At 40.0% G+C, this 140,418-nt stretch overlaps 2 protein-coding genes across 3 annotated transcripts; both read right to left on the minus strand.

Moving 5' to 3' along the window:
* Positions 1-4,355: 4,355 nt before the first annotated feature.
* On the minus strand, positions 4,356-53,511 carry phf2 (PHD finger protein 2). 2 transcript variants are annotated; one of them, XM_030421016.1, is made up of 22 exons: positions 52,993-53,511; positions 42,219-42,304; positions 39,481-39,595; positions 38,433-38,593; positions 37,282-37,423; positions 36,988-37,174; positions 36,606-36,768; positions 30,356-30,443; positions 29,896-30,002; positions 27,043-27,134; positions 26,865-26,954; positions 25,446-25,790; positions 25,120-25,236; positions 23,979-24,094; positions 19,781-19,959; positions 18,495-18,562; positions 12,410-12,576; positions 10,457-10,752; positions 9,548-9,643; positions 9,343-9,452; positions 8,927-9,242; positions 4,356-6,914 (listed from the first exon to the last, which is right to left on the minus strand). In XM_030421016.1, the coding sequence occupies exons 1-22, from the start codon at positions 53,088-53,090 to the stop codon at positions 6,826-6,828; spliced, it is 3,228 nt and encodes a 1,075-aa protein (XP_030276876.1). In that variant the 5' UTR covers positions 53,091-53,511; the 3' UTR covers positions 4,356-6,825. The 2 variants fall into 2 exon arrangements, with proteins under 2 accessions (XP_030276876.1, XP_030276875.1); XM_030421015.1 differs by having other exon boundaries at positions 10,457-10,773; positions 52,993-53,509.
* A 6,874-nt stretch (positions 53,512-60,385) lies between these two features.
* On the minus strand, positions 60,386-111,032 carry LOC115582948 (constitutive coactivator of PPAR-gamma-like protein 1). Its single transcript, XM_030419205.1, is given in 18 exon segments — positions 60,386-60,936; positions 71,239-71,335; positions 73,723-73,861; positions 74,133-74,331; positions 79,486-79,696; positions 80,321-80,443; positions 80,631-80,880; positions 83,950-83,977; positions 86,940-87,158; positions 87,240-87,333; positions 87,516-87,745; positions 87,829-87,917; positions 89,365-89,455; positions 97,735-97,863; positions 108,439-108,521; positions 108,600-108,789; positions 109,146-109,155; positions 109,923-111,032. Coding segments are annotated over 18 exon segments (3,048 nt in total). The 5' UTR covers positions 110,477-111,032; the 3' UTR covers positions 60,386-60,624.
* Positions 111,033-140,418: the final 29,386 nt, after the last annotated feature.

The following is a 140,418-nucleotide window of genomic DNA, read 5'->3' on the forward strand; positions in this document are numbered from 1 at the left end:
ATAATTATTTTGAAATAAATGTGATTTATTAATCTTTAATTTAATACATTTAAACAGCAGCAACAACAGCCTTGAGAGGAGAAAGATGAAAAGTAGTCTTTTCCCGCTTCACCTCATGCTAGTTTTGTTTGTCTCGCAAGCTAGCTAGTCTACCTTCTTGACAGGTTATCTGTCTTTCTAGATTAGTTCATGCCATGTTCATGCCGCATCATTTAGACAGTTATTAGGCTACAAGCAGCCAACTAGAAGATACCTTACAGTTCATTACTGCCACCTAGTTGTAATTCCAAGTCAGAGAAATCAGGAATTGGACTGCTTACAAAGCTTTATTTCAGAATTGACCAAACTAGCGTACAGAAGTGTGATCAAACTGGCAGAAAATCGCTGGTTACTTTGAAATAAAATGCTAACATAAGTTTTAGCGGGCGTTCTTTTTAAAGTGGTGTGCACCACCCAGTGTACAGCTAATATGTTATTATGTTACTATTGTATCGTATGTTGTAAATAACGTGTCAACATCAGGTCAGTGCAGCATTACAAAGCCATACTGCATGCTTGATTTTTACTTCTGCTTTGTAGTTCATGGACATTTTACCTTTTTTATGGGAATAACACATTTCTATTGTTTGATATTTTTATGTGAAAACAAATGTCTGAAAGTGAGATTCTGGTGAAATTAGATAATGATCACATATTTTGAAATACAATATTTCTGACATATTAGAATATATAGGCACTTTTTCCCATGGTGTTCATCTACATTTTCAGTCAATACATAACAAAAGGTTGGTGTGCTTTTGATAATAGAAATGAAGCAAAAATCATGTCAGCTCTACTGTGACTGCTGTTGCTACCTCAGCTGTCCAGGAAATGAATGAAACTACCTTCCAAACGAGGCCTCGATCACGCTCACATCAGTAATATCCTCATTTGGGAAGGCTCTCGCTTTACTCATGACAGTCATTTCCTTGATGGGCATCAAAAATTAATGGTGAAGGGTTGTTTTCCAGTTCCAGAGCTCCAGGCCTGCCAAAGGTTAAGGAAACACACCACGATAAAACAGAGCCTCTGCGTTTGTCTTGAAATCAGGCAGCGTTTGCTTGCACTGCTCAAATAGTTGGATGTTAAGTTTCATGCAGAGGCATTATTGTGTTGTTGCTTTTTTGACAACACTTTTCAACTTTTAGCTTCATCCGTCTGCATTGTTATGGATGATTAATGCCTAAATTAGAAAACTCTCAAAATGTTAAGCCTTCATAGCAGGAGCATGTTTTTCTTTGGAGAAAAGAAAGTGTCGAGTGTGATCCCAGTAAGTCACCTGTCCACGTGATAGTGAAATCTTAACTGCTGACTCAAATGAAAAAAATTTCTGCTTAAAGTTCTTTGCATCATTGCGTGGCCACACAAAGGCAAAGCCTGACATTCCTTTGTAATTGAGACATCTATCATATGGCACGTTTCTCTTGACCACTTAGAAATCACATACAGGACCGGAGAGTTTTCAAAGCAGCCGAGGGGCAGCCCATTTTCATCTGTGATTACTAAGTGAGTGCAGTATGGCCATGAATGCAGTTAGACTGTAACACTCTGCAGGCATTGTTTTTAATACACTGACATTTAAATTGTGATCCCACTTGCCCTCTCCTGGGGACCAAATGCTCGGGTGGAGCTGACAAAGAACCAAGAAAACAGGGCAAAAAGTGTTCAGGGACTAGAATTTTGATAATTACATATGTAGTGCATTTTTTTTTTTTTTTTTACAATTTAAGTTATGTATTTTCTATATTTTTAGGCTTCAATATGGCACATTAATCTCCTTCATTTTTAAAAATTTTTTTTTACAATACACAATTAACACACAATTAATAAATGATATGTTTGTTGTTGATTTGTCTATAGTTGATAGTTATTTCACTGTTAACAAAACATGAATTGCTCTCTAAACCGTCTATTAAGCACCTGCTTCATTTTCATGTTCCAGCTGATGTTTAGAAAACCTTGTAAATGGTTAATAAAAACCATGTAGTTCATCTAAAAACAATTATTTGGATGCATAGGTGCTATTTTTTATAAATAACATCATGAAAATAGCTTGCACAAAGAAACGTTCACAAACAAGAAAAGAGCCTTTTGCACTTCATCAGCACCTGCAGCTAAACTTGCTGCTGCTGGTTCTGGCTTATGTACAGCACACATACTGAGGCTTAGCAACATTCTACAGCATGTGCAGGAAAATTTTTATCGTTCATTAGATAAAAGTTGTGTCAGCATTTACTGTAAAATCAGACAACAAGACAATTGCGTCTTATTTACCGTAATTAACGTGCTGAAGTAGTTTCTAATATCTCCTTTTTGCTCTCGGGCATCTTGCAGCTGAATTCCTGTAAATCCGACTGCTTCACTTGATATAAACATGTAGCCAAATACTGTCTTTTTCTTGGATTGGTAACCTTTGACATTATGCTTAGAATGACTTGTGGTTTTTAAACTTGACTCACGAATTCTTGTGAGCTCTTTGTTTCTCTAATGTTAAGTAAGTGTACATGATGAATGTTACTTTTACACTCAACATTGTTTTTCGTAAACTGGGCCCCTTGTTTATACCCCACTGATGCACCACTACGCAAGTTTTTTTTCCATTGTAATTATCTACTCTGACCTCATATTGGTTCCCTCACTACATTGCCTCAAATTGCAAGTGTTGAAAAACGTTGTGTTTTTTCATCCCAGCCCTTATGTTCCCACCACTTCTCAACGAAAAGTGACGCCCTTGTTTGGATGGCCATTATAAATGTGCAGCTGATGCTTACAAATGTTTTAAATTGCTCAATAAATGTTTTCTAAAGCATTTAATTATTTAATGTTGAAATAATTATTACCTGAAGATTTATTAACTACAATCAAACCATTTATTAATGATGGTTATTACAGAGTGTTACCGATCTTCTTAGTTCTCAAGTGAAGAAAACTGAATTTTGGAATATTCAGCCTAACTTTTTTTTTAATAAAATTCATTTGAAAAGAGATTAAATTTTTTTCAAGGCCATGTTGTTCACTCATTATGAATAAATACAGGTTTTCTTTAAGACCTCCAATATAAACAAAAAATAGAAGATTTTTTTATGGTGTCTGCACTAAACTGACTTACACTGACTCACTTTGTCCAAATAATCCTAGTCATTGCTTACATTAGGAAATTACATATACATAAAGTAATGGATGTTATTACTCATTTTGAACACAAAAGTTATTATTATTGTTATTGTTATTATTATTATTATTATATTTCATAGTTATTTTTGACCCATGCTTGGCTGTAGTTTACCTTCTTTTGAGTTCAAGATTTTGTATCTATAATTCTACTGAAAACGGTCTCACAGTAAATGACTGTAAGTCACTGTGCGCTGGTTTTGTCCCACTTTGTTTTATGTCAAGTGTGTGAAAATGATCCTAAGAGGAAAAACTATGTGATTGTTTCATTTGCTGATGTCAGAGCACTTTGCGTTCTTGTGTTAACAATTAGCTAACAATAACAACTCACTTTGATGCTAACCAGTGTGGACAACAACTTTCAACAGCTACGCGGCTTCACTGCACCCCCACAACTCACACACACACACATTAAAAGAGAGAGATCTGATTGAGAAATTAATTAAAACATCAATGTGAGGAGATGCAGATTCCCAGGAAGATCTGCACGCATTTTACTTTTGTGAAATCAATTGTGTCCAGATGTGTTATTAGGCCAGGATTAAAATAACAGGAAGCACGTGGCATAATGTATGAAGGCTTCACATAAATCCCTATTTATGTAATCAGTCTTTAGTTATACAAGTAAGGGTTAATTGACTTATTTATATTGGAAACACACATTTTGAAACTAATTCTTATATTAGAATTAAATTCTTATAATAAATAATGTAGAATATTATTAATATTAATATAATAATACATTCTTATAATCTCCACATTGATGTTCACATCCCCTCTTAAAAAACAAGTTTTAATTTTCTTTGTTGCAAGTATTCTGATCAAATCTGGATGTAATTGAGATTAACAAAGACACTAGAGACAGAATTATAATATGTATGAAAAGCATATTGACTTTTCAACCTTTAAAGGAAAATCATCTACATATGCAGATCATACAAAAACACAACAGCTATATCCTGCATTTGCAGTCGGCTTGAACATTATTGCATTCAGTTGACTTTTTGTTACATTTATATCTTTTTTGACTCCATCTAGTGGTATAGACTTGCCGTTGCTTAAGACTTTGTTAATAATACCGCCTGTGAAACAGATTTAAGAACAAAGTCACTGTGTGAGACAGGATGAGTCAACAGGAGGAATCATTTTGAGCCGATTCTGTATGAATTTATTTTGTATCTAAACTTTGCATCACCTGCTCAGGATGGTGAAAAGACATCCTTAAGTACTTATGCACTTTACATTAATACATTTTTAATGGTGTTGACTTTGGCTTGGTCTTAATTAATGACTTGGCTGAAGCAGTTGCTAAAGCTCTGTGAGACGAGACCCTAAAGAGAGCTCAGGCTGATTTGTTGTAAAAAAAAAAAAAAAAAAACTGAGCCAGATCAGTTTGTGATCAGTCTGAAACTGGACTTGATGCAACTACAAGGCATGACAATGTGAAGCATGAAAAACATGTTTAGTCGTCACCACAGAATCCGTCACATTGCAAAGTGGGAGAGGCACACATTACAAAGTAGGTTTTCCACAGTAACTGTATTGCAAAAGTAAACAAGGCTGACAATCATATCATTCAACAATAATATGTTTGTTCCTCGGGATTTGCCGTTGTCTTTAAAAAAGTGAGCCATGATCTCAAACAGAATTATCTAAATACAGAAAAATATAGATTCAGGTCAAAAAGGATTGTAAATACTTACTAGTACTGTAAATAACAGTAAGGGAAGACAGCTACAACAGGTATCATTCACTGTCCTGGCACAGTGGATGCATTTAATAGGTCGGACATACAAAAATAAACCACAACAAAGCAACACATATATTGTACAAATAAAAACCTGAAAATATGTCCCACTGACTTTGATCGGAGCGCATGTCATACTCTATCTGAGAAGTGGACAAATGGTGACTAAAACATGGTCGCTATGGAGTAAAGTACATTAAACGGTTTTCAAAACGTTCTGACCAAAGTATAACTATGTGATGGAGGCGTGAACGCCGCTGCGGACAGCTTTAATATTAACAATAATAATCATAATAATAAAATGTCACGCTGGAAATGTTGACCATGATGATACTGATATTGAGTGAAGACAGGATGGAGATAAAAAATGCTATTGAAAATTCTAATGTGTAAAATGTCCGTCATGCCCTCCAAACACACACACATCCAGAAAAAACAAAACAAGGTAGAAACAAATATTGTCTGCTTAGGGTAATTTCACAATTATTCAAAAACCAAAAAACTCTTTAAGAATTGTACAAGTATAAAAAAGCTACAAACATTAATAAATTACATCACTGACACATAAACACTTCACAAGGTGCTAGTAAAATAATTCTGAAACCCTTCAGGATACTAGAACTCGAACAAGAGGCTGGTCATAGAAACTTTAAGTCTTTTTTTTTTTTTTTGCTCTTTTTATAGAATTTTTTCCTCAAAGCTTCGTCTCTTGTTCAAACAGAATCACAATACAACTAGCTTTGTGTATGTAAGGCCATATGACAATAAAATGTTTTATTTCTTCAGTTGTTTTCCAGGCAACACCTTTAAATTGACCACAACAAATCAAGTTAAAAATGAATCTCTGCTATTAAAAACAAAACAAAATAAAGGTTCAAAAATTAGGACTATACTGTATATCCATATATATATTTGTATTCATTTATTCATAATTAGCAAAACCGGTAAAAATGTAGAATTAAGCCTTAAGGGGAAAGGATACAAAAAGTAGGAATTTAAAAGGCTATGTACAAGCTACATTCTATATACTGTGTGAAGCTGTAAAAATGCAGAGATGAGTTGTTGGTGCTGCCTGTGAAAGCAAGAGAAGAGAGAAAGTATCCCCATGTAACTGCAGACCTGACATGGATGAGGCTTATCATGGGCGACAGGTCCCACGTAGTGTCAGAAATCCTATGCACACCAAATCCTGTTCAGCAGGCCTCCGCTATTCCTATGTTAGCCTACAAACATCCTGACACTGCTGCTGTTTGATACACTTTGTGCTTTAAAATTGTTCCATGAAGTTTCCTATCTATGACTCCACACAAATAAATAAATATCATGGCTGATAGTGCTCTGCAAAAGTAAGTGTTAACAGAGAGAGATAAATGCTCGAGCTGACCTAAATCAAGACTAGCAGTATCTCCGCTGGGAAAGAAAAAAAAGGATTCCATTTCAACCCACCGATCATCAGTGTGGCAATGATAAGCTGCATCCATATAGTAGGAATTAATGAGTAAAATCCCCAAACCCTGACCCAAGCACACATGCAACTGAATACATGCAAGGGATACTTTCAAAAATCTTGGAATGACTGCAATGTACTTCCACTTTATGTTTTAGCAACCCCTGATAGACTGACAGCTGTAGTAAAATGAGACATGTTCTCTTAAAAAATATTTATAGTAGGTTCTGTACACTTTAATATCTGAAAGTTATAAAGTATGAGTAGAGGCAAAAACCTATTTGAGTGATGTTCTTCTTAGAAATTGAAAAATGCATGATTTTCTTTTTTTTCCATTGTTGGCTTTAATTAGTGAACAGGGGGTGAGGTTGGGATGGGACCCAGCTCAAGAATTCCCAGTCCGACAGCAGTCCGCTGCATGCTACAGGAGGAGCTTTCCATTTCGATGGATCTTTAAAATCTTTCCAAGTCTCTGTTTGGCTGTTGCCATGCCTTTCTTTAGCCGCTTTGCTGTGAAAAGAACAAGAAAAGACAGAACATAGAGAGTATTAGTATCCTACTGCAGTAAAAACTTTGAATAGTTTTCATATATAAACTCTGTACTCCCTTAAGAATTTTTTTTATACAAATACCTGCCTGCATGGAGTTTCATAAACATGGGTTTTTAAAGGGACTTATTTTTTTCAATAACCCAAAATCTAATTGAAAAATCCATCCACAAAGGGTGATGCTAACTTCCAGTTTAGCCAACAAAAAAAACACATCAGTGCATTCTATTTGCTAGCTAGAAGTCTTCTTCTTCCTGCCTTCACGCAGGAGCACTGGTCCATTATTGCCACCACCTGTTGATAAGTGGAATAATGTCAAACCATAGAACGCTTCAGGGATGTTTTTGTTGGCTGTTGCTCTGGTACCCTCGCATTAGTTTTTTTCTCAGAAAATAACTCTGTGGATAACACAAGTTTATGATATTTACATGTTTTGTTCAGTTAGATCATCTTCATGTTTATAATCTTTTGAAGCATAAATTGAAATTGCCAGAAGTAGAAAGCTAAAGTCAGGCTGTAAACAAACTGAGGTCACATGACTTCAATGTCACCAAAGCCTCCTATGACACTATTCTATACACACATAAGTATACATCGATTTATCTTCAAGTTGAGGTTGGAATTGTTTGAAATAAAGATGCATAGCGAGTAAATGAGCCTCTGTATTTTGTGTGATGACGTTTAACCTCTGTAGTCTCATTTAGCATCTTGTCAGCGACTGCCTATTTTAACACATATAAGTATTTTATAATTCAATCACGACACAAATAACTGATAATGTTAAAATCTCTTAAGCTTGTATTGACCACTGATCTTATTTCAGGCATTTTACCAGAAACCCATTGACTTCAAGACAAGGAAAGGTTTAGGACTCATTCCTGTAGCTCTATTGGCAGATACGTTTACCAACACACTAAAAACATTGCTCCATAGCACCACTAGTGGTCAAAACCTACCTTAAAGCAAAAAAAAATCTAATGGCAATTTGTATTGTAGTTCATCTCAAGTGCCAATCGAGGTCAATCATTCTCACAGATACGTTAATGTTCTTTTTAATAGAATTGTCAGTCATTTTAGGTCATGTCATTTATGATGAGAGAAACTGATCTTCACTGTCTTATGAAAGTGCATATATTAAACCAAAACAGTTGTTAACTACAGTAGACAGACAACCTGGTTGGCCCAGGCACACTTAGTTCAGTTCAAAAACCTTATCAGAGGCTTTCTCAGACTACGTTGAAAACAAGGTGAGGAAGTTCCACTGCATTTATCCGCGGCACCAGTCATTTACACATGCCACACAGATTTACAATTTACGAAACTGTCTGACAAGAATGATTCGCTTAGTCATCAGCTGCCACACCGAATCATGACATATTACAGGTGCAGTTTATGATCTATGCTTTGTAACTGGGATTCCTCTAGGTTTTCTAAATCATTTTGTATCGATTATAGGGAAATATGACTTTCCTTGAAAAAACTACTCCAATTAAACACAAATGAATATTAATTCAATATTTAACTGTGATCTGAAACATCATCCTCCATGTATATACACAGTATATATTTAATTGTATACTTGCCTGTACACACGTTTCAACTAAAATGTTCAATATAATTTAAAAGATGCTCCATCAGTTAACAAAACCAGCCATGCTATAGTCTGTGAGGGTGTACTTAGGCATAGTGGTGCTTTGAGCTAAAAGCCAATATCAGCATGCTAATATTTGCTAATTAGTTCTAAACACAAAGTGAAACTGGGGCTAATGGGGATGCCATTATTTTGCAGGTATTTGGTGGTAAACAAAGTTATACATTTCAACTAGATGACAATTCAGGGGCTCACCAACGTCATTACAATTCAGCAGCCTGGCGAGAACTTCTGTACTTCAGAATTTCATGCTGACATAGAGCTGACAGTTCTCCAGCTAACTGATGGCACTGATGCAGTCCAACCAGCCTAATATTGCTCACCTTTGGCATCTGCTGACCCCCCGCGATCCCCCTTCACCATGCTGCTGCTGTTGGTGCTCGTGGAGTTGGTGCTGTTATTGGGGGAGGACATGGATGGTCGCCTCTGGCTGAGAAAAACTCCTGGCGCCATGGGTTGAGGCCCTGCCGGTGACTTCACTGTCCCAGTGCTGAACTCGTGGTCTGTCAGGCTGCCATCTTGGGAATCCAGATTGTGTTCCGGTGAGCTGCTGTCCTGAGAGATTTTCAGGGGCTCCTCCATTACTATTGCCTTCTTTTTGGTGCTTTTCTTCTTCTTCTTGGTTTTCTGCTGCTCCTCCTATTGGTACATTATTTTTTGTTAAGCAATACTTACAGGAATAGCTACGTGTATTAGTTACAATTATTATATATAAATATGAATAAATTCAATGACACACCTGATGAGAAAGCTTAGCTGCAGCTGCTGCTAGCCCTGTTTCTATGGAGGCCACTCGAGCTCCGTCTCTCGCTGGCCGCTCCTGTCGAGGAACTGACGGTCCTACACGGGCTGTGATGACCAATGAATGTCATGATCAATATAACGTTTTACAAACAAACTAACTTCATAAAACTGTAAAGTGCTCTACTTCCATTAGCAATTACCTGTCGGGCTATAAGGAGTGTCGTCGCTGCTTTTCCGTTTTTTCGATCTGGATTTGAAAACAGGATTATCCTCTTCTGACTCCAACGAGGGGTAAACTAAAATCAAAAGATGTAACAGATTAAATTACTAACATGGCATGCATGTAGGAAAATTAAACCCTACCTGCCATTATTACCCATATTGAAGCTTACAATGTGACTTCAGTGCACTTTTTTTATACTTCCCGTGCATCTAAAATGGTCGAAGTTTCCAGTGACAGCATGCCAGACAGCTGTGAGACAGCTGTTTTGAGCCGCCTTCTCTCTGCCTGCTCACAGCAAAGCCATTTCAATCTAGACATTTTAATATCTGATAATTGGATGATCACAATCAAAAATGCCCTGTTTACAGAAGACTGTGCCAATGTGTGAGAAAAGCTTCAGGCTGAAGATTTCCGAATGAGAATGTTCGTGCTACGAACAACTAAGTAGACATTAATTAGAAGTTCAAAAAGCATGTCAAATAGCAATTCGGAACTAGCGTTAATGGCTTATTAACAAGCTGGGAGGGGGCAAACAGCTGTGTTTGGATGGAGGTCACAGGGAAAACATTTCAGCAGAAAAAAGATCACAAAATGGAGCAACACGAAAGGGCAGCTTCGGAGAGGAAGCATGAAAAATAAACATAAAGCCTATCATCTACTCCTAATGAAATGTCCCAGGCAACTTTAGAATTAGGGATCCACGTGTTGATCCATCAGGGGTCAATCTGTTTTTAACCACAACTGTTAGAATCAGGCATTGCAGATCATTATTCTCTCATTCGTCTGCTCAAAATTAACCCTGTTACATTAGGCTGTCCCCAGTGAGCTCCAGTCACCTTTTTTAAAATTAAAATAAAGCGGAAACAAGAAGAATGTGTAGGTTTACCATAATCTGAGTCCTTGAAACATGCGTCCATGTGATCCTGTTCGTCATCATAGTCCAGACTCTCAATACTGCTGCTTTTCCTGGGTTTCTTCGGGAGCCGCTTGGTGGGTCGCTTGCTGTTGTTGTTACCACTGCCACCGGCTCCTCCGCTGGCCTTCTTGCCTGTCTGCATACTGTGCGAGTTGGTCTTCGACTGGCTATTGTTTTTGGACTGGGTGTTGCTCCACGGCTGCTGCAAGCTGTCTGAAGACGACAGGTTGGCCATGGACAGCATGCCCTGAATGGCCTCCTGTGTGCTGGGAGATGCAGGTGGCTGACTGTAAGTACGTCAATAAAAAATACACAACAACACAGCCATTACACAGCAGTCGACATGCTGGCAGGAGTGATGAGAGACTGAGAGAAATAACTGAAAAAGACCTTAAAGTCTATGTAAAGTTCACGAGTTGTGCCTTTCATTATCATTTGACTAAAAAACATTAAATACCGAATCTGAAGGTAAAACTATCAAATCTAAATATCCTCCTAGGACCAGTGATCACCTAAGAAGCACGCAAGAAAATATATACACACCTATTAAGTTTTTAACTGCTCAGCAAAGTGACTATCAAACACTGCTACGAGCAAACGAACCATGTTCACTTCATTCCATCTTCAAAGCCCCAAAACAATTAGATGAATTAACATATTGCAGCATTTCTTTCTTTCTTTCTTTCTGCTTGTTTGTAGCTTTCAGTGAAAGTGGAAACAGACCATCAAGAGCTGAACTAAACAGCAAACAGCACAAGGCAAAAGGAAGACGCCTGGGGCCCCGCAGCATTTGATCAATTAAGGTGGAATGAAACAAACATTGACTTAACACAAACTGCTGACAGAATCTTTGTAAATTGTTGCTCCAGTCACTAGTTGATTTTTCAGCTTGAAACAAAGTTATAGAATTCAGCTTTTTCATCCAATTATTTCACATTGGGATAACGTTTCACGTTATTTACAGAAAGGACAAAAGGTTCCTTGGGAGCCATTAAGAGAGTAACGCTGATCATGTAGTCCAACCCAAGTGTGTTTAGATGTAAAGTTTCCACTGGTGTAGAAGATAATAGAGTGAAGAAACAGAACGTAATGACACCGGGGGGTCAGTAGGGGTGGTGAAAAAAATTGATTATTGATTAATCGCGATTATAATATTGACGATTATGAGTCGATTATTAAATTTCCAAAGATCGATTTTAAAAAAAAATAGATATAAATGTATTTATTTTTAATTGTAATACTAACCGGAGTCATCCTCTTACTGGCTTCTGCTACATGGTCCACAGTCTGGAGCCAAGATATGTTACTCCATCCCGGAGCTTTTTCACGCTTAAATTGATTCCAAATCTTTACAAGGAGACAAAGCTTTCCGTGCAAGAGTCCCTCAACTCTGCTCACAGGGTAGCAATAATGTGCGATGCCTGGACATCCAGAGCTACAGTCTCATCTGTGACCGTTACAGCTCAATATGTCAGCAGTTAATGGAAGCTAATGCCCTACGTACTTCAGACGAGAGCTAGGGATGATAGCCACACAGGCGCAAATATGTGTGAGTTTCTCAAAGCAATGGCAGACGAGTGGGGAATAGAGAAACACAACCTGGTTCTCGTCATGAACAATGCTTCTAACATGAGTCCGGCTGCTGCGCTTGGCAACTTTCATTTAACAGTGAAAGACTACATTTAAAACAACGTAAAATATAATAATTTTGATATTACAGTTACACTATACAATATTGAAGGTGCTGTGAGGTGTTACTCAAAAAAGAAGTAAAATAATTCAGCAGCTGACTGATGTTAAATGGAACATCAATAATCGTTAATAAGTCGAAAATCGCTTTGTAATCGAATCGAGACTTCAATAGTTGGAATCAAATCGAATCGGGAAATTGGGCTGATTAACCACCCCTAGGGGTCAGTCTACCTGTTGGCGCTGTAGTCGATCCCACCCACTTGCTTGCTGGCCTGCAGCAGGTCAAGAATCCCTGCAGCGGTGCTACTCTTCTTCTTCACCTTGGAGTTGCGGCTTTTGACCTCAGGCTTGGCCTCTGTGTCTATATGCAGAGTCTCATCATCTGATGAGTCAACACTCTGAAGTTGAGAAAGAGAAAGAGACATGAGACACACAGTGACAGAGGAATATGGTGCTGCAACAAAGTGAATGCAGTTTCTCTGGATTTGGTTCCTTTGTTTTCACTTTTAATTAACTCCAATCGAGGGGGTTATGTTTTTACCCATGTCTGTCTGTTTGTTGGTTGGTTCGTCAGCAGGATTACCCAATACACAAACTACAGAATGGATTTCCTCAAAACTTTTCTCAGGTAATGCATAGATGTTGATGAAAAGAATCAGGCATATTTAGGTGGCTGGTATCTATGATGCATATGCATACATACGGGTGGTTTAACATTTAGAGTGATACAGGACTATCAAGTTTGGTATTGGATTAGGCTTGATTCTATCAAAAGGGACTGTTGGGCCCCTTGAATACAATCAGGCGGTATACCCTCTACTGAGTGCCATTCTAATGTCTAACGACTCTTTTCCTGCAGGTTCATTGTCTATTATGTGCCTTTGGTCAGAATGACCCAATAGGAGCTATGTTTCCTGAAGTCAACAACTTGTACTCGTGCATCAGTACTAGGGGTGGGACGATACGGGTAACTCACGATTCGATACTGTGACGATATTTGGCCCACGATAATGATAATATCACGATACACGATATCTGCAATATTCGATATATTGCAAGAAATTTCATCAACAATATATCATGATACGTGTCTGAAAAAGAAAAACGTCTTATGCATCCATTGCATTTATTTTATTTTATTTTCTATACATTTAATATGCCTTGATATGTCCAGGTTGACCCAAAGCACTTTTATGTTCCCACTTCCCAGGCACTGGATGGGTGAACATAACTCTGCACATAATTGGTTGCATACTGAAATGTGCCCAATATTTCATTTAATTGTTATGTTATTCTTATCTTGTTTAGCTATTGTTAAACTAAAACGGGCCCAAGTTTACATAAAACAAGTTGCTACTGACTTTTCAGTATCAGAAAGCACTGTCCTGGTTTACATAAGACATGTTATTAATGTTCATGCACTTTAATGTGTCCAGGCAGCTCAGGGTTCTCTCCAGACGGTGGAAAAGCGGCGCTGCGCCGTTGTACTCATTTTCAATGTTAGCTGCTTTACAGCGGGTGTTGGTGGGCTGCCGCGGTCTTCTCGTTAAAAAAAAGCGCCCCCCCGCTGACGGTGACGAGCGTCCGTTCGTCCGTCGGTCCCCCGGCTGACGGCGAGGAGCCGGGGGACGGATGGACGAACGCTCCCCCCCGCTGACGGCGATAACGACCGCACCAGTGTTCTCCCGTCATCTGTCTCGTAAAAGCCAAAGTGGGTTCACACTTTAGAGTGGAAACTTGCGGGTGGGTCTTTGATTTGTTTTTCGTTTGTTCGTATTTTCCGCCATTCTTGCATCTGTTCTTCTTCTGTTGTTAACTCGTCTTCTTCACCGGCCGCTGCTTACGCCTACTTTACCCTCATTTACGGGATTAGCGCCCCCACAAACAGGACAGGAGAGATTAAATACTGACGGTGACGACGGGGTAAATCCATAATGTGTGTTGTAATAAACTATCGATATTTGCCGTAAGTGTATCGATTATTTATTGCGACAGAGAGCACAACAATATATTGCAAAATCGATTTTTTTTCCCCACCTCTAATCAGTACCATTAAACACTTTGTAGCCATTTTCCTGTTGCTATTTTTTATTATGTTTGGCTAGCAATGTACTGTAGTAAGATGATATCTCAGTTTTTAATCCAAATGTTTAATTGGTCACTTGGTATTCCAACCATGGAAATTGTTTGTCAGTGAGCACAACAGCAGACCAAATAAACCCCTGAATACATCAGAAATATGTTTCATGGGTCTGCAACAAGGCTAGTTTTAGAATTGCAGCCACCTCGATTTTCCCCTATCAACAAAAGGACTTTTGGCCACCAGCCAGGTTCCAAATCGATTCCCAGCCACAGATTCTTGGTGTATATCCGTTTTTAGCTGTGTCACGTTTAGACTGTTTGATCTGAGTGTGGGGAGACGCCCCTTGTGGGTCCCAAGAGCATGTGCAGAGGTTCTACCTCTGAGATATGTCTATGCTTTTTTGGTCTATACAGTAGGAATTGTGTGACAAAAATATCTGAAGTTGATACAAAGGGCTGCAGGGCTAGATAGATAAATGCCAATAAGAATTAAATCAAACATATTAAATATCATATAAAAATAAGAATTTTAGAGAAAATAAATCTCAAAGCAAAAAAAAAAGTCATCTCAAAATAAAAAATGTTGAACTTTGAAACCAATTATTTGCATAACTGTAAAACTATTGCTATTTTACTTTTTTGGTGGCATGTCCTTTTGCTGACTGTGAATCTTTCTCGATTATCAGACCCATGTTCTTATTTGCAGCTTTGTAGTTAAGCAGCTTTCTGCTTCGCTTGACATTCTGGCACAAACCGTTTATGTGGATGGGGTTTTTCAGGCATGTGTCCCCACTGGCTAATGGTTGTTTAAGTGACAGCTCAGTGCCCCAGAGCATAGATGAGATCAATCCATACGGGCACTTGCTTCACGTCCCCACCCCCTTTTGGGTGAAAACAATCCTTCATTCGGTGCAGGAATAATGTGCCAATTCTCTGCATCGCAATCTGTAGCCCTTTTCACACTAGGGCTGGGTATCACCAGGTACCTCGCGATACGATACTATCACGATATTTTGCTCACGATAACGATAATATCATGATACAGCGATTCTGTGATAATCGATATATTGCAAGAAATTTCATCCACGATACATCACGACATCTGTGTCACTGAAGAAATTCAGAATTTATTGACTGCACTGAATCCATTTCACAGGAATTACAAAACATTGTCAATCAATTTCACATGAATGACAGCCAAGTAAACAAAGAGTATATTGCACAGTGTCTCTTCTTAACACACACACTGACTACAGCTATCATTAAATATCTATATGTGTGGGTTTCAGAGCTACTTAAACCATTTTTTAAATTTGATTTGGTTGTATACCTATGTTTGAATAAAGATAAAGCTGTCCTCCGAAGAGGGGTGGTGGTGGTGGGCCAAAAAAAAAAAAAAAAAAATATATATATATATTTTTAAATATCGATATTTGGCACCAGTGTATCGATAACGTACCTCAAGACGAAATATCGCGATATATCGTAGTATCTATATTTTGGCACACCCCTATTTCACACAGAGACTTTGCATTATCTCCACATTCATTTGTTCACACAGAACCAAGCAGCTCCGGTGTAAAGCCCCACCGTGTGTCAATTCATACAGCAAGCCGGCACTACAGATCCAAAAAGAGGCGTGACGGGACACATCGTGACATTGACATCTGTGTGATTTTTTAAAACATTTTTATCCCGGTCTCCCTGTTAATCTAAGCTAAAAACTAAAATGTGCCCGTTGACTGTTTATAATTATATGAATGTAGTTACAATGAGTTGTGATCTAGATCCTGACCCAACATGCATCCTGGAAAGTGAAGTTACGTTCTTGGCTCTAAATTACAAAATTACATAATTGCCAGCAGTGGACACTGTCTGACTCTCTCACTCGCAGGGAGGGACGCTGTTTTTTGTGGGGGAAAGTTCATTGAAGTCTCGGACGGGAGGGCTGACCATTGCTGAGATTTCTTTTCAAGACAGTAACTACAGCAACACAATAGTTGCTGCAGTCAGACACTGTTTTTCGTTCACATGTAACATGTAACTCCTGTGTATAATACGGACCTGTTATACAGCCTTGTACGTTTAACTTTTTAATTTAAAACTCTCTTGCATTTAATAAAATGACCACCAAACTAGAGACACGCGATAAATCCCAGAGGATCAGAATCCACGGAGCAGTTGCCTGCCTGAAGTTAACTGCAATACTAAGTGATGAAATGGTTTCCAGTGACTTCTAATCAGTTAACACAACAGCATCTGGCATAAGTTTCCTTCATTGTCTGCCATTTTTCAGTAACAGAATTGTTTCTGTATCACTGTTTTAGTGTCAACTTTATTCACTGTATTGGTGTTGAGAGGATCGGTCTGATAGGAGGGGCAAGGAGAGTATGATTTGAATATCTGCATACTAAAGAGGAAATGTCACTCATGACCTATGCAACTCCCAACAGCAAGTATCTACTCTTGTTTTATCACTTAAAACAAATTTTAACTTGTTTTTCCTGTCTGCCAGAATGCTTCTGGAATAAATGGCTAATGTCAGCCATCTATGAGCTATTACAGCTAATGTTAGCTACAATAGATAATGTCAGCATCATTCTGGATCCCACTCATGTTCTCACAGCTTCTCCCAGTCTTCTGCTGCCCCTGTCAGGAACACTCATCCTCAAGATCTCCTTGTCAAAGTGTCTATGCACTCAGGCTGCCCTGCAGTTGCTCCACCATTCTGCCTGTTCACCCAACGTGCCCTGGAACAGTGTATGTATGTTTACCGGGGCAACTTCACAGTCCGCTACATCAGCTGGCTGCTTGTTTTAAACAACCACGAGAAAGCACAAGCACAGCCCACTAACACCAGAAAGCCACCGAACATAGAGTTAGGAAATAATAACAGGTCAGTTACGCTGAGAGATTTTTGTGGCCCTGGTAGTCCATTGGACAAGAGGGAAGGAGATCAGTGGGATGGAAATCCACATCTGAGTGCCTGTTCTTGGCTGTTCTCCTGTGTCCACACCCCCCTGGGCGACCTGGCAGTCTATTGTACAGTACAATCAGAGACAGTGGGCCACAATGAATTTACTCTTTAGGCAGACTACAAAAGAGACAAGAATTGGCTATCTACCATCCTAACTATGTTCAGAGGCGCACCAGGCAACTGGTGTAAATGAGTTGTGCTTGTGTTCTTCTTGCGGTTGTTCAGATGGTTGTTTAAAATCAACAACCAGCAGTGGAGCCGACGCAGCAGACTGTGAGCTGCGAACATGCCTCCAGGGTTGCTATCACAGCTGAAGTGTCTCTGGGCTCATTAGCTGTTCCACCATCCTAGCCTGTAGGCTCTCCTTAACAAGCCCAGAGACAATCATTGAAGAGTTATCAGTATGTATACATTGAGTCTGTTTCGCTCTGCCATTGTTGATCACATAGATCCTAAAGTTAGGTATGTTAGCAGTCATTAGCTAAAGTTAGCTGTGATAGCTGACACTTGAACAGAGCTTGAACCAGCAGGACTGCCTGACTAGAATAACCTCAATTAAAAATTAACTTGAAAAAACACCAGCGGTGAGAAATAGACTTAACATACCCGTGGTTTGGAAATTTAAGGTAAACTCGCCGAGGAGTTGGCCTTACTAGTATGCAGATATGCAAAGCACACTGTTCTTGCCCCTCACATCAGAAACTTCCTCTCTACACCAAAACAGTGACAGAAAGTTGACATTGAAAATCAGTGAAAAACATCTGACATAGTAAAAATCCTGTCACTGAAGAAAGACTGGAAGATTGTCATTGAAAAACACACCAATATCCAAATATCCAAATAAAAAAGAAGACATTTTAATATCTGGGTTTTACTTTTTACTGAAATCTATTTAAGTGCTAAAAATGTGCTTCACTGCATATTTAACTTTTTCAGATACAAATGTTTGAAATGCCAGTGTTTCCTTTGTTAGTTCAGGTTTTGTTTTCATTGACACACTGTATTTTCCATGCCAGAATTCACTGTCACTGTTCTGGTTTCATAGTCCCCAGCTTATTTTCCCAGAATAACAAAACAAAAAACAAACAAACAAGCAAACATTTGAGCTTTTAAGGATCATTGCAGTATATATGAAAAAAAAAAAAAAAGATTTGACGACATAGTTGTGATTGTCCAATATTAGCATTGACTTTTTATCATGACAACATTGATTATCTTCAAGTTGTTAACTCAAAGGTGATGTCATCTGATACATACCTTGGTCATCAAGGGTTGGAACTTTGTTTTCTTGGCTGGTTGAATGGGTTCTTTGATGTCTGACAAAACTGGGAAAGAAAGGGATTTCTTCATTGATCAGTTAAAACTCATGCATATGTTTTCATTACATAGCATATAGTTAATATGGGTGTTTATATTTTGTATCACTGCCAATACGATACGATACCTACTTATAACAACAACAAAAAAGCTAAAAAGAGAGATGTTTTATTTTGATAAATTCAAACATGTTCTAACCTAGCCTGAAAATTCCCATTATATTCTATCATTCCACAGGTTATTATGCTTAGTTTTTGATTGACCAAATCTATTCTGCCACTAGCAATTTTAAATGATACTGACACTGTGGCAGATAATGCTAGAAGCAGTTTTCCATGATTTATGTCAGTAGTCTTTACTTCTGCTAAGGCCCTTTTTGAGGCCATTTTCCTGTTTTCTATTTTTCACAAGCTATTTGATGTCTCAATTTTTAATCTGGCCTACAAAGATATGATTGGTCAATTGTTTTTCTAAAGAGGGAAAAGAGTTGTGAGTGAGCACAAGAGCAGACCTATTTAAACTCAAAACGTGTAATTTATCTTGTCTCTTTATCAGAACAGAACAAAAGACATAAGTAGCGTGGGATCATGATAGTTGCTGTCAACATTGTTAAACCACGGCTGATTATAATCAGACATGTAATTGTTTCAAATTGTTTTAAAATTCATGTCATGTTAAGTCTATTTGCTGACTTCCTTCTTTACTATCTGACTCTCTCCTAGAAGTTACAGTGACAGGCAACCAAATGAAATGCACTGTATCCTTTAGTAAACTTGTGAATTTCTCTGGGTTTGAACACTGTTAAAAACATTTGGGATAATGTAAGTACACCACTCAAAAAATGTGTATAACAAAAAAATATATAATAACAAAATATACAACAAAGATCTAGTTGTTTTGAGAAATCTCACATAATATATTTCTAAATGTCTAAACATCAGAGGTGTGATTCAGAGGATTCATGGCTCTGGAGCAAGACAAGTTTCACCCTTTTTGTATCCAAATATGCCAAACTGCCTTATGCATCGGTGTTACAAATTTTGAATGTTGGATCAAAAAACAAGTAAAAATAATAACCTGACCAAACATTTAATGCACTTTCTAATACTCAATGCTATAGACAGATTTAAATTGACACTTAAAAAGTTGCTAGGGTTTGATACCCAACTCTAGTTGATAGTCAAACTAAACTGAAACACTACACCAAAAAAATCCCAAATACTCACAAGAGTGATCTCTCTTCACAGTATTCTTTTTCCGCCTGATTGGGAATTCGTCAATCTTCAGCTCCCCCTCATCTGAGACATACTCATACTCATCTCTTACTGGCTTTGTTTTGTCCTCTTTTAGGTTTTGTAATGATCCAAATACGCTTGAGTTGGTCTGAGGTTTCAGCGCCTTGGAGCTGTAAAGGAAACAACAGGACAATAAAGGGGTCAATAATGCACTCATAGTGAGAAGTCTTTGAATTAGCTTTAATGGATATAGTGCTGATAGGCATATAGTTCTGTAATCATCATGAAACATTATGGAAGCAAATTTGTACCATAATCTAAATTAAAATGCATTTACAGAAATGCTTTTTCATTTTCAGAATGTAGCTGCATTTTTTGACTCATAAATAAAACTAGTAATAAATCATCCAAACTGCATTTTCATTTTCTTCTTAAAGACTGCTCATTTTGTAACTTAATTCAAATGATAAAGAAAAGGACATTTAAGATTTAATATTCAAAAGATGGCCCAGCAAATAGGTACCAAAATTCAATTTGAAATGTCAAATTTGAAAATTAAAATGCTTTAGCAGAAATGCTTTTTCATTTCAAAGTCAGAGCTGCATTTTTTGACTCATAAATAAAATTAGTAATAAATCATCCAAATTGCATTTTCATTTTCTTCTTCAAGACTGCTTATTATGTAACTTAATTCAAATGATAAGGAAAAGGACATTTAAGATTTAATTTTCAAAAGATGACCCAGCAAATAGGTACCAAAATTCAATTTGAAATGTCAAATTTGAAAATTAAAATGCATTAGACGAAATGCATTCTTGTTTCAAAGTCAGAGCTGCATTTTTGACTCATAAATAAAATTAGTAATAAATCATCCAGATTGCATTTTCATTTTCTTCTTCGAAACTGCTCATTTTGTTACACAAAGACAAAGAAAACTGCTTTTTCGTTTTGAAGCCCTCCCCCCGCAAAAAAAAATTTCAAATTCAATTTGAATTCGCAATCCCAAGCGGCGCAGGAGAGTGACGTCAGCGGCCTCTCTTCTTCTTCAGCCCCCAGTCTGACCGACCGTGCTACGCATCTACGATAGGGGGCGGCGGTGTGCTTATTCGACACTGGAGCAAGAGAAGGGACAAGAGGAGAGTGTGAAGGATGTGTAGGTAGCATAGACTGTGATACATGTTTTCAGAAACAGCGGGGAAATCACCACCATGTCCAGTTCTGTACTGCGGTCAAGCCAGCCATGGTTCGCGTTTGCTTGGTTAAATCAGCCGCACATTTTTTTTCCAGTGCGAAATTTTCTAACATTTACGGTGATATAATGAAGCCGCTCTGAAGAGCTGCTGGCAGTGACGGTGGGTCAGACTGCAGACTCACAGTCAGACCCATGAAACACACACGGTACTTTACAGTCAGTATTCCCGGTAATAAACTGAAGGTATCAGCGCTGGACCATACGTCGACGTCGCCCCCATATTGGATGTGGCAGCTCAGCCCCGTGAACGGAGTGAACTTTATAAAGCTTCTTCTACAAAGTGCTATAAGCTAATGTCTCTCTCTCTCCCACACCCACGCACCTGCAGCGGGTCACAAAATCACCGGCCGCTTTATAGCCTGGAGCCCCGCCTTTCCGAAACCCCGCTGTTCTGAACATAGACTTCAATTCATCGTAATGGCGGGGTTTCCCTTTTTTTTTTTCAAAGACCCCGCTATTCCGAAAAGTCTATTGGGGAAACCCCTCCATTCTGAAACCCCCCCACTCCGAACGGACACAATCAGAAAGGAAACGGAGGCTGCACATTTATCCTTTTTTATTTTGTGGGTTAAAACGGATCATGTAGCTGATTAACCGCAAAACAAGCCTACTTCATATTAATGACATAACGCTCATTATGCTTCAGCTGGACAAATGGCTATGTTGAATTAAAATTATTTTATCATGCTAAATATCTGAAATTGTATGAAAATTGCTCCAATGCGTTATACCGATCTTCGTGCATATTCAGACACAGCCTGATATGGGTTCTGAGCAAAGGAATGTCTGTTTTCTCCGCGACATTTGGTTAGAAACGTCATAAATAATAACATTGTTTCGAGTCGTAAACAGTTCTGTAAGTGGAAGAAATAAGAATCAATTGGGCTATTAGTGTTAGTCCTTTTTCATATAAAGTTGTGTTACAGTCGCACAGCTGGAGAACGCTAACAAAGTTAGAGACAAGAGAGACAATGAATGAAATCCTGCGAAATGATGTGCGGTCAATATGACCACTTATAGCTGAAATAGGTAAAACAAATCACATTTTCTTTTCCTTTTCTGTAATTTATATAAAAAACTATTCTCAATTAAAATACAGACACTTTTAGAAAAATGGTTAGAAGTCTGTAATGTTTGCATTTTGTTTACATCGCAGATTGATAACTTAATTGTGATAATGTTCAAAGTTATTATTATTATTATTATTATTATTATTATTATTATTTCACATAAACACACACACAGCAAGTATAATGGTACTGTGCTAGGTATTCTTTTCGTGGTTCTTGGTGCTTGGAGCAATATTGTTGTTGTGGCATTCATGCCAATAAAGCGAATTTGAAATGAATTGAATTAATAAACCTTTAGATTCTTGCCTATAGACTGATAAGTGTTGTGTTTACAAATAGCAATACATCCAGATTTCTTGATATTTGTATTGTCAATGGGAATTTAAATTTAAATGTCAGGCGATGTTTTCTTCATGGAAATTATTTTTCGGGCAAACAATTATAAGAGAGAGAGGGAGCGCAGACGGGGGATCCATTGTGTGAGAGCGGAGCGGACGGTCAGCAGCTGGATTTTGCACGCACGGTCAGTAGTATTAGTAGGTGTTTGAGGTTTATTACGTTTGCGGACATTATTACATTCAATGTAATAATGTAACAGCCTTTGCGTGCGCACAGTTTGCGTGTGTAGGCCCGTGGTCATGATAATCCGTCTATGGCTATAAGAGATGGATACACAATCAATTTCATGTAGTTTTTATGGAATCAAAAATACATAGGTAGCCTATTATCTTCTCCTCTGCTTTTTTTTTTTTTTTTTTCAAAGACAAACTGAGCAGCACTGCTCAATCCACTCAATCCGCTCCAGATCCACCCGCCCGGCGCTCCTCCAAGTGCCGACAGGACTGCCAGCTCTCCGGCGCCCCGGAGCGTGGCTTCCCCGTGCACACCCCCTCCTGATCTGACTTTGTCCGTGTTACAATAAACACTCCTTGCATCCAGCTAAAGCCTCCTGTCCGCTTCTGGGTCTCACCTTTGCTAAAGACACCTAACATTAACAGATCAAAACAGAGTAAACGGCAGCTATCCGATATCAGAGCCACGCTCCTGCCTGCTCCAGCCAGCCCCCACACACCGGCCTGTCGCCTGCGCAGCCGCGCGGAAGGGGACAGGAGAGACCTCGGCGCTGCTGCAGAGGAGCCGTGGACTGCGATAACTCTGAGCAGCATGTGAATTACAATATAATCTATTTCTCGCCTTTCCCCCGATGATCTGAATAAGTCGCTAAATTTGTCGCTAGTCGCTTTTTCGAAATAATGTCGCTTAGAGGGTCTGAAAAGTCGCTAAGTCCAGCGAGACAGTCGCCATGTTGGCAACACTGAAGAAGAGAGGCCGCTGACGTCACTCTCCTGCGCCGCTTGGTATTGCGAATTCAAATTGAATTTTGGACCTTTTTTTGCGGGTGGAGGGCTTCAAAACGAAAAAGCAGTTTTCCTTGTCTTTGTGTAACAAAATGAGCAGTTTTGAAGAAGAAAATGAAAATGCAATCTGGATGATTTATTACTAATTTTATTTATGAATCAAAAATGCAGCCCTGACTTTGAAATGAGAAAGCATTTCGGCTAATGCATTTTAATTTTCAAATTTGACATTTCAAATTTTGGTACCTATTTGCTGGGCCATCTTTTGAAAATTAAATCTCAAATGTCATTTTCTTTATCATTTGAATTAAGTTACAAAATGAGCAATCTTGAAGAAGAAAATGAAAATGCAATTTGGATGATTTATTACTAATTTTATTTATGAGTCAAAAAATGCAGCTACATTCTGAAAATGAAAAAGCATTTCTGTAAATGCATTTTAATTTGAATTATGGTACAATATTTGCTTCCATAGAAACATATGGTAATTGTTGCCATTCCATACATACCCCAGCATTTTCTTGTGAGACATAGTAAAGCTGAACTTGTCTTTATTGCCTGACAGCGGGGTCCTGTCAAATCTGCACTCTTCCTCCATTTTCAGCAGGGAGTCTGGTTTACTATTCTGTAAAAGTTAAAGAGGAAATAATGTCAAAGAAGCACATGAGCAAATCACAATAAACTCGAAGCTACACTTAACATCTTGCATATTAACTAGAATTACCACAATGCAGTAATTTTTGGCAGAATATTATGATGTCACAGTGCATTTAGCCTCGGACATTTAGATATCAGATGTCATAATTGTATTTTATTAGACATGTGTATGTCAAATGTTTTCTTCATTATTATATGATCTCTTGTATGTGTTCTTGAGATATCACATTCACAAGAATAGGGTGCCATGAGGTCACAATGACTTTGACCTTTGACCACCAAAATCTAATCATTTCATCCTCAAGTCATAGTGGGAATTTGAACCAAATTTAAAGAAATTCCCTCACGGTGTTTTTCAGATATCGCATTCAGAATAATGGGATGGATGGATGGATGGCCAGATGACTACACGAAAACATAATGCCTCCAGCCACGACTGTTTCCAGTGAAGAGGCATAAAAAATTACTTAAATGACAAACTGTAATGTGAAAGGGGATTAACCAACTTTAACTCTCATCCAACTCTGTGGTCCCCTCAGCTCTACAGAGGATTTTTGGCCTCTTTTAGCTCTTTGTTTTAGTTTTTCAGGCTTCAAACTCTGCTGTCATCATCTCTTTCCAGCAACAGAAAGAGAGAGTGGGTGTTTTAAGCCAGATTGTCACATAAATCCATTCTGATCAGTGCCAAACAGCAGGCAAAGTTCAAAATAAACTGATGAGCACAGTGACATATTTGACAAACAAGACTCAAGAGTTGGTGGAGATCAAACAGTGCTCCAAGGAAAATGAATAATGAACGTGTAGTCACCAAACATGACTGCAAATTTTTTAAGGTCATAATATGCGTTAATGTTCAGAAAACAGGCTTGCCTTCACTACACATTCATTCATTGTATGAATCTTTTTTAAAATGTTATTTTAAAAGGATTGTGATTTTATTTGTTTTGCCCTTTTAGTTTAAATGACAAAACTTGACAGCGTCAATATTCTTACCTTATACTTCCATTTTGCTTCAGTCTTGTTTTTGTTCTGCTCTCTGATTTCAAATTTGTCCATGTTGTTCTGCTTTGATATTTCTTTCTCTGTCATACTCAGGACATTCTTAGCAGCCTATAAAATAAGCGTATTTGAACAAGGATACAATCATTAACAGACAAATTCATCCAACAGTAACTATTGGTTGCTTTAGCCATCCTATGCAGGAGTAAACATTTAACTATATGCACAGTTCAATTTGACTAGGAAGAAAAAAGGACTAAGCCAATAATCAGTCATCAAAAAACAACATTTAATTTACAGTAACATAAAGACCTGCTCACCTTTGTCTTTTTTGGCTGGTCCATCTTACTCAGAATGTCTTTTGCATGGGACTCAAGAGCTGCAAAGCTGGAGGGTTTAGGAGGTGGCGACAAATCTTTCGCTTTCTTCGCTTTCTTCTTTCCACCCTCCTTGGCCTTCGGGACCTTCGGAGGTTTGGGGGCCTTGGGCATCTTTGGGGGTTTGGGAGGTTTAGGAGGTTTTGAGGCTTTCTTTCTGGCCTTTTCTCTGCTAGGCGAGGGGACATGGGCAGGAGAGATGGGCTCCTCAGGCTCGGAGTGGGTGGACGGTGGTTCCTCCACTGGTACCTTAATACTGGGTTCACTTTTGATGGCTTTTGTTGCATTCTGGAATAAAGGTGAGGAATTGTCAATTTAGCTATAACTTTCTAATCAGCATCAAAACCCCACCAAAACAAATAATTACTGAAATTATTAGTTTAATTCAGCATTCATCATCTAAAAAAAATCAAATATCCATTCACTAAGCGCTGTTTTTCATGATTTATGACATTTAGTATGTTCAATGCATTCAATGCACTGTAAAACAAACAAACTTACAAAAAAGTATAAAAGTATAGATAAATCAATCAACTAAGATTTTTATCTATATTGCAAAGTTTGACATTCACTATTTTAAGCTCTGGTGTTAAACTGGGAACCCTTTGTTCTTTCTTTATTCACCTGCTATTAACCCTTTGTTCTTTCTTTATTCACCTGCTATTGACAACCCTTTTTCTACACAGGACTTTAAGTTATGGTGGCCTAGAAGTGTCAAACCAAGTGCAAAATGCCCAAGACAATTGCAAAAGTCACAACACGAATGCTAGCCCACAGAGGGACCACAAATAAAAAGTTACCAAAAAAAAAGACTTTGGTCTTTGTCAGAGTTTACAGCAGTTTTTCTTTGTGTTTTCAGGAAGACGTGTGATCTAAGCATATTTTACAGTGCAGCAAAGTACAGTCTTACAACTAACGGTAGCATTTAAATGGCACGTTCAAGTTAGAGTTTAAGTGTAATTAACATCTTGGGTAACAATATATGTAAGAAGTGAAGACTAGGCTATTTGTCTACCTCAAATCTACCTCTGAGGTGGGATCCAAATGGTCCTAGATTTTGGCATCAAAATGATCCATTTGCTGCCTTAAAGTTTAAAATACCCAAAAGCAGCATTTTATCTGGATTGAAGGTAGGACTGGATTACCAAATCTGAATCTGAAAATTCAGGAACAGAAATCTTTGGATTTGGGATCCGTTCAGAATTGAATTCAATCCGACCAATATATTTCTGTGAGATCATTTTGTAGTACCCTAAACATCCCCACTGACATCATCTCCTACTGCAAAAGTGGAAGAACTACCTGGAACTTTAAGTGAAGGGTTGGTAAAATCGCATCAATCCAGATATAAAATCAAATTACCTCTGACAGTCTGATCTCTTTTGCCAGATCCTTAATGAGCTGCGATGGTTTCATATTCTCTGGAAGCTCATCTTCATGTTCCAAGAGGGCCTGTTGAGAAAAAAACAAACAGGCATTCTATTTCACAGCATCTTAGAAAGACAACTTAAAAAAATACTGTATAATCATGTGTCCATACCTGTTTTTTAGTCCAAGCTCTGAAGGCTCCATTGATGATTTTGGCACCATGTATCAGATATGGTGCTGGTTGCTTATTTGCTTTATGTAAACCTGCAGAATAAAAGGCGCACGTTATCACTGGAAGAATCATGACTTTAAACATGCATTAGTAGCAGAGATTTATAAGATGTATTAGGCCTCTCACACAGAAGAACTAATGAGCTGCAACTTCAGACAAATTACAAAGAGAAACCATGTGATGTTATTGCATCAGTGGTGACTGTGTGTTTGGACAACCTGTCCTGTTCACAAAATGAACCAGAGCTGAGCTCAACACCAGCCAAGGGACACATTAAAGTTCTCAAGGTACACAATCAAAATCTCCCTGCTCACTCACTGCATCAGCTGTATCACTAAAATGTCAGATGTAACTACCATGTGTACAGTATGTGGCTGAAGTCATGGTGATTCTTATGAAAAAGTTGAATTTCATGAAAGTAAAGTGGTGCAGACAGTTACACTACCTTACAAAACAATAAGAGACTGAAAAACTTTTAATATCATGATGACATGACATAACTATTTTGTTTATCATACTTTTATAAAAAAAAAAAAAGATTGCAGCTTCTGCAATTTGATTATTGCACTTGGCCATATTGCAAAAGCTTAGAAATTCCCTTTGGAAAAACTGTCCCTGAGCATTTATTAAAAAATCAGCAAAAAATGTATGGAAAATATTATTTGTAGTTTTAAAAAGTTACAACTAGCAAACTATAACATATAGTATGGCAGCAACATTATGAGAATTTCACAGTACGATAACCCTCTCACAAAACTGTGTACACAATTACACATTACCAACAGTTAAAGACCCCTAAAGGAATACAAATATACGTTTTTTTAATTATAATTTTACAAAATATTATCTCCTGACACTAGAGATGTAACAATGTGTCAGATTTTGTGATAAAAATGCCATGACACCATCACTTATCACGCAGTTATTTTGCTCGTAAAGTTCATGGCTCGAACAACGGAAATCAGTACAAATCCATTCTCCTGTGTCTCCTTGTCATTGTATTGTCCTGTTTGAACAGCAGAGGGCCTCAATCCCCCAGTACCCAGCCCAACTCCACCTCTGATTGGTTGGCTTCTTGTTGGTTTCCTTCTCAATGCTTGACTGTGTGACTGTGTACATGGACACTGTATGATGATAGCACCACAATATAGCTTGAAACCAGTATACTGCTGGAACCCTAATATAAACATACATAACAATATATTGGCCAAGACCTATTTTCTTTTCAAACGGAAGTATATAACATAAATAATATTTGATAAGGATCTTTAAAAAAAAAAACACATTTTAAGATTTGTGATTGAAATATCTACTGAGCAGGATATTATACAGTTGGAAAATAAACTGTCAATACTTTCTGTTGGATAAACTATATATTAGTGTTACTATATCATATCATATCATATTCGCAGACATGCTATATCTGCAATAATATCAGTCAGTCTCAATTCCTAACTCACTGATGTGCTCCCGTAAACAAACCAAAATAAAGGAAATTACAGACAAGATCACTTCTGCGTAGAAAACCCTTCCATCATGCATAAGCTCACATACTATTGAATTGTCTTTTTAATGCTATTTCAAAGTATGTACAACTAATTCATCCTAAATGTATGTTTGATGCTTTCATATCTCATTGATAACAGTATTTTCACTGACGCTGGAGACTGACGGGTTGTTACGGCAACTTCACGGTGATTCAGTCTATACTGCCAGTGACACCCCTGTAGATTGTAACTATTCAGTGTATGCCTATGGTTTATGGAAGACTTAGGCGCATGAATTTGACAGGTGGGTTTGGGGGTCCTCCCACACAAAAAATCTACTTTCTTTAATTAAAAAGATTTAAAAAAAGGAATTCCACATGTTTTTGGACAAGTGAACCAAATCTACTGGGGACCTAACTATGGTCTACAACCATTAGATCTGTGAAAAGTTATTTAGTTAGCTTTGATGCTTTCTACGTTGATTTTGCATTCATTCTGCTAAGGTGGTGCCAAAAATAACTTTGGTACCTTATAAAGCTTTAAAAGGTACAAAAAGCCCTGTTATTGATTAGATGATGCTTAACGTGGCGTGAGCTCTAACTTTTTGCAAAGACTCAGCAGTCTAGATTAAACTGTGACAACTACAGCCTTAACTCGTGAAATTATGCAAATTCCGCTTCACCCTTTGATTTCAGTTAAATGGCAGAAATGTGCCCACAGAATATCAAAGTAGTTCTATCAACTGAAGTGGATTTACAACCAAAACAGGAAATTATTAATAGCATCAAGGCTGAGTAGCAGCAGGAGTGAAGTGAGTCTTTCTCTTGTACTGAAAGAGCTGCCCTTGAAGTTAAAAAGAATAATGGTATATTAATGGCAAGGTCTTGTGGGTTTGAAGCAGTGTGCGCCACACACAATACACACATCCAAACAGAAAATGCTGAAACATAAACACTTGACCCAAGCCAGCAGAACAGAGTTTAAACACAGCCTTGTAATGGAGCAAGTGATTCTAGCTGGGCCAAACCTTTTGAAGCTAATCATCTGTAAACTCGACAATTCACCGATTTAATGACTGAAATAATATTAGAGCATCCAGCTTCTCATCTGTGCAGCAGACATGCAGCCACACGGTGAGTGTGCAGCTTGGAAAAAGACCTTTCTGACATTGTTTGCGTTTTCTCTGCTTTCATGCATTCTTCCGGAGAAATGGCTTGTTAATTGAAGATGTAAGTTTACATTGAAATACCACATATTAGAGCAAAAATTAAACCTCCAAATACATTAAAACGGATATAGGGTTTACCTTTGAATCGTTCGAGGAGATGTCGTCCCACATACCAGCACGCCGTCTCAAAGTTGGGGAAGGGGTTGAGAGTTTTGACCTTTAGTCGCTTCTCGATTTCATATGCTCTGAGGAGAGTAAACCAAGATGTTTCAGCTAAACATCATCATGAATCCCCAACAGGTTTATCTAAAAAAAGAAACCTACGCAATTCACACAGTATTTCCAAATGTGGAGAATTCAGAAAAAACATTTGGTGGAATTTGGAGCTAAAAGCAAGGATGGACCCACTAAAAACTCCAGTGTAAAATCAGCCAAGGTCAAGTATGCACTGTCACACTAAATCCCCCCAAATTTGGAAATGACAGTCTGACAGAGGCATGGTAGCTCACAAAAGTTAAGAAAAGGAAAATGGCAGTTATCAAAGACAACAACACAACACAAAGTCTGAATGTTTGTGTAATAAGACAGTTGTCCAAACCTCATCTGCATCTCCACACTCAGGTTGTGGACAAAGTGTCCAGAGAACGCCAGGCAGTCAACTGGAGTCAGTATTGCATTGATCCAACCTAAGCAAATAAACACATCCAGTTGTTGTTAATAATAAAACCATGTATTCATACATTCATTGTTTCTAATGAAATATTAAAAAATAAGTTATTATAACTTATTGTAATCCACCTTCCTTCAGCCACTACATCATTTTATACTATAATTTGACATTGGACTTTTTAAAAATGTACTTTTTTTTTACCTTTGCAGAAATGTCCTGCACCACGGCCGAGGCTTACAAAACACTTGACAGCAACAAAAATCTATATGATTGTGTGACTAATTCTGATGTATAGTAGGAGATATGAGATGATGTCATTCTGTCTATCCTCAGAGATTCCATTCCCCTGGATGTATGAGACCATTGTGAACAATGATGCAAATCAATGAACAGCATGTTGATGAAGGTTCTCAGCTATCCAGGTCATAGTAATTCTAAGTGCTGTATCTTAGGCAATTGAACTCTCATCCAAGAGGCTTCTTCAGTTCTAGCTAACTGGAGGGGAGTTTGCAGGCTTTTAAACTCTGTGTGGGATCGTCCTTACAGAGTCATTAAGGTCATGTGTGAGTTCTGAGTTTCAGAGAATCTATATGATTGTGTGACTAATCCTGATGTATAGTAGGAGAAGTGAGATGATGTCATTCTGTCTATCCTCAGAGATTCCATTCCCCTGAATGTATGGGACCATTGTGAACAATGGTGCAAATCAATGAACAGCATGTTGATGAAGATTCTCAGCCATCCAGGTCATAGTATATGCTATATACACAGGGCCTCCAGATGCAAGTTTATGACGGACAATGCTTTTTCCTGCAGCGCTGACAGCGGTGCTGCTATTCCCTCCATGCTGACTGACAGGCGCTCCATCGCACCGGCTCAATGTCATCTAAACAAACCACAGGTGCGCACACTGAGCTATCTGAGACCCTTGGCTTGTGTGAATGGTGCTGTTTCCTCCACATCCACTGCAACATCACTCAGCATGTTAAAGGTCCCACTCATGTCAAAGGCCACACACTGGATCTGGTGTGCTCCACTGGCACAGCTCCCTCCCATCTACAATGCCTGGACCTCGCCGTTTCCGACCACTATGCTGTCCTCTTCACTGTTCCTGTCCCTGTGCCCAAGCAGCGCATAAGTCAAAACATCACATACAGGAACATCAAGACAGTGAACACTCTGGCCCTGACCAACATCCTGGAAACCCACCTGGCCTCTGATCCCCTCGACTCCTCACTGGATGGACTGGCGGCCCACTATAATGCTTCTGTCTCCTGGGGTCTTGACTCCCTTGCCCCTCTTAAAACCCGGACTGTGTCTTTTACCCATTCTGCCCCCTGGTTCACCATTGAACTCCGCACCCTTAAGACTTCTGGTCGCCGCCTGGAGCGGCTCTATAAAAGATCTGGCCTCACCGTCCACCATGAAGCCTACAAAGACCACGTTAGGTCTTATAAAGAAAGCTCTCTCCAAGGCTAAAACAAACTACTACACCACTCTCAGTGGAGACCAGCAAAATAACCCCAGAATGTTATTCTCCACCATTAACCGGCTCCTTAGCCCTCTTGATGTCCCCAAGCTTTCTGGTGCCCCTGACCTCTGTTTCAAGTTCCTGGACTCCTTCCAGGAAAAGGCGGCTACCATTCACCAGCAACTCCCGGCATCTGCCACCACCCTACCACATACACCTCTGACACAGATAGCTGATCCTCCCACTGTTCACCTGCCCCAGTGCTCTCTCTCCTCCTTCTCTCCTGTGGACTCTATTTCTGTAGCTAAGTTGGTCTCCCAGGCAAAAACCTCCACCTGCTCTCTGGACCCCATGCCAACAACTCTGGTGAAGTCTTCACTGCCTGCCCTATGCCCCCTCATAATGGAAATTATCAACTCATCCCTAGAATCTGGCATTGTACCATCCACCTTCAAAACAGCTTCAGTTACCCCCATCCTCAAGAAGCCAGGTCTGGACCCAGATGACTTACATAACTACCGGCCAATCTCCAACCTTCCTTTCCTTAGCAAAATCCTGTAAAGAGCAGTTGCCGGCCAACTCCAGCAGCACATGTCCAACCATGAGCTCTATGAACCCCTTCAGTCTGGCTTCAGGGCACGCCATAGCACAGAAACTGCCCTCATCAAGATCACCAACTACCTCCTCATCGCTGCAGATTCTGGCCACATCAGTATTCTGATCCTCCTGGACCTCTCTGCAGCCTTCGACACAATCTCCCACACCATCCTCCTCACCCGCCTATCTGACTACCTTGGTCTCACTGGTACAGCACTCTCCTGGTTCCAGTCCTATTTAACAAACAGGAAACAGTTTGTCACAATTGGAGACTCCAGTTCCACCCCAGCTCCAGCCAACCAGAGCGTGCCTCAAGGCTCTGTGCTTGGACCCCTCCTCTTCACTATCTACATGCTTCCCCTTGGTCAGATAATTCGCAAACATGGTCTCAACTTCCATTCTTATGCTGATGATACTCAATTATATCTCTGCACCAAACCATCCACCCAGCTACCCCCACAGTCACTCGTCAACTGCCTACATGATTTAAAACTCTGGATGACATCAAATCTACTCAAATTTTTTACCATCTCTAAAACATCTCCAGACTCCGGCCCTCTCTCTCTAAACCTGTGGCTGAGACCCTCATCCCTGCCTTCATCACCTCCCGCCTGGACTACTGCAATGGAGTCCTGTCCGGGCTCCCTTCCAAAACCCTGGATAGGCTCCAGTATGTGCAGAACTCTGCTGCCAGGGTCCTCACCCGCACCAAGCCCTGGCAACACATCACCCCCACTCTCATCCGCCTTCACTGGCTCCCAGCTAAATCACGCATCACCTACAAAATTCTCCTACTGACCTATAAATCTCTCCATTCCCTCGCCCCCCAATATCTGTCTGACCTCCTCCACCCCTACACCCAGTCCCGGACGCTGCGCTCATCAGGCACACACCAGCTCTCCATCCCTCACACCAAACTACAAACCTTTGGTGACAGAGCCTTCTGTGTGACAGCCCTCACTCTCTGGAACACTCTCCCAGCTAAAATCCGCAAACAGACTTCTCTGGAGACTTTCAAAAGAGACTTAAAAACCCATCTTTTCAATAAGGCCTATCAGCTCTAGATCCAGCCAAATCAATCAACTTTTCTATTTTTATCTTTTATGTATTTTTTGTTTATCCATTTATTCTTTGTTTTGCTTGTTCCATTCTGTTAAGTGTCCTTGGGTACCCTGAAAGGCACTATAAAAATTAAATGTATTATTATTATTATTATTACTAGTGCAGTGCCCGTAAGAAAAATGTATTCCTATAAAAAAGTGGGAGGTTAATTCGCTTTTTCATGGACGGCCAAATGAGGCTGTGTTTGAAGGTGGGGCGTCAGGGATATTTAGGTTTGTTGTGAAATCCGATATTCCAGGGTATAATTGGCTGTTTTTGACTATTTTTGATTTTGCCATTATATTTCACCTTAAAAGCTATTTACTTGGTGTCATTATTTTCAGCACAACCTCACATGTGTGACTGTACAGTTATTTTTTTATTTCGACATACTGTATTAACACAATGGACCTAAAATCACAAAAAAACATAAATCCGAGTAGAAAAAGTTAGATTTTTTTTACTGTGAAAACCACAAATATGTTTAACAAACCATTTTTTTTTTTTTTTACTTATAATGCAAATATAAATTGTTGTTTGCTATATTTGTGCATACATTTAAAAAATTTACAAAGTTATATGTAACTATTTACATTTAAATGCAGGCAATGCTCAGGTCTGCCTGTGCTCCTTAAGAGCTGCACCCCCTGCTCCACATTCAGCTTCTCCTCATTGTTATGACTCATTAAACAAAAAACCGACTCCACTACACCAAACACTACATAACACACTAACTACACACTCCAAACAAGCTAAATGTCACAAATCTCTCAACTCTCAATATCGCTGTCTATAGAGCTCAACAGTGACCGCCCACTTTTTTAACGGCTCCGGATCTGGAAGTGAATTTGCCATTCATTTACTCCATTGACGTTTCATAAAATCCTTATATAAAGAGTTTTAGGCCTGGAACCAAGCCAATCAGCTAGCAGGTGAATCGTGACCATAAAACATTTAATTGGGCGCCCAAAAAATGTAGGAAAACAGAAAAAAAGCAAAGGTACAAGACTGTGTACATAATTATCTTAAGAGTAAAGCAACTACTCATCCCATAAACCATTGCGAATGTAACAGCGACGTCTCTGATTGGTGGAGCTCGCTGTTACCATGTAAATGTTTACCGAACCCGCAAATTTCATGTTCGGCTGAACCCTTAATAAACTCTTCTCCTCATCACTAAATGAACGCAGTAGGTCAGAAAGTGAAATCATGGTCGCTCTGTGGTAAACGATCGTAGAGTTCAGTGTTAGCAGTAACTAGCTAACATGAAATTCGCGGGTTTGATAAACATTTCCATGGTAACAGCGAGCTCCACCAATCAGAGACGTCGCTGTTGCACTATAGGATTGTGGGTAGTGTAGTACTTCTCCATGACATCGCAAATAAAACATGTTTTTCTCAAAACAAGATTGATATCATACGGACTTGTGGCTTCTACAGGATCATATATCATCGTTTGACAATCTGATAGCTCGTGGTAAGTTTACTTTGGATGGTTACGACATTATGGCCAATAATCAAAATCTATATGCAGAATATGAATGGCATTTTCACTTCCGGAACCTCACTGTTGAGCTCTATACACAGAACGTCGTTCGGCCTGTCAGTCATCCGCCTAGGTCCCTCCCACAACTTCCTGTTCCTCAACAACCAAACTTGCTGCTTGGACACTTTCGTGACAAAAGCCCGTTTTTACCGTTTCTTCCTGCACCAGACACAAAGCAAACGTGACGGCAATGTTCGCGAAAAAGCGTGGCGGACATTATTTACCCTAGGTCCGGTTTTGGACGTGCTGATGTGGGCACGTGACTGTGGTGGCTCCGGTGGACAATGCTCGGTGGAATTTGTAAAGCATTTATGAAATAATTTATTCACGGTATCATTGCAGTCCAAGCAAATGCTTAGATGCACACAACTGAACCACGCAGCAGCCGTGTTGAAAGTCTCGGGTCAGTGTGATCCTGATCCGCAGAGATATTTGACTAACAGAAACACACACACACACACACACACACACACACACAGACAGAGATTTCTCGCTTTTATAGAGAGATAGTAATTCTAAGTGCTGTATCTTAGGCAATTGAACTCTCATCCAAGAGGCTTCTTTAGTTCTAACTAACTGGAAGGGAGTTTGCAGGCTTTTAAACTCTGTGTGGGATCGTCCTTACAGAGTCGTTAAGGTCACGTGTGAGTCCTGAGTTTCAGAGTCCTTCATACAAAACACTTGACTTTAAGGAATAATTGTTCTCCATCAGATATAAGTGGAATGAACAGCAGTTATCTATATAGAAATACTGTTGTTTTTACATGATTTTTGCATCACCATAATGCAGTATTTAATTTGCTTGAATATTACTGTCTTGTTATTTTATCCATAAAAAATGTCTCAATTAATTTTCGGGACAAATACATAAACATAAAATATAACATCACATATACCGAAAAGAGGATTGTATCCATATCTCTAACATTAATAACAATGAAATATATTATACATCTAAAAAGAACATTTTAAATAAAGCATCTTTAAGTATTTGAGTTTCTTGATGACTCTTAACTGTGGCAGATTTAGGTTTTAAAAAAATAGGTATTTCTTATTCTTATTATTTATTCATATCTTTAATTAACTGATCACTATCTAAAAAGTCAGAATATATGAAAAGTTTGGATGGTTCAAAGTGGTATAAATTCATTCTCTTCCACAAAAAAAGAAGCTGAAACCAGAGTGTGTTTTTTCTTATAAAACTTACTTCAATGATTATTCCCTTATCAGAATTGATAATCATTTAACAATTGTATACAGATGTTATGCACATATGGTGTCTCTGATATTAATCCCCAATAGAATGTAAAATAAAGCAATGTTGCAGGCTTTCATACATTTTCCAAGAAAATGCTGTAATTTTTAAGGGTTTCCTTTACAAATTAAACCGTATCAGTTATCCGATTAAATGTTCTTCTATATCCTGTTCAGCTATATATTCATGACCCGAGTGCAGCTCTAACCTGATGGGATGAACAGAGTCTGTCCTTGCTTCAGAGTACATTTATAACACTTGTCCACCTGGTCAGCAAAGAACATTTCGCTGTGATTTGACGATGATCTCCACCGCTCGTACAGAGACAGGTTGGCGGAGGTGGGCTTGATGAGGAAGAAGATCTTCTCTCCCTGCAAACACAAACACCATCACTGTTTCTGGCCTCACTATCATATGAAAGATGGACAATGACATATTCCACATTTCCTTTTAAAAAATCACTTCAGAATAGAAGGTAATCAGTGCTGTACACTCCTCAGAGACCGATGACACCGACTGTCGCGCACCTTTTTTTTTTTCGAAGGCCAGTTCTGACTCAACACATTGGTCTAACCATGAAAATGACAGACCTTTAGGATGTGGTACCAGACGGAGGCACCACCGCACTCAATGTGGAAATCTGTGTAGCTGTCTTTGACGCAGATGAGACAGTATTTGGTGACTTTTGGTTTCCCAAGCAGAGCGTCATCAGGCCAGTAGTTTTCTACCCATGACAACCGCCGCACAATCTGTGGACTCTCCACTATACTGTTCATCCTGTCCCAGAAAAACACACACAGATTACAAACAGAAGATTTCCACAGGGGCCATCTTTATGAACCAAATCTCACTTTATTCAAACTTTACTATAAGTGAGAATGTACCTTGTGTCAGTGAACTCCAGGTTGATGACGTTTAACACTTTCTTTCTGTTTGTGCTGTAGTAATAATCTACAAACTCTTTGAGCTTCATCTTGCTGTCAGTCTGCTTGGTGACGTCAACCACGTCCACGCCAACATCAGGACCTGAGACAATAACAGAGGACACAGAAGACACGATAAAACAAGCTGAAGGAAAACTAACCGCCTACAAGCTAAACATTTTCTTTAAACAGGAAACTGGTTTACAAAATATGTCTGGAGCGGTGTACTGTTGAGATATATCAGGTGATCTCATCAACAAGCACCAGTGCACAGGAAAAAATGGAACAGATGCACCCCCTATTGACAAGCAAACAGTATAGTACATTTTTATCTTGTGTTTCTTTTAAAGGAGGAAATGAAATGCACTCCAGTTCCCCAACACAAATATTAGTCAATTAATCCCGTATTAATTAATGGGATAGCCATTACTTTTGATAAAGACAATCAGAATGTGCTTACAAACTGTATTGGTCTATAGTTGTAATTCCCTCTTCCTTTGCACTGCCCAAAATAGTTTTGATCTGCTTTGTAAACGAACATACTTGTCAGTTAGTTATAGTAATAGTAGAACAGTAGAATTACAAGTATTAATTGTATATTTATAGCAGGAGTCGCTGCACTGGAGTAACAGTAAAGAAATAAAAGTTATTGTAGGAACACATGTAACAGTAACATCATTAGCAGTCATCAGAGTAGTAGTAGAGGTACTGCTGATTGTAGATAATTCTGTCCAAGTAATTACATAAAATGTGAAATATTACTCAATAAAAGGAAAACCACCTGTACAAATTGTACTTCAGTAAAAATCTTAAAGTGTCTCAATAAATGTACTCAAGTATCAAAAAGCACAAGTAAACTTATCTTATACATATATTTACATATGTACATATGTAAATGTATGTATGTAAATATATATGTATGTACTGCATATACTATTTATATTTAAAGTTATCAAATGTAGTGGAAAGTGCAATATTTACCCCCATAAATAATGCAGAGGTAGTATAAAGAAACAGAAAATGGAAACACTCAAGTAAAGTAAAAGTACCAAAAGATTGTATTTAAGTACAGTAAAATCCATCACTGGTAGTAATAGACCTCGTTTCCTCACCAACATAGTTCTCCACATCACTGATGTAGAAAGTGGGGGCAGGCATGGACATGCCCAGGCCATCTTTCTTCTGAGCCAGGATTGGCTCGTTGAAGCCGTTCTCCTCCAGGTGCTCCATGGTCAACTGACTGCCACTCAGCTTCACCACTATGTCATCAGCACTGGAGAGCACAGGTCAAAGGTTTGTGTACATTGATAAATTTAAATAAGATCTGATAACTACTCAAGTATTTGAGCGATCTGACAGCATGTCTTGAAAAGTAATAAGACAGTGACCTCTAGTGGAATTATTAATAAAATGAGGAATAATACTGACAGGAGGTTAATATAAGGAGTCCCTACTAATATTTCAAGAGCTCTAATCAATATGAGGAATCATTTCATTATCATTGAATCTACTAAATGTGATCCCAATCAGAGTCCTGCACGGGTTCAGGTACCCGACGGGTGACCCGCACAATTTGGATGAAACGGGTGAAAAATAATGTCCTGTGTCGGACAAGGGTGCGGATGGGGTCGGACGCCTAGAGAGCGCGGGTCGGGTTTTGCGATTGTCATTTTCATGGCATCATGTGCAAAAAAAAAAAAAAAATCATTAGCGACACATCTACAAAAATATGCCTGCATTTCAAAATGATAAGCATGCACCGGTATATTTCATATGAGCTCATTCATGCGTGCTTGCGCCCTCCCAGAACTCCCATTCCCCACGCTGGCTTACTTTCATTTTTAAAATTGCGTCAGTCTAATTTTGCTTCGAGAGCGGGTCGGGTGTCGGTATCAATTTATAGCGGGTCGGCTCGGGTGCGGAATGTAATTTGTGCTATTGTCGGGAAACGGGTCGGATGCGGTTTTAAGTACAACGGGTACGGGCGGGTACGGGTTTGCAAAATAAGACCCGTGCAGGACTCTGATCCCAATTAGTGTGTTGCGTTTGACTATTTCAATCGTGTGGAATGTTAAAATCTGGCACCACTTTATCTCACATTATTGACCCATTCATGGTGTTGCCTGTTGTACAGTTTAGTAACAAGAATACATGATTTACCTGGGAAACGTCCTACTGCGAAGCTCCTTAATGAAAACCTGACTGCCATTCTGAACAGCTTTGATGTCTGTGCTTTGCCCAGTGTCATTTTTGCTCCAGTTCTTTTTCTTTTTCACTGAAGAGCAGAAAAAAAAACATGAAAACCATCAAGAATGAAGTAACACACACTGCAGCTAATGACTTGAACATATAATTGAATTCCAAATTCAGACATCCTTAAAAAACATTGTTTGTTTAAAATGTGAGACGAACTAGAAGGATCACTAAAGCAGTTTCACTTTTTCATTTTTAAAGGTGTAATCAAGAAATGTATTAAATGGCTGGATTTAAAAAACTTAGCTCCAAAACCATAGGGGGCAGCATTACTGCTAACGGCTGTTGTTCAGTGTACTCATTGCTGTAGCAATCTCTGTTTGTCAGGACTAGCTGCTATTGCTTGTGACTAGCTTCCTGCAAGTAGCTCAGTTGGCTGTGGAGTTCAGTGGCCCTATTAGCTGATGGGAGTCTGCTTGAGACAGTTCTCTGAGCACACCTCAGGTTGACTGGGCTCAGCAGCCACCCAATGATAAACAGCTGGATATCAGACTAGGACTGAACACAACCTCTGAGACTGAAAAATGGCGGTTTGAAGATAGGGGATACAGTACAGGGGTGATGTACAGAAGCTCTGACCAGGACTTTGTTTCAAGGGCCGAGAGGACATGGCAGGCAGGGACAGGGGAAGCATGGAGGGGTCGATGTTTGGGCATATATATTTTTTTAGTAAGGGAAATATCCATCCATCGTCTGTAACTTCTTTATTCCTTTTATGGGGTCACGGGGGTTTTTTGCTGGAGCCAATCCCAGCTGTCCCTGGGCGAGGGCAGGGTACTCCCTGGACAAGTCCCCAGTTCATCGCAGGGCCCTCACTGATGTCAGAGGCCGCCATGCAAGGTGTCAACTACACATCAGGAGCAATTTGGGGTTCAGTATCTTGCTCAAGGACACTTTGACAAGCAGCTCAGCTCAGCCTGGAGCTGGGATTTGAACCGGCGACCTTCAGATCACTAGCTGCACATCACCATCCCCTGCTCTACCCACTGAGCTGCAGCCTTCCCAGTAAGGGAAATACCTGTACAAATATTTTCTGGACAGGTATTTGGTCCTTGGTAACCCATTGCCCCACCGTTTCACAACTTTGTGTCACATTAAAAACTCTCTATCATTGCATATGAGAAAATACACTGACAATTAACCAAGTAGCAGGAGGGGCATTGCTGCATGTCCCTCTGTGTGTAATATATGATGCGCAGATCTCAGTCGGTGTATCAGACAGGAAGGGTCATAAAAATGATTATTCTGATTAGTATAAAGAGGGATTTAGATATTAGAAATACACCTGGAAATTATTAATTAGGGCTGGGACGACGCGTCGACGTAATCAACGACATAAATTCGTCGACATGAATAATATGCGTCGACGTGTCGTCCCAAACAGGAAGTGGTAGTACCTGCAGAGGCTGAGAATAGAGACGTGACGGTACCCGTCATGATGATGACGTCGGGGTGTTTCCCCCCAGTCAATCTAAACCCGCGGACCGTTAATAATGAATAGTGATTGAGAACCCGGCCCCCTAAACATCCTGGAAGGTGAAAGAGTTACGGTTTTCGCGCTAAATTACATTATTACATAATCGCCATCAGTAAACAGGTCGCTGTGTGACTCTGTCACTTGCGGGGACGGGAGGGAAAGTTCACTGAAGTCTCAGTCTGGAGGGCTGACAATCGCGGTGATTTCTATCAACACAACCACTTGAGTGAGTTAAAGGTTTTTGCCAGTGACAGATGCTGTCTTTCGGGCAGAAATGTGAAAAAGAGTTGGTAGGACAGGCGGGAGAACAGACGCTGCTCTGCCTTCAACTGCGGTATTTTTTTCCTCATATAAGCTACCAACAGTTACAGTTACTACTTTACTTTTGTTTGGTCATGTAACATTAAATTAATCGTTATATTAGTTGACAAATCGAAAAAATTATAAATTAATCGTTTGAAAAATAATCGTTTGGGACAGCTCTGTTAATGACATTACATCCAGCAATGCACGACAATAGTTTGTCGTCAAGCAGCTTTCCCCCTGATAAATCCTGAGATCCTGTCTAAAAATATTTTTTCAGAAGATAAAAGTTGGATTCTATTTCGAGTTTCTATCAACAGCTTTTAGTTTTGTTGCTTAAATTTTGCCTGTGTTACGTCTTACTACCTGAATAACAGCAGGAAAACAGCTGTCTGTACATTTTTTTTATTTACAGATGATGGGCACTGGGCGTGAAGATGACAACTACGTCTGTCTGAAACTAGCAATGACACTTGTGCTGCACTGTGCACTGCTTGGTGCCAGCTGCAAGATAGAGCCCTCTGAGTTTAGTTTGGGTATGTATTAAACAAAGTAGCTAAGTCGCTGCTTTTACACACACCCCTGTTGAAACTTGCCTCCTGAGGACAAAGTGATATTTCCCAATAGGACAGGTTGGGGATAGCTGTTTATGCTAACTTCTAACTGCTAACTGCATGCTTACTTCAGTAGACATCACTGCAAAGTAAACAGACACCTTTTACATAATGTCTTTACTGTTTTTTCACACTCTGTTGATAAAGTTAATTCATTTTTTTAATGTTTTAAACTAAAACGATAGTCATACCTAACAGATTTTATCTGACAGTGTCAGTCAACACAACTCTCCCTGAGAAGTGCTACTTACATGTGGATTTGCCGTGGGTCTTCTCGCAGTTTGGACAGTGATATATGTCAATATCTGGAGCATCATCTTCATCAACCCCAACACAGCTGAAACAACACAAGAAACACTTTTTAATGTTTCAGTATGTGACCTGTCTCCGATGCATGCAGTGGTTTGTTAGGGGTCTGAATGGCTTCTTTGATTGCTCTCTAATTCCCTGCAGTTTAACAATCGGCTTGTCTTGACAGACACTTGAAACTTGGTTTCATTATCAGTCAGTGACAAAATGTATACTTTGGAAAATGAAATGTCAGTAAATAGTGAAAAAAATACCATCAGGCTTTCCTAAAACCTAAGGTAACGTCTTCAAAATGCTTGTGTTGTCCGACCAGTTCAAAACTTGAAGTCTTTCAGTTTACACTGGTAGCAAACACAGAAGAACAGCAAATCTTCTCAATTGAGAAGCTGGATCCAGAGAATAACAGTTGTTTTTTGAAAAATAATAAAACAACTTAAGCAAGTGTTGGTTTAAGTGTTTGTCATTGGTAGTAAAATGAAACATGATCCATGAAAAAACGCTGGACCAGTCCTTTAAAATGATTCATAGTCCACAACAAAAGGAATATACAGTGGAGTGTAGAACAAAGGGACAGTGGAGGACAGCACAATATGTATAACAGACTATAAATTCCCTTCACACACTGTATATGCATAAGAGTTGCACATTTTAGCACTGTGGTTTACAGCGTGGCAGCTGTGAGAGGAAGTGTTGGTTGATTTAACACGCGACAGTTTGCCTCATTTGTCTTTCACGTAATAATACTGTCTACGTTTGGCACTTTTATAGTGATGTCAAAAAAAATTTCAAAAGTATTTTTATCATTAAACTTTTGTGACTCAAATCTTATCATCAGTGCACTATACTGTTATGTACAAAGGACAACTGCATGAGAGATATAAGTTAGAGTAAACACAGTATTCATTTATGACCACAATGTAACACAAATGTTGTGCATCAGGTGGTTAAGTTTTAAAACATGCAAAGACTTGATCAGTGATGCATAAAATGACAGCAGCATTGTAGCTCATCCCACTGTGTCAAACAGCAGCTGTCACACTCTTTTGCACAAGCTAATTCCTCCTATTTGGAGCCGCTGCTCCAAAACTCAAATGAACTGGGAGTTCCCCAGGATGTTTTCCTTTTTTTCCCCCCTGTGAACTCCACAGATTTACTACACCGCCTACTCGTTTTCACTGAATGCAAATACAAAAGTGGGTGAGTGTGTGGACGCAGTGGAAATGCCTGTTCATGGCATCCTTTACTTGGTGGCTTGGAGAAAAACTCAAACGGATGTTGGATGCTTTCACTGATGGCTTTTTGTGGTGGCAAATAATTTGTTAAGAGTTAAGAGTATGATGAAGTTTTAGTAGTAAAAACTTAAATAAAAACTTAAATATATGCTTATCCTGAATTGGATGGCATCAACATGTTTCAAACAACTTGGGACAAGAGCAACAATAGACTGGGAAAGTTGTCAAATGCTCCAAAATCAGCTGTTTGGTACATTCAGGTAAACAGGTTCATTGGTATTCTGATATCATGATTGGGAAATGAAATTTGCATCTTCAAAAGGCTAAGTCATTCACAAATCAAGGATGGGGCGAGGTTCACCACTATGTCCAACATATGATTGTATAAAGGAGATTACTACATGGGCTCAGAGACACTTTGTAAAACTGTAATCAGTAGTTTTTTCCATAGCGTCCCAACTTTTGGGGATTTGGTGTTAGGGGTGTGCCAAAATATCGATACTACGATACGTCTTGAGGTACGTTATCGATACACTGGTGCCAAATATCGATATTTAAAAATGAAAAAAAAAAATATATATATTTTTTTTTTTGGCCCACCACCACCACCCCTCTTTGGAGGACAGCTTTATCTTTATTCAAACATAGGTATACAACCAAATCAAATTTAAAAAAATGGTTTAAGTAGCTCTGAAACCCACACATATAGATATTTAATGATAGCTGTAGTCAGTGTGTGTGTTAAGAAGAGACACTGTGCAATATACTCTTTGTTTACTTGGCTGTCATTCATGTCAAATTGATTGACAATGTTTTGTAATTCCTGTGAAATGGATTCAGTGCAGTCAATAAATTCTGAATTTCTTCAGTGACACAGATATCGTGATGTATCGTGGATGAAATTTCTTGCAATATATCAATTATCGCAGAATCGCTGTATTGTGATATTATCGTTATCGTGAGCAAAATATCGTGATAGTATTGTATCGCGAGGTACCTGGTGATACCCAGCCCTATTTGGTGTTGTATATTTACTTGGCTAAGACATATTTTTACAAAACTTTAGAATACATTCAGGGCCAGAGAAATACACAAACATATGACATCTCTACATGGTTGCTGTGGTGGTTTCAGAATGGATTTTATGAGTACAGGATTTTTAGGATTTGTTTTTAAACCTAGACCGGGTCTAAAGCACATCCTTTATCGCTATATGAGCTGCAGTGCAGTGTTGTCCTTGAACACTTTGACTTTTCACCTTCCTGTGTGGGTGCAAGAGAGATGACGACTGCTCTACAGAGACTGACAGAATATTATACAATAGGTTTTCTGTGCGTTTCCACCTTATGTGATATTAACAATGTCATTTCTCAAAATGTTGGGATGCTGAGTAAAACATAAATAAAAAATGGCATCCTCGTAAGGCTCAGTTGTTCACAAGCAAGGATTGGGTGAGTTTCATCATTTTGTGAAAAACCGTGGAGGCTAATAGTGAGGAATTTAGGGATTTAACCATCGACAATCCATAATATCATCACAAGATTCAGAGAATGTGGAGGAATCTCTGCACTTACAGGACAAGGATGAAAACCAACACTGAATTCCTGTGACCTTCAGTCCCTCACCAAAACCCCCATTTGAAAATGTGTGACTTTAGATTAAAGCATTGATCAAATATTACTACATTTGATAAAGTCCGACTTTTGACTTTTGACTTGTCCATGTGATATCAACTATCGACAGGGAAACCACAGATTAAATTCAAGTGACCATCCAGCAAAACAGCAAAATAGATAATATCTTCAATGATATGTCAAACCATTACATTACGTGCACTATAAGAAACGATATAAGTGCGTCTCTCCGTTAACAGAACTGTGGACAGTTACACAAGTGGCACATCAGTTCAACTTAATAGATTATTTACATCTCTTGACAATTCTTAGTTCTGCATTATAGATAATGGCATTTTTGACAAGGGGCTGTGTGGAGACACAAATTCATTTGAAATCTCTACAGCTGTTAAAGCAGACTGACAGCTGATCCAGCTGTGATCAGCTGCAGCTGTCATCTGAAATGAACGTAGCTTCATGTGATGCTGCAGACGAAACGACGTCTCATTTCTCTTAAAACATATTTCCTCTGTCCTCTCTCCTCCCATGGTTGGAAAAGAAGCATGAAAGAGAAAAGTCAATGCAATTTATGTGAAATTGGACACCATCAGCCATATCCGACGGTTGTAGCTTATAGTCCAAAAGACTCTCACCGTGTCAGTTTGGAAGCTTACTCTCTGTGTCAGCTAAGTGGCCTATTACAGAACAGCTAATATTTTAAAAGACATGTTTCATGGGTGTGGATCCATAGAAATATGTTCTTTTTTTTTCTTCTTCAATTTCAAAGATAGTATTATAGCTGCTGCACAGCGATGGGTCGGGTCCGGGCTATTTTTGGCAAATTTAGGCAATTCTGAGCAACAAACAGGAGAATAGGAAGACAAGACAGTTGACAACAATGTTCATTTTGGACCACTTGAGGCTTGAACTTACAACTTCTGGAACCATCATTTATCGCTCTGAGCTAATTGGCAAATGGCAATACAACAGTGGCTTCACAAATTGAGTAAGCCATTCACTGTTGTGCAGGCAGATTTGAAACCACTGTAAAAAAATTCAGTTATCAAGACAAAAATCTGAAAATACACATATTGCAGCATGGAGATGTTGGTAATTTGTTTTTAAAAATGATTGATTTGCTCCATAAGTGAATAACTGATGTTTAAAAATGCTGCTTGAGCAGAATTCCAAATGTTCTCAAAAATTCAGTTTTTTAGGTAAAATTCTGATATTTGCCTAACATCATCTACCAGGACTCTAAAAAATGTTAAATTTTTTCATGAACATTGAAGATTTATTTATCAATTTGCAGGTATATGTTTACAGTAGTGTTCACAGTCAAACATTTTCATGCACTGTAGGCAAGAAATGTGGGAGGAGATTTAAAAAAAGTAAAAAAAAAACAGTGATGAACTTCATAATTTTTAATAGGTTTAAATGTACAAAAGTTTCTTTAGTATTGGGGCTACAGTTTGATGAAAGTGTGAAGTTCTAGCGGGCAGATTTGTTATGAATTTTCAATGTTTTGAACTTTAGATGCTTGCTGTAGCGCCACCATCAGGACTATTGGCTTGGGTTTACAGCTGAGGTAATCTGGCATGAGACTGGACCTTTATGCAAAATTTGGCTAGCTTTCACCCATGGTCCAGTCCAAGCTATTTGTTTTTATTTAATTTAGAGGCTTGCTGTGATGCCACCATCAGGACAATTGTCTTGTGTCTCATGTTGAGGACATCTGACATTTTGATCTGTCATCATCATCATCATCATCATCATCCTTGCTGGGTCTCGAACCCACAACCCCTGACACCAAGAACCAGCTCCTAACTCACTGAGCTAATTGGCTGGAAGTGAGACGTGCTGTGTAGCTTCATTTCATAAATGGTCAACATGTCAGAAATTCTGTTACCTGAACAAAAATCTGATAATACATAAATTGCATCTTGACAGCATGGAAATGTTGGTGATTTGTTTTCATAAGAGAAAATCTGATGTTTAAAAATGCCACTCTTACATTGACTCCAGTTGTTACCATGAGAGCAGAATTCAAAATGTTCTCAAAAATTCAGTTTTTCAGATAAAATTCTGATATTTGCCAAACTTCATCAACTATGACTTTCAGGAAGATTGAAAATGTATTTAGCAAGAATTTGATAGTATATGTTTACAGTACTGTTTACAGTCAAACATTTTGATGCACTGTAGGCTTAATTTTTGATCAATCAAAAATCTGAGAAAAAAGTTTTGTGGAGGACGGTCTGAAGATGCTTTCTAGCAAGTTTGGTGACAATTGAGCAAAAATTGTGGGAGGAGATTTTCCAGGTTTTGAAAAAAACTGAGTGATGGACTTCATAATTTGTAATGAGTTTAAGTGGACTAAAGTTTCAGCAGTATTGGGGCTACAGTTTGGTGAAAGTTTCAAAACTGTAGCATGTACTGTCGATTTTGTAGGTATTTTTAAAGTTTTTAAAATTTAAACGCTTATTGTGCCCCCCCCTAGGAGGAATATTGACATGTCCTTGGAATTAAGTCAATCTGGCATGGGGCCGGACATTTCTATAAAGTTTGGTGAGTTTTATCTTTATAAACATATATCCCAACGTATCCCAATTTAAATGGGATCAAAAATGTGTGCAAATCATTTCCAAAATAAGGTCCAATGGGGCGCACTGGAAGGGGCGGGACTTCACCTGTTTATAAGATGTCATTTTAGACAGATCTAGATAATTTCGACTATTGTGCATGCAAACACATGTACTATGGTTAACATAGATATATGAACATAAAATCTATCAGGAATGTCAGGTAACTATTTTCCATTAATCGAAACAACACATTAAACTGCTCAATACAAGGTCAGGATCAATAATAACAAAGAAAGCCAGTATTGTACGTATGGTATGTATTTAGCTGTTCCCACTTGTTGCCGCCACAACCTTTGATGTCCAGTATGGCTCACAGAGCATGTTACATTTCTACAAAGGTTGCTATTTGAAACTAAATTGTCAAAGAATAACTGTTTTAAGGGTGAGGAGAGCTAGTTGTGGTACATGTACATTACTTCCTATAAAAAATCTGTTTACCACTTTCCACTTTTTTTTGGGGCAGATATATTGCTTTTGAATTTTCAAATGTCCATTTTCAGTATCATCAGTACAACCAGTTAATTTCCTTTACATGTATTGGTGTGGCAATAGAAATCTCATGACAAATATCTCAAAACCGCAGTTAATAAAACTAATTCTACAAGGCTAGATGCTACTACACTTGGCTATGATCGTTAGGCTAACACTTTCTTAACAGTAGCCGAAAAACAGCCAGACCTAGAGCAGTAAAAGCTTGTAAGAGCTAATCTACTGACAGTAAGGCTTTGTAGAGTTCAAGTCAAGACAGATTCATAAGTGCTTTTGACAATCAGGAAGAGCACATATGAAAGGTACATTGAGTAGTAGCATGTCATTATGTGTAAATGTGAATCATTGTGTGTGTGTATATATATATATATATATATATATATATATATATATATATATATATTGGCAGTGTCAATGCCAAATATGTATGTATCTGCGTATCTCAAGTAAATATCTATCCAGAGGCAGTTGTGACATGACTCTGCTTCTATAGAGGGCAATTTGGTTTGTTTAAGACTGATGCTGAGTAATAATAAAACTGATGATGTAATTATCATTACATCATTACCTTAGCTTCAGTTGTGTTGTTTTCTTTTCAGTAAAGAACTTGGAATTAATTGGTGTTTTTTTTATATTGTTTATACTGGTGAAATGTATTTGCCTTTAATTTGTATCTTCTTAAAGCAAGAAAGCTTTGGAAGTGGGCTAATCAATTTAAACCAATCTACCAAAAATATTTGGTATTTTCTAGTGCAAATCAGTAAAGGCACTGTAACCAATGTTCCGCAAATTACAATGCAGTATGTCTTCAACACATTTCTTTAAAAAACATCTGTTGATTATTTTATTTATTTTGGCCTGTCACTGGCACCCAAAGTTTTCTTTTGAAAACAGATGGGGCTTTTTCACACACATTCTGGCTGGGCCTAAGGCAGTCTGACTTGGCACGTCACCCCAGTGTAGCAGGGATTTATATTTCTATTACAACCAAGCCCCCATAAGAAGAGCGCCAGGCAATTTTACAAAGTGGCCAAACTGTGTAATAACATTCTCAGGTGATGCACCGGTGTCCCAAAAAACTTCATGTGCTTGCAATGGGAAAGAAGCTGCTGCAAAACAGTAGATACATTTTATAAAAAGTTACAACCCACACAAACTGACTATTTTCACTAGTCGCTACGTGCTTTGACTTGTGTTGACAAGTGTTACCACATGGTCAGCGTTTCTTTCTTTTGTCACACAATCGACAATGTAAAAGTTTGTTGCAACACAAAGACTTGTGGTAAATGGTTTGTGAGGATTCGCTGTAGCCCCAACTGTATGAATATCTGACGGATAAACAATGTAAACTATTGTCTTGTATTTTCCTTTATGTTTGACTATGTATTCCATTTATTTATGTCGTTTACAAGGAAATGTCCGCTCGGATGATATATAAACAGCAGTAAGCTGATATGAAGCAGATTTACGTGAGTTTATGTGAAATGGAGGTTGATCCATGAGCAGAAATTACAGATCGCCTGTGTAGAGTTTTAATAGGCTGTGGTGTCATAATTAACAACAATTGACGACTGTGTACAAGCTGATAGATGTGTCTGATAACATTAAATCAATCGTAATCAGATCTAACAGGATGTGAGTGTTTCCGTGACTTCCTGTACAGACATACAGTTGCTGGAAAACTGTCCGTCTTGACGGCAGCTTTTTACTCTGTCCCCTGCTGCTGCCCGTCTGATCTTGTCTACTTTCCAGCCAAGGCGCAGTTCATCTCGAAAGCTCTGAAACGGTACTAAAGCACTCGTCTCGCAGGAGTTTTTATTTTGTCTAAAACCCTGTTTCCAAAAATGCCCATGTGCGAGTGGCAGATTGTATACACTATACAGTATAAGCAAGCCCAAATATTAGATTTGACAACTCCTGATACTGAATTAACATCACTAGAAGATGCTCACTACACTAGTTGTGCTGTTACTAGTGTTAAACATTTTAACAACTAGGCTGACAAAATATTACCTTCTCTTGCCACATGAATGTGCTACATCAGGCGATAAGGTGTACTTTCCCACCTCCAAGGCAAATACATTGTAGTGCCATCTCATTACAAAAGAGTAGTTATATATCTGTGGATAGCTATGCTGAGATGTGTCATACTGTATTCAGTTATTGATTCACTGCTCTTCAGTCTGTTTGTGTTGTTTATCATAGAGAGCTGAAGTCACTGCCCTTCCAGTGGACCTCATGGGATCTTATTTCACCTTATTTTATTTTTTTGGATCCCATTTGAATTGTGCCATGAACTACACATATGATGTTTGTCAATTAAAAAGTCAAGTCATAAGCGTTTAAAGTCCAAGTCAGAAAAGATGCAGTTTGTCGTAAATAAAGTCAAACACTATCTGTCTACATTGATGCACTCAACATACGTCACCATACCAACATGGCCACCAACTCAGCAGACAAAAGGTACGGAAAATATGAAAATCACAATAAATCTGGCCATACTGACAACTGCAGTTATGTCAAAGGAGAGTTTGCCAGTGTTGTGAGCAAGCTAACATACAGGACCAGCACTGCAATGCTTAAGTTATGGGTCTTGGTGACCGTTCAACAAGACAACGTAAATCATGTTACTATTGGCTGCGGAGTCTTTATAATTCCGCATTTTCACAGTCTTATATCTAATTTATTGACAAACTGTGACTTTTTTGACTTGGAAAATCATCATTTAATCATATGTGTAATTCATGGCATACCTCGAGCGTTTAGATAAATGTGTCTATCTCAATTCACTACCATACCAATCTCCTCTGACATAAGGCTTTGACTGTGGCACTCTTTACACTCATAATTATGCTGATGACACATTGGATCACATTGGATTTCGCAACTAAACAGATTAGGTTTTAAAAATAACATTAGCTAAAGAGTTGTCATTAATGAAAAATTCAACCTTCAAAACTTCTTAACTGTATGAAAACATGTGCACATTGCACTAGTGTTCAACTCAGAAGTTATTGTAGAGGTACACTTGCACTCATTTTACCGAAATGTACCTCTGTGGCAAGCACAAGTTAATGACACTTACAAGTTTTGTTCAGTGGCATAATCTTACAAAATAAACGCCGCTTTTATAATTATTGAGGCCTAAATGTAATTGCCAGAAGTAAAACATAAAGCTAACATTAATCTGTGAACAAACTACATTGCAGTCGCATAACTTCAACATCAACACTAAATTACTGCAGAGTGAGTGCCAAAAGAATAAGCCTGAAAACCCAGAAATATGTTAGCATGTATGCACTCTATACTTTAGCCTACACCTTTCATACTATGTCACGTTTACAATGCAGTCCTGTAATTTTGTTAATAATATGATTTTGTGATTTGTAATTTCATTTCAGTAACCTTACTCGTCCCCGACTAAAGGTCCAGCTCACTTCTGAAAGCCTGTATATTATTGTCAGCAGGGAGGTATTGCATAGAAACAGCTCACCCCTATTTAAATTGGGGCATCACCCTTTAAGGTTTGAACTCAGAATGCCCTACTGTATAGGCTATGACGAAATTATGTAAGCCATGTGAATATGGAACCACTTAGGGTATAAACACAATGCTTTTCTAGAGGGGGTCTTCATTATACTAGTTGTTTGACTTATGCTGATGCGCGACCGGAGGTCATGGCTCATCTCAGCGTTTAATTCACCACCATAATGTGATCAGGCAACACACAACGCTGGCAGCCAGTGGGAGCATTTAAGGGTTAACGTTCAGGCGCGTAAATTCTGTTCATCGCTTTCTGAAGGGCTTGTTCACCAAACCAAACACGATTAACAGGCTATGTGTCCCCTAAAAGACACCAAGAGTGCAACCGAATTGCATGAAATGTGCCAAACCAAGTAGACGGACACAATCGTGTAGCAACAACTACAACAACAGGAGAGAAATATAACATGATGATAATCGGGGTCTGGTCTAGATCATTACAGCTTATGTACGGCGGGGAAAGTGATGAGCGGCGGTAGACGATGCGTCTCCTCTTCATCGCAGTAAAACAAAACAGCAGTTAGCAGCAGCTAAAGATTTGGACAGAGCAGCTCAGTAAATGTTGAACATGTTATTCTATTACCCCGCTAAAGCTTGAGGAGTTCTAATACGGGCTATTGTCAGCCATAGCTGCCGCCTGGCAGGAAGGCTGCTCGGGGCTGAGCTCAAACTCGGGTCGTGATTTTCAACCGTGCTCTGGTAAAGCAGTCGGTGAAAACTGAAAGGATAGTTGTAATAAAACGACATTTACAGACAGTACGGGAGATAAAGCAGCCTATCATATCCACGGATATGTAGAGACGCAAAGGGAAAGAAATGAGCAGCGAGTCTGCCGAGACTTCCCCCGCCGCCCGCTCTTTACAACGGGAATGGTTCAGTTCGGGGCTATGCGGGGATGTTAAATGCCCACTCAGTGCAATTAATGGACGAAGCCCATACCGAAATGATTCTATTAACCACCGTAAGTTTTTAAAAGGGGAATATGTTTAGTGTTATTCGCGAAAAAATGTCACAACCCCGGTCGGCTATATTTAACTCCGCCTTCTTCTTCTTCTCCAAGCGGCCTCTCTTCAGATGTAGACGGGCGACCGAGAGCCACAAAGCTGTCAAACGCACCGAGACCTCGCCATTTTTGTTTGTTTTCCACAAATGCAAACCGCCACAAAAACACCACGGTGAACAATCTGGCCTTACCTGCCGTGGAACCAGTCCTTGCAAGCATCGCACTCGATCATAAACTGGGTCACGTCGTAAGGTAATCTGCAGATGCAATATACTGGTACAGTCGCCATGTTCAATTCACAACTACGTCGGGATAGACTGGGGGGGCTGCAGGAGGAACAACGTCCTGCAAACAATATGATCCAATATGATCTTCCCCAGAAAAAAAGCCAGGGGCAGACCCGCCGGACACATGAACCTAAGCGCACATCTCCATCACACCACGGCCGACGTGTGGTTGAAACGGTGGAGGCTCGTCGTAGCAGGCTTTGTTGAAATGCATTATTATTATTACTACTATGTGCATGCCCCCTGGTGACTGTATGGCACCGAGGCGGTCATATTAGGAGCCAGAAGAAAACGTAGCCTCGATGTCGCTGCGAAATAAATAAATAAATAAATACATGTGAAAGTTACGTCAAGGAGCTGGTTTAAATCAGCAGGGCTCAAATCAGATGAATGAATTTCCGGATCAATGCAGCTATCAGGATTTATTTTTATGCAGCAGCCGCCATGTAACGCGTTCAGGCAAAATAAAAGCATCTACTATCTGAATCAGGCTATTGTCAGTTGGTAGATACAAATGTAAAAAAAATAATAAAAAATACATAAAAATACATACATAAATGAGCGAATTGCAAACGTAATCTATAGCTATTACATAATTAATTAATAGACGTGGTATGTATAATTTCTAACCAAATTAAATAACAACGGTAATTACATTTAAAACGTCGAAATACTGAACGAAAGGGGGAGGATAATGTATATTATAGTAAATTACATCAGATTATAGGATAAATTAACATAATTTACCATTCATTTTCAATAACGCGTAATAAATGTAGAACCAAATTAAAGAACAACAATAATGAATTGAAAGAGTGCAAAATACTAAATAAAAAATATGTAATGTATATTCAGTTGTATTCTATCAAATTATAAATCATAATATATTTTTTTATTAGTAATTTTAGCCAAATTTAACATTTGACGAAACATGTTATTTGGTACACTGAAATATGATATAGTTCATTTAGTTTTTTTTATGTACATATACTTGGACATTGATGGGTTACACTACATTTACACCATGTATTATATATGCTGGGTTTTTCATGCTGATTTTGAGGCAGTATTTAGACTTCTCTTTTGAATGACTGTAGACAAAATAAATAAATAAATGAGATTAAAATTGTAGGGTAAAGCCTACAGAAACATGACCTTTTCATACAGTTAACTAACACACCTTTGTGTTTAACACTCATAACATTTTATAGGCAGTGGTTGGTGGCTTGTCCGTTGGGGAGCCAGGGCCAGAAATAATGAGACTGCTGACTTTTTTTTTTTTTATTATTTAATCTGGCCATGGCCCTGTATTAGTGATGTCAAATGACACATCTCCAGCTTCACAATAATAAATGTGTGATCACTGCTTAAAAAAACAGAAACAAATAGAACCTTTTGAATGAAAGCATTCATTTGCAGAGGTACAACAATTTTGCTTAAAAAAAGTGATTAATTGATAAGTTAAAAAAAAGTCCTTTGTCGCAAGAATTGTCTTGAAAGTTACATTTAGTATATGAAAAGATTGTTTTTAGAAAATACCCAATTTCCATGAAAATGTAATATGTGCGACAGCTCTGAAAAAACCTGTTGTCTACATTATAAAGAGCTCAATCCCCATGAGCAATCATTTTGCTGTATTGCACATTATCAAACACAGGTTTGATGCTGCTCTTCCTTACTTTATCTACAGTAATATAAAGTAAATGTACCATCATATGTGACAAAAACATAAAAATGGCATTACAAGTTCAGAAATGACTTTTGCCCGAATAAAAGTTCATTTAGTTTACTTTGGTTTAATATCACAGACTGCCAGTTGAATTAATAAAGCGTGATACAGATTTTCATTAAGCTTGAAATTTTACCTTTATTACACATGAAAGTTTGTTGACAGGTCTTGGAGAGTACTACTGTGTATGTGCCAATAGCAGTAAAAAGCCTTCTGTGGCTCCAGAGGAGGCTGCATGTGATGTGATAAATTGTCTCCAGTGATGTCACATAGTGGCTCAATTGTGGACACCAGGTTTTGAAAAGCAGTCCACTGGTCTAAATTTGCATTCTGTAACACTGTTTGACTCATTATGAACAGTTTGAAAACAAAAGATGAACATCCATACAGCATAAGCAGATATGACCTGTTTTATTCCATGCATTCCTCTTCCTTTTTATATTCTTTTTACATCTCTTCTGTCTTTACTGATCTTTAAGATCACTGGACCTTTTGCTTTCCATATCCAGAGGGCAAAACCTTATAAGCCATACCTTTGTTATTGTACCTGTCTACATGAAGAGCAGATTTGCTAATTCTATTGCTTTTAAAAATGAATACAAGTCAATAATTGAGCAGGAAACATGTGAAATATTAATGCCAGCATGCTGTTACAGTATGATAAGGGATAAATAACCAAACAATAACTTGTACTAAAAGAATAAAGTTTTATTAAGCATTATAGCCATGTTGCCTTCAGATGCACAATGCCACAATCCATCAACATTCAGTCAAACCCAACAGCAGTTCATTCTTTGTCAATCCATGAGTAGAACGAAACAACTTACATAGTAGAAAACTTATTTAGTTCTTGCAGGGGAGACATGGGGAATATACCATTTCTCTGATCACTAATGAAAGATCAGAGGGAGAATGAAAAACTACTGAAAAAACAACTCTGAAGTAAATCACGAAAAGCAGTAAAAGTTGATTACTGGCTGATGGCTAATGTCTTAACTAGAAGGTTGAGCATGTTGCTTTCAGCTACAAAAAGGGTGGTTTTGATCTCAGCTTTTTATGGGATATTTTCAGATATTTAAATAATGCAGAAAATAGCAACAGAGAACAACATACCATATTGTGGATACACTACTTCAGAGTGGCTAGATAACTTTGTGTTTCTTCTTCTTTAAATACATGCAACAGGGGTCAATATCACAGACAAATCAAGGTGAGAACAAATCTGTCATGAACAATTAACACCTTTTATGGGGTATTACAGATAGTAGCCATTTCTTTAATTGGAAAACAGTATTGGACACAGTATGTGTAAAGATGGAAAAATAAAGAACAACATGCATAATACCTACACACCTTTTAAACTGTGAACCATGCAGAAGGTTTTTCTTGAAGCTGTTCATACTAAAGCTCTACATTTGTTTGAAGAAACCACGTTGAGTATCAGAGTTTGACAAGATGTTTTGCGTCTGATTTTTAGAGCCATTTCTTGAAATGTTACTAACAGCTAAATGATTAAAATTATACGAAGCTCATCTGAACTAATGGACAGTTTCTTAAATATGAACCAACCCAAAGTGGTGACCAAGGAGGGTGTGTTGCATTTTGCTTTCAAAATATACTTTTGGTTTTAATTAAGCATTTACCGTGACAGATAAACGTACTATGGCAAACACATGGTAAAGAGTACTGGAAGAATATCAACCTATAAGAACTCAAATATTCCAGAATCAAAGCTCATTAAAGCTTTAATAACCGTAAATGTAAAAGGAAAAAGTCATTGTCAAACATATAGAAATCTTGGTGAGGAGTGAACAACTCCTTAACCTCTCCGCACCCACCCGCCCGCCGACGGGCGATTTCAGATAAATGACTGTATGTCTACACTGCGCAGTGACGTATCCCGCTTCAACTTTCATCAATATGGACATACTATACGTCGTTAGAAAGAGGAGAATCTCCGCAATTCATTCATCCAGTTGATTTTGCAGAAATCATGAGCACCAAACCATAAATCATTGATATTCACCAGCATGGTAAACGTGAGACACAAGAAACACACGGCGACTCCCTACCTTTGAAGCGGCCATAAAGCCGTAATATGTGTCCATTCCTCAATTATCTATATTCCAGTTGTCCGTAAGAATCCACTGATCAAAAGCATCAAAATGGTTTTTCATAAAATTATTCCAGCTTGTGAATATCGTCCTGTAAAGTCCATTTGTTTACCGTCTGCCAACTTTGTCCGGCATATAAAGTTCATACTTTACCGGCCGCACCGAAATGTTTTCTAGTTCCTGTATGGTGATGTTGGGTATGCTTGTTTTCATCACTTTGCTAGCTACAAAATAAAAGTGTCCCCATCTTCTTCTGTTCAGTTTTCACCCCAGCAGAGCCCCTGAAGTAGATCGAGCGCTGCCTGTTTGAAGGACCAATATACTTTGTTTACTGTTTTTCGCTGCCTTAGTATAGGAATAGCGTATTGGCTATCGACATGTCAATAACTCAGGCTTCTAGCCAATTATTTTACCTTTCTAATGAGGGCAGGCGTGCCCAGGTCAGGTATTTATGAGCCGAGGGGTTTCCGTGCGTCTGGCGACTCGTGGGCGGACTTTACGCAGCAGACGCACGGTGAAGAGACGCAGCAAACATTTACATTTATTCGTAGGCATTTTCAGAGTTTACAATGGCGAAAGCCAGGAAGAAATCCAAATATATCCGTGAAGATGACCAGGAATGGACTATAGCATCATCTGATGAGAGTCAAGACAGTGAGTATGACTCTGAGAGAGAGGAGATGTTCGCTCAGTGACTTGACGACATCTTAGATCGGTGAGTAACGTTATCTTTGATCATGTTTTATTTATTTATTTAGCCATGAGTGAAATTTGAATGAAAGTTAGTGGGTGGGGTTTTTTTTATGATTACAGTGAACAGTACAGTATACATTAGCATGTCATAAATGATGCTAAATGGTTAGCGCCCCATGGCCTAATTAGCCTTGCTAAGCCTAGCTAGCTAGCTAGCTACTCAACTACTCAACTAAAGTTATGTAATCCTTGTAATCCTATTCTATAATGTCAGGGTTTTCCCTGCCATTATACGGCTTAGGCGCGGCGCCCAAGCGTTTTTGCCTCCCGCCTAAGCAGGGTTCTCCCCAGACGGTGGAACAGCGGCGCTACACCGCTATACCGCTAGGTCAGCGGCGCTATACTCCGCGCGTGACGGTGACGAGCGTCCATCCGTCCCCCGGCTGACGGCGATGAGCGTCCGTCCGTCCGTGTCTCTCTCTTTCCCCACCCCCCGGGACAGACTATCCTCTAATTCCCTTTTATTTAGATTTTTTTTTTTCAAGCTTGTAAACAAATTGAACTAGATCTTTTTCACTGACCAGACACTGGGAATATTCCCCCAATTCAATTATTCTGTTTATGTACAGTTATTTCCCTGATGTTTTTGTGTAATATATAATATCATATCCGTGTTTATTTGTTTCCTATGTAAATAACACCCCATTGAAATGCATTTATATATTTTTTCATTATATTTGGTAACATTTGTGCATTGCATTGTGTTTTGTAGGTCACAGTCTGACAGTGACGTGGATTGGGAGCCTCAAAGTAGGACACTCAGACGCCAAACCCCATCTCCTGCTGAAGGTGGTCGGCAGATGCGGCAACGATCGTCTGCATCCACCAGTGCTACCTCCCCCGCTGCATCTTTCACTGCCCCCTCTGGCTCAGGGGAAGCTGCAGCTTCTACAGCAACTGCTGGACGTTCCCGTGCTGCCAGACGTGCCCGGGGGAGGGGCAGAAGAGGAGGATCCTCCAGAGCACATAGCTCCCACACGGAGGAACAACAGTGGCATGATGTGGGGGATGACGACGTTGAGCCTGCTCAAGTTGCCTTCATGCCGGTGAGACAGCCCGGACCACAGCAGGAGACCAGAGTGGCAACCAGTCCACTGCAGTTTTTCAGACTGTTTTTCACCGACGCAGTGCTTGGGACTTTGATGGCAAACACTAATATTTTGTTGATATTGGCACAGTTATACATACAGTAATAGTGTATTGATAGATAATACAATCCTTGTTTGAAATTCAGTTCAGTATAGTCTGTCATTTTTGTATAATGGTAACTATTCTGTAGTGTCTTGTCACATGACAATATCTCAATATGGCCACCTAGAAGCGTGTGGAAACCCCTCCAACCACCCATCAAATGAATGTGTGAATAAATTATGTTTTGAATCATGGAGAAAGGTTTTATAGTCACCAGAATGCTTCAGTAATGTTTCCAGTGTCACAGAAGTGAGTAAAAGCATTTGGCACAATTTGGCCATTTGGAGACGTTTTGGAGAGGTTCGTGGACGCCAGTGACACCACAAACTAAAACCTCCATAACTCCCATAAGGGTAGGCCTAGAAGTCTAAAATTTCACCCAGGTGTAGTTGACAAGATGAGGAAGGTATGTGCTATATTGCCATATGCCGTACATAAAGCACATCCTAGTTATTGTTATTCAAATATGACCTATTATTTTCGAAGACAAAAAAAATGTTTTAGAGCCATGTTTGAACTGATGTCATTTTGGTTGTGTGTATGGTACATGCTAAATAAACACATTCACAGAAACTAGAGGTTGTCAGCTTTCAAATGGCGTATCATACATCCATCTCGGACTTGTAGTTCTTGTGTTATCAGCTTTTCCATTTGGGTATGCTAAATAGGTGAAGTTACTGAAAATAGGTGGGTGCGAACAGGTTAAAGGAGAACTTCAGTCGATTTAAACATGCAGCTTCATTGATCAAGCTACCCTTGACTTGCCAGTACCGAAGACGCGAAAACATTTGGTCCAGCCATTATAGAGCTCCGTGAACGCAGATTTAGCATTGAACGCTAACAGCATGGGGTCAGAACTTTACACTGTGTTTTAAGCGTCTTAACATGCTCCACATCTCACACCAAAAGTTATGCAACATCAGCAGACACCTTAGCACACAGCACTGTAGCGTTTATGACTCACAATGAATAAAAAAGTAGTTAAAACAGTGTGTTTGTGCAAGGAGCTACTTACCTGTTTGTTGACATCCGTGTGTTTCGGTAGCTAGACCAAACTAGCATATCCATCGAGTGTGCACTTAACAGGCTTAACAGGCTATTGTAAGGCTCATGGCTCATGACAGGCTGTAACATGGACATGTACATTATGAACAGAAACACGAAAATGCTGGAATGCGTTTCCGTCTCCGCCAGTGAGGGAGTAAGCGCACGCTCGACGGATTGACTAGTTTGGTCTAGCTACCGGAAGACACGGATGTCAACAAACAGGTAAGTAGCTCCTTGCACAAACACACTGTTTTTACTACTTTTTTATTCATTTTGAGTCATACACGCTACAGTGCTGTGTGCTAAGGTGTCTGCTGATGTTGCATAACTTTTGGTGTGAGATGTGGAGCATGTTAAGACGCTTAAAACACAGTGTAAAGTTCTGACCCCATGCTGTTAGCGTTCAATGCTAAGTCTGCGTTCATGGAGCTCTGTAATGGTTTGACCAAATGTGTTTGCGTCTTCGGTACTGGCAAGTCAAGGGTAGCTTGAGCAATGAAGCTGCATGTTTAAATCGACCGAAGTTCTCCTTTAAATGTGCAGTGCGTCATATATCTCTTGTGTTTACTGAGACAGGTCTGAATTTTCTTCTCTGTTCTTTGTCTGACAGGAAAAATGGACACTGACTGAAGACTTTCCAAATGTTTAAATATCCAAATCATGTTCTATCTTTCATCCTTCACCCTCTCTAGAAAAATAGGCTTACTCTTCTTTTTGTACGACGGCGACCTCCAGACCTACACCTCTATGGCAGCTGCTGTCTATGTTTAAGTGAGGATTAGAATTACACGTCTTGGAGTCACAGCTAAAGGCACTTTCAAGTTGGAAGAGAGCCCTGCATTCCTCTTTATCTCTATTCAGCTGTTCTGAGTCTTTGTCCTCCACACCGTTCTCTGTGGTTGAGCCGTCACATGGTTGAGGGGAGGATATCCTTTCTTCTGGCTTGGGCTTCTTTCTCTCCTTCCCTGCATCATACCCACTTGTATGAACAGACTTATGAGCAGGCTTACTCTGCTACAAAGGATAAACGAAAAAAGATTTTAAAATGATGCCAAAGACGGGTCCATTGCCACACACTGATTGAGGCTTCAACATGGAGAAAATACAGATGTGGGCTGAATGTCCTGGTAACAAACATAAAGGCTGAGGAGCACTTTTAAAGCTAATTAGCAGTGACAGAATAGTTTTAAACAGCACAAAGACCTGCCGAGGGGCTGTTTAGTTACCACTCATCACGTGCTGAAATCTACAAAAAATGTGCATGTATTCTGTTGTTTTACTGCTTTCAAAAAGCGAAAACAGCAGCAGCTGTATTTTGACCATTGTCAAGTACGTGTAGTCTATGGTGAATCAAAACTACAACTGATATGATAATTCCCATTCTTAAAAAGGCGTACAAGAGGTTTTTCCAGTTTTTAGGTATTTACACTTCTCCCATAGTGGCCCGTTCCATATGTATTTTAGCTTGAACTCATTTAATTTTTAATGACATTTTGGGAAGTGTTCCAACAATGTAGGCTCAATGTAATTTGTCGTTGTCAGCACACTATGCACCCCTCAAGGTTCTAAACAGGCCATGAAATTTGTGTGTGTGTGAAAAAGTCCATGAATTTCAGAATCTTAGTATTTGGTATGAACCCCTTTTGCTTTAATGATAGCATGCACTGGAGCTGGCATGGACTCCACAAGTTTGTGTAGACCATGATGACTGATGTTATCCTGGCCAGATTTAACATCGTTTCACAAAGCTTATTGTGGTGTACCCAAACATGACTTTGCAACAACTACTTAAAGACCAAAACAACCAAGGAGACCTGACTGTCATGGATTTTCCTCCACAGTTATCTGACCCCAAACCCCTTTGAACAGCTATGGGGACTCTACAGAACAATTCTCTCTAATGTACACCGAGGAATCCTCCTTCACTCTGTTATCCTCCCCCTCCTTATCTTTAAGGCAGGAACACACCAGCCCAACCGTTGGACGTCTGAAGCATTTGGAGAGACTCGGACGAGGTCGGGAACAAATATGTTTGGTGTGTTCAGCTGCGTATGAAGCTTTCGGAGCCGCGCGGACGTTGTCGGATCCGACTGAGCATGCGAAGTCTGAGGAGGAGGGCCGTCGGACATCTGAGCCATTGGATCCCCTGATTGGTTGTGTTCCAGCTGAATGGCCGTTCTGATTGGCGGTGTGCTAGCGAATCAGCGCGGTGGGTGGGAGGGACGGAATACTGTGTGCGCTTTGTTTTTCTATGCACTCCGTTCCGTCATTCCCCGTTTTCATGTTTTGCAGTACTGGCACCAGACTAGTTGTTATGTCCGTTCAGGACGAATGAATTTGTGTTAGTTTGGTAATGCTTTGCTGCATGTTTAGTATGCAGCTGTTTTTTATCGGAAATAGTTAAGTTTCGTTTTGATCGAAAGTAAAGAGAGTTGCGTGCATAAGCTTCTCGTTTACAACTCACAACACAAGCGCCACCCGCTTATTGCATCTCGCGCAAGCGCAGAACGTACACGCTACTGTGGAGTAGGCAGCACGTTGAAGCGGTGTGTTCAATGCAACTTTTCTGCCGAACGGGTCAGACAAGAGGCAACGGAGTGGTCGGAGAGTGGTCAGATGAGGCAGTTGGACGTCTGGGCGGTGTGTGGGGGCCTTTAGACGCTCTCTGTCCCCTCACCTCCCGACCAGCACAATCAAATCCCTCTGCCTCCTCCTGCCTCCTTCACTGCTGATGACTTTGCAACTTACTTTACCAAGAAAGTAAAATACATCAGCTCCTCATTTACTCCTATGCCCATCCCGAAAGCACCTCCCCCAGCCCTCACCTCTGACGGCCTCACCTGCTTCAGCCCTCTCTCCTCTGAAGATGTTTTCACACTAGTGACATCTAACCATGCCACCACTTGTTCCCTTGACCCTATTCCCTCCTCTCATCTCCAAAACATCTCACACAACATCCCGCCATTCCTAACCCTGATCAACTCCTCCCTCAACTCCTCCCTCACTTCAGGCTGTATTCCAGCTCCTTTCAAGACAGCTACAGTAAAGCCAATCCTAAAGAAACCCACACTAGACTCAGCTAACATCCGCAACTACAGATATATTTCTCTTCTTTCATTCCTTGATAACACCCTGGAACACGACATCCACAACCAACTGTCCTATCTTTCACAAAACGACCTCCTTGACCCTAATCAGTCAGGCTTCAGGACTGCTCACTCCACTGAGACGGCACTCCTCACAGTGGCTGAGTTACTCTGTGCTGCCAAAGCCTTGTCCCACTCATCAGTCCTCATTCTCCTCGACTTATCCTCTGCGTTTGACAGAGTCACCCACCAGTTCCTCCTCGCCACTCTGACTGAACTCGGGATCCCTGGCTCTGCTTTTACCTGGTTCAAATCATACCTGACAAATTGCACCTTTCATGTCACACGGAATGGCTCATTGTCCAAACCCGGCTTTCTGGAAACTAGGGTCACTCAAGGCTCAGTACTAGGACCACTTCTGTTTTCACTATACACTGGATCCCTAGGCTCTGCTATCACATCACATTGATTCTCTTACTACTGTTATGCACTGTTCCTCTCTTTTCCTGCCATCCTCCCATACCCACGTTTCAACTTGCATCTCGGAATGTCTGGCAGACATCTCTGCTTAGACAACTGCGTATCACCACAAGCTCATCCTTAATAAAACTGAACTCCTGTTCATCCCGGGGAAAGTCTGTCCTCACATGGACCTGTCAGTCACTGTCAAGAACATCACAGTATCGCCTTCCTTGACGACAGACTGTCCTGCATCCTGAACATCACTACAGTGGCCCAATCCTGCAGATTTGCCCTGTAACATCACAGCAGGATCCTGTCTTTCTTTGCAAAGGACACAACACAACTCCTGGTCCAAGTGCTGGTCATCTCCTGCCTGGACTACTGCAACTCACTCTTGGCTGGACTCCCAACCTCCACAACTGAACTGTTGCAACGTATCCAGAATGCTGTAGTGTGCTTTGTTTTCAATCTACCCAAATTCTCCCATATGAGCCCTCCCCCTCCGTGACCTCAACTGGCTTCCTGTTATGGCCCACGTCCGATTCAAGATGATGGTGCTGGCCTTCAAGGCCGTCAATGGAACTGCACCCATCTATCCCCAAACACTGTTCAGACCACATGCCCCAGCGCGAGCCCTTAGCTCTACTACATCAGCTGGCTGGCTGGTACCGCCATCACTGAGAGCAAACAAAGATCGCTCAGCGAAGTGCGACTCTTCTCTGTTCTAGATCAATGGTGGAACAAACTTATGACCAGTGTCAGGACTGCAGGGTCACTCGCCATCTTCCGTAAAAGACTCAAAACTCATTTGTTAAGACTTCACCTCGACCCTGCATAGCATGACATGGCAAAGCCAAGCATTCTGTGACATCACCAAAAGCTTTGTGGAACACTGCCAAATTGTAACAAAAATAATTTCCCCTTGGCATTATTAAAGTATTTCTGATTCCGAAAAAAAAATCCTGCTGGGATAACATGAATCCTTAGGGACCGGTATTTCAAAAGTGGTAATGTAGGTCAGAATGATCCAGATAATGAAATCTCCCTTTTCACAATCAAGTACCAAAGTGATCTCAGTGACTTTGTCTGAGTATTTCAAAAACCTGCTCCCTTGTCTTCTGCGTTAAGCAGATACAGGGCTAGCGAGCAAGCTGACTTTATTGATGTATGTCAGAGTCCTGCACGGGACGGGTGACCCGCACAATTTGGATGAAACGGGTGAAAAATAATGTCCTGTGTCGGACACGGGTGTGGATCGGGTCGGACGCCTAGAGAGCGCGGGTCGGGTTTTGCGATTGTCATTTTCATGGCATCATGTGCAAAAAAAAAAAAATCATTAGCGACACATCTACAAAAATATGCCTGCATTTCAAAGTGATAAGCATGTACCCGTATATTTCATATGAGCTCATTCATGCGTGCTTGCGCCCTCCCAGAACTCCCATTTCCCACGCTGGCTTACTTTCATTTTTAAAAATTGCGTCAGTCTAATTTTGCTTCGGGTGCGGGTCGGGCGTAGGTATCAATTTATAGCGGGTCGGCTCGGGTGCGGAATGTAATTTGTGCTACTGTCGGGAAACGGGTCGGATGCGGTTTTAAGTACAACGGGTACGGGTTTGCAAAATAAGACCCGTGCAGGACTCTGATGTATGTGCTGGTCTACAGTTCATTTTTAAAAAGGGAATTCAATGAAAATACTCATACATTGACTTACCAACACATTGACAGCAGTTGAACCTTCTGATTGTGCTGAACCGAAGTTAATGTCAGCTAGATAGCTACCTGGTGCTATAATATGCCAGCCGACACAGTGAACTTTCTTTAAGAAGGCTACATGTGTGCAGACTGCAGGAAATATGACAATATAGCCTATGTTATTTATGCAATTCTTTCAGAACTGTTCTAGTTTGGGGGCTGCATTATAGTAGGCTACAGTGTTATGGTTATGTTGTAATCAAATTGATCAAGATCTCTACCGAAAAACAAAATGCCTGCATTGGCATGTCGGTATATTCGGTGTCATAGGCCTAACATCCACAAGGGACAGGGGGACATGTCCCCCCCCCCCACTTTCCGAAATCCCGTTTTTGTCCCCCCCACTTTTATTTAATCCAGCGGAGCAGTAGCTCTCAAGCATCTGATACTCAAACATTAGGTCCACTTGATTAATATACCCAGCTTTTGTGCTTATTTTACATTAATTTGATGGCAAACTCCGCCCGCTGATGCAACGCCAGCTATGCCAGGTTAGTAATCAAGTGAACCCGCTCTCGCTGTGAGACGCGGACAGTTTGTGTAATGATGCTGCGTTCAAAGGCTGCAACAGGCCACTGTCTTCGGCCGGCCGGTCCATTGCTCAAACATTTGTGTTTTGTTTTTTATTCACTCAAAATAATGACTGTATTTCCAGCTAGAAAACGCGCATCTCTCTCCTCCCTCCATTGTTGTTTGCATTTGTGTCTCTGCGTGGTCTGACACGTGAGTGTCTTCATGCTGGAAAACGTGACTTCTCGCGTACGTGACGTCACTCCCCGAGACGCAAGAAGAAAGCAAAATATATATTTTTTACTAAGGAAAATGACAAAACTAGTAACGCGTTACCGGCATCACTGATTGTGTAGCTTAAGTGCAACATGGAGCATGAAGATGTAAAGAAAAAAATTAAAACAGTAGAATTAACTTTGAGCAAGTTTGGAGGAAAGTCGGAGGTGTGGACCCATTTTAAACAAGTCATGGGCCGTGATAATAACATTTGTCGGCTTTGTCGAGTGCATTAAGTGCGGCACTTGTTGCATTAATTATTCTATGGAAGTTAAATCAAGTCATTAATCAAGAGCATAGATTTTCAGTTTGAGAGCATGATTTCATTCCTTTTCAGTGACACAGCTCCTTCGCGTGCTCAGATTTTTTCTCCTCATGCTCACATTTTGTGCTTGCATTTAAATTTCTTCTGCTTTCTTTCAAAATGTCTGCTTAAAGTAAAAAATCACATGCCTGTGTTCACATTTCTCCTTTTTGCAAACAAAAATGTCACTCGCATTCAAATGTGCCCTCTGCACGCTCAGATCTAAGTGCACGCGCTCAGAACACACACCTGCTCACAGGTCAAGTTCTGCTCTCGGATCTCTCCTCTGCTCACGGATTTTTCTTGTGTATCAACACTGTCAACCAATAGAAGGCCGGCTACTGTTGACCAATCAGATTATACCCGCTTCTTTGCGGATGCGTTCGCTGTACTTTAAGGAGCGTCGCATACGGACGGGCACTGTTTCTACCGGGTTTATCTACTTCCGTCCTCCAGGCTGTTAAATGTGGTGGTTCCCTTTATTTTATGACGACTTTTGGAATAAAATATCAGTTAATCAATACACGAGCGCCCGTGCTTTTCATTACAATAGCTACATACATCAACATAAAGTAGAACAATAGCGGCTCTACTTTCGCCATATTAGCCAATAGCCAGCTGCCCAGGCAGCGGAATATGTTATATAGCAGGGGTACTCAAATACAAATCTTAAAGGGCCACAAAGATTTTTTTGAATGACTCAGAGGTCCATGTATTGAGGTCGGTCAGGCCACATGCAATAATACTGTAATATTCAAAACAAAATGTCCTTTTCATTCTAAACAACAAAATCCGAACTAAAATAAAATGTAATTTCCATTTTAACATAAATTAAAATACGTAGTTGAATATTTCCTCTTTTGGTTTGCCTTCAAACATTGTGTCCATCACTTCAGTCATGCATTATTTTATTTCATTGTGACATAGATGTGACAAGCATCCTGCTTGCAGCTTGATATGACGATTTCAGTGCATTTATTTGTGTTTTGCTTATCTCTGAATTTTGAGGAAATGTCTCTTCAAAATTCCTATGCTTTGTCTCTTAATGCCGTTTCAAATTGGAAATCTTCATTACAGCTTCTCCTGGCATATTGTAACGCCACTTGTGGACTGTGGCGCAATGGATCTTGGGTATTCTGTTGTTGTTGGTGTAATTATGGTTCGTGAATGTGTTTGTGAATAAGATGATATGTAAGATGGTTGTGGGTTATTTCACGTCATTTGTTCTGTGATTAAATGGTGTTTTAACAAGGATGATACAAATGTTGGCACCGTGAGTGAAAGGGTGTTTGCCGGGAGAAACTCCCCGTCCGTTACACTCTTTGCAACATTGAATATACATGAGGTCGCTAACGTTAGCTAAAACTTGTCAAACTACGCAAGGTGGTAAAATAAATTGAAGTATTTTAAACCGCTGCACTGTCAGATACGTGGAGATTGTCACGGTTGGAGACAGAATAAATGCAACTTTGAAGATCCTATATCTGCGAATTGCTGATTATCACTGTCCACTTTGTCATAAGAGTTTACTTGGAAACACGCCATATTCAATCTCTTACCACTAGCAAAATGTGAATATGCGAAGTGCTCCGTAAACGAAAGTGAAAGTTAAAAGTTGCGCTCTGTCTGTGTATCGTTGGCATGGAGACAAGTCCCGGTATACACGTGCTGACCCAACCAAAACACATAGTGAAGGAATAATTGTTCGGGGGCCACAAACAGGAGGCCGGCGGGCCGGATGCGGCCCGGGGGCCGCCTATTGAGGACCGCTGTTATATAGTATAAATACTAAAGGGTTAGTATGTTTGAGACGATAGTACAGCGGTTAAGAACATCAATTTATGATGCTTTTTGCATCATGGGACGCTGGTTCGCATCCCGGCCCGGCGTACAGAGTTGGGTGTAAATGTACCGTATATTACCAAATAATAGCAGCGTGTCAATTAAACGCAGGGTCCCCTTTAAACGCCGATGCAGGTGTATATTTTGATAAATAACCGCTGGTTCCAAATAATTGCTGGGTCTAATTCATTTATTCTTTTTTAATCAAGGAAGAAGACGTGACCACTGACACTGCAAGGTTTTCTTCTTTGCCTTTTTCACGCGTTGCGCTGCTTTCTGTCAGTCAGTATCACACTGATGATCGACATTGGCTCCAGTGCAGCAACAAAATAAAAAGTATGACTTGAAATTCAAACTTTCTGTCGTAAAATATGCAGAGGAAAACTCGAGTGCTAGTTGGATGAATCGTTTACTCCGCTGCAACTTGCAGGAGGATGCCAGAGAATTCACAGAGAAGCTGGCGAAGTTTGTGACATTTTCATTCCGGATTTTGAGAGGAAGGAATTAAACGCCTGTCCCAAATAAACGCTTGGTCTGTTGAGTGATTGAAACAAATAAATGCCGCGGCTATTATTTGGTATTTTACGGTATGATAGCTCGCTCGGCCGGGGAGAGAAACATGGATCACAGTGCTCAGCTGCAGACACATCAGAGAGGTGACGAGACGCGACCCATCATGACTGACAGGCATCAAGGCCACTCAGCGTTACCTTACTGACCCGCCCCCAGATATTTCATTCACAAAAACAGGGCCTGTGGCAATTCTGGACAGCTGTTTTTTTTTTCTTCTTTTTTTCTTCTTCTTCCTTCATGGGCCCCCTGACAAACGCTTAACAAGAGATGGTGGGTAAACATACGTGTTTAAAAAGGTGTAATGAAAAATACGCTATGATGATAGAGTATTTTTCATTCATTACACGAGCGAGGGTGCCGGCCGGGCCGGGATGCGAACCAGCGTCCCATGATGCAAAAAGTAATATAAACAGGAGCTTTTAACCGCTGTACTATCATCACAATCATGCTCACTGCTCACTATTTATACTATATAACATATCCCGCTGCCTGGGCAGCTGGCTACTGGCTAATATGGCGAAAGTAAAGCCGCTATTGTTCTACTTTATGTTGATGTATGTAGCTATTGTAATGAAAAGCACGGGCGCTCGTGTATTGATTAACTGATATTTTATTCCAAAAGTCGTCATAAAATAAAGGGAACCACCACATTTAACAGCCTGGAGGACGGAAGTAGATAAACCCGGTAGAAACAGTGCCCGTCCGTATGCGACACTCCTTAAAGTACAGCGAACGCATCCGCAAAGAAGCGGGTATAATCTGATTGGTCAACAGTAGCCGGCCTTCTATTGGTTGACCGTGTTGATACACAAGAAAAATCCGTGAGCAGAGGAGAGATCCGAGAGCAGAACTTGACCTGTGAGCAGGTGTGTGTTCTGAGCGCGTGCACTTAGATCTGAGCGCGCAGAGGGCACATTTGAATGCGAGCGACATTTTTGTTTGCAAGAAGGAGAAATGTGAACACAGGCATGTGATTTTTTACTTTAAGCAGACATTTTGAAAGAAAGCAGAAGAAATTTAAATGCAAGCACAAAATGTGAGCATGAGGAGAAAAAATCTGAGCACGCGAAGGAGCTGTGTCACTGAAAAGGAATGAAATCATGCTCTCAACCTGAAAATCTATGCTCTTGATTAATGACTTGATTTAACTTCTATATTATTCATTAAGATTTCTGTAGTTCAAACAACTCGCAATTGTAGTCGAGAACGTCAGTTATAACAGCCCACGTATTAAACAGTTGGGCTCGGGCTCATAATTACATTCAATGTGTCGGGCCGGGCTCGGACACAACGTGCACGGGCTCGGGTCGGGCTTGATTAAGCTCCTGAACTACTAAGCTCTACTCGGGTCCAGCCGCGACTTTACTGAGGTTCACCCAGTATGAGCAGCAGGAGGACGGTTAGCTCACCTCCCAGAACATGGCACTGAATCGCTGGAAACTGATTTAGGGAACTTCATCAAATTACTTAGCATAAATATATTAATACAAAATAATTGCAGTTCTTTCAATATCTTCCATGTCATGGGGCCCAGTGACTCCAGCAGCAGATTGTATTAGTAAACTGGACGAATGAGACACAGCTATGTTTATTGTACTTTAGTGCTTCCTCTATTTTATATGAATATTAATATGCAGAAATCTAAAATAAAAAAATGTCAAATGTAAACTGTGCCAAAAGACTGTTGCGACAAGTCAAGGTAACACATCCAACCTCTTCCACCACCTGCAGTACAACCACGTGATTCAATTCGAAGAAAAAAAAAAAGCGAGAAGCGATCAGGACCAGCTAAAAGTGTTAGAATTTGTTTATAAGAGACTGTATTTTTAATACTTTGTGTTTGAAGGAAATTTAAGTTATTTTATACTTTTAAACTTGTTCAGTTGTCGTCATTTCAAGTAATCTGGGCTTTTCAGCTGTTCAATAGTGTGCTTATCAGTTGTTCTTAACTACTAAATAAATAATATAAATCTTAACTACAGTGTAGTTCTACAGTCCTTCAAAGTGGAGGGGGGGGGTTTACTTATTTATCGTTCATTTATCGTTATCGAGGTGAGTTGCTCAATATATCGTGATATTGATTTGAGGCCATATCGCCCAGCCCTACTATTTTGTATAGTCAGACTATCTGACCTTGATTTCACACTTTGAAATAGGTATTTCTAGTCTTGTGGCTTTGACATATACACTCACACACTGACAATGAAATTTACTCACATAGACATTAAAGGGGGGGGGGCTCACTGTCGAAGTACATTTGTAGGGGAAAGTGTTTAAAAGTAGATAGAGATCAACAAATGAGAGCTGTGGTGTGTGTGTGTGCGTGTGCGTGTGTGTATGTATGTATTTATTTTACATATGTGGAATACATGCATGAATATATATTAACATGAAAGTACAAGTTACATTTTCACTCCCAATCTGTGTGTTATGAACTATAACTGCATGTACTGAACACTATAAGTGCATTGTGAATACCATGTGGAGAGTGAATCCTCACTGACTCACCAGGTATGCTCCCTGACTCTTGAAGGCTTGAGCGTGGTACCTGCCTCCTCGACCAAATGACTGGATGACATGTGTGGAAATCACACCTCTGGGACGACTACAGGAAACAGAAACATTCATATGGTTGTGATTAGGGCTGCTCGATTATGACAAAATTCATAATCACGATTATTTTGATTGATTTTGTAATCACGATTATTAAAGACGATTATCCATTGATTTGATAACAAACACTTAATGAACTTTGAACTCTGGTATTTCTTCTAACATGATAAGTTTGACCTGAAAATCAAGAAAAAATGCAAATAAATAACAGAAAAATATATCAATAAAATGAATTAAATAATATGTAAAAATTAGGGCCGGGACTTTAACGCGTTAATTACGATTAATTAATTACACAAAAAATAACGCGTTAAAAAAATTAACGCATTTTAATCGCACTAATTTTTGCACCGCGGAACGTTTCTCACTGGATGAGTTTCAGGGGTACCGATTATATTGGAGCACCAACTAACGTTCATGCATAATCGTTCATCCAGTGTTGGGCAGTTTAACTACATTTCTCAGTAGCGTGGTGGGAGCGTCGCTACTTTCTGAATGAAATAGCTTTTCAGTAGCTTTGCTCTTTTATTGACCAATTAGCACGGTAGCGTCCACACAAGCTACATTTTTATGAACACCTCTGAAGTTCAGCGCAGCGGAGCTTTCTGTTGCGGTCTGAAATTAAAGGATAAGTCGGTGATGCCACTGCCACACATGGCCGTGTATGTGGAGCCGACAGAAGCACTTCCGTATGACGGTGACACCACGGACTGATCCTTGCCTACAACGTGTCTGCTGCAGGGGAATACAGACAGGTTAGCTTCAGTGAGTTACGTTACTTGATGGAAAGATGGCAGAGGATGAGGAGAACGGAGACGAGTTGATCCCGAGGGATGCAAAAGACAAACTTGAATAATAAACAAATACAGTAACAGAAAAACATTACTCTGAATTATTACTTTTGTAATTTTTAACCAGCACAGGGTACAGCAAAAATGCAATTTCTACAAAACCAAAGTATGGTGATTAGTCAAAATGATTAGCTTAAAATGTATGTAAATATAGCTACTACTACAGAGTGGGCTTAATAAAAATACCACTTTTGAAACTGCCAGTTATATGAGACACTGGTTGATGGATAGAGTACTTTATTAATCTCAAAGGGAAATTAAAGTGTTACAGCCACTTGACATAAATCAAAATCCAAAAACAATGAGGTAGGTAAAAGAAACAAATACAATTAAAGGCTGAATTATATACAATAACTAAATAGACTAACTCAAATATTAAATATAAATTATAAGGCTGAAACTAGAAGACTAGAGAACCTTAACGAAAACTACATCTATAAACTATGAAAAAAAACAACAACAATGTTTTGTTGCTTAAGCTTCTGTATTCAGTAATTATTCAATGGTATACTAAAATCCATGTGAAAAAAATTGCTTCTCACTGTTCTCAGGTCAAATATTTATATGCGATTAATTCCGATTAATTAATTACAAAGCCTCTGATTAATTCGATTAATTTTTTTAATCAAGTCCCGGCCCTAGTAAAAATAAAAAATAAACACTATCCCGGTGCAGCTCGACCATAGGGCCGTTGTGGTGACAAAATATAAATGCTGTTGACACTTCTCTTGCAACTTTTCCGCGACATTCGTCATAAAGGGCAGGCAGCGCAATTCTGCTGATATGGTGATGTGATGGTAACACATACCACTTGTCCAATGTATTAATCAGTTTATTGAACCCCGGGTCGCTAATGGTGTTGATAGGGCACAGGTCTTTGGCAATTGTGTATGTGACGGCATCCGTTATTTCTTTATGCCTGTGGGGGCTGGGTGGATATGCGGTGGCATTGTAAAGTGTGTACTTAATTGAGGACTGTGTGGCGGTGGCAGGAGCGAGGAGCTTTTCATTTTTGAGTTTTTTTGTTCCTTCACTACTTGGTCATGTATTACTCTGTGTGTGGACTTTAAATGGTGAACAAATTGGTCGTGTTCCCTTAAGGTGCAGACACGGTCGCGTGACATATCTTGCACAATATCTTTGTTTGTTCTGAGTCAGACTCCTCGAAACCGAAGTGTTTCAACACCACAGTATTCGCTTTACCTTTCTTCCCGAACAAAGGCTGCATTTCTGCCATCTTCTACCATCTTCTTCTACACGTTTTTTCCAAACACGCACTGGCAGTATGCACCGGCGTGGAAAGCGAAAACTTTAGGGAGTGCACAGGTGGAGATGGAAGGGTTCGCTGCATTTACCACACAAGACACAGCGTGCGGCAGAATGATCGTTTTATTATGATTATCTTGTTCTCATGATCGAGGGAAGCCAAAATTGAAATTGAAATTCAATTAATTGCCCAGCCCTAGTTGTGATTGAATAATAGTAGAAAATACTGATGTAAGACATTTTATCTTCTCTCTGTACATACCTTCTGACTGATCCACCAACAGACACCACCTGGACAGGGTAGCCTCCTCTTCCTTGGCTACGTCGAGCTCCAGCCCAGTGACCCACCACAGTGCCTGCTATCTCCAGCTTCCCACCCTGTGACGAGATACCTTGAAGTCCTCGTAGAGAGAGAAAAAAACAAAAGATTGTTGCTGTGTGTAAGTGCATCTATGGTGCTACATCATTCTGTTGTGAGTATTGAACTGATTTAGTTCACATCTTGGTATCTGGTCTTGGACACAGCACTGGAAACATAAATGAAAAATCTTTCAAAATGATTTAAGTAGAGTTTTGTTTAGGGAAGCTTAAAATTTAAAAAATAGTGTCATGTGAAAAAAAATATTTTATATTTTTATAAAAACTAAATGGCCTATTAGTGGCTCTACTCACCAGGCATCCATCTGCCCCTCCCCAGATGAGGCATAATCAGGGGTGGGGGGTAGAAGGAGCCAGTGGGGGGGTAGAAAGGCATCCGGTGAGGAGGTGGAATTGGTGGTGGGGGGAATGGAGGAGGATGAGGTGGCCGAGTTAAGTTGAGACCTTCAAGGATGCACTGACGCATCTTTTCCACCTTGGCAACTAGCTCCACCTGAAGAGAGACAAACCAATCAGAACAACTGTAACAGACTAATGACTCTGTTCATCAACACCTTTTACAATTGACATCAACCTATGAAATATACAAGATTACATGGCAGATTTATTGTCATTCTTTAAATCTCAGTGGTTAAAAAATTTAAAAAATGTTCGGGTTCTTTGAGACCTGCTACATCTATTTTGGAATGTTGGAGTGTTGATGATGAATAGTGGAGTCTCACGGCCTGGGGAGTAGTAGAAGTAGAGAAGTAGACCCTTTTCTGTGCTTCAGAAATCATTCCATTGTCGTTCCATCATCATTCCTGTACCTAAAAGGTCTGCCGTTTCTGGTCCTAATGACTACTGCCCTGTGACTACTTTACAAGCATATGGAGAGAGCGAGAGAGCAGAGAGAGAGAGAGAGCGAGCAGAGCAGCGAGAATAGCGAGCGATATCGAGCGAGAGAGACGAGCGAGGAGAGAGATAGAAGAGAGCAAGAAGCTAAAGCGAGCGAGAGAGCAGAGCGCGAAGCGGGATAGATTAGGAATAGAGAGGAGAGAGCGGAAAGCGAGAGAGCGAGATAGAGAGCTATATGCTAGAAGAAGCGAGAGAAGAGAGAAGAGATAGCGAGAGAACGAATGCGAAAGAGCAGAGGAGAGAGAGAGGAGAGAGAGAGAGAGAGAGATAGAGAGAAGAGAGAGAGAAGAGAGAGCGAGAGATACAGAGAGAGGAGAAGAGAAGAGAAGAGAGTAGAGCGAGCGAGAGAGAGCCGAGAGAGAGAGAGAGCGAGAGAGCAGATAGAGGAAGAGATAGAGAGGAGAGCGAGAGCGAGAGAGAGCTAGATAGATAGATATAGAGAGATATAGAGATGAAATATATATAATCTATATATCTATAGATATAATATATATATATATGACTAATTATATATATATATATATCTATATATCTATAATCTATATATATATCTATAATATTATATATATATATATATAATATTATTATATATATATATATATATATATAGATATAGATATAGATATAGATAGATAGATAGATATACACCCAACGACACTTCGACATGCAGACCAGGGGAATCGAACCAGCGACACATTATTGACAACAGAACAAGTGAGTTTCAATTTTACAAGTGCATATAATTCAAATATTAAGAAACCAGGTGATGATTACTCCTCTTTAAGTAGAGGTCAGTTCTCTTTCCATACAAAAGATTTGGTGATTAATTGGTAAAAGAGCTCCAAGGATCCTCTTTCTTCAAAAGCGCACCCCTAGACTATAAAACTTTATAACACAACAACGGCACACATGGGCAAAAATACAGCCCAGGGACCAATACCAGCACATGGACAATCCCAAACCAGCTGGCCAAGTTCTCCAAAAAATCAATTAGAAGCAGCATGTTAATGGACCTTGTGGCAAGCGACAACAGTAAGTCTTCATTGCTATTTTGCTTGATTCCAACAGAGGGCGCTGTCTACATTTTGATTGGCCAAAGACTGGGTAAGGGAGGACAGCCCTAATTCATATTTTGTATTCCTGCACTGCATAATTCACCAGGAATCCCTGTGTAAATCTTTGTTGCAACTTGATCATGGTGCCAAGACGGTGGTTGAACTCGAAGCTATATCCGGACCTCGCCTGTTCATCCAGTTACTGGTGGAAAGTGAGACAGAACACACTGACTTGCTATTCCACTCAAATGATTGCTGGCTGCTGGAATGGTGTTTCACCGGGTGTGGGAGGTTATGAGGGAGATGGGGACATTTCTGTTGACTGTCAGAAAAGCTGACGAGTTTGCGGAGATGCAGGACCCAGATTGGGTGTGTGACTTGGCTTTTGGGACACATAATGAGCCATCTGAACGACCTCAATCTGAAGTTGCAGGGGATGAATGTGTTCGTGCATGAGCTCACACGTGCAAGCATTGCAAGCCAAGCTGACTCTCTTTTCCTGAAAATTGGCCAAGAAGTACAATGGAGCATTTTCCAACGCGCTCCAACGAGTTCAGTCGGCATTTCTTTGATGTAAACTACAACTGATTAACATACAGTGCGACCCTGCTCTCAAAGAATCAATAACTTCATCCACATTGGACAACTACCTGTGCAGGCACACAAAGATGCTTGTTTCGATTGGTGCCACATACGGGTGCTAACAAACTTTTTCTGTGATTAGCTTCAACGTGTTACGTTATAGATAACAACTGACTGATAAACATCCGTACTCTGTGCTGTGCATTTCAACATCAGACATGATGCTTGACTTTGATGGTTTTTTAGGGTCTCGTCTCTTACTTTTACTCATTACCCTTTTAGTGCTCTACATGGTGAAGCCCCTTGTTAGGCCATGCAGCCAACAGGCCTGCAAGGGTATTCAGGCCTTTGTTTTCACATTTTAAAGAAGAGCTGAATAAAGTTCCAAAACGAACTCTCTCCTTAGAAAAAAAGACTACAAAGATTCTTAATTCTCAAATGTATAATCAACTTTTTTAATAAAGTTAACTTTTGATTTGAGCCTTCTTACAAGTTGTAAATTCTATTTTATTAATCAACTGATTAATTAATCAGACGATTATTAGATTATTAGAATCTCTCAGCAACGGCACCAATGGCAGCAGGACACCCTGACACATCACAAAAACTGCTCAGGAACGGCTTGAGGAACACAAAGAGCACATGGTGTTGAGTGGGCCTCCACATGCCCAGATCCCAATCTGATTGAGCATTTGTGGGACATCCTAGAACAAATCCGACCCACGAATGCCCCACCCACCAACATACTAGACCCCAAGGATCCACTACAAACTTCCTGGTGCCAGACACTAAAAAAATGGGGAAAAAATTTACATTTTTACATTCAATTTGCATACTTGTGCTCACAACTGTCACTAATGCTAATGTAGCTCCTTATAATTTTGACAATCGAACCCATGACAACACATTAGTTAAGGTGGTAAGGACTATGACTATGATTATTTTCAAATACGGCAAATTGTTATTTTATGGGTTATTGTTCTTCAGACGATGGGGCTAAACTAGCTTATGCGTGCTAACGGCAGTTGCCACTTCAGGCTACAATATAAATACAAATATGATCCCTTGTATTCATCACAGTATGCAAGGCTCTTGCTCTCATTGTGAGAATGCACCTTGTGGGGGCTGGAATACCTGTTGGACCACTGTAATGCTTAATAGGTATGAAGTCACAGTAGCCCTCCTGGCCTGGCCCTGCTAGTGCCGTTTTATCAGCTGGATAAAATAAAATTCCCCCCTCCTTTTCTGCCGTGTCGCAGCACCTCTAACGCTCTGGTAATGGGGTCATCTGAAAGGAGAGACATCTGGACCACAACTACAATGTCAGCACTTTGAAGGCCAGCCCTAAATTTCACTGCGCTTTCTGAATACATTTTCTGCCTTCATATTAGTTGGTTGATCATGATAGTCGTTTGTACTGTACACATTAGCTCATCAAACAGCCCACAGAAGCCTTTTCCTTCCACAAACCCTAACATGAATATCCCCAGTAACCCTTTTTGTGGTGAGCTAGCTGTTCTCTTCCATGATAGCATCAAAATGGCACATGCTAACACTGCTTCCAAAAAAGTGTTTGTCTATGATAGGCAAACTTAACATTTCATAGCTTTCACTTCATTTTGTTTATATTGTCAAAGAATTGTATCATCATTCATCACACACACACACACAACGTAACACCAACACTTGCCACTGCCTGTATCGTCAGAGAAATTGATGTCTGACTGTTGAACGTTGACCATTATCTAATCATATAATTCTTCCTATATGAATATGAGCTCTTTAGACTTTATCATTGTAGTGTTTATGACTGAGTCTAGTTGGTGTATTAAACAAGCCCTACTAATGTGGGCCCAGAAAAGTCACCAGCTGTTATCAACCAGAATCACTCAGAAGAAGGTAAGAGACCATGCTACAAAGAAAATTCTAATCACACAACTTTCTATAATCACCAAAATTGATGGAAGCAAACTTGAAACTTGAATGTATTTTGTGACAAAGTAGTATGTGTTCCTGTCATTCAATCACAGAATATTGGGAGCTGTAAAGCAGTAAAGTTTTGACCACAATTGTAAACTTAATATAGAATAGGGTTCTACAGTGTTCGAAACAATTAGGGGAACACTTAATCATCACAGCATAACACTGACTCAGTTAAACTTCGGGGATATTGTTACGGCCGCCGCTGGCTGCCGTTTAACTTGTATTCATTGTGTTGTGTTCCATGAGTGATTCTGCCAGTTATGCAAATCCGGTTGTGTGATTCCCTGTCGGGGATTGGTCCTTCTGGAGCTGAGGCCGTCTACTTCCTACGTCCTGTTTCCGGTTCACTGGCGTCTGTGATTGGTGTGGCTGTGATTTGACCGAACCTGCCAATCAAGAGTCTTCAATCAACCTCAGCTGCATTATAAATGGCTTGTGTGTCCTCAGTTTCGCGCGGCTGTGAACCTGTGATCAGTTTGCCTCTCTGTGCGTTGCATACCATTTTGTGTCTTAGAGTGTTCATAGGTATTGCCTGTCTGTTGCCTGTCTGAGTGGCTTCAGTCAGTGTGTTGGGAATCTTTGTCACATCTTTAGTTTAATACAGAGTACCAGAGTTGGTCACTTTTTTGGTTTGAGACTTTTGAGTTGCTGAATAACTGTTTGTTTGTTTTTTGTCCCTTGTATTCTGTAAGCTTATGGGTGCTGACCTCCTTTTGTTCTTTAGTGTTTTTTTTTTTTAGAAAGAGCTAAATAGCTGTCATTTATCCGACTTCATTTTGTGCATTAGTCATTTGTCAGCACCTGTACAGCCTCCTTTTGTTATATTTTCTTGTGCAAGTACACTCTCCTTAATTTATTAAACTCTGACTTTACCCTGAGCCGGTCCAGTTGTCGCATCCCACCTCATTTCTTGTCCCAATTACATGTTACTGCTCTCCAAAACGAGCCGGGTTGTAACAATATAAATCCGTCCATTCAGGAAGCACAAATTTGTGAGTCAATTTCACCTGCTTTGGTGCAAATTTACTTAGCAACAGGTGCATTGGCGAGGCAAAAGCAAGACAACTCCTAAAATGGGATGGTTTTGCATGTGGTGGCCACAGATTTTAGTGTGGTGTGAATGAAGCTACCTGACCATCACAGAGGTCAATGAGCTGTGCCTACTCCCTGTTGGCCCTCATGAGTTTACTCTGCAGCAGCTTGCCATCAAAGTACATCCAGGGACAGCAGTGCTCCCAGGGGATAGGCTGTCCGCACGCGTCGTTGGCAAACAGAGCCATGTCCACTCCACTCATGAACAGAGCAGCCAGTTGGACTCCTCGAGGGTCTAGGTTGTCGAATCTGTAGGAGAGAAAAATCCATGCTTATAACATACTCACACAAGAAAGCAAATAAAGATAGCATGATCCTCTAAAAGTACCCCTGTGCATTTGGATTAACGAAGTCCAAAGCACAGAGCAAGCATAAGGAGCCCATTCAACCCCAGCTGCTAAAATACAGCAGTACACATCCCAATCCAGCCAACACAAAAAGCCAATACATACAACCTAGATGTTCTGGCACAGCAGAGGCTGACAGAGCTACACAAAGACAAACGACCACGACCAAAGCGCACAGCTTGTGTGGATGTTTTACATTAACAAAAGCCCAATGAGAATAGAGCTGCAGCGTTTTTACATCTCGGTCAGAGACATGGGAATGATGAACCATCCACACATGACAAGAGAACCCCTCCACATCACTCAGAGCTCTACAAAAATAAATATTTTAGTGCAAAGCTAAGGCTTCAAGAACAACATGTTTTTACAAAGCAGTGCTTTGTCGAGCAGGTTGCTTTGGTCTGCAGAATATGAGGAGTGTCCAGAGAAACAACATGAAATCTAACGGGATTCAGCCATAAACCATTGTTCAGACATTCATGACTTGTGTGCATTTCTCTAACACTCCTCATACCATGAACACTACAAAATCACCTTCAGTTCCTGCAGCTGGTCAGGCTCATAAAGTTTAGGAGAAAGTGCTTGGGCTAGGAAAGCATCAAGTTCGTTACGATGCAAAATTCTTAATCCTTGCCAATGTAACATAAACCTGAAGCAAAACACAGAAGGTTAACAGTGTTACAAATCAGAAACTGATCAACTCTTCGTCTTAACAAATGCTCACTCCCTCACTCTCACTGTACTTCACACTGGATTCACTTCTCACCTACACAGTGACATCTACATAATCTATGTGAAATGCTATAGTTTGTCCTTGATGCCAGCAGCTTACTCACCGCAGCACACAACAGAGCACTAGGAGGGGCGTGGGGACATTGGTAGGGTTCAGCATACTTGGAGTGTCGGCGCGCATGCAAGCGAGGAAGGCTCTCATTCTGCGGTTCTTGTCCTCCACAGCCTTCCCCAGCCACAGCTTCTTCAGGTTCGGACAGGTCCACTCCCTGAAGGGCAGTGCTTCCACCAGCTCTGGAGTGTGGGGAGACTTGCCTTTGGAGGCAGCCCACTCTTTGACCATGACATGTGTATCTGTGTAACATTGGAGCGAGATCAGGGATTCATCAAACATCCCAGGTTCTACCCTGGAGTGGCAAGTGGGGGTTGTTTATGAGACTTCCTACTACAGGAAACTGTGTGATGCTGTTGTTTTGTGACACTGTGATGAAGTGTCCTGATTCCAAAAATATTTGATGTAGTTGTATATTGTAGTGTAAACACAATAAAAACAGAATGCTATCATTTGCACACAAAATGTGATTACTCAGGGAAAAACGCTTAATATATTGTCTTTGTGATGTTTTCAATTGAATATATGTCAAAAAAGGTTAGCCAATTCTCATATTCTGTTTTATTTATGTTTTACAACACAGTGTCCCAACATTTCATGAGAAAATAATTCAGATTATTCTGAAAGGAAAATCATTCTGAGTTGCAGGCCAACAGAAAACATACATGTTGAGGATGTACGTGTCTATTGTAGGTATATAATTTAGGTAGGCTGATCCTTTTTTTTGCGTCACAGAAAAGAGGGGTCAACAGCACATAAAACACAAATACAGATAAAACAAGCAAAAATTAGAAAACACTATAATAGTTATATTGTGTTATTAAAATAACTGTTAGATAATAATAAAGCCCCAAATGATTAAGAATTAATAAATGCCTTCCTATAAATGAATAATTTAAGAGAATAATTTAAAATCTGCTTATGATGTAGACTGCCTGATTTCAATAGAGAGTTGTGCCATCTGGAGGCTCTAAGTGTAAAGGTCCAGTCATCTCTAGTTATAAGTCAAAATTTCGGAACATTCAGCAGAGAAGCATTCACTGATCTTAGAGGACTGATAGTAAAACTTTGGATAAAAAAATTGTACCTACTTCTTTCACAAGTGGTTGAATAGTTTGACACAGTCTGGGAAGTTGCCAGAGATTAAACTTCCCTACTGGTGAAAGTAGGGAAACGTATTTAAAAAACGCAGTAGGAATAATCTAATAATCTAAAACATGAGTAGAGGATGTCATGTAATAAATTATTCTACCATGTGCTGAGATGTCGATAGTTTGAAACTGGGAAAGGACAGCTGGTTTATTAGTAATGATGGGTAGAAAACATGGATCAGGTGTGGTCATTTAGCCAAGAGTGTGTGTGTGACATATCTAAATCAGCCCTATTCAGTCTCATTCTTTGATGATGTCTGAGGTATAGTTATCCCACATTTTATACATGTAATGTAAAATATTGTTCTTTTTAACTAGGGAAAATTATTTCTGTAATGTCACCAAGTGGAAGTAACACATCAACAATATCACTGCAGAGCCCACCGCGACCCCCCACCTTAAGAAACAAGCAGATTTATACCTGCAGCGGCGCGAGCTGGACCGGGATTTTGCTGGCGGTTCGGTCCCATTCTGTTTGTTGCATCTAAACTGACTGTTGTGTATTAATGAGACTAAAAGAGTCCTGACCGAGTCTGTTTGGGTCTGAGGAGATCCGGAGACGCGCGGACAACAAAGTGGAATCGGAATCTGTGGATGTTCGTGTGTAGCTAGCTGCTAGCCGCTAGCCTACTCGGCCCATCTCCCGAGGTGACGGACCGGACGCACCGGCACGTCCAAAACCAGACATAGGGTAAATAATGTCCGCCACGCTTTTCCGCGAACATTGCCGTCACGTTTGATTTTTGTCTGGTGCAGGAAGAAACGCCAAAAACAGGCTTTTGTCACAAAGGTGTCCAAGCAGCAAGTTTGGTTGTTGAGGAACAGGAAGTTGTGGGAGGGACGGAGGCAGATGAATGACAGGCAACGACGGTCGGTGTATAGACAGCGATATTGAGAGTTGAGAGATTTGTGACATTTAGCTTGTTTGGAGTGTATAGTTAGTGTGTTATGTAGTGTTTGGTGTAGTGTGTTTAGTGTGTAGTGGAGTCGTTTTTTTGTTTAATGAGACAAAACAATGAGGAGACGGCTGAATGAGCATTGCCTGCATTTAAATGTAAATAGTTACATATAATTTTGTTAATTTTTTAAAGGTATGCACATATTTAGCAAAACAGTTTATATTTACAGTGTTTCCTCTACATTCATTTTGAGTGGCGGCCCGCCACTCCTAAATCCTTGCCGCTGCTCCTTCAAATTTCTTTTTTTTTTTTTAATTGTCGCAAATACACCACCGTCGCATCATATCTCCACCTTCACAGCAGAGTCCTGCATTGAGTAGGGTGTCGCGAGTGCTGAGGTAAACTAGATAACTATCTTGCTCAGTGTCTACTCTTTGGAGAAGGTCTGACTCATATTCAATCCCAAGCCTCAGTTGCTTTTTGGTGAGAGATTCGCTTTAAGATATATAACCTACCTCAAGAATATAATAACCCTTTTGTGTATCTGTTGAAGGAACATTAGTATTCCTATTTAGGCTACATGCAGATAGGTTACAGATTTAATTATGTTAAATATAATTTTCTTATTTGGCTAAAATCTTTGTCCTGTGTTTATCGTTATTATAATCATGGTCAACTAATTAAAGGCAAAAGTACAAAATCATTAATTGATCAGGAATTTAAGTAAAAAGTATCAGTATTGGTATTGGCAATACTGGCCCTGTATTTACTTGGTATCAGATCAATACCAAAGTTTGCAGTATCGCCCACCCCTAAAAGCCAGGCTTCCCTGTACTACAAAGGTGGCTCTCTTTTAACCCGGCTAGATCACCATGGTAACTTGTGCTTAGTTCATAACCTGGTCCCGACCAGGTTTAGTTCAGAGTTTCAGCTTAAAATCGGCTATAAAAGCGCTGCTGTTTCACTGTGCAACTCATTCGGAGATGGCGTCACCATTCATTGAGAACCCGGTGGACCTGAGAGCAAGAATAATTCGGGCAGCACTCCGACGTGAGCAGCTTCTTCGAGATCGCGCTGATCCGCTGGCATTTCCTGATGAAATGCTCTATGAGCGATATAGATTTTCAGCCGAGGGAATACGGTACATTTGCTCACTTATTGAGCCGAGTGTCAGGAATGCCACTCGAAGAAGCTGTGCGCTCACTATTGGGCAAACTGTTTGTGTAGCCCTTCGTTTTTTTTGCCATGGGAACCTACTTACATTCAGTTGGTGATGTGAAAGGTGAAATCTGAGCAAGAACACACATGGACAAAATGATGGGGCAGCTTGGCTACATACCACTTTGAATGATGTTTTTGTATTTGGCTCTAACTTGCTGCCATGTCCGACTGCTGCTTCCACATCTTAATAAAATGCAATATGAAATATTAATTAGGCCAACCTAGTATTTATTTGTCACAGATAATGAGTAAAGTTAATTATTTCTTTGATGTGGCCATGAATAAACTGATGAACTGATCAATGTTTCACCCGTTGTAGGGCAGTGTAGGCTACGCCCAAACACAAATCTTACAGGCTTGAGCTATTTTCACTGTCAAAAAGGTCTTTATTGTCATTGTGCAGGGACGGTAGCTACATTTGCTTGTTCATCCCGACACAGTGATACAAAAAACAAAACAAAAAACACTGAACATTTACAGCCTACGCACACTCAGCCTCGCTTTCAATAAAATACACACGCGCATTCTATAACTGAAATCAGTAAAATGTGAAAACAATATAGACATCATTCAAAAATGAAAAAAGATGAGGGTTTATATGTAAAAGTTGCACAATGTTGAGCTTTCAGAAATTAAAACACTAAGGGCTTAATATAATATTGATCATAATATTAATCATTGTTAACTTGCGCATTTACACGGTCAGCAATTTTCTGCCAGGAGCACTCCCTCGCTCTATTGGCAGCATCAATGTTACTTTTTGCCGTGATGGTTTCTTTTACTTCTTCGTAGCCTTGCATAATAAGAATCTGCTCATCTTGAGTAAAATATGTGGCCCGGGATCAATCCATTTTCGCACGGAAGTAGAAGAATATGACGTCAAACGCCCCCTTTTATGTGAACGCGCGCAGAGCACAAAGCAGAGAACCGGACTTGACAAATATAGTTGATAACCACCGTCGCAGTACCATTTAACTCTGATTGGGGACTTGGGGCTTTGTTGAGCTGCATCATGAGCACAAAGCCTGGCTATGTTGAGCCCCCTTCGCAGTACAGGCCTCTGATCGGAGAGTCAGAGGAGTGTCATCTTGAAAATAGGGCAACGACTCACCGGAGAAAAGGTAGACTTATTAGCTTAAGAAAACTTATAATAGATTTATCGCATAATATTGATGGCCAGCTAAGGTTACTTAACATATCGGTAGCTTAATTCATTGGGCCCGGTGCCAACTCAACTCAGTGTCGCTAACGTGAGTAAACTAATTGATGGCATTAAGCGAATATATACACGCCATGATGTCACTGCTGACTGTATTTTCAGATGATTTCAAATATTGTTCAAATATTTCTCAAAGAAGAGAAAGACACCTGATGAAGATGAAGCTAGTCAGCTATCATTAGCCTTTTACTGACTCAAATGATGATGGTTAGGTAAAAAATTGTGTTCACACTTGTAATTAGATGTGATGTGAGTGTAAATTATCTAACGTTAATGTTTTATGTAATCTTATAAGACAAGTAACATTAGACAGGGAGGAGCAGTGGAACAAAGTGAAGGAGAGCAGAGTACAGCAGGGGGAGAGCCCAGTGAAGGAGCAGGAGAGCAAAGTGATGGTGCAGGAGAGGGAGATGAGAGTAGAGGAGAAAAACCTAAAGGGAAGCACAGGCTTTCAGGCTGAGACCCTAAATGGGTTGAAAAAAATAGCCGGTTCCACTGATTCTACAGCCCTATCAAGAAATTATTATTTATTGTTTTATTTTTTTTAATTTATTGTTGTATTTTTGTTATTATTTTTAATTTTTACATTCAGCCTTTAAAAAGCCATTTTCCATGCCAGCCATTCAATAAAAAGGGGGATTATGCTGGGCATAAAAGTAAAATCTGCAGTTAAGTGTCATTTGTTTACACCGCCACGGCTCCCCGGAAAGCCTGCCCCCGCTGCTGAAAAAAATCCTAGAGGAAACACTGTATTTGCATTATAAGTAATAAAAAATGGCGTGTTAAACATATTTGTGGTTTTCACAGTAAAAAAATCTAAGTTTCTACTCGGATGTTATTATTTTTTTTGTGATTTTAGGTCCATTGTGTTAATACAGTATGTCAAAATAAAAAAATAACTGTACAGTCACACATGTGAGGTTGTGCTGAAAATAATGACACCAAGTAAATAATTTTTAAGGTGAAATATAATGGCAAAATCAAAAATAGTCAAAAACGGCCAATTATACCCTGTAATATCGGATTTCACAACAAACCTAAATATCCCTGATGTCCCACCTTCAAACACAGCCTCATTTGGCCATCCATGAAAAAGCTACTTAACCTCCCACTTTTCTACAGGAATACATTTTTCTTACGGGCACTGCACTAGTATAACTGAATGAACAACCACATGATTTATATAAGTGCAGTTTGTTTTTCCACAACTTCACACTGAATGGTGGAAATGAGTAACAACACCGGAGCTGAGCCAGTGATCAAGGTTCTTCTTTTAGTTTTTTTTACAACAGAAATTCTTGATGTGACAGACCTAAATCATCAGTGTTAGAAATCTGTTTCTTACAGAGTGCTGTGCAGTTTTCAGTTTTTTGTAAGCATTCATGTGCATTTATATGCAAATGTGTATACATGCAGAGGTCAGTAATCACATTATCTTGGAACCAGGGCCTGCTTGATTTAACTGCACTAGTGACAGAAGACGCTGGCTGTATTTGGTGTGTGTGTGTGTGAGTGTGAGTGTGTGTGAGTGTGAGTGTGTGTATAAACTCCGACAGTCTGAATAAATCTTCGTTTTTTGCTGAACAACATCTCCTGGTGACATGATAGGACACTTGTAGCACAATACTTCAAACAAGTCAATGTAGATACTTTAGATTTCACACACAAATGCTGCCGCTTTTGAAGACACTTGTGTATACATGTGCTATTTTCTTGGGATCTTGTGCTTTCCTAAGTTTACATGAACATAATTAAATTAAAAGACATTTAATTACAAAATATCCTGCATTAGATGAGTCTGAGCCCCTGACCTTGGTGAGAGTGTGGTAGATGTAGGGGTACATAAGGCCCTTCTTGTGTCTGTGCTCAGCCACACGCAGCACCTCGGGGGCCACTGCAGGAAGAGGAGGGATGGTGATGTCCATGTGGTTCCTGGTTGGCATGGAGAGCAGTGAGGGGATCTGGGTATTCAGGCGGTGGGGTCCTCCGGTATCTGACCCTGGGCTAACTGAGGTCACACACAGGTCAGCCTGGCGACACAGAGATGTTTCACTTTAGTTACCTGGTGAGATGGCTCATCGGGTCTAATGTGTTCCTGATGTTTCAATCACCTTTGTTTGGTGCCCAAGGTTTCCCTCTGCTGTAGGTTCAGAATGTCGAGTATGTGCGTTTTTCTCCCACTCCCCCTTATGGTCACTAACATGACTGAAATCACCAGCAAAAAAAACCCCAGTAATATTCAATTTTAGCAGAGTTATAATAAACCACTTATCACCTTAGTGATAAGTGGTTTGTAATTGTGAGGTTTGTAAACCACAGTGTATGTTATTGATGACATTTTTACACACACACACACACACACACACACAGTGATGCAAAGTACTCACTTGGCAGTAGTGCCTGAGCTCTCTTCACTTTCTGAGGAGGAGGATGTGAAGGAGGCATTCAAGACAGCAGCCTCTGTGTGGTCGGGGCTGCCACCCTGGCCGGGGTTGATAGGAGAGGACCTCTCATACAGGGGTGTGTGCTTCCCTTCATGGGGAATGTTGCTTAAGTTGTTCTGCTCTGTGGGGCCTCTCTCCACGCAGTCAAGTGCCTCTGGGTAAGCTTGCTGGACCTAGAAACAGTGAGGGAAAACTTGCATGAAGCTGAACCAGATGCAGTATTTCACTGTCGAGTGCAGTGCAGTTTCAATCTCACCACAGGTTTTACAGACAGCGACATCTGAGGAATGTTGAACATGTTTGAAGATGGCACTGCAACAGGAACACCCATGGAATTCGGTCTCACTGTGAAAAAGATACACAAAACATTTTAGCCCATAGACCAAGGAGAGGCTGGGCCTGCTGCACACAGTTATCAGTGACAATTAGGACACCTCAGCATTCGTTAACCTGGTTTCTAGGTTCATAGAAGAATAAGGTTAACTTTATACGATTTCACTAATATATTTGAGATTAGATGTATTTTAAGTACATTTCAACTGGTAATGTATTTTTGAGGACATTACCAATCTTGATAATACAAAGTTTAATAAATCAGAATTTTAAAAGTTGAGAACAAATAAGAAATTCCTTAATTTTGCAGATATTCAACAATATATGGCAAAAAGACAAAAAAAAAATCAAGTTCTTTGTATTGCTATGTCAAAATCTAGTGTTTCTTGTGTCTCCTTCCTGTAAAACAAACCATGAAATGTGCTTTCATAGGCTTTACCCAACCAAAAAATTAACCTTAAATTCATTAGTTAGCTAGCAACAACGTGGTAAGTCGATGTGCGTTCGTCTGTTTGCCACTTAAAACATTGTTCTGTTTCCCCAAAATGAGGTATGGTTTGGGCCGCTGACAGGAATGTGTTCACTTTGAGGAAAGTGGTATATGTGACAGCTCCACATTATGTGTAAGGCATTTATCGTTCAACTGCTTCACCAGCTACATGGAGCACACAATGGGCTTCATGTTTCTCTCCCTGATGGATACTGCTATCCTGTTGGTGTACATCGTTGCTACATGCCCACATTTTGACACTGAAATCAAATTCCTCACAACATTATGTCCCACTTGTGTATCTTGTTTGACTTGAAAATACATCAAAATACAGGAGCCTAGTATTGTCAAAATGTCCTTTTTATCTGGACTTGAAAAAAAATCCTCATGTAGATCCCTTAGATTTGTGAATCATGAATGAATCAATGACAACAATGAATAATACTAAGTGGAAAACTCTGGTAGACAAATTGTAATAGCGAAACAGGTTCAAGATGACCTCAAACATAGTTTACCTAGGTACACCTGCTATAAGATGATGCTGACTAAATGATAAATCAGCCAGGACAATTTGTAGGTGACAAACACACCACAGAGACACACACGCTTGGACTCAAACCGAAGGCTTTGCTTACTTTTCTCAGCCAACCATAACTGGCAATGCAGAGTTTTAGCATTAAAAAGACCACTGGCACTTTTGCACTAGATAGAATCATAACCAAGTTAATGACCCTGCATGGCTAGTGGTCTGAGGGGGCTTTCGGAAAAAAATTCACTGTATTTTCGAAAGGTAGGGGGGCACCTGTGCCCATTAAAGGAGAATGATTCTGAAATTTCTCAATCTGTCTTTGTTTCTCATCTAACAGCTGATGAGGACCAAATTTGACATCCTCCATCTACATCTACAAACCACAGCTACAGATGAACACCACCAATAATATTCAAGACCAAACAGTGTAATAAACCCACCCAAGTGGGGAGGAAAGTGAGGGGGTTTGCTGGCCACTGAGTAATACTCCACTGCCTTCTTGAAGCGGATGACCTTGTCGTCAGTGCACGACTGGAAAAAAAACAACAACAAAAAAATGTGAAATGACATTAATGCACATAGAGCAGTCACAAAATTAAGGGTAAATTACTTTTAACTTCTCAGTTAACAATGAGTACCTACGGACAGAATGGCTATTTTTGGTTCATCTTTAGTTTATGGGGTCATGAGGGGTTTCTTAAATTGCAGTGTCTTTTCTCATTCCAGGTGGGGCTGGGCAGTATACTGGTTTTGTCACCGTCAAGGACTTTGCAATATCGTCATAATTGTTTTGCCGTATTTATAAGTATGTCCTTTGCTGTGGATGCGATGACATTATACTAGAGGACTAAACACGTAGATACAAAGTAACACTGAGTAACAGCTGTGTTACTGAAGTCAGCATGAGCAAGGAAAACAGCAATGTGCATGGTAAGGTAGGTTATTGTTTATTCTGCAGGTTAACCTGTTGAATTTAGCATTAGCACACTGCAAGGCTAATGTGGCTGTTTGTGTACCTTAATACTGCAACACAAGTGAATTTCCCATTCATTCACTCCATTGACGTTTCATAAATTCCTTACATAAAAGAGTTTTAAGCCTGGAACCAAGCTGATGAAGTACAAGATGAATCGTGACTATAAAACATTTAATTCAGCGTAAATACAATTTTGGAAAACAGGGAAAAAAAACAAAAGGTACAAGACTGTGTACATAAATATCTTAAGAGTAAAGGAACTACTCATCCCATAAACCACTGCGAATGTAACAGCGACATCTCTGATTGGTGGAGCTCGCTGTTAACATGGAAATGTTTACTGAAGCCACAAATTTCATGTTTGCTAGTTACTGCTACCACTGAACTCTACGATCATTTACCACAGAGCTACCATGATTTCATTTTCTGACCTACTGCATTTTTCCAGAGATGAGGAGAAGAGTGTCAAAAGGGGTGAAAATCACTACAAGTCTCAGTGGTAGCAGTAACAAATATGAAATTTGTGGGTTCGGTAAACATTTCCATGGTAACAGCGAGCTCCACCAATCAGAAACATCGCTGTTACACTATAGGATTGTGGGTGGTGTAGCACTTTTCCATGACAGCGAATAAAACATATTTTTCTTAAGACAGGTTGATATCATACAGACTTATGGCTTTTACAGGATCATACACCACCGTTTCACAATCTCAAAACTCGTGGTAAGTCTGGTTTGGATGATTACGACATTATGGCCAATAATCAAAATCCTCTATTTAGAATATGAATTGCATTTTCACATCACTGTTGAGCTCTATTCCGGGCTATGGCATAGAGTTACATGGTGCCAAGATAGTAATCTTTTTCAAACAAAGCTTCCTGAATCGCCACAAAGTTTAAATGACCTAGTACAGTCGTCGTGAAAAATATATATACACACTTTTAAGGAAAATGACATCATGGCAGTCTTCAGTTCCAATGATTTCTACAGCTCTCATTTTTCTGCGATGAAATGAGAGGAACACATACTACTTGGTCACAAAAAACACTGATGAAGTTTGCTTCAAATCTGAATACATTATGGGTCTACTGAAAATGTGACCAAATCGATTTACTCAAAAATGTGTGATGGACAATCAATTTTGGTGATTGAAGAAAGGGTTACACCCCGCCTTTCCGAAACCCCGCTGTTCCGAACATAGACTTCAATTCATCGTAATGGCGGGGTTTCCCTTTTTTTCAAAGACCCCACTGTTCCGAAAAGTCTATTGGGGAAACCCCTCCATTCCGAAACCCCCCCACTCCGAACGGACTCAATCAGAAAGGAAACAGAGGCTGCGCATTTTTCCTTTTTTTCTTTGTGGGTTCAAACGGATCAGGTGGCTGATTAACCGCAAAACAAGCCTACTTCATATAAATGACATAACGCTCATTATGCTTCAGCTGGACAAATGGCTATTTTGAATTAAAATTACTCTCGAGCCGAGCGGGGAGAGAAAAAATGTGTATTTCTTTTGCTCTGTGGGAGATCTCCCACAACAGAGTGGATGAGAAACCAAGGGGGACAGATCTGCCCAGCAAACATCAGAACGCAGAGTGCAGCCTTTGTCTGTCACCTGGTTCAGCACCCTGGACAGCTGCCTGCGTAACTGGATGTGAGAATTTGATGCATTTGAAGCCACGACATTTGGTCAGAAACGTCATATATAATAACATTGTTTCGAGTCGTAAACAGTTCTGTAAGTGTAAGAAATAACAATCAATTAGGCTATTAGTGTTAGTCCTTCTTCATATAAAGTTGTGTTACAGTCGCACAGCTGGAGACCGCTAACAAAGTTAGAGACAAGAGAGACAATGAATGAAATCCCGCGAAATGATGTGCGGTCAATATGACCGCTTATGGCTGAAATAGGTAAAACAAATCATATTTTCTTTTCCTTTTGTGTAATTTATATAAAAACTATTCTCAATTAAAATACAGACACTTTTAGAAAAATGGTTAAAAGTCTGTAATGTTTGCATTTTGTTTACAGTGCAGATTGATAACTTAATTGTGATAATGTTCAAAGTTATTATTATTATTATTATTATTATTATTATTATTATTATTATTATTATTATTATTGACTGTGCTAGGTATTATTTTCGTGGTTCTTGGTGCTTGGAGCAATATTGTTGTTGTGGCATTCATGCCAATAAAGCGAATTTGAAATGAATTGCATTAATAAACCTTTAGATTCTTGCCTATAGACTGACAAGTGTTGTGTTTACAAATGAGCAATACGTCCAGATTTCTTGAGATTTGTACTTTCAATGGGAATTTAAATTTAAATGTCAGGCGATGTTTTCTTCATGGAAATTATTTTTCGGGCAAGAGAGAGGGAGCGCGGACAGGGGATCCGTTGTGTGACAGCGGAGCGGAGGGTCAGCAGTTGAATTTTGCACGCACGGTCAGTAGTATTAGTAGGTGTTTGAGGTTTATTACGTTTGCGGACATTATTACATTCAGTGTAATTATGTAACAGCCTTTGCGCCCTTGCCTTACAGCGCCTTTGCGTGCGCACAGTTTGCGTGTGTAGGCCCGTGGTCATGATAGTCTATGGCTATAAGAGATGGATACACAATCAATTTCATGTAATGTTTATTGAATGCTTTTTTGAATTGCTTTTTTTTTCAAAGACAAACTGAGCAGCAGTGCTCAATCCACTCATACATTGTTAACCTTCCACAAAGACAAGTTATGTTAAAACGAACGAGCAGAGGGGTCATTCCCCGGCAGATCGCACAAATGGGCCACAGTTTATTTCAGAGTTGTGCGAGTGCGGCTGGAAGTGGGGATTTCAGCACCACGGATAGTGCGTGTAAAAAGATTAGACAAACGTTTAAATGTGTTTGCTGCAAGCGAAAATATACTATATAATAAATGAAGATAGTGACATAGGCCTATTAGCAATAAAAAGCAATGAGTTGTGTGAATGCGGACGGCAGTGTTTGATGTAGGAAGTAATGTAAACTTGAAAATCAATTTCGGAACAGCGGTGTTTAATTTCGGAACGGCGGTGTTTTGAGGGGAGGGTCGGAACAGCGGTGTTTCGGAGTGGGGGTGTTTCGGAAGGGTGGTGTTTCGCAATGGAGGGGTGTCGGAATGTCACGGCGCCCCCTGAAGAAAGTTGTGCTAATCAAATTTTCTTTGTTGCATGGCCTATTAACTTGATTCTGATTGATAACAGCTGGTATCTCTTCTTGGCCCATTTTAATAGGACTTGTGTTTGATATACCCACTAGAATCAGAAAATGTTTACAAAAATATCTTTATTCTTTTAAAGCTGCAGTCTGGAGTTTTGACAAAAAAGTAGACTTAGCCAGAATATTTGAATGAGCACAGCTCCCAGGTCCCTCCTTCTTCCTCTCTTCTGCTGCAGCCCTGCCTTTAAAGCCCCTCCCCACAGAGGAGCCTGCTGTGCATGAGCAGGCTTGTAACCACAGTAACAGAGGACATCAGATAACCAAGATGGCGCACTCAAAATAACAACATAAGCCCTGACTGTTCCATTTCTCACAGTTTCTGCACGTTTAAACAAGTCAAATTTAAGACTTTTTTAGATCTTTTTAAGATGATTTTGAACTAAACAAAGACCTACACAAAGTACAACATAGTAAGGAAAAATGTGGTCCCAGAACTACCACTACCAAATTTATTGCCATTCACAGAGCAACTCAAACACTGAAGAATGGACTAAGTCAATGTGCGTCAGGGTTATTATAGTTTTTAAATTTCATTAGTTTTTAGTTTAGTTTTTATCTGAGAATTTAATTAAATTAACTATAATAACCCTGGTGTGTGTGTGTGTGTGTGTGTGTGTGTGTGTGTGTGTGTGTGAAGTTCCACTCCGTTTATTCAACAGTGGAAGATGAGAGGCTGCAGGAAAGGAAAGGACAGGAGGAGCTGTCACACACCTCCCCTCACATCAAACTGGAGGAGAGAGGGGTACAACTTTTTACATCCAAACCTGTTGCCAAAATGTTCAGCAACGGTGTTTAAAATCCAAAGCACCTCTGCCTTCAACGTCAGAGTTGAGCTGAAGATGGTTTGAATGTCGCTTGAATGCGAGATGACAGAGGCAGCGCAGAGTTCGGGTCAGGTAGAACCGGATGAGCTTGGACCGGAAACTGGTGACAAAGGTGTACAGAAGTGTGTGATAGCGTGACATCGTTGGAGACTTTTAAAAGCTAAATGGTGTTTTTCCAATTTTATGTGTGACACCAGCGCTTTCACACCGGGTGTGCCCGAGCTGAGAGTCCTCCTGCAGAGCGTACAGTGCGCTTCAAATTTATTATGAGGTACAGCTTTTAACCACTGACTCTGGTTGTTCAAGCCAACACTTGTTAAATTTACAATTTCTCATAGTTGTAGCAGATTCCACAGTCTAAGTATTTCCGGGATTTTTTAGAACTTCTTAAGACCACATGGAAACCCTTTTCTGATCAATACAACTAAATTATGATGACGAGTGCCTCATGCAGATTACTGTAGATATCCCGAGTAGCAAGCAATATTCCTCACATCGCGGTAGACAGAGTTACCAGCCAATCATTAGCCAGTCAAATTTTTTGCCATGCTGCCTTTCTGAAGCATGAGTAACGTAATTTCTCTAAACCAATTCAACCACTTCAGAGCATACTGAACACAAACTAATGTTATAACTGCCCGGTCACTTGAAAGACACTTTTGCTAACCAGCAGAAATAAAGACAAAGCTAAACACCAGAGTTAGCATACAAGCTAACAAGCTAGATTTACCAAGAAGCTCCGTAGCTCGACTGCAACACCAGCGATATGCACTTTTGTGAATATATTACTGTAATCACCGCCACCATAGCCTTGTGGTTAAAACATAGAATGAAACATATATCAAGCAGGGGTCCTTACTTGTCCAGCAGAAAAGCAGCTAACTCTGCGTAGCTTTTCAGTCCTTACAAATCCCTCAGATCCCTCCACCTCTGAAAGGATGCTCTGATATTTATCCTAGTTTTCTCTCTGGCTCAGTCAGATTCTTTCTTTTTACACTGCTTTTCTTCTTCAGTCTTGTTATTTTTTCTTTTTGATGAGGGCAATGGTTGGGCAGTGTTCGGCTCTGTTGCCTCTCCACCATTTTTCACAGTTCGACCTTGAATTTACCTGATCAGGTAAGCGCAGGGACTACACCTGCGCGAGGGAGGAGGACTGCCAAGTACTCACTGTGGGAGGGAGGGGAGCTGCCAGCAGTATGCAAGAGAGTGATTGACACTTCTCAGACACTCCCCTTGGCTCTGATTGGTTGTGTTGATTCAGGAGCAGTGGATTCTTGCAAATCAAATAGGTTCAGCTCACAGCCTTCTGTCGTCTCCCTGACACCTCCAGACCCCCACACACCCTCCCTGCCCCAAATGCTTCCTCCCCTCCCCCCTCACTCCCCTGCTGTGAGCTCTCCTGTGCAGCACCTCTCCTCCTCCTCCTCCTCCTCCTCCTCCACCTCCTCCTCCTCCACCTTCACCTCCTCCTCCACCTCCTCGTCCTCCACTGAAGACACCGGCGGCCTCCCCCGCATGACTGTGACTGCAGGCCAGGTTAGGAGACAGCTGGAGAGACTCCACCAGCAGAAGGCTGCAGGCCCTGACGGTATCAGCCCCAGGATCCTGAAGACATGTGCCAGCCAGCTGTCTCCTGTCCTACAACACCTCTACAACCTGAGCCTGGGTCAGGAGAGAATACTGGTGCTTTGGAAGACTTCCTGCCTGGTTCCTGTTCCAAAGAAGTCGACACCATCAGACCTCAATGACTATCGACCAGTGGCCCTCACATCTTACGTCATGAAGGTGCTGGAGAGACTGGTTTTGGCCAACCTGAGGCCGCAGGTGAGAGCCCTGCTAGACCCTCTGCAATTTGCTTACCAGCCCCACTTGGGAGTTGATGACGCTGTCATCTACCTGCTGCAACGAGCCCATTCGCACCTGGATGGTGGAGGAGGCACTGTGAGAATCACATTCTTTGATTTCTCTAGTGCTTTTAACACCATTCAGCCACTGCTACTGGGGGAGAAGTTGCGGGTGATGAGTGTAGACGACACAATGATCTCCTGGATTACTGACTACCTGACAGGCAGGCCACAGTTTGTCCGTATGGGCAGTGTTCTGTCTGATGCGGTGGTTAGTGATACAGGAGCTCCACAGGGGACTGTACTGTCTCCTTTCCTGTTCACCTTATACACCACTGACTTTCAGTACAACACCGGGTCGTGTCACCTGCAAAAGTTTTCTGACGACTCGGCTGTTGTTGGGTGTATAAGTGAGGGACAGGAGGAGGAGTACAGGGCACTGGTGGACAACTTTGTGGAGTGGACTGGACAGAATCACCTGCGGCTGGACATCAGCAAGACCAGAGAGATGGTGATAGATTTCAGGAAGAAGAGGAAGACGGCTTTCCAACCTCTGTGCATTCTGGGAAAGGATGTGGAGGTAGTCGAGGATTACAAGTACCTGGGTGTTACCATCAACCACAGACTGGACTGGAGATCTAACACTGAAGCTGTTTACAAGAAGGGGATGAGCAGACTTTACTTCCTGAGGAAGCTGAGATCCTTCAATGTGTGCAGCAATATGTTGGAGATCTTTTATCAGTCTGTGGTGGCCAGTGTACTTTTCTTTGCTGTGGTTTGTTGGGGAAGCAGCATCGGAGCCAGCGACACCAACAGACTCAATAAACTGATCAGGAAGGCTGGCTCTGTGATTGGCTGCAAACAGGACACTCTGGAGGCTGTGGTGGAGAGGAGGACACTGAAAAAACTGTTATCCATCATGGATAATCCTCTCCACCCTCTCCAACTCACACTGGTCAGACAGCGGAGCACCTTCTCCGGAAGACTGCTTCAGCTTCGCTGTCGTAGCAATAGATACAAGAAATCTTTCCTGCCACAATCCATCACTTTATACAACAACTCTCTCACCTCTGCCTGACAGAGAACTCTGGTCTCTCTACTGTTTTGTTGTATATATTATTATTGTTATAGTATATTTTGCATATTTTGTTTTGTTGTATATATTATTATTGTTTACTGTTTATAGCACACTGTGCACTGTATATATACACTATGTATATATTGGATTCTATTTATGTATGAAATGTTTTATTTGCAGACCCACTACTGCTGTAACAAAATAATTTCCCAGTCTGGGATCATTAAAGTAATTCTATCTATTCTATCTATCTAAATTACAGCCACTGGGTGGAGCCACAGACAGTATATTTTTACACAGCGCACCTGTATCTTATTCTACTGTCAGATCATATGACAATTTTAGCAAATATAACAAAATAATAGTTACAGACTACAGGTTAAAGTGTTAACTAAACATTCACAAAGTAAAAAAAAAGGTATGATCCACACACAAATGTGAATTAAAAAACATTCAAGTGAATGTCAAACTGCACTTATTGAACAAAAAGGGAATTAAGCCTTGACCAAAACTCGATAACTGTACTACATGTTAAACAGGGCAGCAGCAGTGACGCATTGTGGTTGACAGGTAACATTATAAAAGAAGAGCCACACTCAAAATGCTTGAACTCAAGTTTATTCAGTGGCATTCTACAACATCTAACTGCAACCAAATGAAGTCAAAACAAAATATAAAAATTGAGACATCGTATCAAATATTAATATGTTTTAAAGATATTATATTCAGGTGGACATTTATTGTTGTTTTACAGCTATTCCAATGTATTATATATATATATAAAACGTATGATCAGTTCTGAAAATTATCTGAAGCTGAATCTTAAAAAGCCACTTCATACCTGTGAATGCTTGAATATGTCCTTAGCTATAGCTTCCAGGTTGGTGATGTCTGGGATGTTGCGGACATAGTCAGCCACAGCCTTGATGACAACATCACAGGGCGGGAGCACAAGCTGATGGGCACGGGCCTGAGAAATGATGAGAAACCCAATCACTAACATATGAAATAACTGTCAGCTGTAAAGCACCATTTTAAAAAATGCTGCAATTTTCAGCACATCAGACACGCTACATGTCAATGCTGGTGAGCCTGTGTGAGAATATGTGATAACTCTGATCACGATGATTATCAAAACCTACAACCAACTACCTGTGTCACACATTTGTTAGCATTTGAGCAACACTTAAAACAGGCTAAAAATACTACAATACCCATGAGCCACGTAGAGGTGTAAATCAGAGAGGTGTGGAAATCAAATCCCTCGTTGCAGTTAAGAACAACATACATTGCCAGGGTTACTGAATTAATAAAAAGTTGATCCATAACTCATTTAAGCTTTAGTGTCCCCTTTAGCTTCCACTCCAAATCAGTGGAGCTGTAACAGGGACTGGAAGTTTGTTGCCGAAATGCACATCACAAGTTCAGTGAATGTCTCCCTTTAAGTTTTTATGCGCAAAATATTATCTAATGCAATGGTTAAGCTTTAATATTGATGAATCAGCTGGGAGAATTTCATGTTCATCTCACATAGTAGAAGTGGTCCCATTGTTAGGCAAACAATAATAAAATAATGAGACGTGATACTGAAACCAGTGCCTCCTCCAAATTTACAACATGATTTCGATTTTTACATTGAATGAAACCGTTGTTTTTATCTACAAGAAAACTCACCCCGAGAATCTTTAAAGTCAGTCTTAATAGATAGAATTTAGATGTCTATTAGATAGATTAGATAGATATTAAATCCCTAACATTTAATTGGATCAGTCGGTATTGGATTGGATAACCCCTTAACTCGACGGGTATATGTTGTGGTTTCTTTCTTGTGTCAAATGTACTTATTGCAAGTTGCTTTGGCCAAAAGCGTCTGCTAAATGCCCTAAATGAAAATGGATATGAATACAGCATGATGAAATTAAGAGGGATTTTGCTGCATAATTATCCCATTACCAATACACTATATTGCCAAAAGTATTCACTCACCTGCCTTGACTCGCATATGAACTTAAGTGACATCCCATTCTTAATCCATAGGGTTTAATAGGGCTGGGCGATAAATCGGCAAAATGGATTAATTCGAGTTTTTGGTTTAGGACGATTTTAAATAAAGAAAACCGATTTTTTATTTAACTTGCTCCACCGCTGCTCCTCATGGGCTCCCGTAGTTCATAATAGGCTCCGCCCTCCCCCCCTGCATTGACTTTCCACAGAAAAAACAAACAACATGCAGCGAGCAAAGAGTTTGTTCCTAAAAAGGCACCGTCTCGTCAGTAGCTTGGTTTTGTAGCGTCAGACCTTGAACAAACCACCGTCCGCTGCAAAGTTTATTCAAAGGCTGTTGCAACTAAAGGCAGCGGACCAAACCATTTATTTCAGCATCTCAAACAGACACCTGGATCACAGTCGGACACTTGTTGTTCACTACGAGATGTACAGACCGCGGCAGCCCACAGATACCCGCTAAAAAGCAGCCAACATTAGCGGAATCATTTAATCATTGTGTCCCATATTAGAAGAAAGGGTCCCGGTGGACAGCTGTTACGGATGCAGTCACGTTGCATATCGCTAAAGACATGCTGCTCGTATACACAGTGGAAAAAGCCAGAGGTTCATCCACATGCTTAAAATGTTAGACCCCAAGTTTGTGTTACGCCACAAGCCACAACGGGGCATGATGTCTAAAGCCAGAGGAAGCAGACGCGCTTGTTTTCCTGGCCAAAAATGTGTAAAACAGACAGCAAGCACACACCTCATGTCCTGTACATCTACCAACATGTCATGTTTACTATGCAATGCATGCAGATGTTTAATTTAGTTTACATATCTTCAGGGATACAAAATACGTTTTTGTAAATAAAGGCACCTTTTGCAAAATAAAGTATTTAATGAAAGTTATGTTAACACTTTATCAATACCAATATGGAAACTTATCTGTTTTTATAATAGCAAGCAATCTGACATGTTAAATTTATGTTTACAAAAGCATTTTATCAAAAAGGGACACAGTCTTTTCAGAAGGATGCACTTTTATATATTTTTTCAAGTGAGTTTGAAGCTGCACCGTTTACAGTGGCGAATTTGTTGTAAATCATAGCATTAAAAAAGCAATGCTTTTAATAGTTTCTTTGTAATTTGAAGTTTGTTCATGAGAAGGAAAAAAAAATCTATTAAAATCGTAAATTGAGTTTGGTGTGAAAAAATCGGAGATTCAATTTTTAGGCCATATCGCCCAGCCCTAGGGTTTAATATGATGTCATTCCACCCTTTGCAGCTATAACAGCTTCAACTCTTCTGGGAAGGCTTTCCACAAGGTTTAGTAGTGTGTTTATGGGAATTTTTTACCATCTCTCTATAAAAGCAAGAAATCTCTGTCTGTCTGCCTATGTGTGTGTGTGTGTGTGTGTGTGTGTGTGTGTGTGTGTATGTGTGTGTTCCTCAAATATCTCTGCGGATCAGGATCAGACGGACCTAAGACTTTCAACATGGCTGCTGCGTGGTTCAGTGGTGTGCAACTAAGCATTTGCTTGGACTGCAATGATAGCGTGAATAAATTATTTCATAAATGCTTTACAAATTCCACGAGCATTGTCCACCGGAGCCACCACAGTCACGTGTGCACCAGAGCCAACCACTGCACACCGTGGCCACGTGCGCACCAGAGCCAATCACTGCAGAGCTCAAGCCCACAACATACCTTAAAAAACAAGCGGATTTATACCTGCAGCGGCGCGAGCTGGACCGGGATTTTGCCGGCGGTTCCGTTCCGTTCTGTGAATCTAAACTGACTGTTGTGGATTAATGAGATTAAACAAGTCCAAGTCTGTTCGGGTCTGAGGAGATACGGAGACGCGCGGACAACAAAGTGGGATCAGAATCTGTGGATGTTCGTGTGTAGCTAGCGCTAGCCGCTAGCTACACGGCCCACGGCCCACCGCCCGAGTCGACAGAGTGGACGCACTGGCACGTCCAAAACCGGATTTAGGGTAAATAATGTCCAACACGCTTTTTCGCGAACATTAACGTTACGTTTGCTTTATGTCTGGTGCAGGAAGAAACAGTAAAAATGTGCTTTTGTCACAAGCGGATTTATACCTGCAGCGGCGCAAGCTGGACCGGGATTTTGCCGGCGGTTCGGTCCCATTCTGTTCTGTTCATCTAAACTGACTGTTGTGGATTGTAATGAGATTAAACAAGTCCAGACCGAGTCTGTTCGGGTCTGAGGAGATCCGGAGACGCGCGGTCAACAAAGTGGGATCGGAATCTGTGGATGTTCGTGTGTAGCTAGCTGCTAGCCGCTAACCGACCCACACGGCCCACCTCCCGAGTTGACGGAGCGGATGCACTGGCACGTCCAAAACTGGATTTAGGGTAAATAATGTCCAACACGCTTTTTCGCGAACATTGCCGTTACGTTTGCTTTATGTCTGGTGCAAGAAGAAACAGTAAAAATTTGCTTTTTTCACGAAAGTGTCTAAGCAGCAAGTTTGGTTGTTGAGGAATAGGAAGATGTGGGAGGGACATCGGCGGATGATTGACAGCAGCAGTTAAGTGTTGGAGACGGCGACAGAGATAGCGAGTTTTGAGAGTTGAGAGATTTGTGACATATAGCGTGTTTAAAGTGTATAGTTAGTGTGTTATGTAGTATTTGGTGTGGTGTGTTTAGTGAGTAGTGGAGTCGTGTTGTGAGGTAAACCAAGGAGGAGACGGCTGAATGTGGAACAGGCAGGAATGAGCTGAGGAGCCTGAGGCATTGCCTGCATTTAAATGTAAATAGTTAAACATAACTTTGTAAATTTCAAAAACTTATGCACCAATTTAGTAAACAACAATTTATATTTGCATTGCAACTAATGCAATTGGTTCATTAAACATATTTGTGGTTTTCACAGTAAAAAAACTAACTTTTTCTACTCTGATTTTATGTTATTTTGTGATTTTAGGTCCATAGTGTTAATATAGTACCTTAAAATGAAAAAATAACTGTACAGTCACACATGTGAGGTTGTGCTAAAAAATATTACACCAAGTAAGGCAAGGTAAATAGTTTTTAAGGTGAAATATAATGGTATAATCAAAAGTAGTCAAAAACAGCCAATTATATCCCTGACGTCCCACCTTCAAACACAGCCTCATTTGGCCATCCATGAAAAAGCTACTTAACCTCCCACTTTTCTATAGGAATACATGCTTCCTACGGGCAATGCACTAGTTCTTACAAAAGCGCATTAGTGAGGTCACCTCTGCATCCAACGCTTTGCAATGAATGATCAGACTTTGCACAATGACTAAACAATACAGCAACCAGTAGCCAGAAGCAATCCCTCCCTCCCTGTGGTTGTATAGGACTACCAGGGCTCCAAGAGGGATATGACACGGGAGGACACAGATCTCAGTGATTACTAGAGCAATGAAAATCTGTCTGCATAACTGACACGTTATTAATTCCAACCTATATATTCAGTAGATGTCAGGTGTTATTGTTTGACTTTGTCGCCCGCAGCAGAGCTTCTACACGTGAAACTCGAAAAATTAGAATATCGTGCAAAAGTTCATTTATTTCAGTAATTCAACTTAAAAGGTGAAACTAATATATTATATAGACTCATTACGCCTTACAGCTTATGAAAACCCCAAATTCAAAATCTCAGAAAATTAGAATATTTCATGAAATCAATTTAAAAAAAAAATGTAAATACAGAAATGTCGGCCCTCTGAAAAGTGTGGTCATGCATATGTACTCAGAACTTAGTTTGGGCCCCTACTGCATGAATTACTGCCTAATTGCTGCGTGGCATGGATGCTATTAGCCTGTGGCACTGCTGAGGTGTTATGGAAGACCAGGATGCTTCAATAGTGGCCTTCAGCTCTTCTGCATTGTTCGGTCTCATGTCTCTCATCTTTCTCTTGGTTCAGGTCAGGCGAGTTTGCTGGCCAATCAAGCACAGCAATCCCATGGTCATTGAACCAGGTTGAGGAACCAAATGAAGTCAGCATCTCCATAAAGCTTGTCTGCTGAAGGAAGCATGAAGTGCTCTAAAATGTCCTGGTAGACGGCTGCGTTGACTCTGGACTTAATAAAGCACAGTGGACCAACACCAGCAGATGATATGGCTCCCCAAATCAACACAGACTGTGGAAACTTCACACTGGACTTCAAGCATCGTGGATTGTGTGCCTCTCCACTCTTCCTCCAGACTCTGGGAACGTGGTTTCCAAATGAGATGCAAAATTTGCTCTCATCAGAAAAGAGGACTTCAGACCACTGAGCAACAGACCAGTACTTTTTTTCTTTAGCCCAGGTAAGATGCTTCTGATGTTGTTTGTTGTTCAGGAGCTGCTTGACAAGAAAAATACGACATTTGAAGCCCATGTCCAGGATCCATCTGTGGGTGGTGGCTCTTGATGCAGTAACTCCAGCCTCAGTCCACTCCACACTTTTGAATGGCCTTTTCCTGACAATCCTTTCCAGGCTGTGGTCATCCCTGCTGCTTGTGCACCTTTTTCTTCCACTTAAATTTTAATAATGTGCTTCGATACAGCACTTTGAGAACATCCAACTTCTTTTGCAATTACCTTTTGAGGCTTTCCCTCCTTGTTGAGGGTGTCAATGATGGTTTTATGCTAAACTGTCAGGTCAGCAGTCTTCCCCATGATTGTGAATTCTACTGAACCAGACTGAGAGACGATTTAAAGGCTCAGGAACCCTTTGCAGGTGTTTTGGATTAATTAGCTGATAAGAGTGTGAGACTTTGAGCCTATAATATTGAACCTTTTCACAATATTCTAATTTTCTGAGATTTTGAATTTGGGGTTTTCATAAGATGTAAGCCATAATCATCAACATTATAACAAATAAAGGCTTGAAATATCTGACCTTGAATGTAATGAGTCTATATGATATATTAGTTTCACCTTTTAAGTTGAATTACTGAAATATATGAACTTTTGCACGATATTCTAATTTTTCGAGTTTCACCTGTACAGCACATTGTGAGCCATAGTTTCCTAAGCTGTACTGTCTGGCTGTCACAGCTGCAGTGTCTTTGGACTCGTTAGGTTTTTATTGTGATATTGTAAAATTTGTTATAGTGTTACATCCATTATACAATAATTTGTTTGGTTTTGTATTTAAATAAAGCAGTGTTTCTCCTATGTGCAACTAGCAGCGGCGGACAGCCACTGCTGAAATGTAACCGCCGCTGCTGAATAATTTTTTTTTTTTTACAAGGAGAGAGGAGAGTTGGAGAGTGGGCTCAGACTAACGTTATATCATCTTGCACTATGGACGCTTCATATCAAGGTCAATTACACACCTGATTGAAGCGATTTATGAAAATAAATCACAAACCACAGTGGGCCACCTATAGAGACTATGAAGCCTGTTACGCCATTTCTTACAGCTATTAGAATAATTAACATTAATATAACAATTTCAGCTGCCAGTATCCATGGTTCTATTGTCACATAATGCTTGGCAACCATCATTGTCCCTGTCAAAGAAACTTTGCAAGCAGTCTCCTTTGCTACATTCATCCAGATATACCGTTGCCATTGATGCAGGCGATGTGCCGCACTAAACTCCGCTATTCCTTGCCGTGCCATGCCATGCTGCGCTGTCTCTCATACACCACAACGGAGGTTACGTTAGTGCCAGGTTTGGAGAAGGTGCAATGAGAAACTTTGAGTTTACTTGAAAATTTCAGCACAACGATGTTAACAAGCACCGGGTAGATGTCAACCATGAAGTAAGCAACACTGATCACGGACTCAGGATTATCATTCAGGGTAGATGGATTTGTGCCGAGTTCACAAGTAAGGACTCTGACTTTGAGTGGAATACGACATTTTACTTTTTCTAGTAGGAGGCTGGAAAATTCCTATGCGCGAGAACCACAGTGACACGCGAAAGCTGTCAGTCTCAAGTTACTGACAGATTACTTCACAGAGGCACAGACATTTTGAATTTGTTCTAGTATTTGTGTTATGTGATTTTACTGTATATGGCTGGTTGTTAATATATTTTTTGTTAAATTATTGTCAATAATTGTTTTAAAGATTATACTTTTATTGTGTTCAATAAAAGTGTATTTTCCTAAAGCTTGAGACGCCTGTAAGCTAGACAGACATTTCCCCTGCTCATTACTGTGCACAAATGTACTGTTATGTATATAAGCCTAAAGGCAGGAACACATCGGCCCAACTGTTGGACGTCTGAAGCATTTGGGGAGACTCAGACGAGGTCGGGAACAAATCTGTTCGGTGTGTTCAGCTGTGTCGGAAGCTTTCAGAGCCGCGCAGATGTTGTCTGCTCCAATTCAACGTGCGAAGTCTGAGGAGGTTGGCTGTCGGCCGTCTGAGCTAGGCCTGGGCGATAAACCGAAAATTTACCAATACCGAAATTTACAACGATAACTGACGTCATTTTGCCCATGTCGGTATATTCGGTGTCATAGGCCTAACATCCACAAGGGACAGGGGGACATGTCCCCCCCCCACTTTCCGAAATCCCGTTTTTGTCCCCCCTACTTTTATTTAATGTAGCGGAGCAGTAGCTCTCAAGCATCTGATAGTCAAACATTAGGTCCACTTGATTAATATACCCAGCTTATGTGCTTATTTTACATTAATTTGATGGCAAACTCCGCCCGCTGATGCAACACCAGTTATGCCAGGTTAGTAATCAAGTGAACCCACTCTCGCTGTGAGACACGGACAGTTTGTGTTATGATGCTGCGTTCAAAGGCTGCAACAGGCCACTGTCTTCGGCCGGCCGGTCCATTGATCAAACATTTGTGTTTTGTTTTTTATTCACTCAAAATAATGACTGTATTTCCAGCTAGAAAACGCGCATCTCTCTCCTCCCTCCATTGTTGTTTGCACTTGTGTCTCTGCGTGGTCTGACACGTGAGTGTCCTCATGCTGGAAAACGTGACTTCTCGCGTACGTGACGTCACTCCCCGAGACGCCACTCCCCGAGACGCAAGAAGAAAGCAAAATATATATTTTTTACTAAGGAAAATGACAAAACTAGTAACGCGTTACCAGCATCACTGATTGTGTAGCTTAAGTGCAACATGGAGCATGAAGATGTAAAGAAAAAAATAAAAAACAGTAGAATTAACTTTGAGCAAGTTTGGAGGAAAGTCGGAGGTGTGGACCCATTTTAAACAAGTCGTGGGCCGTGATAATAACATTTGTCGGCTTTGTCGAGTGCATTAAGTGCGGCACTTGTTGCATTATTCATTAAGATTTCTGTAGTTCAAACAACTCGCAATTGTAGTCGAGAACGTCAGTTATAACAGCCCACGTATTAAACAGTTGTCGGGTTTAAATCGGTCTCGGGCTCATAATTACATTCAATGTGTCGGGCCGGGCTCGGACACAATGTGCACGGGCTCGGGTCGGGCTTGATTCTAAGCTCTACTCGGGTCCAGCCGCGACTTTACTGAGGTTCACCCAGTGTGAGCAGCAGGAGGACGGTTAGCTCACCTCCCAGAACATGGCACTGAATCGCTGGAAACTGATTTAGGGAACGTCATCAGATTACTTAGCATAAATATATTAATACAAAATAATTGCAGTTCTTTCAATATCTTCCATGTCATGGGGCCCAGTGACTCCAGCAGCAGATTGTATTAGTAAACTGGACGAATGAGACACAGCTATGTTTATTGTACTTTAGTGCTTCCTCTATTTTATATGAATATTAATATGCAGAAATCTAAAATTAAAAAAATGTCAAATGTAAACTGTGCCAAAAGACTGTTGCGACAAGTCAAGGTAACACATCCAACCTCTTCCACCACCTGCAGTACAACCACGTGATTCAATTCGAAGAAATAAAAAAAGCGAGAAGCGATCAGGACCAGCTAAAAGTGTTAGAATTTGTTTATAAGAGACTGTATTTTTAATACTTTGTGTTTGAAGGAAATTTAAGTTATTTTATACTTTTAGACTTGTTCAGTTGTTGTCATTTCAAGTAATCTGTGCTTTTCAGCTGTTCAATCATGTGCTTATAAGTTGTTCTTAACTACTAAATAAATAATAAAAATCTTAACTACAGTGTAGTTCTACAGTCCTTCAAAGTGGAGGGGGGGGTTACTTATTTATCGTTCATTTATCGTTATCAAGGTGAGTTGCTCAATATATCGTGATATTCATTTGAGGCCATATCGCCCAGCCCTACTGTAAATGTTCAGTGTTTTTTTTTTTTTTTTTGTATCACTGTGTCGGGATGAACAAGCAAATGTAGCTACTGTCCCTGTACAATGACAATAAAGACCTTTTTGACAGTGAAAATAGCTCAAGCCTGTAAGATTTGTGTTTGGGCGTAGCCTACACTGCCCTACAACGGGTGAAACATTGATCAGTTCATCAGTTTATTCATGGCCACATCAAAGAATTAATTAACTTTACTCATTATCTGTGACAAATAAATACTAGGTTGGCCTAATTAATATTTCATATTGCATTTTATTAAGATGTGGAAGCAGCAGTCGGACATGGCAGCAAGTTAGAGCCAAATACAAAAACATCATTCAAAGTGGTATGTAGCCAAGCTGCCCCATCATTTTGTCAGTGTGTGTTCTTGCTCAGATTTTCTGCATCACCAACTGAATGTAAGTAGGTTCCCATGGCAAAAAAAACGAAGGGCTACACAAACAGTTTGCCCGATAGTGAGCGCACAGCTTCTTCGAGTGGCATTCCTGACACTCGGCTCAATAAGTGATCAAATGTACCGTATTCCCTCGTCTGAAAATCTATATCGCTCATAGAGAATTTCATCAGGAAATGCCAGCGGATCAGCGCGATCTCGAAGAAGCCGCTCACGTCGGAGTGCTGCCCGAATGATTCTTGCTCCCAGGTCCACCAGGTTCTCAATGAATGGTGACGCCATCTCCGAATGAGTTACACAGTGAAACAGCGGCGCTTTTATAGCCGATTTTAAGCTGAAACTCTGAACTAAACCTGGTCGAGACCAGGTTATGAGCTAAGTACAAGTTACCATGGTGATCTAGCCGGGTTAAAAGAGAGCCACCTTTGTAGTACAGGGAAGCCTGGCTTTAGACTCAACATACCTCGCTAACCCACTAAACTGGCTTCGCAGTACACCCCTCAGGTGCCTGGATGCTTGACGTGATGTCACTTTCAAGGCCTTGCTCTCCGAGTAATTAAGGTAGATGGCACCAGTAAGCTCTTGGGGGAGGGGGGGAGAAATCTACTCCAAAGAGTACACACTGAGCAAGATAGTTTACCTCAGCACTCACGACACCCGACCCAATGCAGGACTCTGCTGTGAAGGTGGAGATATGATGCGACGGTGGTGTATTTGCGACAATTTAGAAAAATAAAATAAAAAAATAAGAAATTTGAAGGAGCAGCGGCAAGGATTTAGGAGTGGCGGGTCGCCACTCCAAAATTAATGTAGAGGAAACACTGGCTGGACCACCGTTCCACTCAGACTTTCATTCACTAACATTTACAACCCACTCCTATTATCAATCCTTTCTTTGAATAAAGAAATTATCATAACATCCTTTACCTTCAAAGATGCTAGTGGATGCTCGGGACCAAGTAAGCTCCAGTGAAAGGCAGCCAAGTCTTCATCAGGCAGTATGTGATTTCCTGTAAAACACAAGACAACATTGTTTAGTCACCTAAACCATCAGTCCCACTTACACTATCCAGTAAGATTATACCAACCTAAAAGTGCAGCAAAAATTAGATAGCGACTTGGATTCAGATTTAGCTGCCGCGCCACTTCGTGCATCAGGTACTGGCTTTGCCGCAAGTAATGTTATGTTGTTGGGATTGTAGACATATAGACAGTAATTACACGTGGGACTCTTACGATATGATAGAAAAGCAATATGTCTAAATGTCCGCCTATAAACTACTTAAAGCTAATGAAAGCGCTAACCTTAGCTATTTTCTAAGCTATTTTGCTAATTCTAAGAAATAAAAAAAGCGAGAAGCTATCAGGACCAGCTAAAAGTGTTAGAATTTGTTTATAAGAGACTGTATTTTTAATACTTTGTGTTTGAAGGAAATTTAAGTTATTTTATACTTTTAACTTGTTCAGTTGTCATTTCAAGTAATCTGTGCTTTTCAGCTGTTCAATCGTGTGCTTATCAGTTGGGGGGGGGGGGGGGGTTTACTTATTTATCGGTCATTTATCGTTATCGAGGCGAGTTGCTCAATATATCGTGATATTGATTTGAGGCCATATCGCCCAGCCCTAGATACTACCTCCTGAGGTCTATCAGTGACGGAGCAAAAGTTTCACAAGACTTTCACACAGAGGAGAAGGCGTAGAATTGCTACAGGATCCCCGGACTCAAAGGGCAGTGTGAATGGGCTAATGTCTGCATATAAATACCGAGAGAACAAAACTAACTGAAAAAAAATTTATTCCCATGGCAACAACTCAATTAAACAAGACATGTAAGCTTCAGGAGTGTGGGGAATACATTGACCAGGGGGTGTGAAATAAATGGATACGCAGGTGATTCCCAGTATACCAATTATTCACATTTTTATTTATGAAACTTGTTGAAATGCACTTTAAATGTCTGCCTGTACTGTGTTGACACTGATGATGGCTGCCCCAGATGTTCTTAGTTTATTTTTGTTTATCTGATTTTTTCTTTTTTAATGTTTCAAGTTTTTCTAAATCAGTATCATCCCCAATACCAGCATGTCTGATTGGTATCTGATGTCGGATATTGACAGACTAGCTTAGATGTGTGATAACAGTTCTACAATGTTTCATGCAGAACAGGACTGCAGCTGGACTGGTTCAGCATGCGAGTACGTTGTTTATGCTCTGCCAGGATTCATAGCAAATACCTGGCCTGTTATTTATGATCAGACGCTTCTCTCTTGTTGATCACACGCATTAACAGTCTGAGGTAATAGCGTGTAATCAGAATGCTAATTACCAAGCAGGCCATTGACTGCACTACTAACGCTTGTAGAGGCACACTAATAAACTTGGCCTGGCAGCCTTATCATGGGTGAAGATGCCTGCTGGTGTGTGTCAGCAGTAGGTCCAGCGCGGCTGTGTTCAACAGGCACTGCCAGGACGAGTTTTTACTCACCCCGATGCGAAACCTAAGGAGCGCCAGTCGGATACAGTGGACCATGCACACGGGAGGAAGGAACCAGACTTTGGGCGGAGGGGTACCCTTGTTCTGGATGTGGCTTATGATCTGCTGGGCTGTCTGCCTCTCGTTCACCTGTCGCTTGACCCACTCGTGAAGACGGCCTTTCTCCAGGGCGCCATTGAAGCAAACCAGGAGCTCAATGTTGCCTTTGAAGCAGGCCTTAGACAGGGCGGCCAGGTAACCCAGCATGTGGTTCCACTGGCCCCCGCTGACCCAGTCGGTGTAGAAGCCTCCGTAGAGCCGGTGAAGACAGTTCTCAGCGTCCACAAGCAGTCTTAACGGACTCTGAGGGGGTCTCTGCCGGCCGCCTCCAACCATACTAACGTTACCCCGGGCAAGCTTCTGGAGTTCCACCGACACCACAGCGCTAGGGCAGTGCTTTTCAATATACTCTTGGAAACCTTGGACACCCATGGTGAGCGTCTTTCAGAAGACACGGAAACTTAAAAGTGACTTTTAAAAAGAGCTAAGTATTGGATGAAATCAAACCGAAGGGGGTTGCAGTACGCCTCTCCCCCTGAGAGGGACTGACAACCGGTTGTTAGCTGTGGATAATGCAGGAGTTGGAATAATTTCGAAAGAAACTGGCCAAGGCTTCTGTTCAGGCATCTTCAGTTTTTGGTAAATTGTTTTGGTTTTTTTTTGGTTCATGGCTGCAAGCTGCCATGTGTCGGTTCACGGAACCATGTCTGAGATTGTGAATATGCTAGTGTCAGAGGGCGACAGATGGGAACACGTGACGACACGACGCACCGGCACATACAGAGAGACATGAGGAAACCAAGAGGATTCACTGCTTCGTACTTCCGCATTTGCTTAACGCAATTCAAATAATGGGGTCGATCGAGATGCGCAGAATCGATCCGCGGCAATCGCCGCACAATGCATGTCGGTTAGATTTCTGTCCAAACTTTAGGTCCATGGGTACTTTCATGCTTTTCATGTTTCTTATTTGTGGTTTTCTCGCTTGAACAGGAAGTCGCTTCTGTCCGCCATCTTGCGGGCAATCCCAGTCCTTCTCTTGTTTGGATTCCGAGGTTTGAAGAGCGAGAACACACGAGAGCTGCCTTCACGGAGACTGAAGTGTTTTGTTTTTTTTAATCAGACCACATACCCCTTTAGTTACTGATTGGAAACTGCAGCAGATCAGATTGATCTGGTATATCATAACATGACTGGAGTTTCATGCGTCAGTCTGACAGTACCACAACAACTTTCTTCATTTATTAGAGACATTTTTCTTTTCATGTTCTTAACATTATGGACTGTTCAGGTTTCATATGTTACATAATTTCAATTTTCCCTGAAAAACATTTAGCTTATAAATAGCTTCCAGTGTCCAGAAGACACCATAGTTACATTGTGGGTTAATAAATGATGATTTCATAATCAGAATACCGATGAATACTGAGGCAAATCATGAATAAATATATAAACCCATGCTGCGAGTTGAAATGGTTCCTGTGCCTCCAAGCAGACACAGGACACAGCCCCATTCACATTGGCCTTTGAGTGTGGCGATCCTGTGGCAATTCTCTGCATCCTCCTCTGTGTGAAAGTCTCAGAATGATTAGGATAATGGCAGGTGCATCACATGCCGACATGACAAATGAGAGATAAAACTGTGAGAATGAAATAGCAACTGAACTTGGAAACCAGACAGATAAGCAGATGCAGATCCAGCTGTTAGAGTTTCTCCAGAGATCAAACTTTGAAAAAACTAAAGTGATCATCCAGCAAAACTACTGTCCACTTCAAAGATATTAAATGACAGGATTGGTTTCACAGTATCTCACAAGGTGAGCCCTCACATTTTTGTAAATATTTTATCATATCTTTTCATGGGACATGACACTTTACTACAATGTCAGTGTACAGCTTGTATAACAGTGTAAATGTACTGTCCCCTCAAAATAACTCAACACACAGCCATTAATATCTGAACCGCTGGCAACAAAAGTGAGTACACCCCTAAGTGAAAATGTCCAAATTGGGCCCAATTAGCCATTTTCCCTCCCCGGTGTCATGTGACTAGTTAGTGTTACATGGTCTCAGGTGTGAATGGGGAGCAGGTGTGTTAAATTTGGTGTCATCATCGAGAGTCACACTCTCATACTGGTCACTGGAAGTTCAACATGGCACCTCATGGTGGCCAAGACCATACACCATACAGGACAGGTTCCACTCAGAACATGCTTTGCCATGTTCGACCAAAGAAGTGGAATGCACATGCTCAGCATCATATCCAGAGGTTGTCTTTGGAAAATAGACGTATGAGTGCTGCCAGCACTGCTGCAGGGGTTGAAGGGGTAGGGGGGTCAGCCTGTCAGTGCTCAGACCATACGCTGCACACATCATCAAACTGGTCTGCATGGCTGTCGTCCCAGAAGGAAGCCCCTTCTAAAGATGATGCACAAGAAAGCCTGCAAACAGTTTGCTGAAGACAAGCAGACTAAGGACATGGATTACTGGAACCATGTCCTGTGGTCTGATGAGACCAAGATAAACTTATTTGGTTCAGATGGTGTCAAGTGTGTGTGGCGACAACCAGGTGAAGAGTACAAAGACAAGTGTGTCTTACTGTGACATACTGAAGCAGAGCATGATCCCCTCCCTTTGGAAACTGGGCCGCAGGGCAGTATTGCAACATGATAATGGCCCCAAACACATCTCCAAGACAATCACTGCCTTTCTAAAGAAGTTGAAGGTGATGGGCTATAATAAACCAAAAATTAGATTACATTAAATGTAATCCAAAATACATAATTTAGTTATGGTCGAAAGTAAAATGGCAGTCATGGTGGCCACATGGCATTTTTGCTATGGCTCAAACTCTGTAGGGCCCCAAACTCTATAAGTGTACCAAGTTTCATGTGCCCTTTCTCTTAAATTAACACATTAATTTAGATAATAATAATAATAATGATTGTTATTATTATCATCATCATGATAATAATGATAATAATAATAATAATAACAATAATAAACTAGAAAAATTGCATTTCCTGTGAAAATACAGTGTAAATGCTGAATGCTGAATGCTGAAGCGATTTCGGAAATCTGCTGAATGTACTGCCGAAAATGCATAAAACTATAAGAAAAGTCAAGAATTTGCAGAAAAAGCTGAATTTTCAAAAAGATGACAAGGCAGAAAAGCTGAAAGTTTATAGGCTGAAAGAGCTTAAAAATCTCTCTATAAAAGCAAGGAATCTCTGTCTGTCTGTCTGTCTGTCTGTGTGTGTGTGTGTGTGTGTGTGTGTGTGTGTGTGTGTGTGTGTGTGTGTGCCTCAAATATCTCTGCGGATCAGGATCAGACTGACCTGAGAGTTTCAACATGGCTGCTGCGTGGTTCAAGGGTGTGCAAAGTCGAATTTGTTTGGACTGCAATGATACCGTGAATAAATTATTTCAGAAATGCTTTACCAATTCAGCGAGCATTGTCCACCGGAGCCACCACAGTCACGTGCGCACCAGAGCCAATCACTGCAGAGCCCACTGTGACCCCCCCACCTTAAGAAACAAGCAGATTTATACCTGCAGCTGCGCGAGCTGGACCGGGATTTTGCCAGCGGTTCGGTCCCGTTCTGTTAGTTGCATCTAAACTAACTGTTGTGTATTAATGAGACTAAAAGAGTCCGGACTGAGTCTGTTCGGGTCTGAGGAGATCCGGAGACACGCGGACAACAAAGTGGAATCGGAATCTGTGGATGTTCGTGTGTAGCTAGCTAGCCGCTAGCTACACGGCCCACCTCTCGAGGTGACGGGCCGGACGCATCGGCACGTCCAAAACCAGACTTAGGGTACATAATGTCCGCCACGCTTTTTCGCGAACGTTGCCATCACGTTTGCTTTGTGTGTGGTGCAGGAAGAAACGGTAAAAACGGGCTTTTGTCACGAAAGTGTCCAAGCAGCAAGTTTGGTTGTTGAGGAACAGGAACTTGTGGGAGGGACGTAGGCAGATGAATGACAGGCAACGGCGGTCGGTGTATAGACAACGATATTGAGAATTGAGAGATTTGTGACATTTAGCATGTTTGGAGTGTATAGTTAGTGTGTTATGTAGTGTTTGGTGTAGTGTGTTTAGTGTCTAGTGGAGTTGGTTTTTTGTTTAATGAGTCAAAGCAATGAGGAGACGGCTGAATGAGCATTGCCTGCATTTAAATGTAAATATAACTTTGTAAATTTTTAAAATGTATGCACAAATTTTTGCAAACAACAATTTATATTTGCATTATAAGTAATGAAAAATGGTTTGTTAAACATATTTGTGGTTTAAAGTAAAAAAATCTAACTTTTTCTACCCAGATTTTATGGGTTTTTTGTGTGATTTTAGGTCCATTGTGTTAATACAGTATGTCAAAAAAAAAAAATAACTGCACAGTCACACATGTGAGGTTGTGCTGAAAATAATGACACCAAGTAAATAATGTTTCAGGTGAAATATAATGGCAAAATCAAAAATAGTAAAAAACGGCCAATTATACCCTGGAATATCAGATTTCACAACAAACCTAAATATCCCTGACGTCCCACCTTCAAACATTCTTACGGGCACTGCACTAGTGTGACAAAAGGCAGAAAAGCTGTAGAGTAAGAGGGCTGAAAGAGTTAAAAAGGTGAAAAAAAGCTGTAGAGTAAGAGGGCTGGAAAAGGTTAAAATGGTGAAAAAAGGATGAAAAGATGTAGAGTAAGAGGGCTGGCAGAGGTGAAACAGATTAAAAGCTTTTTTGCACCTTTTTAAGCTCTTTCAGCCTTTAACTTTTCACCTTTTTAGCCTTTTTCGCCATTTTTACCTCTTCCAGCCCGCTTACTTTACAGCTTTTCACCTTTTCATCCCTTTTTCACCTTTTTAAGCACTTTCAGCCTACAACTTTTCACCATTTTAGCCTTTTTTCACCTTTTTAACCTCTTCCAGCCCTCTTACTCTACAGCTTTTCATCCTTTTTGCACATTTTTAAGCTCTTTCAGCCATTAACTTTTCATCTTTTCAGCCTTTTTTCACCATTTTAACATCTTCCAACCCTCTTACTCTACAGCTTTTCATCCTTTTCATCCCTTTTTCACCTTTTTAAGCACTTTCAGCCAACAACTTTTCACCATTTTAGCCTTTTTTCACCATTTTAACATCTTTCAGCCCTCTTAATCTACAGCTTTTCACCTTTTTTTCACCATTCTTATAGTTTTATGCATTTTCGTCAGTACATTCAGCAGATTTCCAAAATTGCTTCAGCCTTTAGCATTCACACTGTATTTTCGCAGGAAATGCAATTTTTCTAGTTTTTGACAAAAGTTTGACAAAGTGTGGCACCTCCATCATCCAGCTTGCATGGCTTGGAGGAACAGAGGATTTCCACCTCACTATTATCATTCTCCTGGCCAAAAGAGTAAATGTGAATGCAGCCATGCCCCTATTAGGAGCAGGAAAACTGAGCAAAGAAGGCAGCATGCCTTACATAGCAGTAATAGCACTAGGAGCAACCCTCTGCCCAATTACCTTGGAAAAACTGTCAAGATAGCAGACCAAAATTGACTCAAAGAGGGACAGCACTGGGACATGTGCATGTGGTTTGCACAGGAAGGAAAGCCTGTGTCAAAAAATTTAGCAGGTTGGGCCTTGGTATAATGGGCACGGTGAAGAATCTTGCACTGGATAAAACTGTGTTTAACACAAATAGAAGGTTCCCCAAACATCACCCGAAATTTCCTTCCCCACGTAACCTTGAGAGCATGATGGGAGTCCGTCCATACAAAGTCCATTAATATTTGAATAAATGTTTGAGATCACACCCTTCAGTGAAGCGGGGGTTCGAGTCAGATTGATTTAGAAAGTAAGAAAAACTAGGAAATGAATTATGAACAAAGTTGCTAATCTAAAGATATCCCTTGGGAAGTGAAAACTTGTCAACTAATTGTTGAAAAGATGTAAAATTATGATCTATATACAAGTCCTTCAATGCAGTGATGCCAACTTAGTGACTTTCTGTACATTTACGGTGGATCACCACAGTATTTTTGTTTTGTTTCGTTTTCTTTTCCGCTTTTCCGTGAGGGTCGCGGGATGTTGCCACTTTTTTTTATCCCCCTGAGGGGTTCCGGGGCTTACTGGGGCCAAATCCAGTTTTACTCATGGGCGAAGGCCAGGGTACACCCTGAATGAGTCGCCAGCTCATTGCAGGACCCTTACTAATGGCAGTGGCCACATAAGGTGCCAACTGCGCATCAGGAGCAATTCTGGGGTTCAGTATCTTGCTCAAGGATACTTTGACATGTAGCTCAGTCCCGCCCCAGCGACCTTCCGATCACTGGTCCACCAGCTCTACCCACTGAGCTACAGCCGCCCCGGAGTTAGCCTACATTTAGCACAATTTCCAAGTGAATAGATAGTGTTGATCTAAACTGATTGTTGATTCTCAGTCTAATGGTTGTTCTCTCCAAAACATGTCAGCATCATTTCATTGTACAAGTTATCACATGCTCAATAGTCTGTTCAATTGTCAAAATTAGTCAAGAACCTAATATCATGAATACCATATGAATCTCTTGGAACATTTGATAAATTGATTAATTGACAGTCGGGTGTAAATAGAACTTGACTAACGAAGGAGGAGTTTCACACATTTCAGATGACCAATTAAACAATATGTTTGGTTACCTGACAGGTGCTGTCCATGATTGTGAATGCTGCCAAACATGTATGTATAGAGCTTGACCAGGACCAGTAAAATTTCTGAACATGGAGGCACCTGGCCAAGTAAATGAACAAGGGCAGTTGCCTGCTCGAGGAAGAGGAAGAAGAGATAAAACATATGTATGTATATATATATATATATATATATATATATATATATATATATATATATATATGTATATATATATATATATATATATATATGTATATATGTATATATATATATATATATATATATGTGTATATATATATATATATGTGTATATATATATATATATATATATATGTATATATATATATACATATATATATATATATGTATATGTATACATATATATGTATATATGTATATGTATACATATATATGTATGTATATGTATACATATATATGTATATATATATATGTATACATATATATGTATGTATATATATATATGTATATATATATATATATACATATACATATGTTTTATCTTGAGTTGTATTACCATGCTTGCATTTCCAAATAATTAAATTGAATAAATTAATATGGCCATTTCAGCCCCTTTGTGTCATAGTTTGTACACAACAAAAGTTTACAGTTTTCTCCTGATATCATTCATTCTTGCATCACATATTTTAAAAATCACAATTTGTATGTATATAATAGGGATAAAGGAAAAACCCCTCCTTGGGTTGGCTGTATAAAGAAGGCTATATCCACATACATGAAAGGTTTTCATGCCAGAAAGGACATTTTGACAACAGTATACACCAGTCACTTATCGAAACAGTTCTCACATTCATCATGGCATCCTGGAACCTCACAGTGAAAAACAAGAAAAAAGGTAAAGATGCTCATATGGACCCAGATGCTCTAGGATAAATAGTATTTTATAGAATGGTTTGTTGTAGATTTAACAAAAAATGTATGTCAAGCAAAAGAGACTAATTCAATTGACCTCTGTGTTTAAAATTCAGCCAACTGCTTTGATCACTGTCATAATAACTACACTAGATGTACATGATTAGATGCAAATGACATATGGTTTTTTTATATGGCAGATGCAGTTCCCAAGCTTGAAACATGTTTTCAAGCCTATAGGGTATGTGTTTAACAATAAGGATGTGGATGAGCCTTGGAATGTCAGTATTCACCTCCATTTTTAACCTGTCCCTTGCACCGGCCACACTCACCATCATCCCAGTCCCCAACAGGAGCCCAGTCCCTTGTGTGAATGACAACAGACCAGTTGCACTCACTCCAATCATGATGAAGTGCTTGGACAGCGTGGTTCTTGCCCACATCCAGAGTAATATACCTGAGTCACTGGACCCCCTACAGTATCTACAGATCCACTGAGGATACTATCGCTGCAGCTCTGCACATCTGGAAAACAAAGAGGCTTACATCAGAATGCTCTTCATCGATTACAGCTCAGCCTCCTTCTCTCCCACAAACTCACAAACCTACTGTACAACTTTGGCATAAACCCCACCCTCTCTGACAGATTGCCAGTGAGGAAATCTAACCTCAAACAATGTGATGATGAACACTGACACCCCACAAGGACTCAGCCAAATGCTCTACATACTGCTCACCTACGACTGCGTTGCCTCACACAAAAACAACACTATCCTGAAATTTGCTGACAACACCACAGTCATTGGCTGGATCACTAGCTGTTTTTATACTGGGGAGTAAGCCGCCAATTTGGCTGTATTTTTTGCGGCCCGATCCGTGGTTTTAGACAGAGAGGGGGTCTGTTTTGGGCCGCCAATTTGTCGCCTCTGAGGGTACACTTATTTATGCCTCCATTGCTATCTAAAAACGAGGCGTCAATGTGCCAGCCTCTGCATAAGATGGGCGGAGGTGTCGATGACGTCGCACGTTGTGCAACCCACAGTCGGGGAGTTTTAAAACCAGGAAACAGCTGATCACAGCAGTCAGTCCATCACTTCATCCGCGGACATTAAGATGAACAACTGGACAGCCGCAGAGATCCAGGAGATGCTAGCGTCTCCTCGGTCTCTGTAGCTATTTGGTTGTATCCATTTGTTGTGTAGCGGCAAGCAACGAGTGGTAGCTACTTTCAAATTAAAAACCCCCCTGCTAAGAACCTAGTTCTAAACTCCAATGGGATGCAATGTAAAGTTCTTATTTTGAAGACAAATTATTTGTCTCTGCTCACTGCCCAACCTCGTGCTTCACGTCACGTCACATGTTTGAACCTACCTCAGTGGCTTCTTTTGGAAAAGGAGGAATATTACGCCTCGATTTTAGAAAGACAGGGCGGCACATTGCCGCCTTTACCTTTAAATGTGCCACTTTTTCTATCTAAAAAGGGCTACTGTCACTGTCACACATCATTGATGACCTAACCTGGACAGATAACATCACCCAGCTGGTCAGGAAAGCACCACAGTGGTTATACTTTCTGAGGAGACTGGGGAGAATTCTCAGTGTAACATTTGCCTCTTGCATGTTAAATATATAATTCGATTTTTAAATGGTCACTATTCCTTATACCAAAATCTTTGCGTTGGGTCGAACAACGCCCCTTAGCTGGGATATAATTCCAATTTATCACGGCCTGAAGACAGCTGTTGCTTTTATCAAATAGTTACCAAGTATCGCAATATTAAAATGGACAGATTCCAATTTAAACTATTCTATTAGCAAAAAACATTCATAATGCATTGTTCTTACAAAGAAATAGGCCCATCTGGCTGGCAGTTGCTATGCAGAGTACTTTTTTGACTTAACTTAGCCTGTTGCTGCCCTGTTAGCTTATCCTATCCTAGACTGCCGGGTTAGCTTTATCTCTGCAGTCAACTTAACCTCATAACCTGTTATCAGTCAATCAACCAAGTGTATTTGTCACTAGTAACTATATAAGGTACGAGGACTTGTGTTGACTGTTCTGCTGTTGCCGACAGGGTGTCACTAGAGAGGTGGTACCACTAAGCTACGTTCGATATCACGGCCACTCCAGATAAATTTAGCTGCAGACTAGCATAGTCTCAGCAACTACTTCAGTGTTTGTTCCTGTCCAGCAATGTGGGAAAGCTCACAAGGGCAAGCTCTGGTTGTGTTGCTCTATAAGCAGTCACCCCACCCAACTGCAAACTGGTTTCCAACCTTGCTAGCTCCGTTGTTAGTCCTGTTGGCCCGCTGCCCACGAGCCTCCTTCAACACTGCAGACAGGGATAAACAACGCGGAGTGATACTGAATTTTGTAAAGGAATTAGATGTCTTTGCCATGAAATACAGGTATTATATCATGGCTAACAACCAATTAGATCTCTTGGTATGAGGTTTCCGCTTTATAATGTTAAATGAAAGCCTGTAAATATTCATAGCCTATCTGAGAGAGACAGTAGCTGTACTGACATCCAGAGTGATTATCTATGTGTACTTTCAATCTGTATCAGTAGCGTCTTTCTGTAATTGGACATCAAAATTGGAGCTGTCTGTGCTTCTAAGGGTTAACTGGCCAACTGTCAGCCATTAATCCACCACCAACATCAAAACACAACACAGAGACTGTTGGCTGTTACCACTATCAGATATATACTGTAAGGAGATTCAACAGGTGTATTATAAACTGTGAGAAGATCGAAACAACAGCAGCTTATACAGTTGCATCATAGGGAGCATCTTGACCAGCTGCATCACTGTGTGGTATGGGAACAGCATCGACATGGACCACAAATGCTTGCAGACAGTGGTAAAAACTGCTGAGAGGATTGTCAGAGTGCCTCTACCATCTCTGCAGGATATTATCATCTAAGACTCCACCAAACCGCAACAGAAGCTTTTCACACGTATGCCCTCCTGACAGGAGGTATAAAGATGCAGGACCTCTAGGCTGAGGGACAGTTTTATCCTCAGGCCATCAGACTGATCAATAGATCTAATCCACTGCCCCTACTTCAACCCTAACCCACCTGACCATACAGGAAGCTTCACTTTGCATACATTATACAATTTCACACGTACTGCACAATCACAGAAAGATTTTGCCTGGACAGACTTTGCACAGATATTAGTTGCTGTTACTGTATATAGTATATTGGTATTGTATAGTATATACTGTACACAGACTATTGAGTTCTTCGGATACTTTTATTTCTTTATCTCTCCAAATATCTTAATTTATTTTATTGTATTTTGAATGGCATTCAGATCGGAAGGCAAAGTAAGAATTTTGTACTGAGAAACTTGGTTTTGACTGTGCATATGGCAATAAACGCTTTGATTTAAATTGAATTGATTCCGAAAATTGTACACAGTATAATTTGAATAGGTAGCCTGTACATACAGTAGGCTATGTGCTATGTGAAAGCAGGTGCAGGTAAAGTCATCATCATCATTTCATCAGTGCACATGTGCATGATAGTAACATATGGGATTAGCATCCAGGTCTCCAATGGGGGATTCATCAGTGATCAGTCAGCAAGAGGAAGATCTGTCATTGAGGAGATAGGACTTATTGGGTTCCCTACCCACTTTTGCCATCACTATGGACACACAAGCAGGTGTACCTACGTAATATACTGTAGGCTTATTGATAAATCCTTTAGGGTTAAACTGTTGCCTGTATTATTTATTTATTTATTTATTTATGTATACCTTATAGTCACTGTTGAATATTTATAAACTAAACACAAATTACAAACTCATTCAATAAATTAATGAATCCAACATCAACTCAAAGAAAGTGGTCATGATCGAAAGATAATTCAACACCTTGTGTTCAACTCCTACAAAGTGACGTTTACAAGCCACCCCCCTCCTGCATGAGGTGCGCGAGCCCCGCCCCCCCTCCGCATGAGGTGCGTGAGCTGCATGCTGCAGACAAACAGCAGTGAAATGCCATGAGGAGTGGCCTTTAAGGTAAGCAAACTTGATGTTTCTTTTGAGAATTTATCAGGTTTTTATGCCACATGGTTCATCCAGTCATGTTATGACAGTGAACTCATAGAAAAATGTGAAACTGACAATTTTCTGTTGAGTTGGTGATGATAAATTGATATTTATCAACAAAGCTAGCTAACATTAGCTAGCTAGTTACACTCTTGCTAAGTAAGCTGGGTAGAAAACAAGCTTTAGCAAGTTATTCTGTTGATGGATAGCCTTATTAAACATCAGAATAACTGAACTGCAGCAAGCTACCATCAAGACTGTCATTTCAAGGTAATATAAGCAGGGTTGCAAACTTTCAGGAATTGCTTGGCATGAGATTAGTTAGCAGGGAGTGGTAGGATGGGCACTGAAACACGATATTAAATGGTCACCTGGGCTAAATTATTAAAGACAGTAGTATTGATAAGCTCGGACATGACTGGTTCTTTTATATCTTTACTTTTTTAATGTTTTGGTGTAATTTCTCAAGCTGTGGCCTCTCCGCTCTTCTCTGTCAGGGCTGACAGCTCAGACACAGAGAGGAGAGGAGCTCCTCATACTATGTTCTTTACTATAAATGCAATAAACCTTCAAGAGAAAAATGCCAGTGCTTTATCAATACACCTGTTCAACGAGCATAAACTTGTAAATATGTAGAAAGCGATATTTCAATCTGCTCTGTCCCCAGTCATTTAACTGTTTAACTTATTGTGCCAGTATCTTCAAATTTGACAAATACTGACTGATGTCTGTGTCCTAAATTCTTTCTTAACATCACTCAGTGTTTTGATGTTAGAAATATGATTTATTATATATATAGATATATTCTTGTGTGCATAATAATATAACAAGTGTGTGTGAGAGAAGGGTAAATACATTGAGCTACACACTGAGGATCACAACAGGTTTCCTCCAGGTAAATCCACTGCATTTGCTACTTAAGAGCTTTGATTATGAGGGTTAAAAGCCTGCATTAGTTTGTGACTAAGCTATCAATATAAAAAAAATTATATCCTGGTATAAAGGAAACTAATAAATGTATGTTAGCTTAACTGGGTGACTCACATATATAAATTATACATTAAATATTCTGTCAAACAGATGATATGGCTGGCAATGAAGCGATAATGGAGAAATCTGTGAGGAGAAGACGGGTCCGTCCTCAACAGGATGCCGAACAACACATTAAACTGAAAATGACAAGGCTGGTCTCACAGAGCATTTTATCAACCCATACAAAGGTAAGTTCTTACATTTCAGAGTATGTAATAGTATCCAGTGTTTCTCTTATGACAACCCAAGTAGTAATGAACTGTAAGGACAATGGTGTGTGTTTGGAGTGTCTCCTAAACTACTTGCATACTCTTGTCTTAACATTATACATAGACGAATGTCCAAAATTAGGTATGAGTTACGTGTGTGTGAGTTTGGAATGACCCTAAATGTAATAAAAATAATAAATACCATTTTTCTTTTCCGTTTCCAGCAGCAATTGGCACCTGATGTTAGCCAGCTGATTGTGGAAGAAAGCGACAGACCTCAGGTAGGGGCCAGTATATAAAATACTACTTAAAGACCTGTTAAGCAAGAATTTATAAATTGAAATAGCAGAAAATTCACCAAAAGTGGTTCTACTCATTCATTCCTGTGTGACAGTGTGTGTGTCCACAGAGAGCCTGCCTTCTGCCTGTTTTTTCTTATTTATTAGTGTTGGGTGTGTCTGTTTACAACCTAAACCACTGCTGAATCCTTTTTATATTAGTATGTACTATTGTCCAGTGTTTCTCTTATGTGTAGTAATGTACTGCAAGGACAATGATCTGTGTTTGGAATGTCTCCTAAAGTACTGACAGACTTACATACTGGTGTTTTGACATCATTTATAGATTAATGTCCCCAATTAGGTATGAGTAGCTTTTGTGTGAGTTCGGAATGACCCCAGATGTATTAAAAATAGTAAATACCAATTTTCTTTTCCGTTTCCAGCAGCAATTGGCACTTGATGTTTGCCAGCTGATTGTGGAAGAAAGCGACAGACCTCAGGTAGGGGCCAGTATATAAAATACTACTTAAAGACCTGTTGAGCATGAATTTCTTAATTGAAATAGCAGAAAATTCTTCAAAAATGGTCCTACTCATTCATTTCTGTGTGACTGTGTGTGTCCACAGAGAGCCTGTCTTCCGCCTGTATTTTCTTATTTCTTAGTGTTTGGGGTGTCTGTTTACAACCTAACCACTGCTGAATCCTTTTATATTAGTATGTATTATTGTCCAGTGTTTCTCTTATGACAACCCAAGTAGTAACGTACTGTAAGGACAGTGATGTGTGCTTGGAATGTCTCCTAAAGCTCTGACAGACTTACATACTGGTGTTTTGACATAATATATAGATGAATGTCCCCAATTAGGTATGAGTAGCATGTGTGTGAGTTTAGAACGACCCCAAAAGTACTGACAGACTTACATACTGGTGTCTTAACAATATACATAGATGAATGTCCCCAATTAGGTATGAGTAGTGTGTGTGTGTGTGTTTCAAACGACCCCAAATGTAATATAAATAGCAAATAACATTTTTTTTTCCCTTTTCCAGCAGCAATTGGCACCTGATGTTAGCCAGCCAAGTGTCGAAGAAACCAACAGACCTCAGGTAGGGGCCAGTTTATAAAATTCTAATTAAAGACCTGTTGAGCAAGAATTTCTTAATTGAAATAGCAGAAAATTCTTCAAAAATGGTCCTACTCATTGTCCAGTGGTTCTCTTATGACAACCCAAGTAGTAACGTACTGTGAGGACAATGGTGTGTGTTTCAAATGTCTCCTAAATCACTGACAGACTTACATACAGGTGTCTTAACATTATACATAGATGAATGTACCCAATAGGGTATGATTAGCTTGTGTGACAGTGTGTTTTCTTATTCATTAGTGTTGGCAACCTAAACCACTGCTGAATCTTTTATATTCATATGTTTTATTATCCATTGTTTTTCTTATGACAACTCAAGTAGTTTATGTGTGTTTGGAATGACCCCAAATGTATTAAAAATAGTAAATAAAATGTGTTTTTCCTTTTCCAGCAGCAATTGGCACCTGATGTTAGCAAGCCAATTGTCGAAGCAAGCGAAAGACCTCAGGTAGGGGCCAGCTTATAAAATACTACTTAATCTCTTAGAGATGGTAAGGTATTTGTTCACAGTGTAGTACTCAGTGGGTTTCAGAGTATGTATTACTATCCAGTGTTTCTCTTATGACAGCCCAAGTAGTAATGGACTGTAAGGACAATGGTGTGTGTTTCAAATGTCTCCTAAATCACTGACAGACTTACATACAGGTGTCTTAACATTATACATAGATGAATGTCCCCAATAGGGTATGATTAGCTTGTGTGACAGTGTGTGTGAGTTTGAATGACCCCAAATACTAATACTACTACTACTACTACTACTACTAATAATAATAATAATAATAATAATGATGTTATTATCATTATTATTTTCTTTATTTATAGAGCACTCTCCTTAATCCATGTGACAAAGTGCTTTATAAAGGCATCAAAATAAAATTCATCACGTTTTTAAAGAAAACATATAGAAAACAATTTAGTGTATGAAACCCATTACATAAAGAAAATAAAAGACAGTTCTAATGAGGCTTTCTGATAAAAGTATTATTTATTTTGCTGCCTTCATGAAGATGAATGAATGATGATGATGATGATAATTATTACTATTATTATAATTATTATTATTATTATTATTAATAATAATAATAATAATAATAATAATAATAATAATAATAATAATTATTATTATTATTATTATTATTACTACTACTATATTACTTTTGGGCCCTGTTTTATTCGTTTTCAATAAGTATTACTGATATTGGTATTGATAAAATCCTAACGATACCCATAGCTGCTAATATGACAGATTCGGATTAATAGTGTTAATTACATAGTGACAGCAGTGTGTCCAGTGATAGCCTAAAGAAGGGCATTATGGCAGAATCTGCACTGCAGTCTCTGTTGAGCAGCGTTATGTTACAATCAAAGGCTGAACTTCATATTCACATTAGAAAATGCTCTCCTTACTAAACAAAGTGCATGCAGATAATAACATTTAATGACTCTTGTCCCTAATGGGAATGTTAGGCACCCACAGGTTACTTTTATCAGTTTGTGTATTTGTGTACAACTGAAGGTCTCAAAAGTGACATTAAATGATTTGTCCTCAATCTAAAGTTTAAAATTCTATTAAAAAGTTGTTTGATACTAAAATCTCTGATTAAAAAGTGTTTACAAATGCTGCTAACAAGTGAGTGTGCTTAAAGATTACGTATTGTAACATAAGATTCTATGAATAATGGCGTAACCCTCTAAGAGCTGTTGGGCGATATCGTGAACATTTTTCTTTCTGTTCATGTCTGTACAGTATAGTAGTTAACAAATTTAACTGTGATGCCTATTTGGGATTGTGTTTAAATAGTTAAAAAACCTTTGTAGTGATATCTAGCACTCATGGTCTTCCATTATTGATCAGTGTACCTTGGTGTTGTCCTTGCACTTTGAACAGTAGTACTAAAAGAAAGCAGAGGTTGTGAATGCTGTTTTGGATGGACTGCAAAAAAATGCTTTCAGTAGTGAGATATTGACAACACCTCTATCTTTTCTTCACAGACAACAGAGGTAACTCCAAACGTAAGTGGGAAGACAGTGAGGTGCTTGCAGTTGAAAGACACATGATGCGCTTCATCCACACATGCAAGGTACCTCAAAAGATTGACTGCATTCCGTGCATCAATGCAGAACCGAATCTGGACTGGAGTGAAAAATTATGTTCGAAATTGGATCACTGCCTTAAAGAGAAAGGCTTGTTTACAGGACTCACAATAGCTATTTCTTGAAGTATACCTGTGTGAAGTATGTCTGTTATCTTATTCTAGAGGCTAATGTTAAGTTTGTTTGTGCCTAAAGCCCCCTTTTTTTTATATTGCCAAAATTCTTGGTTGTAGTTTAGAGCACAACCTGCTATTATCATGTTGCTGGCGAGCCCAAGAAATTATTTCTCTAGTCAAGTATGTTAACTGACTGCTGTCCAGATGCATTCATTTGAAAGCTAGCCAAGTTTGTGGCGACCTGTAATTTTCAAGGACATTGCATTTGAGCTGTGTGGCACTGTACATGATGTCCATTATGTTACTAAAACATAAGTTAACAGCAAACGCATGTCTGTTTGGTGTATTTTTATTTCATGCAGATTTTCATTGTGGTGCTACTATGACATATTCAGTCTACCTCTTAATCTGCATTATTCCATGGTCTGGGTGAGTACTGTTTTCTGATTGGCCGACAGGTGTGTGTCAATTAAGAAATAGCTCACGACAGGCCGTGGTATGTTGGGATTATATCACAACTAAAGGGCGATGTTTGGCCCAACGAGACCAGTGTTACACGATCAAAGATTGAATTTTATATTTCATCACAACATGCTCTCCTTAATAAACATAGCTGAAAGTGCATGCAGATAATGACATTATATGAGTCTTGTCCCCAAAGGAAAGTGAGGCACCCAAAGGTGACTTTTATCAGTCTGTGTATTTGTGTATAGCTGAAGACCCACATTAAAATTATTCGTCCCCAATATCAAGGTAAAAATTCTGTATGGACAAAAGTTGTTTAAAACGAAAATCTCAAGTTATTTTCATAATCTGGAGACTCCCAGTAATATATTCCACTTGCCAGCATCTCTCTAAACCATTCAGAAAGTGGTGTCCTCTAAGGGGGGGTGTTGAAATGTGCGCCCCCAAAGAGGACATAAGTAAGTAGGTGTGTGTGTGTGTGTGTGTGTGTGTTTTATAGGCCTACAGTAATATCTTACCTCAATGGGATGTTATGACACTAAAAATGACAAGAAAGATATTGGAGAAAATAAATCAAATTGTTGATGATACAGTTTACAGTGGTATTACAGTCACTGTGCAGTGATGCATTAGAATTGCGGTAAAGTTACTGTAAGTAAAACTACAATACAATTACATTGGTAACTCATTCTTTAAGAAATACATACATTATGAATGGTAATACAGAGTTGTCCTTTGAATTGTATGTCTAGGATTGGACGACAACCTCGCACGGGTGGCAGAGGAAAACTCAATGACCAATAAGAGCAATATATCTGTCTCAGTGTGATGGCAAATAATGCCACCATTTGAGATGAACTCTGATAGAGTGAAAGAGCTGCGGTACCAGTATGTACATGTAAGTCAGTTACTGGTTGTCTATCATTATAACCTTTTTACAATTAAGCAGTGGTTCCCAAACATTTTTGGCTTCAGTACCCCCTTTACCTGATGTCTGAATCCAAGAATTTGCTTTATCTGACTTCAACATTTTGCCTAAAAACTGCAACACAAAACTGCAGCTTATCATTATAAACCTTATTTTGAAGAATATAAGATACGGTAAGAAAAGGGGTCAAGGAGCTGCAATTAGTGTCTCCCAAGCAGATCTATCTAATACTGTGGGTTTTACTGTAACATTTCAGTATGTCATTGATGATTTCCCCCTCCCCTTTGTCTCAATATACGCTATGATGTGGACGAGAATCTGTGGCCAGACAGACAGCAACATGTGGACGGCCAGGAGGGTGAGGATGGTGGCCAGGAGAGGGAGGGTGAGGACAGTGACCAGCGAAGAAATGTTTTGAATCTCCAGCTTTATTGACAGCACGGGTGAGGATGGTGGCCAGGAGAGGGAGGGTGAGGACAGTGACCAGCGAAGAAATGTTTTGAATCTCCAGCTTTATTGACAGCACTGTAGGCTACATATCATTTTCCTTGTTTTTTGTTTATGTGTTTATATTACAGTATATTGTGCTGTATACATTTTCTTTTAACTCTGATGTATGGAAGTTACTTTATGTGTGTAAATTAAAATGGTTACAATTTCCTTGGCAGTATGATTGCAATGTGTGATGTCAAACCTTGGGGGGCACTCTTACCATAAAATCCTATTTATTTATTTATTTTTTTCAGTTTTCTACACAATTGTATTCTGTTAGCTAGACAAAAAAAACTAGTACAGTAACCATTGTCATTGAAGGACTGGGCTAAGAATGAGAGGTGGACATGAGGGATATTTCAATGGTCCTCTGCCATAGTGACAAAACATTTAAACATTTTGACTTGCAGTGCTGACACAATGCCAAAGGGACAATGCATTTTGGGGGCACTGACTATTTAGATGAGAAACAAATTTAGTTTTGACACATGAGTGAACTGTTTTGGGAGAGATATGAGCTTTTGCAGGTGAACCATGGTGTTGTGCTGAACCATCCAGGTTATTTTGGCAAAAGCACACAGGCAAGAGTGTTGAGAACATCCGGTCTGGTTCTAGAAATGAGCCAAAGCAATTGAGAAGGATCTTTTGCCTTTTGGCGGCACTGACTATTTATATGGGAAAGGAATTTAGTTTCGAAGCATGAGTGAACAGTTTTGGTAGAGATATGCGCTTTTGCAAGTGAACTATGGTATTGTGCTGAACTGTAAGTGCCAAATGATCTTAGAGTTTTGAGAATGTAATGTCTGTTTCAAGAAATGAGCCAAACCAATGGAGAAAAACTGTAAAATAATTTTGAAATACTGTTAAATATTCATGCTTACATGTAAATTAACAGCTAATGCTCAGTTAACAATAAGAAATTGTAATTTAACAGCATAAAACAGTATTTATGCCAAGCAGTGGAGACAGGTGCTAACATCCCTTCTCAAGTCCAGTCATTATCCATCCGCATCTTACTGATGTCAGTGTTGGGAATAAGGGCGTTACTTTTTTTCAGTAACGGGTAATCTAACTACTATTTCCATTGTTACAAAGAGACGACATTGTTACAAAGAGACGACAATAGTCGGTTACCGTTACTGTTACCGACTATTAAATGTGGCGCGTTACAAACTGAAGCTGATCATTGAAGCTGTTGTCATCCGACTCGGCTCTCAGCCACCGGAGCTGAGGGGTGTACTGCAAAGCCAGTTTAGTGAGTTAGCGAGGTATGTTGAGTCTAAAGCCAGGCTTCCCTGTACTACAAAGGTGGCTCTCTTTTAACCCGGCTAGATCACCATGGTAACTTATGCTTAGCTCATAACCTGGTCCCGGCTTATGTTCTATTTTTATGATAGCACTTCTTTACTGATCAAACTCATCAAACTATCATTTTTGAGTGACAATATTTACCTAACTGGCTTTCCCTGAACTTGAATTTGGAGAGCACCGCTCTGTCACATCATTCCAGCCAGAGAAGTCCATGTGGAGTTCAACAGAGCAGGTAAAGTAAAGTTATGCTTATCTCCTGAAATTGTGTCCAGTGTTGTTTTGTCTGCATGATTATTGAACTGTTCACATTTCACATGTTTTATTAGGTCTGTTTCATTAGTTTAGGTTTCTAAATAGGGCTAAGTGAAGCAAGCTCTGTAGCTAGCTTGAGCTCAATTAGCCGTAGGTGTTGATGACCTTCATAAAGTTCTTTTTAATGTAAAATGTATGTGTCATTATCTTATCATTAATTAATTTAACTTCATTGCACACTAGTTTTCCAGAGGCAACCCTCCCTAAACTATAACTAACCACCCTCTCTCCTTTCTGTCTCTTGCTTTTCTCTTCTTTGCACTTTTCGTCCTGTCTTAACCATTTTCTCTCTCCCTTGAAGTTTTTTGCTGTGGCCCATTTCTTTCCCCTCATTTATATGTTTCTTTCTCTCCCTCCATTAGTCTTTATTTTTATATTTTACCAGAGATGTAGTGTTGCTAATTTCATTTATTTATTTATTTACAGGCACTCATCATCGGTGACTGAGGAGACCAGCCAAACGCTGCTGTCTAGTAAGCACTAGAAGGCAAGACATTAGTGTGTTTATTGTAGGACTTTTGGATGTTGACTGGCTGTTGGGATGAGCCCAGGGTTGGGTATTTGAGAAGCCCTACATACTTTGTTTTTAAATTGGTGAGGATTTATACAAATGCAAAAAAAAAAACAGATTTCTAACACACTGGCATATACTGTAAAATTACCATAACCCACAGTTCTCCTACTGTCATGTACTGTAATCCAAAAGACGGTAATATACTGTTAAATTAATTACGGTAGATGCGCTGTAAAATCACCATTACCCAGTTATCCTACTGTCATGTATTGTAATCCAAAAAACGGTATTATACTGTTAGATAAATTACGGTAGATGCGCTGTAAATAACCTCAACCTATACTACAGTCATATACTGTAATAAAAAAAAGGTAATAAACTGTTAAAATAAATAACAGTAGTTGCATGTAAAATGACCAAAATGCCAGTATTTTACAGTTTTTTTTTTTAAATTAAATTCTTTACAGTGTGGGACTCTTTTTTAAAAAAGCAACTGGCGACAAATCTAGTGACTTTTTCTGGTGTCATTGGAGACTTTTGGAGACTCTGACGTGAAAACACGTAACTTATCGTTCTTACACTTCTGAGCGAGCAGCAGGTGCTGCCGAGGGCCCCTCTCCCATCCCAAAGCCCTCACAGACGGCCCAGTCCTCATGCAGCAGTCCCTCTCAGCTGCAGTCAGAGCTGGAGGAGATGTTCAGCCTTCTGTGTCCAGAGTGCAAATTGCACGTGTGACGCCGCCGCTGGCTGATCTGATGTAAATGTAAAATTTTAAAAGTTCATTTGTTGTTCGAAACATATTAAGGGTGTTTTTTACTCACTTTTTGTCTCTTCCACAACGTTATTCCTTTCTCCTACAGCACATAACAAATAAATGCACATGGCCAGTTATGCAAATTAGGTGATGACAAAATTTGGTGACTTTCCTTACTGAGGAGTTGGCAACAGTGCTTAAATGTTTTCATTCCTATCCTGGCCCAGGCAGACACGGTATTGTCCTGCAGATGGGGGTGAAGGGGTGGGGAGTGTGATTTACTGCTAATAGTGCCCTAATAGAAAGGGTTAGCCAAAATGGCATCTAAATTTAAACCATATTTTAAGACTGGAAGGAACAATCACATTTTTCATGTAAATAGGGGTAGAAGAAATAATAGGTTATTGTGACAAGGCCTTCAAAGTTACTGGAGAAACAGAGTTGGCTTCAGTAACTAACCAAATTGGGGGAGCTTTAATATCCTCATATTGGAGCCAAAGATTCAAGTTTTAGTAAAATCTGACTAAGCCTAGGATTCTTTTTATTCCACACAAAATCCAAAATGAGACTATTCACCTGGCAGAAAAAGGAGAGGGGGAGAAAAAATGGCAGCCGCATAAATAGATATGAAAAACAAGGGAAAATATTCACATTAATGGTGTAGATTCTAGTGGCAGTGACTTAGCTGGAAGCATTGGTAGGGCTGCTTTGGCGGCAATACAGAGTTTCTGCAATGACAGCGACAGTTACAGCGACAGTTACAGCAAGTCTGTGGTGGTGCTAAGTTGATGGACATGGCTAGACATGGTGGCAGACAACCTGAGAGCACGCTGAGGAGACTTGACTAACAGTGCAGCACAATCACTCTGGCTGACTTCCTGAAGAATACTGCGGACAGCACTCGTTCGCGTCGGTTAGCTTTTATTTGGGTACTTGCAGTGAGAGGAAGTGTGAATTTGCATATTATCAAAATATTTAGTTTCACCCTTGAAATTTAGTTTTAATATTCATCATTTAGATTTAGATTTAAAATTTAACATTTAGATTTAATATTTTACATTTAGATTTTTCATTTTTATGTAAAATTGACATTATATCTAAGAGAAGTAAATATCACAAAGTTCACAAATATTGCTGTAAATCTGTTCAAATGTAACATTCAAAAATTCCCGTGTTTTTTGAATGTGGTTTGTTGCAAAATGTGGCGAAAAGTTGCTGTTTATTTTAGCATGCACTACTTTACATTTGGCCCAATATTAAAGGCCATGTTTTGAAGTAGAAAATCTTTAGCCAGCTCATTAGCAGCAAATAAGATTTATTTATTAAGATTTTATTTATTAAGAATGAGCTATTATTCACAACAATAATTGTATCCAAGAAATACATTTCACACCAAAAAAAAAAAGAAGTAATCCCCTTCCACTTTATCAAATGCCTTTACAGCATCCAGAGTTATCAAGGCGAGATCAAGGAGAGTAGTTGGTGATGGATTAAAGACTACATTTAGAACCTTCCTGAGATTGCCTTTGTTCAACAGTTCAGCAGACAGAGTGACAAACTGACCTTTGTTGTCTGGGCAGAGTATGCTAGCTGCCTCCCCGCAGTCTTTCAAATATTCTCCATCAGTGAGAGGCTTACTCTGTTTCGCTAGTTTGTATGACAGCACATAGCTAACTTTTGTTATTGCTATATTGTTTCATTAATGTTTAAGCCTGTGCTAAGCCTGTGGGGCAGCTGTGGCTCAGGTGGCATAGGAGTTGCCCACCAATCAGGAGGTTGGTGGTTCGATACATGGCCCCTGCATTCCACATGTCTACACTTTGGATGGTTCGCTGGAGAACATCCTGATTATTCTCCTGGCTTCTACCTGGTGAGGGAATCCCTTCAGGCCGGTAGCCAAGGCTTTGAGTCTTTGTTTGGCAGTCTCCAGTGCCTCGGCTATGGGTGGCATGTTGTAAGTTAGCCCTTTCTTCAACAAACCTTTCTGCAGTACTGAGAACTTCTCTCCATGTTGCTTTGATTTTTGCCTCTAGCATCCTTTGCCAGGGAGCCTTCTCTGTTACACGTGGCTACTGTTCTTCATGTTGTAGCCAAGCATCTCAAGGGTGACTGTAGCTGTGGCATATATCAGCCTGTTGGTTCCGGTAATGGATTCAGTAGGTGTGGTGTTTTGTGCTGCATTCACATACTCTAGCAGACTTTCAAAGGGTACTTTTAACCCTTAGCTATGGTAATCAGCACTGGAGGTTTCAGGTTTCCAGCTTGGTCATGATTGTCAATCTCAGGTCAATTACCCTCGCATTAGGCGCATCTATGTGGGGGCATGTTTTTATTGGAGTGTGGGGTGTGATTATATATTCCCCCTGAGCTGTTGTCCTGGCTCCCCCTTGCTGTAGCATGTTTGTTGCACCTGTTTGTTGCACCTCATCAACTCTGGTTGCGATAGCAGTTTCCCCTCTCACAGGGGTTACTGGTGAAGTAGCAATCCAGTAGCTCCATTTTCTCTGCTCTTGTTCATGTGTGTCTTGTTCCTATTCCAGAAGCCCACTTCTCATCAGGCTGCCCTTGTTCTGCAACACCTCGCAAAGTTAGTCTGTGTCTGTTTTTGGAGTTAGAAAGAGAGTGAACAAGTCAGAGTACATTCCCCTCTATTTCTTAATACATGCAAGATGGAGAGACCAAGAGCGTTCTCTGCAGTCTTCCAAATGTTTCTGACTTTAACACAACAGAACAGTGGTTGTTAATCACTCCTTCCCCAAACAATGACCCCATGATGTCTGTGTTGATCATGCCTTCCCCAGGACAGTGATTCTTTGATGTTTTATTGGACATGTCATCCTATCAACCGTCCCTGTTAACACCTCAGGCGAAAAGAATTGCTCCTCATATGTTCTAATAATGACAACCCCCCCCACCCCCCCCCACCCCCACCCCCCCCCCCCCCCCCCCCCCCCCCCACACACCCCTTAGGTAAAGGGAAAATTCCCCTCCTCTCACATGTTCTCTACCATACATTGATATCTGAATTCAAAACTTTTTAATTCCAACAAGAGTCAGGGTACATTCCCTACATTTTTGTTTCTTCTCTCCTTCCATCTTATACCGTCTTTTTGCATTTCTTGTTTCAACATTAATCCTGCGACTGATTTTGAAAAGCTTGTCAGTCCATCCTTTTATTCCCTACTTTCTTCCCTGTACCTTTTTTTGGAACATACTCTACACCATATTCTAACCCTAACCCTTCTTTATTTAACACACCTGTTACACTTGCTGGGGTGATTTATAATGATTTATTTACGATTAAAGTAATAATAATAATAATAATAATAATAATAATAATAATAATAATAACAACAATAATAATATGCTAGTATCATTATTAATAATAACAATGCTACTACTACTACCACTAATAATAATAATAATAATAATAATAATAATAATAATAATAATAGTGTTGTATAGTAGTATTGTTATTCTTCTTATTATTATTATTATTATTATTATTATTATTATTGTTAATAACAATAATGATAGTAGCATATTATTATTATTATTATTATTATTGTTGTTGTTGTTATTGTTATTATTATATCTTTACTAAGGTGCACAGGTTCTATGAGTGTATGAGCTGCATTATATTCCTAGGTTGGCAAGTCTCAATCTTATATGGAAAGATTGCTTGGCTATAAAAGTATCAATTTTAGGAATTCTTTCAAAATATGTAATGGATGGTTGCCAGTGTAAGACAAATTTTCCTTTGAACCCCTAAACTTAATCTTAATCATTTTAGAAAATGCATAACGTCTGTGAGTCACATGGCCATTGAAGGAGAAGTTGTAGTCCAAAAATTGCTAGTACATGACCAGAACATATGAGTAAGATTGGTTGGTGGTAGGGCACATCGCTTGCACTTATTGACACAAGTTTGGATTTACACAACTGAAGCCTATGTAAGATTTTAAGGCCTAATCTGGCACAAGAGGTTGAGTTGTAAATATGGTCTATAGCCTCAACCCACCAATTGTCAGTAAAATTTTCATTAAGTTCTATTTCCCATTTGTTTTTTAGTTTTTATTAGAGAGGGCAAAACAGGTGAAAGATAAATATTGGAGATAAGACCTCTGTGACCTTGTGCAAAGATCTACCCAGGGTTTATTAGGTGGCAATTCAGGATTAGGAGGTAGGGCTTACACAAAATGTATATTCTGAAAGTAGAGAAAGAGATTACTTCAGGGCAAAGTGTTTTTAGTGCAGACCATCTGGAAACCTCTACAATTTTAGATCGGAGAATTTGAGGCCTTTGTCATTCCAGAGTAAGTGGGCAGAATCCAAAGTGGAGGTTGCAGTGGGTTGCAGTTAAGTTTGAAAGGGAGATATAGGTTCCTTAGAGTAGAATATTGCAGGAATGGAGGATAAGCAGCACAATTTAGCTTCTAGCAAGCACCAGTCCATCAAAGGACATCTAAGCCATCTTCTGGATATTGGCCCAATAGTAGTAGATGAAATTAGGCAAAGCCAAGCCACCATTATCACAATAAGTATGTGACTTTTGTTTCAAGGCTGTTTACCTCCCGAGATGAATGCAGAGATTATTTGATTGAGAGTCTTATTATTTAAAATTATTGGGGCAGGATGGGATGCAAACTATCCCAATTTTGGAGGTCTGATTTTTATTGGTCAAATAGGGATGTGAAATTGCTGGACTGATGGAGAGCAGTTAAATTGGAATTGCAAATAGATGGGGGTCTCATTCACTGTGCTGAAGAGAAATACGTCGCCCTAAAGCTGTGGGTGCAAATACTTCCTTCAGGGGAGATGTACAGGAATTGAATCCAAGAAATACATGCATTGCCAAAGCCAAATTTCTTGAGTACTGTGAATAGAAAGCTCCATTCTACTCTGTCAAAAGCTTTCTTCAGGGTTGACAGCAAAAGGAAGCAAGGAAGAGTGGCATCTGAGAATAAAACTGGTTTGTTCCTCTGAGATAATATCAGGTAAACAATAGTATTATATATTAGTCTAGTGGAAAGGGTCTTTGCTAATATTTTACTATCTACATTTTAAAGGGACATACATCTATAGGACCAACAGTCAGCTGGGTCCTTGTTTTTCTTTGGCATGAGTGGAGTGGAGGGTAGGGGAATGTCAACTAAAAGAAGGGCAGGCTTAGCACTGAATGTCTTTATTTTCTAAGGGGTAGCCCATCAGATCCAGGGGCTTTGTTATTCTGCATTAGTTTAATCAATTTAATAAATTAATCTTTCCCAAAATGTTTGGTCTATTTTCTGCATCAGCCAAATAAACAAGGCATTGAGATTTGATAGAAAGGCCACTATACTGCATGTATCAGTTGGAAAATCTATGTGTCTGTCTGTACACATCTGTCTGTCTGTCTGTCTGTCTGTCTATCTGTCTGAATTTCAGATGTCCTGGAAAGTTCATGGCGATTCCCTTCCGTCTGACTTCAAGCAGCAGAAACCATGTCATATCCCAACACTACTGCTAGAGGGCAGCATACAGTTAGGAACTGCTTACATGTGTGCACCAGTCATTCAGTAGTTTATTTTTTCATACTGGGTTTTCCAAAACATTTTAGCCAGCAAGGTGATTATATTGGCACAGAGCAACCTACTGTCAACCAAAGAAGCAGACTCTGGCCCTGCTGAACTCAACCTGCTAAAGTTTACATACTGCACACCTATACCATATTGTTTTCCATACCTGCTCCTCATAATGTGTGACTTTATGAATGACATAATTAAAGGACACATCCACACATGAAGCAAAGCTATGAGAGTGACGGAATTCTGCTCTATATAATTCTCTTTTTATTCTCCTGTATTATTGTTATATTATAATGTGATCATCAGCGTTGGGAATAACAGCGTTACAATAAACGGCGTTAATGCTGTTACTTTTTTTCAGTAACGGGCAATCTAACTAATTACTATTTCCACCGCTGAAACGCCATTACCTTTACCAACTATTTAATGTAGCGCGTTACAAACTGAAGCTGCTCATTGAAGCTGTTGTTGTTGTCATCCGACTCGGCGCAGCCACCGGAGCCGCAAAACTGTTTTACTTTATTATTTTTTTTAGCGTGGCGAGGGAGGAGGGAGGGGCGGGACAACCGCATAAGTGATGGTGATTGGCTCTCTAAGGTAGAGTGAGAGTTTGTAAGTCAATCAGAGGCAGTGTTCAGTTTACACACGCACACAGCAGCCTCGCACACACTAACTAGCAGAGGTTGGCTGCAGCAATGGCGAGTCCGGAGGGAAAATTAACGTTTTCAAAGTGGAAGTACAGACACTACTTTAATCTCTTGTCTACGTCCGTTGTAAGCAACTCTAATCTAATGACTCATCTCTCAACGGCACACGCTTCTACAAAACTAGTGGCCAAAAACACCGTTGTTGACCCTGTTGATGATGACAGCAGGCCAGGTGTGGCTAACGTGAGCTCCGCTAAAGGCAGGAACACACTGGTCCAACCGTTGGACGTCGGAAGCGTTTGGAGAGACTCGAACGAGGTCGGGAAGAAATATGTTTGGTGTGTTCAGCTCCATCGGAAGCTTTCGGTGCCGCACGGACGTTATTCGCAATAGTTTATGGGATGAGTAGTTCCTTTACTCTTAAGATAATTATACACAGTCTTGTACCTTTGGTTTTCTCTCCGTTTTCCAACATTTTTTTTGCGCCGAATTAAATGTTTTATGGTCACGATTGTTGACTGTTGAGATATATACTGCCCACTTTTTTAACGGCTCCGGTTCCGGTAGTGAATTTGCCATTCATTTACCCCATTGACGTTTCATAAAATCCTTATATAAAGAGTTTTAGGCCTGGAACCAAGCCAATCAGCTAGGAGATGAATCATGACCATAAAACATTTAATTTGGCGCAAAAAAATGTTGGAAAACGGAGAAAAACATTTCCATGGTAACAGCGAGCTCCACCAATCAGAGACGTCGCTGTTGCACTATAGGATTAGGTAGTGTAGTACTTCTCCATGACATCGCGAATAAAACACGTTTTTTCTCAAAACAAGATTGATATCATATGGACTTGTGTGACTTCTACAGGATCATATATCATCGTTTGACAATCTGATAACTCGTGGTAAGTCTACGTTGGATGGTTACGACATTATGGCCAATAATCAAAATCTATATGCAAAATATGAATGGCATTTTCACTTCCGGAACCTCACTGTTGAGCTCTATACTGTGTGCGCTTTGTTTTTCTATGCACGATCGTTCCGTCATTCCCCGTTTTCATGTTTTGCAGTATTGGCTCGAGACAAGGTTATGCCCGTTCAGGACGAATTAATATGTGTTCGTTTGGTAATGCCTCGCTGCATGTTTAGTATGCAGCTGTTTTTGTATGAAATAGTTAAGTTTCGTTTTGATCGAAAGTGAAGAGAGTTGCGTGCATAAGCCTCTCGCACCCGCTTATTGCATCTCGCGCAAGCGTAGAACGTACACGCTGCTGTGGAGTAGGCAGCACGTCGAAGCGGTGTGTTCAACGCCGCTTTTCTGCCGAGCGGGTCAGACCATAGACGCCGCATCGACCGCTACTGCCTATTGGTGCTGACGAGCCGTGGGGCCGCCATCTTGGACCGGTCATCCGCTCCACTCTGTGTATCTGTTTGGCAGTTCAATGCGCACTTAATCAATCGTAACTCTGTATTCTAAACTGATTTTCACGCAGGGTTTTCTTTGCTGCAAACGTCATACATGTAGCTATGATACAGATAACACGGTTCGGCGAATTTTAATATTCATAGTGGAATTAACAGTAATAGAATATTCAGATATATGATATATGTGATGTATGATAGGTATTTTGCAAACACTATAAATATAAACACAATGGAAATCATAGAGTAATCTATATCTATCTATCTAGATCAGGGGTTGGCAACCCAAAATGTTCAAAGAGCCATATTGGACCCAAAAAACAAAAACAAATCTGTCTGGAGCCGCAAAAAATTAAAGGCCTTATATAGAGTTCACATATCTGCATAACAGCGCTGTCTGTTCGATATCGATCACATCACACGACTCATCACAGGCAATTGCGTACGCTGGAGCTGAATTAATGTCCTTGATTTGCCGATTGGTGATGTCGCCTGCCATTTTAATGGCCCTTTCTTTCACCGTATTTGCGGAGAGAGGCATGTCTTTAATTTTCTGGATTATCTCGGTTTTGTTTTTGAAGTCTGAAAATAGGTGCTCTGATATTTTGATGAATGAATCCTTCATGTAATCACCATCCGTGAACGGTTTTCCACGCTTTATTATCTCTCGGGTTGCAACAAAACTTGCAGCAGTAGTGGAGTTTGGAGATGCAATCCACTTCTTAAATCTACCTTTGCGCTCCTCTAATTTCTCCAGAAGTACTGCAATCGCACTTTTTCTCTCACTCCCAACTGGGTAGTCGGCTGCAAATTTAGCATGCCTTCCCTGGAAATGTCTTTCCAAATTACTCTTTTTGTTGTTCGACAACTTCTCATTACAAAGCAAACATGGAGGCAATCCTTCCGCATTGGCAATGAAAGCAAATGATTCGGTCCATTCTTCCTTGAATCCTCTGTTCTCATCAGCTATCTTTCTCTTTTTCCCTTTGGGATCCATGGCCCTTGACACACCCGCCGGTTTGTTTACAACAGCCACCTGCCTGGCACGGCGGCGCGCTGAAACGTGTGTCGCAGGCTATGACGCAAATCTTCGTTGACAAAAATGTTGAAATTTAATATTTATTATGCACATTTTTACAGCATTGGAAAACGTTAAGAATGTTTGTCCTCCTACAGAAACCATATTAAAACAAAAAATATATCCCCCCATCCATTTTCATACATTTTTGAAGAGGCTCCAGGGAGCCACTAAGGGCGCACTAAAGAGCTGCGGGTTGCCGACCCCTGATCTAGATAGAATAGATAGATATCTATCTATCTATCTCTCTCTCTGTCCTGATATGAATTATATTGGTACTCTGATTTATATATTTTTTCATTTTCTCTGATTTAATTTTATTTATATATGTATGTATGTATGTATGTATGTATGTATATATATGTATGTGTATATATATATATATGT

This window comes from Sparus aurata, chromosome 6, assembly GCF_900880675.1.
Source record: "Sparus aurata chromosome 6, fSpaAur1.1, whole genome shotgun sequence".
Lineage (NCBI taxonomy): Eukaryota > Metazoa > Chordata > Actinopteri > Spariformes > Sparidae > Sparus > Sparus aurata.

Bases quoted from the DNA above. Each gene is read 5' to 3' on its own strand.
- phf2 (XM_030421015.1), bottom strand. From the start codon at position 53,090: ATGGCGACTGTACCAGTATATTGCATCTGCAGATTACCTTACGACGTG. The intron at 37,424-38,432 runs GTGAGGAAACGA...TTATTGTCTCAG, and splicing joins TGATGTGGAGAACTATGTTG to GTCCTGATGTTGGCGTGGAC. The intron at 10,774-12,409 runs GTAGACTGACCC...ACGTACTTACAG, and splicing joins ATCGACTACAGCGCCAACAG to TCAGCCACCTGCATCTCCCA.